Source organism: Larus michahellis, chromosome 1, assembly GCF_964199755.1.
Source record: "Larus michahellis chromosome 1, bLarMic1.1, whole genome shotgun sequence".
NCBI classification, from domain to species: domain Eukaryota; kingdom Metazoa; phylum Chordata; class Aves; order Charadriiformes; family Laridae; genus Larus; species Larus michahellis.
Window position 1 is genome coordinate 154193300 of NC_133896.1, and position 144179 is coordinate 154337478.

At 41.9% G+C, this 144179-nt stretch overlaps 1 protein-coding gene across 1 annotated transcript; it reads left to right on the forward strand.

Moving 5' to 3' along the window:
* Window positions 1-11758: 11758 nt before the first annotated feature.
* NCK2 (NCK adaptor protein 2) lies at window positions 11759-99834 on the forward strand. Its single transcript, XM_074560331.1, has 5 exons — window positions 11759-12036; window positions 44107-44180; window positions 66735-66976; window positions 88469-89190; window positions 98435-99834. The coding sequence occupies exons 3-5, from the start codon at window positions 66751-66753 to the stop codon at window positions 98627-98629; spliced, it is 1143 nt and encodes a 380-aa protein (XP_074416432.1). The 5' UTR covers window positions 11759-12036; window positions 44107-44180; window positions 66735-66750; the 3' UTR covers window positions 98630-99834.
* The last annotated feature ends 44345 nt before the right edge of the window (window positions 99835-144179 follow it).

Sequence of the window (144179 nt, forward strand, 5' to 3'; positions counted from 1 at the left end):
ATGTGTGACACTGGATTCCCAAGAAAGCAAGTTCGGGCTCCCTTTGTCCTGGCCAGAGGAGCAGTGGTGGGATCTCTAGGAGATCCTTGTGCCCCATGTCTCCTGGTGCCAGGCTGCAGGAGCTCCCTGCAGAAGGTGCTGGCTGAGGGTGTTGTTTTCCTGACCGCTTTGCCCCAAGGGTTTGGTTTCACACGTCCTGGGGAGTCAAATAAGCACTTTGTGACCCCAAAGCTGGAGGTCCAAGTATCCCTCATGCCCTTGCCACTGCAAAGTCCCACTCTCTTTCTCACAGTGATGCTGGCACCCACGCGTTGGCTTTGTACTTGCTCCGCCTCAGTTCAACAGCCCGGAAGGAAACAAAACAAACAACAGCAAAACCTACACAGCTTTGTGCCGCACCAGTGAGTCAAAGGGGAGGGTCCAGTCAGGGCCAGAGCTGGAGTAAGCAGGACACAGGATTGGGAAAGAAGGAGAGACACACGCAGCATCTCCTCTTCATCCTGAGACGAGCACTTCAGTGGCTGCACCCGCAGGCTCCGTGCCTGCTCGCCTGGGAGGACCATGCCCAGTGCACATAATGAACACCTCTGCTGGTGAAAATATGAGCAAAGATCAGAGGAATGAAGACCGGTATAACTTCATTAGAAAAAGATTAATCAATATAAACATAGCAGGCCGTCCAAATAGTCACATGCAGCCAAAACGGTGGCTGCTGGGGATATGTTCATACTAGATACATGTTCTCCCAGCTTTGAATAAACGTTTTCTCCCAGAGTATAAACATTTGTGATTTAATCTAGGAATTAGCCTTAGGGAAACCACAAATGTCTGGAGTAATATTTACTCTTGTTTCAGATAATCAATTGTTGTTGGTCAGCAAATAATGAATCTGAATTAAAGACAATACAGGGCAATACAGGGCAAACACACATGTCTGCACGGCTGCAGGGAAAGAACTGGGACCAAAATATAGCTCCAAATGGGACGGGTTGCTTCCTCCTTTGTGTTAGCTCAGCTGACCTATGTAGAGAGCACAGCCCAAGCAGACTTATAGCTTACCAAGACCTTTCTGCCCATCCTGCCCTTCAGAAGGTAAGGAACCGCCAGGTGAGGGCACAAAAGCAGATCACAGTTTGACCCAGAGATACACAAAACCAGTACAGCATTCATCTGGGAGAAATTCATTGGCAGATATAGTCCCTGAACTGCTTTATTCTGTTCATGCAGCATATGTTATGTTACGTTTAATTCCATGATATCTGCATGCCTGCAAGTCTATTTTTCCAATATTTAACCATCATTGATAAAAGACACAAGCAGGAAGCGCCTGGGAAACTACAACTGAAAAGTCAAGTGGATTTGCTATAGGTCTAAATTAGAGCAAAAAAGACATACAGGCCTATTTGAGATAGAAATTCTTTTCTCTATATGCTTTGATATTAAAGAGAAACAAAAAGAAACAGAGAAAGAGAATGAAAAATAGCAAGAGAGAGAGACTGAAAAAGAGAGAGAGAGAGAAAAAGAAGGAAAAGGAAAAGGAAAAGGAAAAGGAAAAGGAAAAAAGGAAAAGAAGAAGGTGAAGGAGGAGGAGAAGAAGAAGGAAAGAAAAAAGTCTTTTGAGAGTTAATTCTTCAGCCATTTTCCTCGCTTTTTGAGCTGGCACTCCATGACAACATTTCCATTATGTGCCGTCTCTGGTGTATTGCTATCAAAGCATACAGAATTTTTCCATTGAGTGGAAAATTGGCAAGGCTTTCTTGTTTACAACTGCAAAGGTAAGAACTCTGATAAAGTAATGGACATAATTATGCCACTTTTAGCCAAATTGTGGGAAAAAAACCCTTTCCGTTCCGTTAGCCTGGCCAGTGCACCTGAATGTGTTATTCTTAAAGCTAACACTGATGTAGCTTGTTAGCAGCATCCCCGCTCGGAGAGGGCTGCGCTCACTTAGTGACTTCCTGGCTTCAGCAAATCATAAAAGCGAAAGGGTTCTCCCTGCAAGTGTAGTTTAAGGATTTTCACTGTAATTGGTGCTCTCAATAGGCTCAGCTTTGGCTGAAGAGTGTGAGATTGACTTTGTTTCTATCCCACAGGTTTGAGGCAGCAAGAGAAGCTCTGGGCTAGAAGGGGACCGGGTGGTTGTACCCATCTCAGCAGATTCCCTCTGCAGTCCTTTCGGGCTCCGCTGTGCAGCTGCTTCTTACCAGCCGCCCTTGAAAGATCAAGTCAGGTCTAAGACTGAAAATAAATGGGTAGATTCTGCACTGCTGTAGCGATCGTGCCACCTCCATTATAGAGATTCACAGGCAAAGCAGTATAGTGAAAGCTTGGTTAAGAAAAAAACCACTCTGACTGCAGTTGAAAGCAGACCTAGGCTATTTGGAAACACTTAAAAAACACAGGACTGCTATTCCTTCAATGCTTTCCCTTTGTGGCTCTCAAAGTGCTTGATGAACACCCATCGAGCCTCACCACCGCCCTCTGATGTGTTATAACATCGCTACTTTCCCAAGGGCGGGTAATGCGATTTCTGGGTGCCCACATGGAGATATGTGGAAGTTTCAGAGAAACCAAACACCCAGAACTGCTAGCCACTGGTATGCATAACTCCTGACCCCAAATAAGCACTATTAAAAGTGAGATGGTAGGCTTGTTTTTATTTACCTCCTAGTAAAAAAGGGCTTAGGAGTAAAGTGCCTCCACAGCTTTGAGAGCAAGAAACTTTTTTATTTGCTTGCTTTTTTGCCTAAATAAAGCTGAGAGTAGACTATCTGAGTAAAGATGCAATTCGGACAGTTTGGTCTGTAAGCAAAATGAAGTACAGACCATATTGGATGAGTCACGGTGAAATTACAAGAGCAGATGAAATCAGTGAGAGCCATGAGCTTTCCCGTAAACAATTTCAAAGTTACAGACACCAAAGCAGGAGGCAGCACAGCGTTAGGCACCCGTTAGGGGAGGATGCCATTAAAACACACCGCACTGTGATGCGATATGTTGCACCCGGCAAAGAACAGTGTGGGGACCAGCACAAACCCCAGTTCACAACAGCTTTAGACCTACTTGAACAATAACACCTTGACCTAAAGGCACAATTCATTCCCTCTAGCTTGGATGCTTCCCAGGAATTCCCCTCCTGGGGGTATTTTGGTGGAGAGGGCCCAGTGACTAGGAGGTTTGGGACAGGAATGGGGAGAATGCAACCACTCCCCGTTATCATTTTTCCCACCCGCCCTCCCACGGTGCGGAGCTTTTCTCCCGCCCTGATGCTGTCGCAGGAGCTCCAAAGCCAGCAGCTGGCAAGGGGAGGTAAGCCAGCTACGGCCATGCTTTGAGGGGGGCTTCAAGGGGGAGCTGCTGAGGCAACGGACCTCAAGCCTTGACCCTCTGCAGGGTTCCCTGCGGTCTGCTGGGAAACTCCTATGGGAAATGAACCTGATTTGTGGGGTGCAGGCAGAGGACACGGTCATTCTTCTGATTGATCTGCAAAAGGACCGTCAGGACCTACCAGCATCAACATGATGTAAATAAGCTGCAATTAAGGCTGCTTACACGATTTGCCCCGTCAGCTGGGGACTTCACCAACCAAATTTAAAAACCCTGGAGAGCAGCAGGATACTGCGGTGGTGAGCTCTGCAGAAAACCCTCCAGGAGACAAGGAGGAAAACAGCATGTAAATGTTCATAAGAATTAACTCATTTCACATAACTTCAAACATCAATGTGTAGGTAATTTAAAACCTAGAATAGAACTGGTTATTGGGTCAAATAGCTCCTGAACACATTGGACCACTGCATTTTTATATGGCAGCTGAGCAGCGTGTGGCCACCCACTCCCCATGCCTCCTGCCTCACGGCTATGGCAGACACTCCCCACTCGAGGGAGGTTTGGTATTGAAAGAGCTGCGATGTTTCACGTCAGGAATTTGGGGAACTATGCAGACCCTTTGTCCGGAATAGGCTATTTCTTGCCAGGAGTAGGAATTGCTCCTACTTTTGGCAGATGGCACCGTCTCAGACACCTGTCCAGACTTCTCTGCTTCATATGCCCATGTATATTCACAGACTACAGATAAATGTGTCCTGACTTAACGTTAATATGACAAAGGTATTTGGCTAATGAGTGTCAACACTATAAATACAACAGATCCACCCAAAATTTGTTGAAGAAAAAATAGCACCTGCTATGTTTCATCTGAGTGCTGGATTTGTGAGCTGAATCAGAATTGACTTTGCTGCTGCAAGTCATAACACTAAAATATACCACCTGTATACGATACCCTCCATGCTTTACATCTACAAATTAGCCCCCCATCATCCCAGTGAACTATCACTATAATCGTATGAAAGACAGGAATGCTAAACTGCCAAAGCTTTACCGACTAAGCTAAAGCTATATAGAGCTTGGGTGACAGTGACAGATAGAAAACAAAGGCTGGGAACACTGATTTCTGAATTATTTCTCTTGTCTCTAGACAATACCTGTATGTAATAGAGATCAGCTAAAAGAATGGTAGTCGAGCAGATCTGACGTTAGATATGCTCAGCCATTTGCTATTGCCAGGTTGCTGTCTTTGCAATAGCTGCTTAAAGATGGATTGCTTTAAAGCTGAAAAAACCCATCCAAACCCAACAAACCCGTAACTGTATTTTGCAACCTGATTATTTTTTTTCAGCTCTTTTGTCACACCTAAAAAGTGAGTTTGTTCCTCAAAATAATTAACTGTACAGAACATGAGTTCTATTTAAAAATACAATCAATATTTAAAGTAAATCTTACTTTATCTTGATTTCAGTTAACAACCCATATTTATAATTTTGTATAGTTAAAAATTTCTCCATCTGATTTAACAATTCAGTGTTTCAGACTCTTTTATGTAATATTTGTATTTGACCAGTGATTTTTATATTGCTGTCTTGTATTCAGTTTTTCTATTATGTATAATCATTCAGCAATTTCAGTTATAACTGATGGAGTCACAGGACAATTTCTCTTTCAATCATGTTAGTTCTTTACACTATTTTTCTTTCAGCTAATTCTAATTTTAATTAGTTAGAGCAGCAATTGATTGTACTGATGTACTATTCAATTAATTCCGCAGCGGCGACTGAGGTTATTTGCTGAGTGACAGCAAAATACCAGAGTACACCGTATTTTACAATAATTGCGTACCAGTTCTACCGGAAACAGTGGTCCATCATTTTGTATATCCCAATGCTGATTTTAAAGTCACACCTAGTTAGATTTTTTAAACATATTTCTCATTAGAAAATAAGGACGTGTTCATTTGTTAAGCAGAGAGATCACAAGCCCTGTAACATCAGGAAGAAATTTTAAAAAGTGACCATACAAAACACCTTGCATCAGGAGCAGGAGGAATCTTGGTTTGTTATTGTACGTCCATTGTGTTTTACCCCCTGTTATTGTAGATCATGTAAATGCAGGGAAAATCATCTAGTTATCACTCTATTGTTATGGTCCTTTTTGTCTTTTAATTCCAGATTGAAAGGTAACATACAGACTCCACTTTTGTATTTTCTGAAACAGACAAAGCAAATTTCACTATGACCTCTGTAGATTGTAGACTATGTTTGATCTGTATGGACTGTACATCCGTGTAGACTGTAGATGAAAACCTTGTGCACTGGAAGGTAGCAGTCTGCATTACCTATTCAAATAGGAAATGTTGCACGAGGGTAAATTTCATGCCAGCATATAATAGCAGAAAACTACTTACAGTACCTGACCTAATTCAGAATCGCCAGCCTCAAACATTCAAAAATTGAATCAGGACAGCAGTCAGGAAACTAATGTAGAATCCTGATTTAAAAGCACATTGATTTTTCTTTTATCTACAGGTTTCTAAGTTCATAGGGATCAGGCTTACAGACATTCCCTGGCAGTCATGAAAATATTGTTTGAAGGTTGAGCTTCTCGCATAGCGTTATGCTTCTTGGAGTCGGTGCTCAGAGAGATAGATACCAAATATTTTGTATAAGAATGACAATACTATAATAATTGGCAATGCAGCTTACAAAGGCAGGGCCTATGATTCGTCATCAGTTATTATAAAAGAAATGGGAAGGCTAATAAAGAGCACTTCTTTCCTTCTCTGCAGTCAACTACAGTATTGTTAGCTTGTGAAATTCTGACACCAGCTAGAGCTCTTAAGGGTGAAGTCACCTCTCGCGTATGAAGTTGGTAATTAAGGCTGTAGGCACGTAGTACAGAACTGAGTAGGAACTTAAACCCAAGTCAGGGTCACGTTACAAGATTGCTGTGTTGCCTTCACTCACAACCTGCAGCTGTTTTTCCATTCTCTTGGCCCAAATCAGCGCCACTGTCCCTCCGTTCCTTTTGCCCAAGGTCTTGGGTTGACAGGATCCACCAACGCAACTGTCCACCTGCAGCAAGTCCCTTTGCCCACCTCCACAGACCGTCGCTGCCATGTCAAGCTGGGACGGGCCAGTGAAGAAGTCCTGCCCGTGCACACAGATGCTGCAAGGTTGCAACTGGTGGGTCCCCAAGGAAGCTGCCATGGAGGCTGACTAGGCTGAAGGCCCACTGGGTTGAGTTTTTCTCCATCAGTAGGGATAAACAACCGCATACACTTGAAAAACGCTCCTTCCAAGCTAAGAAAGCACTGGCCCCTGGGCTTATGCAATCCATAAATAAGTGATGCAGCCTATTGGATCTCCAAGTAAGAGATAACCTCCACTGTTTCTCTTCTGTTGCCTCTCCCTGCATGGTTTTCCTCATGAAAGCGGAGGATAAGCTTGCAGTCCTGGGCAAAGTCCAGTCTGGGTAATGACATCTTGCCGACATAGCCTGCCTTAGCAGTGGGATGCTCCCTCTGAACTCTTGAATGGCCCTGCCACGTGTCAAGGGGTTGTGCTCCTCCCCTGGGTGTCAGGGGGTTGTGCTCCTCCCTTGGGATGGCCGCACCTCAAGGCTGGAAGATGCAATGTTCGGGTCTCTGCGGTGTGCGGAACTGCCAGCTCTGGACAGAATTCAGTATTTAAATACAAAATGGAGATTACGCTGCAGAGTCAAGCCATTTAGCAGCAATATTTTGAATTTCAAAACTGTACAAAAGATCAGTTTTAACCTTTGAATAGAGTTCAAGAGATGTCCCTCAGCACACTTTCACTTTTAAATAAACAGGAGCATCAAGGGCCCTGACATTTCCAAAGCCCAAAACACCGGTTTGTTTTCCTTACATAAATACTTTGAATCTTAGCAACTGTCTACAAAAGATAACGATAGAATTTGTCATAATAAAACGTGATCTGCTGATAGATTCAGCTTGCAGTTTTACAGCACCTTTGGGTAGCTTTGGTCCATTGAAGAGTAGAATTTGGATGTGTTTTGAGCTCTAAGGACACGTTCTTCCCCCTCAATGTTTTTCGTAAATGTCATTGAAGATGCAGCAGCCATGCAGCAAGTGAGAAAAGCAGCTGTGTTACCGTCAGGCTGAATTAGAATCATTGTGCAAATACACTTAAGTGACTCAGCAGTAACTAATTGAGTATTTGGGATCTGTTCTCCCCTGGTAGCGGTCATGTAAATCCCCTTCATCTACGTGGGAATCGAGCACATGCTTTAAGCAGAAACTAGATGATGTGTATGATGTAAACCCTTTAAGAAGATTTCTTTTTGAGAGAGAGAAAAGACACTGACATTGCTTTCAGCATTTTTAAATTAACTGAATCATAAGATGGGAAGTTTTCTGAAAGGTGTTATTAAAGTGAACATTTTTTCAGATTAGAGAGAACTAAAAAACACCTTGTTTTTCCAGAGTTCGCAGTGATTCTTTACCTCCCCATCTGTTAGTGACACAGTATTACAACACCACATGTATAAATGGATTTTATTACAATAGCGATGCCTTTAAAAAACTGTTTTAAAAAGCAGGAGCAGCAATTTTTAAAACACATTGATTTATATCTAGGTACATTTTCTTTTCAGTGAACTAACACAGAGAAATCAAACGTCTTTGCTGTCCACCTCTGAACTGGACAACACCATTTTCCAGATTTTCAAACAACTTTCCAGTCCCTCCTTTTCACGTCCCTGCTAAAACGTCTCCCACTGGCCTATGCGAGTATTAGCTCAGAGAATCATAGAATTGCCTAAGTTGGAAGGGATCTTTCAGATCATCTAGTCCAACCATCAACCTAACTCTGACAAAAACGATCGCTAAACCATATCTCTAAGCACTATGTCCACCCGTCTTTTAAATACCTCCAGGGATGGTGCCTCAACCACTTCCCTGGGCAGCCTGTTCCAATGCTTAGTAACCCTTTCAGTGTTAAAATTTTTCCTAATGTCCAGTCTAAACCTCCCCTGGCACAATCTGAGGCCATTTCCACTTGTCCTTTCGCCTGTTACTTGGGAGAAGAGACCGACCCCCACCTCTCTACAACCTCCTTTCAGCTCATACTCTAGACAGAGCAGCCGGTGAGAAAACCTGATGCACCTGGAAAAAGATAGAGGTATTTGCACAGAAGGTGGAAGGAGCCCATCTGGGAGGCGTCCGTCATGTCCTCACCACATCAGGGTGTAAGAACATTAGTGTGGTTTGGGCCTGCACGGCTGGGATCTGTGATGGAGATTACGGCCGCGCGCCCATCCCGAGGAAGCCACCGCTTGGCCAGGCAGGGGATAAAGCACAAGCAGCATCATGTCGGGAAGAGAAAATAGGTCACCATAAAAAAAAAAAAAAAAGAAAGGTGAAGAAAAATAAAGCAATACAAGCCAAAAGACACAATATGAGTTTTTAGGCTCTTGTGCAAGATACGAATTTCAAGACTGCCATTACGTAATTGCGAAACAAGTCCGTCACACAGCCTCTGGGTTTGTTGTCTGCTTGAAACCCTGTTTGAAGCAGCAGCGTGAGGCAGGCTGTTTCTCTACCAAAGATGAAGAAGGCATTTTTCTGTTGCTTAACTATTTTTTCTTTAATTTTTACTATACAGTTACAGCCTTAGGCTGGGAGAAATATTCATGCTCGTCTCTCTTGTGTATATATTTTCTAAGGACTGCACCGCTCTTATGCATATGCAAAAGTGCATGTTTTGCATATTTACTTTCTTTATACAAAATAGCGTGCCTGCCACATCATGTACCGCTTTCACTTCTGTGCAAATTCCCCCAAATTTATCATCTTCTCATATTTAGAAGGCAATTCTTGCTCAAATCACAAGCAGCCAGCTCTTCTTAATAACAGTTATTCCAGAGATAACAGCTAATTATGACATATCAAAAAGTGTACATTAATATTTCAATAGGCTCAACGTTCTGAAATACGACTCAGGGCAACATCTTGGTCTTTTCTGCTGGCAAAACTAAGGATCCATTCAGCAGACAGACAGTTAAAACACCCTTCAACATAGCCTTGCAAACCCTTTCTACGGCGTCTTCTGTTCATCATAAGCCACAGTTTGGAAAAACCAGCTTTAATGGATCGTTTCTTAATGTAATTAAATGTATTTAACAACAGTGTGCTTCAGAGTCCTTAAATTAGTCCTTTGCCTGAAGACAATGTATTCATCCAAATACCTCCTTAAAACATTCTTCTTCCGTAAATCCTATTAGCATTAATCTGCTAAGTCTAGGTGCGCTTTATCATTTTTTTCAGACACCTGGAAAGCTTTGAGATCTACTGCCCACTCGGCGCCTTACAGTACCCAACACTTCCGTAGGTCTAATTTAGCCTGGAAACCCTGCGGGGTCGTGTCACCTTCCTCTGGACATCCTCAACTCAACGGCGCCACAGGGAAAACAAGAAAGTGGAAGGTTTCTGTAGGATGGTGTTAGCAAGGCGGCGGTAAGAAGGGACAAAACTCAGCCTGAAAGCTAACTGTGTATTAGGAATGCAAAAGAGAGGAGGGATAATTCACCTCTCCATTATCGCTCCCACGGTGCATTTTGTTCCAGGAACAACAGACTTCTCTCCGAAAGCCCTTGGATGATGCGTCCCATTTAAATTCAGCATAAGCCTCTGCGAGGCCTGACCGCGCAGCGAGGGGGAGGCAGCAGGGACCCCAAATGTCTTCCAGCTCTGAAAAAGCAATGTCAGACTATTGTTTCAAAAGGAAGATTAACACCTCTCTGAATCGAAGTCAAACGCATGCACGAAAAGCCTGGAAAGGAAAGGGGCTTTCTGTTCCTCCCTGAGGTCCGTGCGAAGTCTCTCTTGGAAGAAGAAAGAAGAGGCCACATTTTCCTTTCAGGTTTATCTCACGGGCACTTGAAAGGCACTTGGGGTTTCCCAAACCATCAATTACATGCTGTGAGAATTCGTAAAAGTTAACAAGGGGAAGAAGGAGCTGTTGAGGATTTCTAAACTATTTTAAGTGGGAGCACAGAAAGATCTCCAACTGCGCGCTTCTGAATAGGTATATTTAAAGAGCTGAAAATCTTTATACGAAGTTGTCCCTACGTTTTTCCTTGGTAGGGGAAGACGACAGTGTGGGCTGATGACTTTGTTTCAGAGGTGGAAAAGGCGGTGTTGCGGAGCATTTCCTCCCGAGCCAGGCGACATGTCCCGAGGAGGGACCGGACCAGCCAGGGTAACGCACCAGCCTCCTCTCCTTGGCAGCGGCCATGTTGGGAAGGGTTAATGGGTTTGTAACCTTTCAGAGCAGCTTTACCCCCGCAGCAACGCTGGTTTTCACTCTGAACTCCCCGGGTGATTCCAGAGGGACCGTCTTCCCGTATCCCCATGGCGCAGGAACACTCACCGCGCTCCGGGGGAAGCACCGGGGGCGGCGACTGATGGGGACCGGCAGGACCCCGGCCTCCGCTGGGGGCCCTCTGCCCGCGCTCTTTAACCACCGGTGGGGTACCCCGCCTTTCCCACTCGTGGAGGGACGCAGGGCGGCGGCCCACACACGCACCCGGGGACGGGGCTCCATTTTGGAAAGAAAAAGGCGGCTGGGGGCGGCTTCCCTGCCCTCTCCTGAGGGAACAACACCTGGGCAGGTAGGCACCGAGCCCCGGTAACGACAATTACCGCCCAACCCGCTCGATATGCGGGGGCCGCTAAGGCTGGAACTTTGCCCCGGACCAGAAGGGGAGAGGAAAGACGGGGAGAGGCCGGGAACGCCCGGGGCCAGGAACGGCCCGGCCGCCGCTGCGGGGCTAGGGGCCGCGGACGCCCCGCGCGCCCCGGGCGTGACGTCACGGCCCCGCGGCCAATGGGCGGCGGAGGCGCCCCTGATGCCATGGCTGGAAGTTCCCCGGCGGCGGTGCCTCCGCGGCCCCGGCCCGGCTCCACTCCGGGGTTCTTTTCCCGGCCCGTCCCCGAAGTGCGCTCACCCCCCTTGTACCCCTCTTCCTTTCAGCGCTCGCCAGGACTTTCCCCGGGCGCTTCCGCTTTTCCCAGCTTTACCGGGAGCGCCGGGGCTTAAGGGGGGACGGGTAGTGGGGGGGAGGTGTGTGTGTCAGGGCGCTCCCGCTGGGCAGGGTCCCCCCCGGCATTGCCCTGCTCCGCCTCCCGGTCCCGGCCCAGAGCCCCGGCGGCGCAGAGGGGAGGGAGCCGCCCGGCCCGGCCCTGCCCGGCCTTCCTGCGGTGGGGCGGGGGAGAGCGGCGGCGCTCCCCGCCGGGCGAGGGGTAGTCCGGGGAGCTCCTCCCGCGCGATCCCGGCAGCGGCAGCGGCAGGAAGGGCAGGGCGGGGGCGGGGGCTGTGCCTGTGCCGGGGGGGGGCGGGCGGTTGGCGGGGGAGGGGCCGCCGCCGCTGCCGCCGGGCGCAGCAGGCTGAGGGGAGGCAGGGAGCAGAGCCGCCGCCGAGGGCCGGGGCCTTGGACGCGTCCGGCGCGGAGCGGGAGGAGGAGGAACGGGAAGGGGGGGAGCCAGCCAGCCAGCCCCTCTCGGAGGACGCGGCCCGCATCCGCCCGGGGAAGGGCAGAGGGAAGCGGAGGGGGGAGCGAGCGGGCGCCGCCGCCGCCGCCGAGGAGACAAAGAAGCGGAGCCCGCCTAGGCTGGGAGCCTCCCCGCCGCCGCCTGCCCCGCTCCCCGCCGGCCGGCCGGAGGTAAGCGCGGGCGGGACGGTGATGAGGCCGGAGCGGGGGCTGGGGCCCGCCGTAAACTTGTGCCGGCGGGGGGCGGTGGGGGGGCGGGAAGGGCCGCCGGGAGCGGGGGAGGGGCGGGTGTCACCTGGGCGGGGGAGGCCCCTTCGCCGCCCCGGGTAGAGGGGGCTGGTACCTGCCCGGAGGGGTGAAGGGGGGGCGGGGGGAGTGTTTGTGTGCCACGTCCAGCTGCGGGGAGGGGGGGTCGGGGGCGGCTCCTCCTCATCCTCCCGAGTTGCTGCTGGTGAGTGTGTGTGAGGCGGCAGCCGCCGCTTTGTGCCACCCGCCGGCCGGCCCGAGGGGAGGCAGCGGTGGGCCGGGACACCCCCCTCTCCCCTTTCCCCCGCGGGGCTCGGCACGGCCCGGCTCGGCCCGGCCCGGAGGCGGCGTGTCCTACGGGCCCGGCGGCGGGGGAGGGCGGGTAGCGCCTCCCGGCTGGAGCGCGGCGCAACCGGAAAGTTTCCCGGGCGGGAGCGGCCGGGGAGGGGGCGCGGAGAGGAGCGGAGGGGGAGCGGCGCCGCCCCGCACCGGGTCTCTCGCGGCGGGCGGTCCCGGCGGGCTGCGGGCGAGGATTCGGCCTCCCGGTCTCCCCCACTCCCCGCCCAGCTCCTTCTTTCTCTCCGTTCCCGACTGGATCGAGAGCTGAAGCCGGGGGTTTTCTTGAGGAGCGCGCTTCGATATGCTGCCCCCCCGCCCCGACCCCGGTCGATGCCGGTGTAGGTAAAGGACGTAAAGCTAAAAAAAAAAAAAAAAAAAAAAAGGTAAAATTATACCTCGTGGACTGACCGCTCAGTAAAGTGCATCCCTGGGCATTTTGGGAGGAAAATTACTTGAGTTTCCAAGTCTTTTCATCCTCTTTTTAATTAAAAATGTGCCCACGCTAACAGCTAGCCCACCTCAGGTAAAGTTGTCAGGTGGGGATTCAGGTCTGTAATTCGGGTCTGACCCGCGACTGGCTGATGGTGGGTGCCTCTCGGCGCCGGCTCCGATGTTGACATCTCCTACTGTTGGTGTTTTTTACCGTGCATGTGGCCCTCCGCATGATTCGGGGTTATTCTGTGAGTTACATGTGGTGTTTTAACTGGCTTGTTCTTTTTGTTACTTTAAAAGTTGAATGCTGACCGAACCTCAGCAAGATTTTTAAAGCCTTCTTTATCTGGGTGGCGTTTCTTCCCCTTGCTGTGAAGCAATATTTGTTTCTGAGGAACACACCGCTACTGTTGTAGCAGCTCAACGTAGGAGAATTAGACTTCTCTTTCATGAAACGCGGCAGCGGCCTTTGTAAAAACAAATTTTAATGGCCTAACCACGCATGGTTTGTATCATCGAGAGTTTGGACTGGTAACTTAATATGGAGGAATTTGAAAGGGCTCACTGGGTAGGAACTTGTGAAGAATCTCTGTTTGAAAGTACTTGTTTTGCTGCTGCTTTTTAGGAATCTGAAGCAGTCAGCACCACACAGATGATGTTAATGGTACTGTGTTTTCATTTTCGGGATTATAACTTCTGAAGTAAAATAATGTTGTTGCTTCTTAGAATTAACTGATTTCACAACTCTGGAAATCTAAATGGCCTTTCTAACTCAAGTCAGTTTAAGCAGTTAAGCAGATCGCTTTGTCTTCGTAACTGACTTGCTTCTTGAGACTTTGACAGAAGATGTCATTTTCGGGAACAGGGAATAAATGTAGAGATAGAAGGCACCTGTACCACCAAATCAAGACTGTAATTAGCAAATATTTTTATATAGGCCATGAAACAGATACAGAATCCTTATGATGTTAGCTCTCGCTGCCGTGGTTCTGTCATTGCAGCATTAGCTGTTGTATTGGCCTTTTGCTTCTACCAGATGGCATTTCCGATTGCTGTTGTGATATAATGATACACAAAATCTCTTTTGCTATATTTTTGCAAACCCAACAGCAGTTGTTCCTTGATTCTTTGGATGGTGTTTTTTATTACATCCTTGCTACTGAATATATGATAAATTAAAAACTTCAGCCTGTGGTTTGTGGAGTGGAAAGCGATCTTCTTATCTCCCCTTCCTCTCTTTTCTTCCATTGTTTCCTGACTAGCTATGTGGGAGCATAAGGAAAGGTATTTTTTCTCTCTTATGTGTCACCTTGCATCTTCTGTCTGCTAAAGAAGAGGGACAAGGTCAGCGGCGTCTGTTTCTTTTCCAGCCTTTGTTTTTTGTACCTTGTGTTGCTGTCGGTGTTTTACTCCTTTGGGGCGCTCCTGGCTTTCCTTGGTAGAAACTATAACAGCAGCAACTCAAAAAGCGATGCCCTGATAGCTTTGTTTGCTGGTCATGGTCTTGAGCAGCGGCAAAACTACCTGGAGTATCTGTGTTTTTCATGCTCCTTGAGCATAAAAGCTGCTTCCAGACTCATGGAGACAGGTGCTGTATCAATTTACTTGCCGCAGGTTTGAAATCAAAACCAAGGCATCTTTGAATCCAAAGCGTATGTTCTAGAAAATATTTCCTGTTTGCATCGAGGGACTGATGGTTTCTAAGCCGTGGGTATTCCCCCCGCCGTGCTGTGTTTTGAGGAAGGATTGCTGGTGGGGATTTATTAGAGATATTTGAAGGAGTTTTTAGATAGCTGACAACTGTCTGTGAAACCAGATGCTACCGTGTTTCGGTTACTTTAGTCAGACCTGGGGTAAGGTGCTGGGCGCTCGTCACGGGGTATCCTGCTCCCCTGAAGTAGGTCATCTGGAGTGTGGAAGAGTTGAGGTGCTCTGCAGGAATGATGCTTCCCACTTCTGCTGAAATAATAAACTTAAAGGCAATGCACTTTATCCTTATGTTTACTAGGTATACAGAAATGTTGCAGAACAATAGTTTCCACAAAGTCAAGAATCCTTGTTAGTTCCTGAAGACCTTCAGAGAGAACCGGGATAGTGTTTGTAATGTGGGAAATAGCATTGTTTCTTCTTCCTGAAGCGTAAGTGTGGCCCGTACTACTCACTTAACCTGTCCACTGTTGTCTAGTCTTCTGAAAGAGATATTACATGAGGTCCTGGTGACTTACACCTTCTGAAAAATGACTGTTCTGTTTGTTTTGCTTTGAAATTTATGAGTGTTGGCTTAGGAATTCTAAACTCATTTCTGTTTTAGGTAGTTCCATTAAAATTTTTCTTGCAGATTCAATTATGCCCATTAGTTTCCTCATAATAACGTAGTTGTCGGTGTTCTGCCCAATTAAACCATTGCTCTATTCAGTGGTGGGTAAAGTAATTCTTTCAAGTGTTGTTTTTTTTTTTTTTCTTGGAATAATCTTTTTTCCCCATCATGAGGATTCTTAATTGTTTCATAAATGCTAATGAAATGAGTAAATTGCAAGTGCATTGAAATATGAAATATATATTTTTATATTCCATTAAATATATGTGACACAACAAATTAATTTGTTTCTCACTGTTAATGAAGTGAGTTCATATTTTAAACCCATCATAAATAACTTTGTGTGCAGTGAGGTGGCCTGGCCGTGTATGTTTTTAAGCTTTAGTAGTATTGTAAATTTTAAGAATTCAGGTGCAGAGGAATAAATCTTGATTAGAGAATAGCAACCCATTGCATCTTAAATTACTGCAGCTATGTACAATAACCCGATGTCAGTAAAGTTTTAGAAGTACTTGTGCTAAGAAAAACATCTGTTAGAGTGGAAGCTCAGGCATGCTGGTATAGGCAGTATTTGTTCAAAGTCATAGAAACAAACTTTGTGGCTTAAAGTCTTTTTCTCTCTGTAGGTTTGTTATGCTGGTTTTGGTCCTAATACCATTAACAAGTATGAACATGGTGATAAGTAACTAATATTGATTTTATTGTGAGGTAGACAGTGGGGTGAACGTGCTGGGACTCTTGGTAGGTACCTGAATTCTCAAAAATGTTGCTTCTCTCTTACAAGCTTAACAAATTACAGATGCAGTAATGTTTTTAATCTAGGCTGATGAAATTTGATCGAGTTTTCCTCAGCTCATCTAAGTTACTCGCTGCAGAGTACACACAACTATAGAAATGGATGTGAAAAAAGGTGGTGAGATATACCACGGATAGAGTATAGCTGAAACTTTATTAGACAAAACCTGGTATATTTAGTCTGTTTATAAAATCAGCTAGTAACCTTCTCAGGCAACCACCATTTTTTTTTTTAATTAAATGAAATATAAACTTTGTTTCCAAGAAGACTTTTAATTAAAAATAAAAAAAATATAGTTAGATGGTAACTCATTGCCATTGCCATTGTGTCTCAGCAGGTTGTGCTGGTTTTATATGTAGGGCGCTTTCTTTCTCTGTCACTTCAGCAGATGTCTTAATGCGTAGTCCTTGGAAGTGGTGTGGACAGTGTTTGCTGTGTCAGGGCTGGACCGTTTAGCCAAAATGGATCAGTAACCAAAAATAAATAAAAAGGCCATCAGTTTACTACTACTTTGGTAGAAAGGCAGATTTTAGCCTTCTGAGCCATTTTAGGTTTCTGACTTCTAGAAATGAGCAGAGTATTTGTGGGAGCCTTAATAAGGAGAAGTGACCGGGATGTGCAAGCGGATACTGAAGTTTAGCGAGAGGCTGGAGGCTGCGGATGCTCTTCCTGACGCAGGTGAACTGGGTCATGTCCTCTTACGGTGTAAGATGCTTTTCGCTGAGCGAGTGCCATCTCTCAGCTGTCTTTTCCTACTGGTTACACTGGATCAGCTCCATGCAAATATGGAGGAGCCGTCAGACCCTGCAGGAGAACGGGAGGAGGGTTAGCAAAAGCAGGTGCTTTCTGCTCATGCTGCGGTGAGAGTCTGGGTTCTGCTAGCAGTGCAGCATTTAAAAAAAATAACGCTTTTTATTTTTAAGAAAATAAAGTAAGCTGTTTAAAAAGAATTAGTCCATTTCTCTTCTGATATAACTATGTTGTCCTTATTCATGTTATTTTTTAAAAGTCATTAAACGTTGTTTTAGAAGCTTTCCTTCAAAATGAGAATAGATCCTTGCAGAGTGGGAAGGTTTAGAAAGGAATGATGGCGTTCATTAAGCATACAAACTATAAATTAAATATATTAGGATTTTCTAATTCTGACCATCTTGTCAAATTTGACTCTGTCAAATTTAAGTTGGCTGAAATTATCCTTTTTGCATGCCAATTAAGTTTTTAGTGAACTATATAGCAAAATAAAGCAGTTCATATGTAGTTCCTTCATGAGTTTTGGAGAGAAGAGGAACACTAAATCCTGTTAAAACTTACTCTGCATACAGAGAGTTAAATTGGTGTATTACTCTGAATTTCTTTAGGGCATTCTTGACTAATAAAACATTTCAAGGAACAGCAATAAATTAAGCCTTCTGTTTAGCAAACCCTGGCACTGGTACTGGAGGAGAGGAGTCCCAAGCATCGATCGGACTGACCTCCTGGTTTTAATGCAATAGGAACACCCTCAGCATAGCATGGCTGCAAGGTTTTTCCTTCCTGTTCTTACAATAGCAGTATATTCATCACGCTTGTTTTCTCCCCCATCCATTGTGTGTCGGACTTGGCTCCCAGTGCCATCCTGGGCTACCGCTGTTCCAAGGGAGTTGACTTCTTAGTTGACATCCTAATGATGTTTCGGATGACGACAAGGAAAGTATTTTTCAACCTTTTAATGCAGCAGGAGAGATACGTGGCTGTGTGATATGTTCTCGAGCTGAATTTTGATAGCTGTCATGACAACAAATCACATGTTCATTTCCCTGAATGGATGGTGTCCCGCCAGACACACACGGAGTGTTATCAAATTTGACAGATCTTGAATGATGACACATCAAGGATTCTGGATTCCACCACAGGAGACTTGGGCTGCTGCAAATGCACGCTGCCACCTGGCTTAGCAAAACTCACTGTAGGCTTTTTCTTGGTTTTGAGTTCAGAAGCCCTTTTGGCTTTTTGTTTGTTTTGTTTTAAATAGATTTAGTGTTTGTTGATAATTTAATTGGTAATTTTAGATCGGACCTTTGTTTGCTAGATTCATAGAAGAAAAAAAAAAGTAGTTGGACTTTGCCCAGTCACTTTAAAGATGTGTATGTTTTTGGTGCTTTCAGTGCTTTTAGTAAGAACTTCAGCAAAACCAGGACAAGTGTTGGATATTTTTTGGGTCGGAAGTGGTCACTTTATGCACTGATTTTTCATTTTGTGTTAGTGTTATAAGTCAGTGACAATACAAACACCCCATGCTAGTTCTGCTGTGCAGTGCAGGGATGGGAGCTGACTCCTGTGTTAGATGGGCTGCAGACGGGGGCAGTGGCACAGATGGTTTGTTTGGCTTATTTTTAGCCTTGGCTGCTGTTTATTCGTAAAGTTGAGATTTCAGTTGGACAGCTGTTTCTGGTTTAAGCAGACTGCAGAAGTCTTGTACAGTTGGATAAAAACCTGATAAATACTGATTTTTGCATGTTTTGTATGGGAATGTTATGCTGCGTTTCAGTATCTAGCATTCCGGTAACTGACTCAGATGATCTGCAAACATCGGTTTTACATGAGTGGTGTTGCATTTATTTGTTTATTTTGAGTAGTGAATTATTTTTGCTAGCAATGCTGTCTGGCTATACCTGTAACATAAATGAAATAAAAATTGTTACCATTTAGCTGCTGGAAAAAAAAGTACCAAGTTTGTATCTGTAATCAGTCCTTCCTACCAGAACTCCTTGAAATCCTGTGGACGTAGCAGTTTTGGAAGTGTAAGTTAAGACATAGCGTTTTTCCCAGCGAGTATTGAAATTTTGTAAAAGTCCCTGCTATTTTTGCAGCTTTGTGATTTTAATTAAGAATGTTTTTGTTCCAGTCGTAAAAGAAATTGGCTATGGTATATCTTGCTTAAATGTGTTTTCCTTTAATCATTGCATGCTGAATACAAAAACATGTAGGTGGCATTTATAGGTGTAAAGACGTATATTTTACATCAAAAAAGTGTAAGCCATTCAGAGTATAAACATATTGAGCTTCACCTTTCCTCTCTTTCAGAAAAAAGATTAAAAGAAAAACTGATGATCAATCTCCTTCCTTTATGTTTTCAGGTCTGTAGGCAGTCTTTCTGCTAGTGCTGCAGGGATAATATAGAAATAATTATATTGTGGACTATTCATAAATTCACACTGTTTTGAATTCCATTTAATTCAAATAGAGAAAGAAATTAATGCTAATATCCCAAATAATTAATGCTATAATAAAGGATCTGCCTTCCACTTGACACTGAATGACTTATGTTCCGTTACATCAGAAGACTTAAATCATTTTGAGCATTCAATATTAAAATTCTAGTTCATGAATATTAGAAATTTAATCAGATATCTCAGTAAGGACTGTGTGGATTGTATTGGGTTTAAACATTGGTAATAATAAAGCTCGTGTTTAGCACAAGTATCAAAATATGACACATCATTTTTATGAGCTCTGAGGCTCTTAAGGGATGCATGGGGAATCGTAATGGACTGAAATGTTATAGACCTCCTATGACAGAAAACTATTAAAGTCAGTGCAATGTTGTTATTGCGGCAATGTATGTCTTCTGCTGTTAGTCCTGTCTCGTAATACTGATGGTTGTATTCCTTTAGGATCTTTTCCGGTTTTGCTGACAGGAGATCCTGGATGCTTATTTTGTTCAGATACTCCTTTTGCCTCTCTGGAACATCAGGAAGATGCAATGTCGTGGCTTTGTCAAAATGTTGATTATTTGTTTTGTATCCCAACTTTTCCCGCTGTTGCTGTGGCCTTGTGAAAATGCAAACGTGTGCTTAGTACGGCTAGTGGTCCTGTTGGAATTTATGTCTCTTATTTACAAAACACGAAGCTGAGCCATAAGTATGTCTCTTCAAGACAAGAACCAAAATTACATTGCAGGTCAACTCTCCTTTAGTTATACATTCTTTAACTTGTCATGACATGTTCATTAAATTACGTGTTGAACCTCTGCCTACAGTGTCACATAGCCAGCTTAATTTTACAGACAGACTTTACACCTATACATTGTGTATTATGTTACTCTATCAGCAGTCCCATAAAGTCAGCAGGGCAGCTAGTAGTTAAGCGCTGTTAACGAATGTTGAAGACTGAGATGTTAAAAAACGGGGGTGGATCGGGCAGTACTTGATATAATGCCTGCTTAAGTTCATGGAAAAAGGAAGTTAGTTCCTGGTGGGGAAAACAGGGGATGGTTTAGTTTGGTGTTTAATTTTAAAATATGGAAACCTAGAACTTAGAACTGAAGGGGGCCTACAAGAAAGCCGGGGAGGGGCTGTTTGCAAGGGCATGTAGCAATAGGACGAGGGGCAATGGTTTTAAACTAGAGCAGGGCAGGTTTAGATTAGACATTAGGAAAAAGTTCTTTACAATGAGAGTGGTGAGACACCAGAACAGGTTGCCCAGAGAGGTGGTGGAGACCCCATCCCTGGAGACATTCAAGGCCAGGCTTGATGAGGCTCTGAGCAACCTGATCTGGTTAAAGATGTTCCTGCTTACTTCAGGGGGGTTGGACTAGATGACTTTTAAAGGTCTCTTCCAACCCAACACATTCTATGATTCTATGTCCGCGGGTTGGCTCTCATCCCAGCCAGGTGGGGGGAAAAAAAATAATCATGTGTTGCCTTTCAAGCCCCAGCCCTCAGGCAGAGTCATCCTGCCCGCAGATGAGCCTGGGCTGTGTCTGCCGGGGCAGCGCTGGCAGCCAGGAGCTGTGATCCCCCTCTGCCTCTCTGCTCGTCCCCTCTGCCTGCTTGCTGCCGGCCTGGCTGTCAGCAGCCCTTGGCTCTCGCTTCTGCTCTGTTTTATTGGGACCAGCTTTTCAAAGGTAAGGGATGTGCCCAGCTTGCAAGGTGCCACACCTGGTGTTAAGCAGCTGGATTTCAATGGTTTATTCAAATTGCTGACGCTGTCCTTCCGAAATTGTGATGCCTACAAGATGTAAGAAAAGCCCAACAAACCCAACCCTACAAAACCCAACAACAATCAAAACCCCAGAACCCAATAAGACTACTTGCACCTGGTGTCAAGATAATTCATAGTTTCAGTGGTCGTGTGGATGCATGTTTAGACTTTCTTAGGGAAACACCATTTTATTTCACAAAGTTTGTAAATACTTGAATTTTGTTCTAGAAAAACTTTAATTTAGTTGGTGTATGCCTTGATTGTTGTGTTATCTAAACAGATGGTGATCATCTCTGCTTTGTGGCTTTGTTAGTCTTTTCCTCCTCCTTTTCCATTTTGTAGTGTTTTGTATGTAGTTAGGGCTGGGAATAGCCTTGATTGTGAGTGGGTATGTTTTTGGGCTATCTGTAATCCATTCACATGGCAGAAATATTCTGGCAATTAAAAAAAATAATTAAATAAAGCTAAAATTAAAAAAAAAAAACCTATATCCTGTCTGGCATGATTACATTCATTTGGGAATAAAGTGAGCGAGTTTTGACTGAAACATTGCAGTTAAAAGTGATGTTCAAAAATATGTTTGAGGTTTCTGAAATGAGGACAGATTGAACACAGGACTCTTAAACCCTTGCATACAACATTTCTGTATAATTGTTTTAAACTTTCTTCTTCCATTAATATGTTCTGGCATTGCATTAGGATATTGGGGTGAGTGCCCATGTGTTTCAGTCAATGTGTCTTTCACTAAATAAAAAGAAGCGTTTTCATGTTGATAAAAGTTGTGAATGTTTCATATTGCTTTTGTATCATTTTCCATGCGATTATCTTAAAACATTATAAATTTACAGAAGGATAAAATGAGTGTCGTGTGTAACCATCCAGTGGAGGTGTTACATACGTCTGTATGTTCCTGCAGCTGCTGTGTGACAGTGATGGTTGTGTATTGTCTTGAGTCACCCAGCCCCTTGCTCAAATCCCTCTTTCAAAGCATCCAAATCTGCCTTCTTTCCCCCTTGTGCTCCCTTTGCAGTACTGGGAGGGGGGGGCACTGGTTATTGCCTTAGAAACACACCTCTTCTGATTAATTCTCTTTTTCCAAGTGACTTAGAGGCTGTCAGGTAGCTGAATGGCATCCAGCTGCTGTGTTATGAAGCCCCTTGTCTAACGGTCTGCTGTTAAAGTTGCCGTGGAGGCTATTACTCATGTATTCTTCACATTGAAAGAGCCTTTCCATTAAATTAACAGCTGTGAATAGCATTTGGATGAAGATATTTTTGTTCTTGTTTTGTTGGCTCCCTATTCTAAGCATGTAGTCGCACACCAGTGACAGAAATGAGGTTGGCTGCTTACTTTATCTGCTGAGGCTGGGAGTGGTACAGGGTGCCTTACAGGTTATTCTGTTGAATATCGTGTTTTCATTTCCTACCTACATATGTATATCCTTGCAGCCTGGTATTTGGGAGTGAGTCGTTAAATCTGGACTGAATTTATGAATATCACTGTGGTCTGAATTGAGGTAGGTTTACCAGTGTGAACTGGCTTCGGGCTAAAACGAATTGTATAAAAATAACACTGTACCTTCCTTCCCCATGCAGCATCCTGTTCCTGCTTGTGCGCTCTTTACTGTGGGAGAGGGAGAACTGCTGGAGCGAGAAATGTGTGATGAGGGTCCAGAGCTGGATCTCGGTGCGACAGGGAGCTGGGGGAACAGCAGAAGCAATCTTACTTAGGTTTTTCTGTTTTCCGGTAGATGGATGTTCTCTTTTTAGTAATATTTCTCCAGAATGTTGCTGTTATGAAAAAGCTCTGCTCTTCTGTGTTGAAATGTAGCCTGGGGTTTTCGTCTTCTAGGTGTGCTGTAATATACTTAGTGACCATCGCTGATTCTGAGGCTTTTATATGCGACACCAATCTGAAACTTTCAAATTTCTGAGGGTAGGTAAAGGAAAGTGAGTTGGAGAATAGAAATCCTGAGTTTAAGGAGGGTTAGACAAGGGATTCATGATTCACAGCTAGTAGTTTTAAATGTGTATATAGCTTTTTGTTTTAAAAAAAAAAGTTTCATTTTAGCATACTTCTAAGATTATTTTTTTTTTAAAGTTGTTTCTTTATGCCTACCAGCTTTCACTACAAAGTGGTTATAATGCAGGTTGCTGAGTCGTTGACCCTTGTAATCAACAACTTATGTATCTTCAGCTTGTTTAGCTTCATACCAAGAAGCTGTAGAAAAGTGATTTTTATATAAAATCACTAGGTGAATAAACTTGTTCACGGAGGAAGGGCTTTAATTTTTCGCTGGTACGACTAATTTTTTATCATTATGTGTGGACTTACAGAATGTGCTCAGCTGAGATTGATCACTGGTGTGTGAAATGACCAAATTATAACAATGGAGAGTTTTCTGAGGTGGGTAATATATTTTCATATGTAGCTTCCAGCAATGAGTTTAATACACTGAAGGCCACATTTTCAGTGCTTCTGTTATTGAAATGTAGTGCTCTGATCGTTTTTCTGCTGAACTTCAATTTAGAGCTTCATCTGGAAAACATCCAAGGGGAAAAAAAAAAAGCATCAAAGCAAAATCATAAGAATTGTCTCAGAATGCAGGAAGATCTTTAAGAACAAAATTAAAATATGCAGCGAGAGCTTGAAAAAGTGCATAGAACACCTTAAAGGCTAAATCTGTAAGTAAGAAAGGAAAATAGCGTTACTGGCAGGTACCTTGAACTTGTAATAGTTTGCTAATCTTGGGTACAGGAAGTAAACTTTTACGTTCTTACTGTTTATAGCTTCATTTCCCATCTTGAATCTTTTGGCTTTGTTTCAGCTAAAGGATTGTAGCTGTTTTAATGATAGATCCCCAAGGAGTATATTACTACCTGCAGATCTCTGGTTTGGTCCTCTGCTCTCGTTCAGAGCCACCCGGTGAACTCTTCCAAAGAGTTCGTCAGCTGAGTTATGATACTCAAGCTGCTTATGAATATGTTTAATTAACTTTTCTAGGGCTTAGATTTGGGACTTTGGCTGGAAGAATACATATGTTAAGAAGCGTATGCATAGTTGAGAATCAGTTTTGTCTCTTTAGTGTTTTCATTGTGACAATGTGAGAACTGCTATTGTAGATACTTTTGCCTGTCTAGGATAGTTTATTGCCAGCATAGTAATAGCTGTGGCAGGATGGCAGAGCGTGTGCTACTTCAATAGCTGACGACTCTTCTGTTTTCTAGATCTACAATTAAGAATATGGTAAAAAGTTGAATTTCAAGCTGATTTTATTGTAAGAATAATTAAAGAAGAAATTTCTTGCCTATTACGCAGGAACACCTCCTCATATCGTGCTGAAGTCATGCTCTCGTTTAGGCTTCCCATGTGGGATTTTCCTTTCTTTGCAGCTGGTCTGGACCCATCAGACATGGACTTGGGTGGTTCTTGAATTGTTCTGGCACATCAGCACATGGTTTCCATGCAACACGTAAAGCATATAGAAAGTTCCGTAAAGTGCAGATTTTCTAGGGCTTTTGTTTGTTTTTATTCTGCCTTGCGATGAATCTTAAAATGTTCAGGAAATTTAGCGTAGTTTTTTATCTGCTGGGCACAGTAAAATTTTGCTCTAGCATGTGAAAGCAGCTTTTCAGCCCACCCACAAGCTCAGTACACCTAAAAAGCTCAGGTACTGGCTGAGGGGGAGACATGTGTTTGTCAACCTAAATCTTAGCAGACATGGGGATTTTCTTCACTTCTTTTATTACAGAGGACTCTTGTGCTTGCTTTAGCTTCTACATTGTCTTTGCAGCTCAGCCCACACGTTTTTCTTGCTTTTCTAGGAATAGCTTCCCTAGATGGCAACACCAGCGGCTGGCAGCTCTCAGCTTGTTGCGCCTGGGGAAAAAACCCTGGCTTTCTCAAAGCCCACTGCCTCCAGGAGCAGCCAGCAGATACGCTGTCATTGTTAGGAGATGTGAGTGGCAGATACGCAGTAGTCTTGTGTCTGGATGGCTGAAACGCTCATCAGCTGGAACAGCTGAATGAATCCTGGTCTTGGATGAACATGATTGATTAGTGTAGTGAAACAATGTCAGTGCTATGTTAAATATCCCAGTTGCTGCTGCCATAAGTATTTTTAGGTGCCTGCAAGTATTCTCTCACAGTTAGGGTGGAAATGCTCTTGATTTTCTTCCTTATACATAGGAACCTTAGATTAGACTTCGATTACAGAATCACCTGCACTTTTGTGCAGCCTTTCCAGTCACCTCCCCATTCTGGATAAATCGTATGTGTACGCTGTCTTCAAAACAAATTGCTATAGAATATACACATGGGAAGTTCTTCAGAGAATCTAGGATCTACCCTTCTGGAGTAAGATTTTTCTTGATTTCTGTGTGTGTTTCAAAACAAAGTACCAACCCCAAAGCAGTTCTAGTCAACAGAGTTATTGCCTTTAATTTTCATCCTCGGGGTAAAAAGATGTGTGCGAAGATAACTTAGTTTCAAGAGGCAACGTGAGGAGAAAAGAGAGGAGGGTAAAACTGAGTGTGACAGCCAAAAGTTGAATGATTCTCTGTTTCTGTGTATCTGTGTCGGAAAATACCGTGATCCGTGATTCCAGCCATGAAGGAAAAAAGTGAGGAGGAAAGTTCTTCCTGTCATTTGATTGCTGCTTGCTGATCTGCATTTGCTTTTTTAGAAAAAGAAAAAGGATAATTTTGTCACAGATTGCAAATAGTGCAAAGCAGACATCCCTGGAAAGTAGAAATTGTAGTAGAAGGATGAATTAGTTGCTTTCTACCTACAGCCCAGGACTTGCTCATTTTGGCAACAGCAAGATGTTTAGCTCAGCTTCGCCAATTTTTTTTTTTTTTTGAGATCTCTCTCTAATTTCCTGAGTTTGGAGACTGTGTGATTATTTCAGACAGCAGGAGAGCCTTATCTTTTTTTCGGGTTTAAAAAAAAATAAAAATCTGTTTGCTAATTGTTCTGTTATTTTTTTGAATGTTACTTCATAACGTGCATCATTAAACTTTGTATGCAGGAGTGGGAAGAAGTAATTATTTCTTCTTCAGTTGGTTCACAATGAAATAGCCATAAAACTCTTGATCCTGATTCTCCACCACTTTACAGCTTGTAAATCATTTACTTTGTACTCCAAGTGCAAAGTGTTTGTATAATTCTAGTATTGGTGTTGATGTATTATTTCTACTTCAGTCTCACTCAAGGCAAGTGTAAATAACTTTACAGAGTTGCAAAACAGTAGGGAAATGAGCCTCCACAAGCTAAGGCATCAGATTTATTTTCTGGGGCAAATGAAGAGATTCTTTGAAGCCTGATCAAAGCCCAAGCTCTCCAGTTGCACATAGTATAAAGTTGGTGGCATTTGAGCAGAATCTGTTGGCTTGGGGAGTTTGTGGTTTTTTTTTTATTTTTTTTTTTATTGGGGATTTATATCTCTGGAACCCATATTCAACATATTTCTGGAAATGACAAATGCACTGCCATATGGCACTCCAGATTTCAAGCCACTCTGAGGTGCATGTGTGAATTTTAGAGTGCCTGGAAGAAATGAATGAAAACCACATTCCCAATTTTATCTATTGCCGAGCTCTGTAGGCAGAGGAGGGGGGAGGCTTTGAAGTAAATTCTGCTGGAGGGATTGCATGCTTATTTCTGAGCCGCTGTCCTAATGCAGCAAGGTATAGATGTAATTTATGTTTCAAAATACGCCGTAATTTCAGCAGGACCACCAGTTTACGTGATGCTGTGTTTATTCTGGGAGACGCTAAGAAATACTGAGCATCCTTTTGCTACTGGCAACTCTGTTACTGTTTTTAATCCTTCATTTCCAACCCTTTTTGTGCCTAAACTTCTCTTTCAGGCTTTAATGCCTGAAAGTAATTCTTACGTATTGTTGAACTGTTATTTTTATATATGCTGTGTCTCCTTAAAAGGTTCTGTATTGATTGTACTTCATGAGTAGATTTCTTAAGCTTTTGTTGGTTAGTAAAAGCTGAGGAAGCATTACGGAGATAGTTGTACCAGGGTTATTTTTAATCCGGGAGACTCCATGAAAACTCTTTAAATGCAGAAAAGATGTTTGGGGAATTTGTGTCAGGTTTTGGTTAGGAAAAAAACCATCTCCTCCTTGTGAAGGACAAACTAATAATGTCGTTCCTTATCAAGATTAGTTGTGTTCATGTAAAGTTACACAAATTCTGTGAATTTTCTTCAGAATTAAAGACCATGAATTTTGAAACTCTCTATATAGAGAGGGGGAAAGAAAGCTTACTTGTGACATATATAATTTGATTAATATTTTGCCACAGTAGTTGCTTAGCTGGTAGAATTTGTTAAAACTAATTCTGTCTTCCCATAGCAATAAGGGAAATTTCACAGGGGAAATCATGTTACTCCACTAAGTCCCTTCCCTAAATTTCTTTTTTTAAATGTTGTACCTTGATACACTAATTGTTCATAACTGCTTCCAACCCACAGCCTTTATGCTCTTTGATTTGTATGAAACCCCAAGGCTTTTGATAAGATTGTGAGTTTTCTCCATGTTAGATCATTTCCATGGTTCGGTTGAACTTGCCGTGTGCCAGTTAATTGCCGTTCCTGACCTTGAATGAAAGCATGTGTTGTGCACTCCAATTGCAATACGAATGTGACGGGGAAGGGATGGTATTCAGTGATGTAAAGCTGCAGTTTTACATGTGTTTATAATTACCGACAATTCTGATGTTCTTAGTCACACAGCCTTCTGGTGGAAAAATGTTTTCCTTCCTGCTGGAAAATACCGATTCTTTAAGCCTATGTTAATTAATAGATCAGTTTGACGAGGGTGCTTCTGCTGGTCAGAGTCAAGAAGCTCTGTGGTGCTCAGGAAGGCCGGGAGCTGCTCCTGGGATATGTGCCCCATAACGTTCGGGCTCCAGGCCATGGGGCAGCTCTCCCCGGTTAGCCATCATGGTCAGGAGCGTGAATCAGAATGGGGGGTTCCTGATGCTGAGAGCATGTCCTTTTGTGGGGGGCAATGGCTAACTGTCTGAAAACTCAGGGAGATTTCTAGGAGAGGAAGGCTATATCCTTCCTTTTTCTGTGAATGGGCTGTTGTTTTTTTGTGAAATCTATCTTCAAATGATCTCCCTCTTTTGGGGACAAAGGTGGTTTTTTATAATTCAAGCAAACTTTTTGTTACGCAGAAACTCAGTTCATATCCATACTCCACTTAAACTCTTCTGGAGTATAAATAATAATAAAAAAAGACATTGTTCTTATTAACACACACTAAGCGTGTACTCAATGTAATGTTTATTTGTGGTCAAGAATTTGACATTTCTGAATTGCAACTTCTGTCTTTTGGTAGGAATACAATAAAGGACATTTCAGAGTTTTTAGCTTTACCTGTTTTACTCACAAAGCAATTTTTAAGCGTAGTATTCTGTGTCAGAATGGTAATACGTTTCTCAAATTTCCATCCGTATAGAAACTGATTTCAAAATGGTTTAAGAGGAGCATTGTGGATTTGTTAGTTAGGCCTCTTTCTTCATATCTTGATTTGAAAACTCTTCTCCCACTTTTTTCTAGAAATGCTGTCTGTATTCACATTTTTAAAGAAACTTTGGAAAGAGACTTTGAAAAGTCACAAAATGAACATGTAGTCAGACATTTGAAGAATCCCTGTATGCTGAACCTTTTCATCTTGTGTCTTTGACTTGGATCAGAATTAACAACAAAAATCTCAGCAATTCTTCTGAAAGGCTGGCTTGAATTCATTAGTTTTTTATTTTATCCTTCAGGATTGGAGTTTAAGCTGTCAAATACAAAACCTTAACTAAAACCTAAGATCTTTTGGTGTAATACTCAGTGTAGATGTTCTGTGTTCCCTTTATTGATTACAATTTTCCTTAACTTTTTTATCTTTGAAATTTCAGTGTACCAAAAAGGTTGCCTGCACTTAGGCTATTATCTGCCCTTATTTTCTGTTAAATTGTTCTGAATACTTTAAAAAAAAATCTGTTATAATTAATGGTTGTTTGTCATCACTTTAATTAAGAAAGCTCAACTCTGCATAGCTCTTCTCCGTGTATTTTTCCTTCCCTGTCTGTGCAGGGAACTGCTAATTGCGTAAAAATCTTTCTGCTTTTTTTTTTTTTAGTGTTGTTCCTCTTACATTTTGGCTGCTCTTGTCCTGTTTCTTCCTCCGTTTTTTCGCTGCTTGACCTTCTCATGTGAGTTATCACACCAGCCCCCCCCCGCTCCGTATTGTGCGCAAGGTGTGGAGTCTTTACCATCCGCTTCTGAAAGACTACATCTGTTATCAGAGCTCTCGTTTTGAAGACACCAGTGAGGAGCAATTTGGCAGATCTCTCTGCAATAAAATTAAGATGTAATTGCACGCTGATCCAAACTTTAATCTAGATGCTGCAGGTAATGGCAGTAATGAAGATGTGATAGCATGGTCTAGCAACCAGAACATATCCCTGGTAGATTTGTACTCTCATTTATGTGTTCGTAGTGTTTGGAGAAGCTCTGTAGACCTGAAGGTGAACTCATGATGCCCTCAGGCCACTGATTTACAAATACTTTTAGTTCTGCAAGTTTTCTTTGAAACCATAGATGTGTGGGGGTGTTTTTTTTGTGTTTTGTTTTGGGTTGGGTTTTTTAGTGAAGAAGTGTTTCATAACTTTTGGTGGTAGTTAGCCTGAGTCAGTCTTTTGAGTTGTGGGGGAAATCCTGCCCTGCTGAGAATTACAGAAATCCTGTGGTTGATTTTTGAGGACCCCACAGTCTCATTCTCATTCTATTTTTCAGTAGAGCTTTTGTGTAGGAACACAAGATGCCTTCACAGTTTGTGGACGTGTGTGTATTAGTCTGATGGCTCATTCTTAAATTTTACATCATAAATTTGACTGAGTAGCGTGTGCCAAGAACTTTTTACAGCTGGCATTTATGTGGGATTACTTACTCTTCTGCTTGCCAGTGTAACTTTTCTTCAAGGAGCAGGTCCAGGCAGTCCTCCTGCCTCTCAGCTCTGGGGAGGGCATTGATAGGAATGAGAAATTTTTTGCCTGTGGGTATATTAAAAGGATGGAAGAAGAAACAATACTGCCCTCCTTTGAGGGGATCCTTCCTTCAAGAATCTGAAGCTTTATTCAAATGGAGGTGTTTTTTCTCTCTGACAGCTTTGGGTTTGGTTCTGAGACTATTTGAAGCTCCCATCAGTCTGTACTCTGTAGAAAAAGAGGAGTCGTGTTTCTGTGGTGAAGCTGGCCAGCTTTTTTAGGTGGCAAAGCTAAAACTGGCCTCAGAGACACGAGTTATGCAAAGCATGTAACATTTTACTTTACAGTTTATAAATGTAGTACTGTCTTCTTCAAAACTTCATTGCTGATCCATAATAGGCACCGAAACCCATGCTAGGGAATTTTTGTGGGTATGCACTCTGAAGGGTTGCTTTTTTTCTTTTCCTGTTGTCTGTTTCCTTTGCGTCTCACCAAGTGAGATAGTACTCTGTAATAAAAATAAGTAGGTCTGAGTGGCTTTGTTCCATGTATGTTTTGAAATGCTAAATATTGATTGACCCTTCTTGAGATCATAATGCATGTCAACAGCAGGAAGGGCAAGGTGATTTTAGTTGAAAAAATAGATTCTCACATGTAAAGTTACTACAAGTTAGTAAAACGTAAGGTAGGAATTGTTTTTGGCAAAGGAATGAATTAATGGTGTACCCCATAAGGGGGCAGAACCAGTACTAGATGATGCATCGTGCGTTTTGTCCTTGGTATTGCTTCACTCTGGTATGTTTATTTCTGACTGTTGGACCATCACCAGAATTTTGAATCCTGTCTGCACAGGATGTCTGTTCCTGGACTGATTTTTTAAGGGTTTTTTTTTATAGATTTTTTGCTACCATATGTCAAATGTGCTAAGAACTTGAAGCTTGTTGTACTGCTTTCTTAAGGTACCTAGTGCTTCTAAAAATACAGTAGCTATAATTTAAGTACTTGATATGTTCATAGTCTGTATTTAGGCTCTAGCTTTGAAAATTCTTGGTTTTTACTGGCAACTGTTACTTTATATTTGTAAGAAGAAAGCACTTACGGCATCTGTGATATCGCTGGTTTAAATGGAAGGTTGTTATCGCTGATTTTTCTTTGAAAAATTGTGTGTATGCTTTAGCAATCGACAGTGGGTTTCTGAGACTGTTACTCTTAGGTTTCATGTCAGTAGGGTTTCTGTTCTGAAACATGTGGGTTGTTTGTGCTCTTTTGCAGCGCAATAGGTGTAACTTCCCAAGAGAATAAGTTCTTGTTACAGGATCTGTATTTGCTATCACAGCCTGCTGAAAGGAATGGTAAAATACAATGAAAGGAAATATAACCAAAATAATGCAGAAAAGAGGGGAGATTGTTCTGCCTTCTTGAAAGTAAACCAGAGCTTTCAAAATTTAAGTATGCAGGTACAATTTAGTGTTTTAAATTCTTTATTAGATTTAAGAACGAAGAGATGATACTCTTAGCTTCATTTTCAGACAAAGACATTTGGGTCAAGCTGGCATCTTCACGTTTTTGTAAGTGAAGCTTATCTTCCTTAAGGTCTGTTATATTGCTCAGAGTTGCAGACAGAGTTAACTCAGGGTCTGTGGTCTTTGGCTCTTGTTGTTCTTAATGTGGCCTGCCCATAGTTTTAGATACAAGATGAAGATAAATGGGAGGGCCTTAAATTGGAGCAAAAGATAGGCAAAGCAGAAGGGGGGGGGGGCAGCAATTTAAAGAGCATTCAGATAGAAAACATTGAAATACATTAGAAAAGACTGTGTGATTGAGTAATATGCATGGAAAAATGCCTCCGCCTTTTGTTTCCTTTACTGGCAAAAAGGGAAGAAAATCAATAATGTTACTGTCTTTATAATCTCCTCCACACAGAGAAAGCTATGGCCCAAATCTTCCTGTTCTAATTGCAGAATTGGAGCACAAACCTTGAAATTTAATTACTCTCCCTCTCTTCTACCAGCATCCTCTCTCCCTTAACCTGGAACTTACCTGTTTCTCATGGTTTTACTGACTATTGGTGTTAGGCATGTAAAGGACAAAACTTGATAAAATAATAACTAAAATTATTTAATGGAATGACTGAAGTATTTGAAAGTCTTTTTGTGAAACTTTGAACATTTCTGTCCTAGCAACAAAGTGTCCGGGGAATATGTTTGAAAGTGGACAGAATATGTTTTCCTGGCTTTTGTTTTTTAACAAGATATTATGTGTTTAAATGTCAGCATGACATTTTGATATCTAGCCTGCACGAGGAAGATGATTTAGTCAGGTCAGCTATTAAGAAACAGCTATTCAACAGGGCTCTTCCGCATCCTTCAGAGAGAGCTTTGACTGTGGTGACTACTTACTACAAATGAGGGATTTTTTTTTGATTGTTTTCTTTGGGTTTTTTGCATTCCCAAAAGAAAGGGCAGACCTGGATGTCTATAAACAGTAGTCACTGGGTAGTGAGACAAGCTTGGGAAATACTGTAATGAAGGCAGAGGGGCACATGATTATAGTATATCCATAAATTAACTGCACTGAAGTGATGAAGTATTCAGAGCTTCTGCAAGTTGTGCAAATTTACTTTGCAATATTTAGCAATGATAGTTTTTTACATCCAGATAGGATAAGAACTTACTTAAAAATGCCATCATCTTTTCAGTACCCTTCAGATTGGTGAGGTCTTGTTTTGCTCTCCCCTCCCTGCTTTCCCCACCTGATGTTACCCTGTGTCAAAGGGTTCCTTACCCAGGAAATCTTAAAAAAAGAAACCTTGACACCTTTGGAGTAAACGTTGAATTCGCTAGGTGGTGGTCGGTAGGGTTTGCATGTGTGTTAAGCACTGAGCACCAAGACAAACTTCTGTGCCCCAAGCAGAAGGCTCAGGTGTTTGGGAAGCATGAAATAGCAATGGGCAACTGGCTCCTTCAAGGAAGGGTGGGAAAAAGTGGCACTTCCCAAATCTCCCTGAAACGCCTGTCAGAGAAAGAGAAAATTCAGAGCTACCTTCCTTGTAAATGAAATCTTATTAAGCTGTGATTGCCACCTATGTCATACTGTAAAGATGGCTGAAAAAAGTGCTGATACTCATTTTGTTCAGTTTATTGTCACACCGTATGGGATTTAAATGAGACCTAATAGAGTAGTAATTGGATTTGCAGTGCCTGTGTGACATAAAGGAGGATTCATGGTACTGTGCTTGGTGTGTTCTAGAGAGCAAATGCAAAAATGAAATCTCTTGTAATAAAGAACTGGCAACAAATGGATTCCTTGAATATGTTCTTAAAATTAAAAAGAAAAAAAAAAAGAAGCTGAAGAAATTTTTTCTAGGCTTTGCCAAAATGCTTCTGAGAGACTCATTGACTGCATGGTTCAATTGTGAGCTATTTTAAATAAACTGTGTAATTTTTCATTGTAAGAAAATACTCACAGTAAAGTATATTATTAATGTTTACTTAAAATTATTGCCTGATATTCAAAGTGCTGCTATAACATCGGGAAATGTGGTGGGTTACTGATCAGATATCAGGAAGGAGTTCTTTCCTGTGAGGGTGGTGAGACACTGGAACAGGTTGCCCAGGGAATTTGTGGCTGCCCCATCCCTGGAAGTGTTCAAGGCCAGGCTGGATGGGGCTTTGAGCAGCCTGGTCTGGTGGGAGGTGTCCCTGCCCGGGGCGTTGGAACTAGATCATTTTTAGGGTACCTTCCAACCCAAACCATTCTATGATTCTATGACTGTGCTCAGCAGCACAGCAACACCAGCCCGGCAGCAGCAACCCCCCAGCCTCTGACTGCGTGAGTCTTGTTGCAAGAAGCACAGCCTGGAATGTGCAATCCTAAATATAGGCCCATTCATAATGAATGCTTTACTCTCTCCTGAATTCATTGTTGTGTTGATGGCAGAAGCACTCACAATATATGTACACAGTGTGTTCTGTCCTTACCTTTCAAAGTGTTCTCTCCAGTGTATGGATGGATCAGGCTTAGAAACTTTGTCTAAATCAGAGTCTGCTATGTTTCATCATCGTTCACTTATGTTTATTTAAAGGTTTATTTATCTATTCATAGTAGAGATAAAGGTTTCTCATTGGAATGTAGTTACCAATATATATTGCTTTAGTTATTTGGCACGTGCAGTTTTTTCTTCAGTAGCAGTCTCTTGAATAGTTTCATTTGAAAAACATGTAGATTTGTATTTATCTGTAGCTTCAAAAGCAGTTAATTTAATATGCCTGCAAAGAAAGAAAAAAAAAAATCCTTCTTTTCTTTGTTGAACTAAAAGGCTATTTGTCGCCCCACCTTAATCATTGTCTGTTTTTAAACCACAAATAAATAGAATCCTGTGGCAAGGTTCAGCAAACTGAAATTGCCACATAATTAAGTGGTAACAGACACTTCCAAGGCAAAAGGGAAATCAGTGGTTACAATGGTTTAAGAAAAGCAGCAAAAGCAGCAAGAAATCATACTCTTGAATTCAAAGCCCTGAATACCATTTGTCGTTGCTGCCTAATATTTAAGTGAGGAAGAATATTATTTTCTTTTATGTAGATTTTAGATAAATTTAGTTTGTCCTTGTGGGAAGTTGGCAGGTTCTACTACTGCTGTTAATATTTTGTTGTGAAAAAGAAGTTTTGGAAAAACCAAAGCAGTAGTGGAGGGTGTAGAGGTAAGCAGAAATCTTTTTAATTACTGGAGTCAATACATCTTATTTCGAAGACGTGAACCTGGAAGCTATTATCTTGGGGGCAAATTTGGACAAGGTAATTGGCTTTGACCTTTTGCCAGATGTCTAACAGTTCTTTTTCCCCTCTCCCTTGTGTCCAGATAAATGTCATGCCTTTAGGTTTTTGTTCCCTTGTTCTGGTTTCAAGTGTGGAACTGCTTATGTAGCTAATCTGCGCTTAAAATTATTTTCCATTTCTAACCCCAGTAGGACACTCTTTTGGGGTATTCAGACAGAATTGACATAATTGGATTTCTGCCCAGATACTGTATTCAGATAGCTTTGGAGATGTCATTAATTTGACAGCTGCCATAGGAAATCTTTGTTTTGACTATTGTTACGGGGCCTGCAATGTTTCTATTGCATTTTCATTTGTAGTCTGCCACTGAATTGGCGTGATTAAAATGAGTACAGTAAGACACCACCAAATGTGTACAAGACATGAAAGGGAGAAAATCAGTGCTGAAAACCTCAGAAGGTAGGCTGTTGCCAAATTTTATTTGGGTATTATGAGATTTTGGAATACCTAGTTATCTTTCAAATAGCGATAATAGCAGTGCCTGCGGCTAGGGCTGCTATACGCTGTGGTGGAACCAAAGTTGTGCTAATGTTTCTCTTCTTGTTGTCAACCTAAAGCAAAGTTTCTGGGGCAGTTCAGCCAAAAACTGCTTCAACAGTTTCTGATTATTAACTTGGAAGAAAAAGCAGGTGTTTTGGGGGGACTCCGTGTTCTTGGGAAGTATCTATCCTAGCAACTCAGGTGTTTGTTCCCAGCGGTTTTGTTTTGATCTGCACATCGAAGGTCCTGTCTTTGGGGACTGCCATTCTGCCGTGTCCAAAGAGGACAGTCACGGTACCACACGTCACTGACTAGCATGTGCCACCTACCAAATCATGTAGGAACCAAAGCCACTTCTAAGATCCAAGTGTTTTTCTTCTACTTACCTGTTGCTCTTAGTTGTGAACCCCTAGTTATGATAGTTTTGTACTTGAACCACATGAAGTTTGTTGGTTTTTTTTCAGTCAGGCCATCAGAGGAGACTCCAAAACCCCTTTACATCTGGAATGCTAGTTTTTCCCAGCCTTTGATATACTAATGTATTGGGACAAAAATGTCTTGCTCCTCACAAGGAAGACCATTTTCATCAGTGTATTACTGAACTCTAACACCAGGTACTATTTGAGCACATTCCAGTTTCAGTAAGAGATTTTGTGTTGCGGTCTTTGTGTTGTGTTTTTTTTTTTTCCCCCCCTCCCTCAATTTTACTAACAGGTTCCAGTTTAATGTCTGCTTATGTGAGTTCTGCAGCCCTGTCCTTTTCAACCTTGTAAATGAAATACTGAGCTTGAGTAAACAGTAAATATCTCTACTCTTCCTGCTGTTGGTGGTTGAGAGCTCTCTTCAACTTTCTCCCTCAGTTGAAGTCATTATAGATTTCTTCACCTGAGGGCCAAGGTGCCTGGACTTCTTTCTGCCATCCCTTCAAAGTGAAATGGCTCTTGTTTATGCTGACGGTACTTCAGATGCAGTTTGCCTGAACAGATCAGGGCAAAGCTTGCATACTCTTCAGAATAAGATACTCTACTTGAACAGTAATGCCGCCAGCTTCCTTATATACTCGGTGGCTATGCACCTGGAGAAAGGGTAAAATCTGAACACCCTCAGCAAACAGGCTGAGGCGCAGGGAGTGATTGCTGCAGCTGCTGGTGATGCTTTTACAGCAGGTGGGGAGTACTCAGACCAGACCTCCTTCCATCAGCATCACGTACCAAGTTGTCACTTTCCTGTTTGAGAGTTTTCAAGTTGTTTCTGACAACGTTTTCCTGGATCTGCTCTGTGCGTTTCCTCCAATTCTGTATCTGTCTGGTGGTTTCAGAGACAACCACTGACCTTAACCTGTCCCTCTTAACATCACCTTATCCATGTATTTTAGCACTGAGAAGGAGTGGCACTATTACGTTGAATTCAGTGAGTGCTAATCTGGCACAGACAAGCTATGTTGTTGAATGTACGCACAGAAGAGTTTTCCTTTGGACTAAGAAAGAATGAATAATTTACCAGAACAGGAGCTCTAATAAGGGTTGCAGTCAGCCTTGAACTTTGAATTGCCAGTGGGCTAAGTCTGCCTTACTTGACTTAATCTGTAGTCTCTCTGTAGCCCCTGTTACAGTGCATTTTCTGTTTTATCTCACCCCAAAGCTACCCAAATGCGTAGATGTGAGATTTATTTACTTACCTCCCTAGGCAAGAGCGGTAACCAGGTGTCTCTGCCTAGTGTTTCTCTGATAGTGAGTTAGGGTTGCATGCTTCTGTGGTAGCTAATTCATCGGAATCTGTGGTTTTCACTTCTTCAGAAGGCATTTGTGAATGCCTTTTTCCAGTGGAGGTGGGTGTTTTCAGTAATTTACATGTGCAGATTACTAGATTACTGTAAAGAGTATATTAATATGCTGTCGTAGTCATCTTTCACAGCCCTGAAATCCACAAGTATAGAATTAAAAGCTCTGACTCTACTAAAGAGGCTTGGAAGAACTGGTATGATTCAGTGGGTCTTGTATGTCTTTATGTATTTATTTTAATGGTGAAGATGTGGTAATAAAAGTAGATTTGTGAAGGAGTTGCTAGCGCTGATGTGTTTTTAACCACTCAGGTTCTCAAACATTCTGAGCAGATATTACTTAATGGAAAAGACTGTCATTGTACAGTTTTTACAAACAAAAAATTAAAATACCAATCAGAAAAGGGCTGAAGTTCCAGTGGCATGAATTATTAAACTATATGTACAAAATACTAATTTCTAAAGTGCTGAAGAAAGTTATCTAGCTATAAATGCTAAGATGTTTCTAAAAATCAAATCTGTAATTTGAATAATAAGGTATCCTATTACAGAAACGAAAATAATTATCTTGTTTTCAAACCACGGCCTGAGAAGCTTGCGTAGTTAAGCACTACTTAAGGTTGAAGCCTAAACCTTTCTTTTCCTTAAAGATACTGAGAGACACGTTTAAGAACAGCTTTGGTAAGTGTAGTTATGTTTCTGCTTCTCTATCTGCAGTTATAATTGGTAATTCAGGTCTTTCAGCAGACATCTGTAAGGGATTGTGAGGTGTTTAGAGCTGTCCTAAGCATAAATCAAGACCTTTGTTGCTTCTCCTATGTGGGTTTTAGCGATATTTATGCATGCGCTTACATAGCCAGCTTGTAAACCCTTAAATAAGGAAAATTAGAAAGATTGTGTGTTCCTATTCCTTATTGCAAATAGAAAAGAAAAAATAAGGGAATTGAGGTAAAATGGTGTTTTGAATACTTCGTCTTTCGCTGGTGGCTCTTGACTAGGAATGCCTAAAAAAACTGGGGCTATTTTGGTGTCAGGGTGCCTTTGCGTGAGGCTCCTTCAGCTTGCAGAGAGTGACTGGACACGGCTTGCGTTCAGTTTGATGCCTGACTATCAGTCTAAAGGACAGGTGTGTAGGGGTTTTTGTTGGTTGTGGTTTTTTTGTTTGTTTTTGAGGCTGCAGTATTACACCTCCTCTCAAAGAGTTTGTAGCCTAGCTGGGGGAGGCTTCCTGGCTCCCATTCACAGTTTCCCCGTGCTGCTTTGTGGTTCTTTTTTTTCTTTTCTTTTTTTTTTTTTTTTTCTTATGCAGGGTCTGCTCTGGAAGTTTGCAGCTCAGCATAATCAAATTTGAATTAGGTCAATATCAGTAAGTATCAAGATGGAAAATCCTGCTTAAGCCAGGAATTAAAAAAATTTGCATATTGCAGTTAGTTTAGGTAGTAATTTGGGATCAGTATTAGCTTTTTAAATAACTTGGACTTTTTGGGGAAACTCCTGTCTGAATGTAAGAAGCCTGTGATTCCTCTTAATAAAACAATGTGAATCTGTACAATATATATTGGAGAATTCCTAACAGATGCAGTCACTAACAGGTGTAATCCTCGTTTCTTTCCCATTTAAAAAGACACTAGTCATGCATGTATTTGGATTGCAACTACAGAGGAAGCTGGCACTGGAAGTTGGTTTTTGAAATACAGTAGTTACTTTAATTGTTGATATTATTTAGAAAACGAACTACTTGTGCCTCATGAGTAGACTGGGAGGTGGTGGTTGTGTGAGTAGATGTAAAAAATCTTGTTTTTTGAAAACTTATCACGTATACACCAGAGTCTGCAGAGGATGTGCACTTGACTGCAGGAGTTAAATGAGAATATAGGTCAGCGTAGCCTCTTTGATTGCATGTGGTTCAAGTGTGAACCATTGCACGCTCTCTCTAGCTGCGTTCCTCTCCCTACCTGCCCCCCAAAGTATGTGTTTGTTTTAATGAACAAACAAAAAAAAAGTTGCGTGAACAACCAATGGTACATGTCTAATTGCTTCCTTCTTGGTACAAACAGCATGGCCGGGAGGTGTATGCACAACCTCCTGCCCGTGCACTGTTCAGAAGAGACCCGAATTTCTTAGGCTAAGCCTTACAGCCTCTGGTGATGGCTCCAAACCTGGACTGCTTAAAAAAGCCCATTTAGACACAGATGTTTGTCTTTGCTTCAAGGGCTAGTTTCACTTTCACGGCTGGCATAGAGGTTTAAATCTTTTCCAGCGTTTTAAGTATCTGGCAGTCTTTTCTGCATGCAAGGCAGCAAACCTGTTCTCGTGCCCCATTTCACTTGCTTCCTTGCTGTTAAGGAACTACAATCTTAAGAGAAGAAAAGCTTAGTTGTGTAGAATATGTACCATGAAAGGATTTTAATTTTTTTGTTTGTTTTCAGAATGTTACGCACATTGTAGTGCAATGCTGCAGTTTGCTGCCTTTTTGAAACCTTAAATACGATGTGCATCACGTCTTGCTTTCTGTTTTCTCCCCGTGTTCCGTACTTAGTTTTGAAATGTAGTATTCAATTAATGCCTTGATTTATCTGAGTTGAAGAACAGTTGCGTATTTTAACATTACTGTTTCCTCAGCTTTAGAAGAAGGTAATAGTAAGTGATTTTGTGAGAATATGTATGACTAGGAGGTTAAAATACTAAGCATATGCTAGAGTCTTGAATACACTTGGTGGGTTTCTTTTCCCTTTAAGCAAATTCAGGCACTGAGCTTTTGAGTGCTTAGGCTGATCTGTCTGCTGCTCTGTGGAACTGGATTATGCTTGCCCAATTGTCTGCATAGTTAAAATATTTTGAACATAGCCTATTTTGATGTAACTTCGTTTGAAATATCTGCCTAATGGAGAAGTCTTAATGGAATACTTTAATAGCCCAAAGTGGTTACCTGCAATTGCTCCAGTGTATTTCAGTCAATTACAAAGGCAGGCAATATTTAATGTTGGAGTGGAGCTAGATGGTGTAATGAACTGGCAGATTGCCAGCTTGATCTTCTCCACAGGAGAATTTGTATTAATGTGGTGCTTTTCATTTGTTCTCCAGAAGGTCACCAGTAATACGTCAATTGTTGAATTTTATCATAGTTATCAGAGTCACTTGAATACCTTACCACTGGAGTTAAAATTCCCACTCTCTGCAGTACAGGTTTATGGTCAGGTCATTCTTGTGTATTAGCATATTAAGTATCAAAGAGATTATTTTAGCTATTTCATGTCAGAATTTAAATAGGAGGTGGTTGGGTATTGGGAAGAGAGCCTAAGAGAATTGTCATTGAAATAGTCATTGTAAGGCTGAATCTGGATTTTAGCCACAGGGATAAAGAAAATGGGGCACATTAGAGCTATTAGTGAAAGGAAAGGTGGTTAATAACTTTGGATGTTACTTGTAATTTAATCATTACAAGAGCACTAATTTATTCTTTAGGTTGTAATCTTTAAAGATTACACAGTTAAACAGAAGGTGCTTATTAAATCGGATGTTACTGATGTTTCTGTCATGGTGCTCGTTTGCAAGCATCAAGTTCAAACTTTTATTTCTGACTATTCAAAAGTGCTTTTTACTGTGGGACTTGTTATAGTCCTTGTGTTCAGAGGACCTTGGTTTAGAAAACAAACGAGAGTGACTGAGGTTGCTGTTCAAATGTTGACAAATTTGTCTTTCTACCTTGCACATTTGTAATCACCTGTTCATCCAGTTCCTGTACTCTCCAATTTCTGTTTCTTGTTGTCATCTTCTGTGCCTCTGCTCTGGGCCTCGTAGTAAGCGTAGAATATGAAGACAGTCGTGAGTGGTAAGGAAGCGTGGCATTTTGCATGTCCAAATGGATGTCACGCTAGATGGTACAGAAATGATGGGACACGACTGCCCAGCTCTGTGCCTCCTTTTGCTTTGCTGCTTTTCAAAAGAGTTGTTAAATTCATTTCCCAAGTTTTCTAATGTTGCGCCAATTTGTCTTTTGGGTGGACAGTAACTGTTTGTCATGTGTTCTCCAAGGTTTTTGAAGGTTGATAGAGATTATTTTGTACTCTCAGAGTTTAACTGTTCATTCCCCATCCTGGTTTTACTGTCAAATACAGCTGTCTAGAGTCCTGGCTGGTAGGATGCAGCAGCAGAACTAGAAAACCCCACCTACGGTGCAAACCCTCTGCCCTGGCGCAGATGCTTCCAAACCCTAACCACTGTTTCCATTTACTGCCCTTTGAGAAGACAGATCTTGAATTTATGTAACTGAAAGATTGTTTCAAGGAGCATATTTAAAGTATAAGCGACTTATTTGTGGTCCAGGTTTCCATCCTGAGTTTGAGTCACTCTGCAAGTCGCAGCATTGCAGGCAGAGCTTTGGTCTGTCGGGGCGTGTGATGGAAATTGGTTCCTCTTCTGGGGAAGTGACTCTTAGTGTGATTGATAGCAGAAGACTTCCTTTGTCTCTTCCATAGCACAGTGAAGATTTTTACCAGGAGGAAAATAGAAACGGAGGTCGCAATGCAACAGAATTGAGCCCAGAGAGGACAGAGACTAGTCTGCACCTTGCACTCGTGTGTCTGTTAGATTAACAGGGTTTTATTTCAATCAAAGTATTGGTAGGAATGAGTTTTTCTTGTGCATCTTCTTCCTCTGACTCTTCGCGCTATCACCATTAACATTCTGAGTTACTTTTAATGTATGTTAACTGAGCTACGAAAATAAAACCATTCTTGCTGTACAGAAGGAAGTTAGCATTGTTACATGGAGATAAACACATGACTCATTCTTTTCTTGTGTGTTTAGATGGAATTTGGACTCTTATTTTCCCCAACTGTACCTCCTCTGCAGTTGGCTAATAAATACAAGGTTAGTTTTTCAGGTATTGATGATTAATAGTCCTGTTTTTCAGCGCACTTTCAAATGCAAGTTCTATACGTGAATGTGCATTTGTGAAGGTGGGAGCAATAATTGAGAGGTGTTCGGTATGTATTTAAAGAACAAAACGGGAAAAAAAAAAACCCAAACGAAGTCAGAAACTTGGTACAGTACTTCAGTGCTGGATGGTAATGGGGAGGAGATGATTTGTGAGGTAGGAAGAGGAAGGATAGTAAACTTCAGAAGATCTTGTAACAAAAAACAAAATTACTTGTATTTTCTCACTTGTTCCTCTTAATGTTAAAAATGTTCTTGCATTATTGATAGGAGAAAAACTACAAAATATTCAGCCGGTAGGGAAGTAGATCTGCCCTGCCTCAGGGTTTTAGTGTTGTTTCATCTGTTAAAATCTCTTTCCGATTTACTGGAGATCTGTCTTGTAATTTCGAATATAGAACAGTTTTTCAGTGAGAACACGGTTAAGGTCTGTAACTGGGTAGGAAAACTGATATAGTAAAGTGTTGTTGCCCACGGTCTGTGTCTGTGGGAAGCTGAAAGCCCAGGTTGGGCAGTGGGGCAGCCGGCGTTCCAGCCAGCACCCTGGCAGGGGAGAAAGGGGTAGGTCACCCTCCAGCCCCATCTGAAGATACGCTGCCACAGGCGTATCTTCATTCAGACGCTTGACTGGATCAGGACACTTTTGTGTTTGAATAATGCGTCCTTATAATTTGCCCTCCTCCGTGGGTTGTTTTTTTTTTTCTGTTGTGTGTTTCTCAGGAGGGCTAGCAATGCTCTGGCTGCACTTGCAGCTGCTGGGGAGCAGGGAGGGAGCCGAGGGGCAGGGACTCTCCCATGCTTTACCCCCGACTACACATTTATGCTTAAATGCTTACCGAATTGTAGTTTTAGTAGTTTTGTTACTCCACTTATTAATGGGTAGGAGTCTAAATCTCGCTTTTAAACATCTGTGTAAGGTATTTTTAATAAATTTGTCAGTGCTTTTTTTCCCCTTTCATGATGATGTATGGGATCATTGGATAAATTGCTCTTTTTAATAGAATTTCTTTGTAGGATGCTTTCATAGAGCGGCAACTGATTGGAATCTGTTCAGAGAGGACTTTGAACAGAAACGTTTGTGCATGAGTGGCCTTAGGTAGAGTAGGAGTTGTAATCTGCTCTCCTTATGAGCTAGGGGCTGCAGTGCAGGAAGGCGTCTAGAATTTTTTCCTTCTCTTTGAATTGCATCTTAATGCGTTCACACTGCCTGAATTTGTCAGACATCCTACGGAGTTAGAAGCATCGCTAATAGGCAGAAACAAATGTTTAAATATTTTGAAGCCTCTTCTGAAAGGTTAGTGTTGCAGCTAGAAATACTTAACAGAACAACAGAGGCGGGGAGGGACCTCTGGAGGCTTGTGCCATCCAGCTGGGGCCATGTCCAGGAGAATTTGAGACACCTTCAGGAAGAAGGTCCATCACTTCTGAGGGGGGACGTGTGGCCATGCTGAGCCACCCTCGTGGTGAAACCTTTCTTCTTTACATCCAGCCGGAACTTCTGTTAACAGAGTTCTCCAGCCCTCTGACCAACTTCACTGCCTCCCTGGGTCAGTGTCTCTCATGACAGAGGGCCCCAAACCACAAGCGGTAGTAATCCAGGTGGATTCCACATCCAAACATGTGTGAGTGCCTCCTGGGTGGAAATAGTCGTGTCCCACAAAGCTGCAGGCTGTGCTTTTGCTGATGTACCTCAGTTTTCCACGTGTAACAGCGTTACCTTTTCTTAGGAAGTATGGGCAAGTTAGACTGACTAATGTAGAAGTGAAGGAAACAGTAAATAATGGTGCTCTTTCAAATGTAATCTTTCTAAAACTGGGCTGAATTTTTAATTCTGTTTATTGACTGATTTTTCTCTCTATTGTGATGGCTGGGTTTGTAGTTGCTTTCTTTCCTAGATGGTTTGGATGGTTGGCCGTTAAGTTGACCTTGTATTCATTGAGAAAAGTTAAATATGAAGATGGATTCTATTTATGCTAAATAGGTGGATCAAGTTAGAGCCATTCTGCCTGCTCTTCAGCCTCTCTTAGGAGATTTTGATAGAATGAAACCCAATTATCTAGCTAAAGCTCTTCTAAGTTTAGTGCTGAAACTAAAATATGTATTGTTTGTTGTTTCAGACAGTGGTCTACGTAACTTTGTTGGAGAGTCCTGCACCTTTCACTGCCTGGTTCCTTTTAACAGTGTGCCAAAGGTGAGTGGTTCAAGTTCAGTGGTTATTTTCATAACTAAAGATAACGAGTGAACTGGATATATTGCTTGGTTTTGCTTTCATGTAATGTAGTGTACTTGTAATTTTATTTTTTTTTTAAACTGCTGGATCGATGATTAAATAGCAAATCTTTTTCCTTCAGTGATCTGAGACAAATGAGTTGTAGTTCTTACTTTCAAAAAAAGATGAGAAAAAAGGATAGGCTCAGATTATTAATTAAGCACTAGATATTGCTACCACAGTTTTTGGGCTCCCACCTACTGTTACCTACTGTGTTGACTTGGGACGTTTTCCCCTGGAGGCACTGTAGGCAGGATGTGGTGGTGTGGGAGGTGTGGAGGACTAACCGCCATGCATAGCCTGTGGTGGAGCAGGCTTAATATTAATCTTTGATTGAATTCTAAAAACTAAGTAAGAGCTTATAAAATATTGAGAGGAAAGAAGGTTTGTGGATTTTCTGTGAGAGCAGAACAGAATCGCATTCAGTATATATAGAGTGTCTTCCTGGGCTGGCTCAGAAGACCTGACGTAACTGAGTGAAGCTGATGTTTTCCGTAGGATTCATTTTGTGGTAGAGTCTGAATATCTTCTTTCTATTAATTTATGTACCCTGCTGTCTGCTTCTAGTAACTGTAGTTGATCTCTGTGGCTTAACAGAGATTTATTAACAGAAACTTTGAATAAAATGAAACCTCATTACAACTGTACCAAAAAATAAAAGCAAAAAGGCAGAACACTGAATGAACTTTCAGCATTGTAGTGGCTGAAGCACAGAGCAGAAGAGTAGGAGTCTTAGTTTCATTCATTACTTTACCAGGTGGATTTATTATTTCTTACTCAAATTCTGTGTTTATAAAATAAAAATAATGTTACCTTCTTCAGAAGGAAGTTAGGAAGGCTAATTATTGACGTTTTGGAGCCTTCAAATGAAAAGCAATGTATGAAGTCCTTGGGTGCCTTGATTTTTGCTGTGAGTTCTGTTAAATGCTTGTTCAATGAAGTGTTATCAGATGTTGAAATTAGGCTTAATTTGTTTAATAAAGTGCAGGTGAACCAGTTAAAATTGAAAATGCAATCCAGTCTTAAGTTCAACATCTACATATGTTTTTGCAAATGATTCATTTTCCTTCAAACTGAAAAGGAAATTCTGAGATGCTACAGTTGGCTTTTGCACTGCAAGCGTTCCCAAAGTGAAGGTGTTTACAGCAGGTGAAGGTTCTATATACTTCCCAAAAAGGCAATGAATAGATACTGGCTTACTGAAAGGAGGAGAGGAAGAGCCACTGGGACGTCTGAGTTGGAAGAGGATGTAGAGGTGTACATGTCTCTTTTTTCTTTTTTTTTTTTCTCTCATCTTTTTTGTTTTGTTTTGTTTGAACGTATGCGTACCCGAAATACTTGCTATGTCCCATTAGACAACACTTAATTTCAGTAACAAAATTAAGTCTAACTTTTATATTAATGCTTTGTGTCTCTTCCATCCTCTGTGTGCGTGTTTCTGATGGACTATACTCAACTAGGTAAAGATGTCATTCTGCAAAACTTGGAGCATTCTAATGCCTTTCTTGAAAGGAAATGAATGCATAGGTGTGGGTTCAGTAAAGCCTGCACTTAAAATGTTTTGTTGAACCAGAACATAGTAAATCTTTTGCCCTTTGGAAAGGAAATGCAGTTGGCAACAGAGTAAATATTCACAAATGCCACTCAAAGTGTTTTTAAACTTCACCGAACTGTGGACAATAATGTGTCCTTATAGGATCTTGTTGAGTCAGAACTACAGTGTAATTAGTATGTGGTTGTCAAGATCAGCCAGCTTATCTTTTGTCTAGCTGGGCAAGCTAGCTTTTTTCAGTGGTTTGTTTCTTTTTCCCTTTTTTTTTCTTTTTTCTGTTTCCTTTTTTTTCTTTAAGGAAGAAAACTATATAGAAAGGCACCCTTTATTTAAACAAAAATTCTGTCATTTCTGTAATTATATTAATATTAAGCTACAGATGGAGTCTAATGTTCTGGCAATTTATTGCAATCATTCAGTTGTTGTAGATCTGAAACTATCCTAAAAGCATTTGAACTGTTTTAGAACACCGTATTGTATGTGGTGGTATTCAGTATTTTTGAACTTATTCCTCATTCACTTAAAGTCTTTGAATCAAAAAATAAATCACATCTTGTATTTTCACAATAGAGTATTTTGAAAAGTGATTGCAATATTAGTATGTGCCTTGAGCAGTTATTTTTTTCGTATTTTAGCGATGATGTTTAGGTAAAATCTTCTGGGAAATGTTCTTTCATAGTATAATTTTTTGAGACTTCACACACCTTTCTGGAGTGTACTGTTTGATTTCTCAGGGATACCTCTGTACACAGGAAGGAGATTGTTTGATGAGATCAGAGGCAAACAGGTACAAGCAAAGTTATCAGCATCTTTGTCGTGGTTTTGGCCGGATTGGCCAATCAGAATGACAGATGGCCCCCCCCTCCCCCGCTCTCTCTTCAGAGAGGAGAGGAAGAGATAAGGAGATTTATGAGTTGAGAGAAAGAACTACTTTAATGAAAATAATAATAACTAAGAAAATAGTAAATAATAATAGAATAATAAAAATTAAAGAAAAAAGTATACAATATATACAAAACCGTATCCAGCTCCCGCGATGATGAACGCGTCACCAGCAGACACAGGGAAAGTCCCAGACTGGAGGACAGGAGCTGAATTCCGGAACTAGAGTCAGGAATGCTCGGATCGGGATCAAAGGCAGAGGAACAGACAGGGTCCTCCTCACATGTCGGCCGTTGAAGAAAAAGCGAGCCAGAGCAACCTTGCCCCTTTGATCCCTCAGCTTTTATACTGGGCGTGATGCAGATGGGATGGAATACCCTGCTGGTCAGTTTTGGGTCATCTGTCCCATCCGCTCCTCCCTGCAGGTGGGACCCCTCTACGCTTCTCTGCTTCCGACCCTCTAACGGGGTAAATAGCGAAGTTCGCTGACCTTGGATGTTACAGCAATAAGTATAAGCAAGAGCCTCTGTGCGTACCGTTCCTTGGTATAATCAGGTCTTATCACTCTGAGAGTGAACAGTGTCTGAACAATATGCTTTAATTTCAGACTTTAGTCAGTTAGAAGAGGCCCAGCTAAAAAGTAAAATTACAAATCAGAAAATTGGTTCTGTTTTACCTCAAACCAGGACAGTCTTAGTACCCAGCAGATTTGCTAAACTGCGATCGAATGTCAATGGCTATGGTACCACAACAGTTGGTGGAAAGCCTACTCTGAAAAGGTGCCCAGAACAACGGCGACATGAATATACCTCTCACATTGCAAGAATGGGGACCTGATCACAGCTTTTGAAAGACTGATCCTCCTCCTCGATTAAAGAGGAAAAAGCAGCACAGACATTTCAACTAGATGGAACTAGTCTCACTTCAACTAGTCCGTGATGCTGTATCAAAATATTTCTTGGTATTTTCCTATGGATCAGCATGTTTGTAGTTGTTGATTTTTGAGGAGTTTAAACCCAAGGAAAACAATGCCTGTTCTTGGTGTTTTTTGTGAGTTATGGGAAATTTTGATGCTGACAGTAACTGAGAGAATGAAGGGTGTGCACTGAGTGGATGTCTGGACTCCTTTTCATAAAAAAAAAAAAAAAGGTTTCCTGTAATTATGTCCACGATCCCAGGTGCCTAAAGTGTTCATTTTAAGCCTTTGAATGCAACTTTAGTATTACTTAAAAATACTTACTGACATTTAGTATAATAAATGAATTTATAGAATACTGCATATTATGTTATGCTAATGGCATAATACTTTCTAACCTGTAATTGTGGACAGTAGGGAAGAATACTTTCATCCCGCGTCTACACCCCCGTAATCACAGGTATACCCCCCAAATAAATTGATCTTCCCTGAATTATGTAATTCTAGTACTTTCTTTTTTAGATTTTTAACTACATTTTTTCCTGTTTCTTTTTGTAGTAATTGTAGTTCTTTGCATGAAAATACAGGCATGCTTTTATTTCCTAATAATATTAAAATAGATTATTAAGAATCACACGTCTATAATTTTTTTTCCAGCTTTGATAGCTTCAGGTGCAACTCAGGTTTGTAGATATCAATGGTACCTGTTACGGCCCACAAATGGTCTTTGCAGTGTACTTTAACTGCAATCCATATGGATTCCTTGTCAGAGAACACTGTACAGCTTTCATCAATACATGAAAATTCAGTTCAGTAAAAATAAAACAAAGACCACGTTTTTCCTGGTGGAAGTAGTTTTGTGGTTTGATAGCCCGTATGGGCTTTGGCTGTCTTCTCATCCAGCGCGTCAGTTTTTCTGAGCCAAAAAAAACTTTGCCTCCTGAAAAGAATCTAGCATGTTGCTTGTGAATATAGCTATGAGTTAAGCTATATATATGAAATAGATATATGCAAATAAGCTAAGGTTAAGCTTGTGCCTGAGTATATTTGTGAACTGAGCACAAAACACACAGTGACCAATCTTACTGTCCTGACCAGTGTTCGGAGGAATGCCACTGGCAGAACTGGTTACTGAGCCCCTATTTCTGTGGCTTCTACATAAACCTATCCCTGTGTTACGCTAGTTTCAGTTAGAAAATTTGAATATACGCTGCGCTTTTGAGGGACAACTGATGTGGCTTAGAATATGATCTTGAGAAACTCTTCAAGGTAGTTTATGCAGTTAAGCTACATCACATGGAGGGTAACCTGACATGCTAAAAGCGTTTGTGACTTTGGTGAGTGTTGGACATAGAGGCATAGGTCCAGGAGTGTCAGCTTGAGGCACTCGGCATCCGGGATGTGGGAGCAGCCCTTGTGCCAACTCTGTGTAGTGTGATAGGGCTGTATTGGCGCAAGGAGGGGTCAGTAATCCCAAATTCTCCTGAAGGAGGAAGCAGATTAGCAGTTGAGGCCGATGTCACCCGAGTTATTCCAAGATCTATCTGCCCCATAAAGAAGCTGTTGTTATCTCCCGCTTGCAGACGCCTGCCGGAGATGCCCTCCCCTCAGGTTTCTGAGGGGTGCTGTGCCTGTTTGGTAGCTCTGTAGGGCTGACTGCTCGAGCTGGTGCTGTGCAGAAGCAGGCACACAGCCAGTGTTGGCGTAGGTCACTTACAAAACCAGTTGAAGTCTTGTTCCTCCATTTGGTAATGGCTGGAAGGCAGTTCTTCTGGTGTGGAGGCTTTGAGGGAGCTTTAAATGATTCATTGTTCGTGTTGGAATTGGTGCGTAGTAGAAATACAGCTAAAACTGTAAATGATTTTATTTTCAGTATTGCTCTTAACATCTTCCATATAACATCATATTCAAATGGTATGTATTACATCAAATGTATTATGATATTAAAAAATCAGTTCAGCTTGCTGAAATACTGCCTTTTAATGAATGGGAAGAGACAGTACACGCAGTTCATCTCATTTTGTACCTGGCAAATGGTTTTATGTGCGTTACCCAGAGGCGCTCTGGATAACCGCTGAAATTGGTGGATTTCACAGAACAGAAAATATTTAAAGGTTAGTGTGGTATATTTGCTGTGGAATTCTGTTTCTAATAACTCGGTTAATTAATCTTGGGTTACAATTACTGTTTGCGCTGTAGTAACAAAGCGCAAATTGTACTAAGCAGAGAGGACTGAGAAAATGAGCTTGTCGTGTTGTTTATTTTTTTAAGCCAGTAGTAACATGAAGCGTAGAATACCATGCATACAAACCTTTTATAATCTTTTTTTCTTTCCCTGATTTGAAGTTTGAGAGTCTCATTTTAAGACATCACAGGCTCCTTGCAGTCTCCTGGGTTTAACCCCCGCTTTCCTTTGTGCTCTCTCTTCACACCCTTTTGTTTCAGGGATCCCCTGCAGCTTCTCATCTTATCCCTTCTTATTTTGTAGGCTGTTGTCTGTGCCAGCTGCTCTTAGTTGTTCCCCATAATAGAACCTCTGTGCAGCTTATTTTCTACCTGCTCTGTAACCCTCTTCCCCCCTCTTTCTTTTAAATGAACCTACTCCGGCTTTTTGATTCGGCAGCTGCATGTGCAATCCTTCCAGCAAATCCCTTGCTGCTGTCAGTGCTACTTGCACTGGTTTTTTTCCTTGCTAGTCTGAGTCCTTGCATTACTTTTTAGCACTTCTTTTCCCTGTGACTTGTTCCACCTCTTCCTGCTATCCTGTAAAATCTACCTGTAGCCCGATTTATTTATTTATTTTTAATGTGAATTACTGACGTCCTAACAGACATGGTTCCTATATGCAAGTTAAGTATCCTCTGTGATGCAAGCAAACAGATAATGTCAGAGAAATCCTTTGCCTGAAGCAGCAGGTAGTTTGGGGGATCTGGATTTTCCCAAGAGGTTCATTTTGAATTCCCAATTTGCACCAAAATCAGTAGTGTTTTGTCTTTCTGTGCTTAGCACATTCCCTGATAAGCTGGGTTGCCTCATAACCATTAGTTCTCAAGTTATCACATACCAGCCCAAAAAAATGCTATTGAATGAGGGTTAGACCTCTCTTTGTATTTGATCTCTGAATTTGTCTTTCAAGATTAAACAGTCAGAGTATTAGTTTTCCTTTCTTAGTTCTCCCTCAAGATTACTGAATGGCATTTTCTACCAGCTCTGGATTTGTATAGGATCTGGAAAGGTCTGTTCCATTATTGAGAGAGCGCTGGTTTATGATGGTGAAGATCAGGGTGGTTGGTAAGCTAAAGCATTTATCTCAAAAGAAAAGGGTGTGACATCCTTGGGTTTACTTAGATGTTTTGACTAGAACTACAAACCTGGTGTGTGTGTATGTTTATAAAACTGGTTTTGAAACTAGCTGCTAAGCAAGGTTTTGACAGTTGTGCTCTTTAGAAATGGAATTTACCCTCAGAGGGATAATGGAATCTTGCATTCTCAACTGCTGGCTTGTGCTTCAGGCACTCTTTGGATGCACGGCTGCTATAACATACTTTCTGACAACAGTAGGTTGCTGAAATTTCAGGAAGTCCTGACCTGTGAGCTGTAACCCTGTAACTGGTGGCCAAAATGGCAGTGTCCCATACGTGTGCTGTTTATGTCCAGTTGTGTGAGGAGCGGCTGCTGCTGTGTATTCTTTAGGAAAAAAGGTTGGGGCGGAGAGATCAGTAGGTTGCTGTGACAGGAGAATCAGAGGAAAATGACGGTACAAACCAGGCTACTGGAAGTGGTGACTGGGCATTTCCCGATCCTGAGCCAGTACCCTGACTAATTCTGTAGAATGGTTAAAAATAAGAGTAACAAAATATATGTAACAAAAAATAAGAGTAACAAAACCTAAGGGCAGCATTTGATGCAATGACACAGTACTGCTTACCTTTTTGGAACTAAAGGTTGGTTTCACAGACTCACAGGATTGTAGAGGTTGGAAGGGACCTCCAGAGATCGTCTGCTCCAACCCCCTTGCCAAAGCAGGTCCACCTAGAGCAGGCTGGACGGGAAAGTATTCAGGCGGGTTTTAAGTATCTCCAGAGAAGGCGACTCTGCAACCTCTGTGGGCAGCTTGTTCGAGTGCTCTGCCACCCTCAAAGTAAAGAAGTTTTTCCTCATGTTGAGATGGAATTTCCTTTGTTCTAGCTTGTATCCATTGCCCCTTGTCCTGTCACTGGGCACCGCTGAGAAGAGTCTGACCCCATCCTCTTGACATCCGCCCTTTAGATATTGATAAGCATTGATGAGATCCCATCTCGGTCTTCTCTTCTCCAGGCTAAACAGACCCAGGTCTCAGCCTTTCCTCATAAGAGAGATGCTCCATTCCCTTGATCATCTCTGTAGCCCTCCACTGGACTCTCTCCAGTAGTTCCCTGCCCTTCTTAAACTGGGGAGCCCAGAACTGGACCCAGTCAGTACTCCAGATGCGGCCTCACCAAGGCCAGAGTATAGAGAAGGATAACCTCCCTTGACCTGCTGGCCACACTCTTTTTAATGCACCCCAAGAGACCATTGGCCTTATTGGCCACAAGGGCACACTGCTGTCTCATGGTCATGCTGTTGTCCACCAGGACTCCCAGTTCTCTCTTTACAGAGCTGCTTTACAGCAGGTCAGCCCCCAACCTGTACTGGTGCATGGGGTTATTCCTCCCCAGGTGCAGGACCCTACACTTGCACTTGTTGAATTTGATTAGGTTTCAGGTTTGAGGTTTTGAATATACATATATTGCACACTAGAGGAGCAGGAACAAGGCATCAAATAGCACTTCAGTCCAAGACCTGTTCCTCAGAGCTTAATTTTCAACAAGGACCTTAAGAACAAGAACAAATAAAATAAAAATGCTTGGTATTAGTCACTTGAAGCATTCAGAGGTTCTGTGATGCAGGGAAGGAAAAGGGATATCTCTTCTGTAAGTTCTCCCAGAGGTTCACGGGGAGAAGGGGATGCACGTGTCTTCCCCCTTCTCCCAATTCTCTTTCCCACCTTGAGGTGACTTGTGAATTTTTATATACTTGCTCGTACTTTTGATGAGCCCAGGAATTGTAATTTGCTGCTCCTTTCATATACTGCTCCACAGCTCTCAATGTTTGTGTATGAATTTGTTTAAAAAGCCTTTTTCATTGAGGCCTGCTGCAGATTTGGTAACACTATTGGCTTCTCTTAGTAAGTTCTAATTTAGATAATGAAGAAATTGTGTACTGTTGTTGTAAAATTACTTAAAACAGAGTTGTGGTGTGTCACTCGAATTTTGACTACAATTAGTACTAAGGTACTACAAGAAGCTGTCAAGTACTAAATATTTTGTGTGGCTCTCAACTAAACTTGTATATGAAACAATGATGGCATAGTCACTCTTATTGAAACTCAGTAGCAATATAAATTTTTAAATTTGTATTGACCTAGAAGTAACGAGAAGTCTGTGGCTAAAGTTCTAAATTTCAGACCTGTGGTTTTGAACCTGTTTTTCCTTTATTTAATCTTGGTTCCAGTACAGATATTAATCCCCACAGTTTCTCTCCACCTTTGGAAATTATTTGGCTACTATTATTCCCTTTCACATTTGTTGATGCATTTTATTGTTATCTGGTGGGAGTGAGGAAGAAAATGTATCTGTGAGTGTGTGAGAATAGAACGTCTCATCAGTGCAAGAGTACATAACGTTTGTGGATGAGAGGGAATGTCATGTAGCAGCCAAAGCCAAATGCTTAGTTTTGAACTGATTTATTTATTGCAGGGAGATTTCATTCAGAAAAGTGACAAATTTTCTGGCAGAAGATGAAACAGTACAAGGAGATTTAGAGGAGTTTAGAAAGATTCAGTTTTGGTCAAGCATTGGAGTTGAGAGTGGGAATAAAGAAGGACGAGAGTCTGGCGTAGCCAGGCAGTGTCGGTCTCTACTGAATGTATATTTTGCTCATAGGAATGTGGACTCTTTTAATTGCTTATTCTTGGTTTTGGGTAACTGTTTCTATTTAAAAAGTCAGATATTTCTAGTCTTTATCTGGTAAAAGTTTGCTTTCAGAAGCTTATCTTTTTGAGCAGCAGTTCTGGTGCAGTGGAAAATCAAGTTGGGGGAATAGTAGTGGAACAACTTTTTAGGTTGTGTAAGCCATCTTAAAGCAGCTGACACCTGAACTGCAAGGTAAGAGTTCAGAATAAGGAGCATCTTCCTAATGTGCTTACAGCAGGCTGTGTTCTCTGGAGCATACCTGGCAGAAGGGTTTCCGTAAATCCCTCTTCATCCTTTTTCCCCTTCAGTGAATGGTGTTTCTCTCTTGGATTTGTGTCCCTTCTCTTTGACTGAGGAATTAATAATAGCTTGCTGCTACAATCATGTGGCAGAGCACTCCCAAGTACTGATTTTTGGAAGAGGACCGCATTTGAACTGGAGTATGTAAGAAATAATTTGATTGAAATAAATAAATGCTGGCAACATTCCAGACCAAAAATGAAGCCTTGACTTTAAAGTTAAAGCGTATAGGACAGGTTGTTTTGAAACCTGTTTTGTTTTTGAAAAGTGTGAGGGACGGAGTTTCCTCCGCGCTTGTGTTTTGGGAGCGGTAAGAAAGGATTCCTGTCTTGACTCTGAAGAGCTATTAGATAGAAGGAGAACAGATAACTTCAGGGGGAGGTTGGGATGGCCCTTTCTTGCCTGGGCTGATAGTTTCCTGCTTGTGTAGCATTAGCACAGCAGTTCATCTGACCGGCAAAAGACTTGTGAAGCTGCAGCATCCGCTCACGTCTCATACAAAGATCCAAGAGTGTCTTTTCATTTAAATCGTGCTTTCTCTTGGTACGTGTCCGATCAGGAAATTAAAAGGATAGCTTTCCAAATAACTGTCTTGCGGTCCAGTCTTCTTCAGGAAGATGTACAGATTTATACAGGAATAATTTTAATGGTGTTAGCTGTTTCTTAATGAAATCTAACACTGTATCTTTCAAGCTGCCTCCTTGGTTACAGAATCAAGAATGTTATCTTGTGTCCGGTGATTATTTTTACCTGTAATATTCAAAGACACTGCTTCCAGAAAGTAGCTTTTTGCCTGAGAAACTCTCCTAGATATGAGAAATTGGTGTTCAGTAACGCAAATTCAGGTAAAAATCGGTGGAACTTTGCCTAGAGAGTTAAACTGAGAAGTATCTTATATTTTTGTGTTCGGGTTTTTTGTGTTTGGTTTTTTTCACTGCCACATGCACCTCTTTATATTGGATAAAAATTCTGGTCTAGGTGACCTAGTAAAAAAAATCCAGAAGTCTAAGAATTTATTCAATATTTGAAATGACAGTAAACTGGAAGTTCACAGAAACAGAGTTTGAACAGGGCACTTAAAAGACTTTATGTTCTGTGAGCTAGAAAGTTAAAAAATGTTTTAATATACATATTTTTCACATTTTCCTACTGTCATGAGGTAGATTGAATGGGGTTTTTTGTAAAGCAATTGATAAATTGCTTAAGACTATAAAGTGATCATTGTCTAGAAATGGACAATGTACTCTTTTTTTTTTCTTAAACAGCTTTGGTTGGGAATAAATGCGTTTTTGAACTGAACAAACATCGCTTCCTCTTTCTAGTTAAAAAGTGAATATATGATGTTTCTATTGGGGAACAGAAGGTCAGCAGTTCAATTTTATTTTCAGCATTTTATAGACAGTTTAAAGTGAAACCTCTTGAAAAGTAGGTAGCAGTGTTTCAAGGGATTAGCAGGAAAACGCAGCAATCCACAGTGATTCTGAGCTTTGTCCTTCTGTGTAAGATCAAGGTTAAACTTCTTATGTCTGAGGTCTGTTCTTTGTTTATACAATACATAAAGGTACTAACACTTCTAGTGAAGTATAATTCCTGCAGACCATTGAATGTTTGAGCTAGGGGAAAAGAAGCAGCAATGCAAGAAAATCATGCAAACGCCTTTTTTTTTTTTTTTTGTCTTGACAGAAATTCAAGGATGTCTCCCTTATAAAATTTTGTGTTCACCATATCTTGAGTGGCCGACTGTTTTAATTTCAAGGCGAGAAGGAAGGTTTATTGGTAGTGAGGATGAAAATGCATGAACAGTGATACACTTAATTTGTTCTTCCACAGAGCATGTTTCATCAGTCTGTCATATAGATAATATTACCTAAATGTCCTTTCAGTAGAGTGTCTGGGTTTTTTCTGTGATCTTGTGTGCTTGGCACCCTCCTGCCCCCTTTTTGTAAGGGATTATGGAGAGGTTGGGAGGTGTAAAATTATTTTATAATTTTGTCTAGTCTAGACACCTAATGTATGTTGTATTTTTCCTGGACTTTCCCCTCCTTGTATCTTGGTTTTTTTGTTTGTGCATTTGTGTGGTTTTTTCCCCCCCCATGTATTTCCAAATGTATAGGTAAGCTTGAATGTTATCTGCTGGGAGGAATGGAGAGAGAGCGGTCCAGAGCAACATCAACAAACATTAAGCTTATCCCTGTCTCTGACTTCATAGAAACACACACAAACCAATGCGTAGATGTGGCCATTAATCGTTGCTGCTGTTTTAAAGGCGAGATGAGGTCTCTTTTCCCAAAAGTTTCCTTTAGCGTGGTTGAGCTGTTTATTAGCTCTGTGGCTTTTCTGAAACTGCTTTTAAAAGAATTCAGAAAAAGGTGAGCCGATGCTCTTCTCTGAGCCTCTCTCTGTATTTATTTAAATGTGAGGCGGTGTCTGGGGTTCTGTGGTGTTTACTCTGCAGCCAAGAAACATAGGTCAAAAAAGCTGCCTTCTCCCTGTTTGTCTCATGCTGTTTGTAGCCGAAGGGTCCTAAGATGTCCTCTCTGTGCAGTCTGGGTTTTACCATTGCTGTCTAGAATGTGGAAAACTATCCATCGCTCTTGGTGGCAATGCCTTCAAAGTAAAGCAAGAAGCAGCTTTTTGCCCTAATAGTGTAAAAAGTCACTGCAGATTGCGTCATCCGCAATAGTTACATCTGCGTAGGCTTCTCATGGAGGCAGAATGAGAACCTGTCTGCTGGTGGAGCTTGCAGCAACTGATGCACGAAAGGGAGTTTGAGGACAGATGGCGCGAGTATGTGGGGACTAAAGGCTGGAGGAAGGAGTTGGTAGGAAGGGATGTTAGCTGGCTGTCTGCGGTTGGAGTTGCCTTACATTCAGACTTCCCCCCCTCTTTTAACAGACTAAAACCAGCGATGATAACTTAGTAATTCACACTCCGTATGTTTTCTGATAAGTATATAATAAGAGGGCATGAAAAGATGCAAGTTTGTTATAGTCTTCAAAGATACAGGGAAATACCTTCTTCCAAAAATACCATCTGGGTTGGATGAAGCACTAATAAAATCATCTAACTACAAAAATCCTCGTCCTCAGTGTTTTTTGCCTGGTCTCTAGAAGGTTGCCAGTACCGTCTGTAAATCTTTGTGCTGCTTTCCAAATGAAATAAAAGTACAGATTTCTTAAAAACACCCCCCTACCCCCTTCTCTCTCCCTGCCCATCCCACCCCAAACAAGCTGAAATATGTTTGTTTGTTTTTTTTAATCCCTTAAGGTTGTCCTTAGCCGATTTCTTAATAGTCTTTCCATGTTTATGGAAAGACTTGAGCCAGGTTTTTATTATAAGCCCTTTGCCCTGTGTGTTGGTGACCATACTCAGTTTTACCTTAGCTAAAGACCTATTAGAGTGTTTTCTCTGTAACTTCTGTTATTATCATTATCTATCTTTTAAGCGTAGGTAAATTATAAGGCTCCTAACTGGTATTGTGAAACCTTAACATCCGTTACTATAATACCAGCTTGTTCCTGTAGAATGCCAGTTTTTCTCCTTTGAAATAGAAATTTAAATTTAAATAATCTGTCAGAAGCTAAAAATGAACACTGCCTACTTTATAATAGGCATGCTGTTCCAGAAGGGGTATAGCAATATCCTTTTCTTTTTAAGTAAGACATCAAAAGATTTTTAAAAACTTAGCTTTCCGAAACAGCAGAGTTCTTACTGCATAAATAGGAAAGATAGTACTTAGTATTATGTGTTTTAAAGACTGTCACATTGATTAAGCGTTTGTATCTTGAGCTGCCCCACCACACCAGGAAATTTTGTGGCATAGAGTATTACCAATGAAATGAAAGAAATATTAAATGGGGAAGGTTAGCTCATATGAAGGTCGTAGCATGAAACAGAGTGAACATTGTATAAAATTAGGGTTGTATTACATGAATTAACAGAAGGCCAGAATTCAGATTTGTGTTCTTTTAGTGCTGCAGCAGCCTACCTTGTAACAGCCCTGATGGCTTTCTCTTTCTACTACTAGAGAGGCAGCAGACTGAAGTATCTGCTACTTTCCCAAATAAGTGTTAGCAATTTTTTTCTTATCTAATAATACTTCCCAGAGTCTTACTGTTGTGACATCATTGTGTCCTTTTCTTGCAACTTCCACTTTTTCTGAAACCGTAAGCCCCAAATCATGAAGCTGTATTAGTGAATAATGGTCAGCTGTGACTATGAGGTGACCTTGGCTTACAAGAAGGGAGGGGAGATGTGATCTGGGAGATCACCCTCACTGCATTTGTTGTGCTTTGGCAACCTCTGCCTTTGAGGGCTTCTCCGCTGCTCTTGCCTGGTAGACACTGGTGCTACACCTTCCTTCTGGGGTGGGTTTGGAGAGCTGGAAAGGGCTTTGTCGTCACCTACAGTCATCAGAGATGGTCATCGCCAAGACTCTGGGCTGCGGGCGAAACGTGTGGGTCTCGCTGAGGAGATGCCCGCTTTGTGATTCCCTTTCCTTAAACGGCGAGTTTACATTTTAAAAGATCATTTGAAGCAGTTCCTGCTTATTTCATTTGGGCAGGCTGATTCGTGTGATAGGCTTTGTGAAAACACTGTGTGGGATTTTTTTTTTTTACAAACATCCTTTTATATGTTATTATATAAACATATATAACATGAAATTTCTTTTTTGTTGAATGGTAAAGTGCTGTACTGACTCCTTAGCAGGAAGGATGTATTTCTGGGCGTTTCCGATATGTATTCTCAACTATTTCTTTGTGTGTCTTTTAAAAAGACTTCTAAGCCACTTACAAGACAAAAAAACAAGCTTAACTTTTGTGCTGGATTGGAGCTACGCAGAAATTCGTTACCACTGAACTAGTCTTGAGGTTTCCTGTTTGCAGTTGTTCTGTAATGCGAGATACAAGGCGCCGGAGTGTAGCTGCTGTGGCATAAGAGATGGGGATATCAGATACGTTGTGGAGCCGAGAGGAGCAAACATTGCTTAGAAGCTGTCAGAGGCATCCGGTTGAAGAAACAAAACCCCAAACCTGGCAGCATTGTGCCCTGAAACAATGGCAGGCGATACAGAGGGCACGAGGGTTTGAGGTGCATGGGGGACAGGCTGTTGGGTAGCTTCAAGATGAAGTTACTTAGCTACTGCAGTTCTAAATTACCAGTTAATTAACATTAATCTTTCGCTTTTTTTGAAGACACAGCCCGCTTACATTTTAGCGAGAAGTGTCCTCTAAAAAACCCGTACTTGGGGCGCCCGTAGAAGTGGGCCGTGGCAGGGCAGCACCTCCAACGTGATTAACGGTTCCACCGGGCTGTATCGCCCTCGCAGTTTTATCTATAATTATTGTGGCTTTCTTTCTCCTAAGTGACTCATAAGGAAAACGGGCACTTTTGCACCTCAGAACAAATGCCTTGGGACCTGCCAGAAAGGTTAATGGTGCCCGCTGAGCCGGCCTTTGAAGTCACCCCCGCGGCTGGGCCTGCCTGGCAGCTGGCTCTTAATCTGTGCGGCTTTGGGTAGGCCTAAATCAGGAGCTCAAATGAAGTGAAAAAGGTACAGGAAAAAATAGTTTGTTCATGCCTATCTTCCTTAAAACCCTTCTAATAAGTACTAATTGCACATCCATAATCTGCTGGTATGCTCTGTGGGCTTTTAGAGGGGGTCCTTTCTTTCTTTCCTTTTATTTTTCTTTAGGATTAGAGTTCATCTCACTAGTTCGTGGTGTTATTAAGGATGTCTAATTTGTGCTTTCAAATTAGTGGCACAACTGTAACTCCCCAGAACTTCTTCATTGCTCCAAATTTTCCTCAGAGTTGACGCTAAAGCTGTAAAAGCTTTGTGGACAGTTCTTAATCTTGGGATTCATTTGAAGATTAAAAGTGTTTAATTTTTCTTATTATTTTTATACCCTAGTTATTGACAGAGAAGAAAATGGTTGTCACTGTAAAATAATCCAATAGCATAGAAATAAGTATTAAACATTCTTTTCTTACATTACGTGCAGGAAACTTAATGTTCGGCCTAATTCTTTACTTATTCTATTGATAATATCTAATTTATTCCAGATGCAATTTAATGACTTTTTATGGTTCTTAATGAGCTGAGCTGCACTTCTTTTGATACCTTCAGTTTGCATTTCCTGACTTGAGCTTGTTGCTATCAGTTTTTCCTTTTCAAAGAAAGGACACAGAAAACCTCTAGAGCTTTTTACATCACTTTTTAAACAGAATATTCTTTTAACCTTGTAATACTTCATTCATAAATGCTAAATTGTGGGAGTAGGTTGGGAAATGTAATAAAATGTTCCTCCTTTGCAGTGGATTTATTGCCATCTTTGTTCATGTTTATTCTTTACAGTTTCCACTCATCCTTGCTTTCAGCTTTGTAAAACTGACCCTCCTAAAGTACCGACAGAAGCTTCTATTGATTGTGACTGTGTCTTCAGTTTGCACATCAAAGTAAATTAGATAATAATCTCTTGCACTTACTCAGCTATCACTTTTAGTTCAGTAGTCAATGCATCCTAATGAGACCTAATAGTGAAATACCCCAAATTAATTGTCAAGCTTGTGTTAAAACCGTCAGCAATTTAGGCAGCCCAGGTATGTGGGTTTTTTTCTGCTCGGGTATCGGTTTGACACCTCAAAACTGCATAGCCAGATGATGAATGTTTAGTCACTACAGCTATTTAGTTAACTTTCTTTAAAAGAAGGGAGAAGTATTCTTACAGTAATTTTTGGTGCAGTGACCTCTTTCCAAATAAATGTGTCCCTTGAGGTGGATTGACGCACATTACATGCAATATTAAAGTGTTAAACTGCAGAAGCAGTTAGACATGGTGGCCTTTATGTGATCCATCTTCATTTGTCTGAGCACCAGCAAATAGCCCGTGTAGCAAAGCATGGAAAGGGTTTTACTGGTTTTAACACGGGGCACTGTTTGCCATAATTTGTGTCAGCTTGTTTACTCTTTTTTTATACTTCCGCATTTTGAGATTTTCTTGTAGCAATCATTAGAAATAGTACATTTTACTTGTTTTAAGTTAACTTTGGACTTTGCCTGAAGGAGATGATACTTTCCCATTTTTACAAACATGCATACTTTAAGTGTCAAAAATGCTGTGTTCTACTGGAAATAGCTAAAAGTATCGCCAAAAGGTGCATTCTTTTACCACAAGTTTTCATTTGAATTCACATTTCTGTTCTTTTTAATGCCTTCTGAGCTCTGTCTTTGAGTTTGGTGCTTACTGATCCTCAAGAACAGAGTGAAACAATCTCAAATGCAGAGATGCACTTTTTTGAAACGTTTCTGTATGTCAAAACTATTCACTCAGGCTGATTTAAAAAAAAAAAACAAAACAAAACAAAAAACAACTAACCACACACCCACACACACCACAAAGAAAACAACTAAGTGAAAACAAAGCTTCAAACCTCCTGAAACAGTAGGCAGGCTAATCGGAGATTGCATCTTCATAAGAAAGCTTCAGACTTAGCGTGTACTTCAGATAAAGTGTTTTAATACAAATTATTCTACTAACATAATCCAGTAAGCACATCCGGTCACTGTAAAAGAGGCCTTGATAGAAAGAGACTTTTTTTTTTTTAATTTTCCACAACTGTGTTACCTTAGAAGACCAAATATTGCCTGTTTGCTTCTGAAAGATTAATCAAGTGGACACCAGATAGGTGGCCCATCACTGCAGAGTTCAATACCCATTTTGATTTCCAGAGTTTGGGGGCAGCAGAAGAGGTTGTTCAGCCTTCAAATCTTAGAGCAAACCATGATATGTCATTAGTTATCTTTTAATTCTCCCAAGACAATTAACTAAATATTGTACAGTAATTATGTCTTATGTAATACCATATAACAATTATGTGTTTTATGCTCATCATTGTCATGTAAAAGCCTCCGTATCCATTTAGTACCTTTCTTTCAGTGTGTTTTAAGAGGACATCCAATTCCAGAACAGTCTGTTATATCAATTGTCACTTCCTATTAATAGAATTTTTGCTTGTTCCCTTGGTGAGGGATTAAATTTCAAGCATTACTGTCAGTCATTTTTCAGACATGTTTCTTTTTTGCAAAATAAGTTGTGAACAGGGGGAGCAACTGCTGCTTTTCTCACTGCATCGTTAAAGATCAACCATACCTCCCGTTTGCGGTATCCGAACTAACTGTGTCCCTGACGCAACCCTGAGTCTTCCTCCTGAAGGCAGGAGATGCTGCTTTTCTGCCCATCATTGGGTCAGGGCGTTAAACTAGTGGGAGTGTTAACTTATGTCAGTCTACAGAAGATTCTAGTTCAGGTGGCATGCTGGGATGGATCCTTTATCATTGTAGGAGAAACATATATGGGGGGAAAAAAATAATCCGGGCCTGGTAAAAGAAGATGAGATCTGCGTAACAATTATATATAGTTTGATATTTAAAATAACATCAGATTTCCCATGAAAAATCACGAGCATATTTACTAGGGAGCAAATTCTCTTAAGTTCTACACTTAAGTTTCCATAGTCTCGAATATTGTTTGCATAGTTTAGTTTTAAGCATTGTTTCAAAACGGCATAGCTGTTTGTTTGTCTTTGCGGGTATTTTTTCAGCCATTGATAACTTTTGAATCGATAGTTTGTTGAGCATAGCCTTTTCCTTTCTGGACTTTTCTGATACAGTCTATGCAGGAGCTGCAGTAGTAGATATTCCACTGATGTCTGCCTTTGTTCTGCCTTAGGGTTAGCAAATGTCCCTCACCTGTCTGAGAAGGCTTTCAGTACAGTCTTCTTATGACTGACTTTACCTTGGCTGGGTTCTTGTTCACTGTCTTCCCAGCCTGGCAGGTTTTTCGGTTTTCCCTCTCTCTCCCAAGCACGTTTTTTGTGTTAGAACGTTTTACATGTGGTTCTGCAGTAGGGCAAGAAGACAGGACTCGTCTCCTAACAAAACCTAAATTGGAGGGAAGAAACAAAATGTCTGAAAGTACCTGAGCTCCATCTAATTAGTTGTAACATTTCAGCAATATTGGTAAAATAAATTAGTTTGCGTCCACTGCTAGGAAGTGCTGGCTTTAAAAGGGATTGGAAGTGTGTATTGGTCACATAGTTAATACAAGAATTACTTTTCGAGGGTCTGGGTTCTGGAGTTTTGTTTGTTTGCTTGTTTAGTGGGGTGTCTTTGGGCTTTTTGCCTTTTTTTTTTTCTTTTTATTTAAAAAACTGCAGTTGGAAGTTGGATTGCCGTAAAAGTAAAGCAAATGACTGCTTGATACAGTAAGCTAAAGCCCAAGGCCATACATATGCTTTTTAAAGCAAAACAATCTTGTACTGAGAAATGGCTGTGTTACGTTTCATAAATTTACAGTTCCTTGCATAGGTCTTTCAAAGCTTTTCACTGGTACTTCTTAAAGTAGGGGGGGTATTATCCTATCGGCTATGAGGCGAAGACTCTGTATTTAAGCGCTGGAACTTTTGAGCTTTTTGAGGAGGAACATTCCAGAAGATTGTACACTCTTAGCAGTAATGGTTTTTCATTTTCTTGATGTGAAGGAGTCTTGTGTTAACATTAGAATCTATGAGGACTCTGATATTTTTTTATTGTGCGGTCTATAAGCAAAATAGTTAAGAAATTCCAAGCACATGTTGAGTTTTATGGGGTGCTCAGATGCTTTGGAAGGTTGTATTACTGTTTTTTCCTTATGTTTTTCCCCAAATCTAGTTAAGTCATTTGCTTCTAATCTTTTGTTTGGCACACAGCTGTGTTGCAGAAGTATTTCAAAACTATTAATTCTACATCCCCCCTTCTGGGGAACAAATGTGTCCTTATTCACATACAAGGAAATCTTAGCTCTGCAAATGTCACAGGAAGAACCTTATTGTCCTTGATGGAGCCAGTCTAATGATGTAACCAGAAGAAAGTAATTTTAAGAACTGTAGTACTAATTCCCCCCATTAAAGAAAAACAAAAAACAAAACAAAACCAAACCAAAAAACAACCAAAAAAAACCCAACAAAAAACCAAGCACAAAACAAAGCAACAAAAAAACCTCCACTACCCAAACCCTAAAAAACCAGCGCAACCGAACTCCTCCACAGACATGCAAACATCTTTAAATGACCAAATGTTTAGCTGCAATTATATGATGCATTTTGGCTGGTTATAATCCTGTCCCCAGTTGAGTAGGAATGCGCGTGCCATTAAACATTCAGCAAAACCTGGAGTATTTTACTGAAATGGGTTCTGCGTGAGCGTGCCACTTGAGAAACTTGGCTTCCCCATGCTTCTGCCAAAATTGCATCATGCAAGGGGTCTGCTCGTGAAATGACATTGTTTCCCATGCAGAGTGGCAGTTTTACACATCAACAATAACTGGAATTGTAGAAATCAGGTAGCCTGGGGTTCCCTGTCCTGAGTGAATTTCGGAGGACTGTATAGTTGCCGTCGTCAGCCCTGACGTGTGGTCTCTTCCCATGCTTCTGTCCTTGCCCAACACCTTGGGGAAACACTTGGTGACTCTTACAACACAGGCCAATTATTTTTTGCTTCAGAGGGATGGGAAGAGTTTAATAGCTTTCTGTGAGTCGCTAGTCAAATATTATGCCTAATGTGTTTTTTATTATTAATATACTGTAATATTGATAGATAATTTTAACTTGCCTGTGTTGTGAAAATAACCTTTTTAGAAGTGGAGCCTGTGTGGTGGCAACATCAGCTAACTGCATTGATGGTGTCCTATTTCTTCATGTTCTCCATGTCCCCAGGAACAGTAAGAATTGACCATTTTACAATTGCTGAGATAAAATAAACCAATCTAAACTGGAGAGAGAGATCATATTGACAACACTGGCCTCCAGAACGTGCTTGATTGCAGTCCCCCTGTGGCTACATCAGCTTATCGACCTGCAGGCTATCTGTCCATTTTATGTGAGTCAGAAACCAGGGCAGTTTATTGGAGACTGCGGTCCAAAGCTCAGGCTCTCCTATGTCATTGTCAGATGGGATTATTATTTTAGGGTAAAAAAATTGTTGAAGGTTGTAGTGATTTATTTCTTGTAAACTCATCAATTCCACCTGCATAAGTCACAGCCTGTTTGAACTGTAAGGGTTGTGTTTATTCTCAATTATTCAAAACATAGTAACTTGTTTCTGAATTTATCTTGGGACTCTCAGCTATGCAAACTCACATTGGAACGCTGTTTTAATTTTTGTATGTTCCTTTTTGTTTTCTAATTGGAAAATGAGAACTTAAGCCTGTTGATTTCAGCTTCGGATTTTCAAAAATGTCATCCTACCTTGGCCATGAGGGGTGACGTTGCTGGTGCTTTCCAGAGCTTTGCTGTCAAATAGTTTAGCAACTATAGCTCAACCCTATACGGTGCTCTTCTGGAAACAAAAATTGTAAGAGGCGGCTATTAAATTATAATAGAGTCCTATTTTTCTTTGAAAGAGTAGACTGCTCGGCTGTCTAGTTTTTTTAATTATCTTTTTGTCACCTAAACTATTAGGTATCAGAGTTCATAGGGTTGTGGACTGCTAAGAACTAGGCAACAAAGTCAAATCATGTTAAAAATATCCTTGGACATTAGTAGTTTAAAGTACTCTGGGACGTGTTTACACTACTGTGTACTTTAAAGGAAATCTACAGCTTTTACTTAAAAAAAAAAAGAAAAAAATCTGCTACACTGATTTTCAAATATATTCTTACCTCCCAGTCTCTCCCATCCTCCTTCGCTTCCCTCTTCCCCCAAAAAACCCTGTCAGCAAGTAGAAAATTTTAGGTAACTTTTCAGAATTTAGAGGATAAAATCAACGTGTTTTGGTTGGCATTGTAATATGTTTGGATGTCACTGGCATGGGACTTTTCTCTTTCTTGCACACTATTGTGCTCCCTCACGTTGTTCCCAGTAATGACTGGGGTGCGTAGGAAAACATGGAATCATACAGCTGTCTTTATGCAGCTGACAAATAGCTTTGGAAAAGATCATTCTTGTTACAGGTAAGTAAAAAAAAAAAAAAAAAAAAAAAAAAAAAGAAAAACCAACTCATTCAGTCTTAACAGAAATCTGTGTAAGTTTCAGGTTGGGAAGAAAGGAAATGCAGTCGAGGAAAGCACAGTGGATACTCTTCACCCCACTGACTTGTGTCTGGTGCAGGACTGCAGTGAACCGGGATCTTCCCGGGAGCAAAGGCTTCTCGTAAAATGCAGTCTTGTGCTGCCTGCACAGAACATTGTGAGCAAGGGCTTACTAAAGAGAGCACCCTCTTCTTGGTGGCAGATTTCTCTGCCGAGTTACATTGCTTCTTGAAGTATTTTTAAATTCCTACAAAAAAAAGAATGGATAACTTTGTTTAAATGCAAAAAAACCCACATATAAATGATATGTTAGTATGAGGATGAGAAACTAGGGCAGAAGGAAAGTATATTTTTGGAATGCTGCTGTTTTTGTTTTTTTTTTCTCAGATCAGAACTTTGATTGCCAGGTGTGGGATAGTTTTATAGTGCTATATGCAAAAACTAAATAGGTTTTATAAATTAGCCTTTATTAATGTATATCTGAATAATGTTTTATATACATTCAGAGGAAGTGAGCGTAATACATTATAACTAGAATTTACTATTGAGGTGTTGTCATATTTTAGTGGCAGAAAAAGCAAGAAAGGTCAATAGGACTTCCCTTATTTTTAAAAGAGGAGATCCAATCTATGAGTTTTTCTCTGTATGACATTCTCATTTTGCCTTACCCTTTTCTTGCTTATTTCAGAAGAACTCAAAGAAAAAACTGAGTAAGGATTACATGATATAATTTACCGATGAGCATGTTTTAATATTTCCTTGCAGAAGGACTCCATGAAAGATGACAGAAGAAGTTATTGTTATTGCAAAGTGGGATTACACTGCACAGCAGGACCAAGAACTTGACATCAAGAAAAATGAGCGTCTTTGGCTATTAGATGATTCCAAGACATGGTGGAGGGTAAGAAACGCGGCCAACAAAACGGGATATGTGCCATCAAATTATGTGGAGCGAAAAAACAGCTTGAAGAAAGGTTCTCTGGTTAAAAATCTAAAAGACACATTGGGTAAGTACTTTTTGTATTTTGGAAGAAGTTTAGTAGACATGATGGGTTTCAGATTGGGAATGTAATGTTGCATATAAATATTTTTAACATGCTTGTTTGGATTTTCTGAATCCTTAGTGTGAGGTGACATTCTGGATCATGGAGGGAGGGAGAGAGCAAGCAGGGGCGGGAGGAGAATCATGTGGAAAAATCTTAACAGGTTTTCTCGTATCACATCCAGGAGAATAAGATGTTAGTTTTGTTCCAGTTTGTCAGAGGTTGTGTATTCTCAGTGGCTGAAGAACTGTGTTCTCATTGAGATATCAACTGCTGATTGTCTCCTCTCATGCCAAGTCCTCTCACTCAGAAGTAGAAGGATGTAAACTGGATTGTTCAGCATAGCTATCATAGCAAAGCTGAATCACTGTATGCATGGGATTGTATGATGTGGCTATGTGCAGTGTCAGGGGTTAAGTTCCTGTGGGCCCAGGCGTTTCTTCTGCTTCCAACTCCTTAATATGTACTCTGTTCTATACTTGCACATAAATTCTTCACAACTATGTATCACATGTATAAAATAATATACTTTTGAAAAAATTTGAGTGTATTTTGAAGAAATATATTTGGAAGTCATGTGACATGAATTTTTTTGTCTTTATTTTTGCAATGATTTTTAATGGCCTTAAATTACTAGAAAATAAAAGGCTTTGCATATGGCTAGAAAAAGTTAAACATAGCAGTAAGTGATCATTTTACTTATAGAGGCAAAAAAACCCCCAAAACTCTACTAGTGGTATTTTGGGATTCAATGAATAAAACAGAAACAGATATGCACCTGGAGGTGTTTTGAGGTTATTTTTTCTTGTGTTTTGGTTTTTGCCTGTGTTTTGTGAAGTCTGCCATAGGGCAGACTTGCTCTGTTGCAGTTTGCTGCAAAAAATACTGGCTCTTCAACAGAGAAATCAGAATTTGGGATTGGACTTGGTAGAAAGCCAAAAAGGTTCACTTAAAAATAACATGACAATAGCTCGTGTAGGTTTATCGCAGGCGTCCTGTGCTAGTGTTGTGTCTCACAGGTTAGGTTTCTCGGTCACTACTTCATTACGGTGTCCTCTATTGCTGAGCTGCCATAAAGTACGTGGTAATTGAGGGCTACAGGATGGGTGGCAGGCAAACAAGGTTATCACAAGATTTGCGATAGTAATATTGAAAATCGTAGGCTTTTCTACAGGTACTCTTGGAATATACTCATTACAGTGCCAGCAAGTGTTACTATGACTTCTCAAAGATTTGTTTAAAGAATAAGCTCCAACATCAATTAACTAGTTAAAATCGAAATCCCAGTTGTGACTTTAAGCTCCTTTTATATGGATTTATGTTATTTTAAAATACATACATACATATATATTTTGTCTAAAAGCTGTTTTATGAAAGGATTGCATTTCTGTTGTGAACATATCAAGTGTTTGTGTAAAATTCGGACAGTATTTACTTGATATAAAGAAACACATTTTTATTTATATCCAACAGAAAGGTGTTTAAGTGAAGGAACAGAGATCTGTCCTAGCATATATACATGTTTACCTCCCTGATCTTAACAAAGCTGCGTGCTGCAGGATGCTTCACTTCACTATGGTGGCGACCGATGAAACAGTGTGAGAAAATAATTTGGTGGTTTCACGGCCGAGCCTTTGCATACGTCGCATCTTCCAAACCTCAGCCCTTTGCACACACTTACACAGGTTTTTAAGTTCTGAAGGACTGTTACAATCTACTGATTCCCCTGTACTTTTTCAAATAGTTTTCTCGATGCGTTTGTTCAGCCGAGGCAGAAAATAACATGTGGTGGAGCCTAGCTTTTTCTTTTGTGGTGACCACATGTAGCTGTTAAACATACAGAGTGCAAAGCACCTCATGCTTGCACATCCTGTGACAGTGAGAAACTGCCTCAGCCATACCCAACCCACAAATTGGCTCAGGATATTCTTAACACCCCCCAAAAATGTTGGTGCTTAAGAGTATTCTTTTTTTTTATAGTTTAAGTGAACTGCTTAGCATAATGAAACTTAGGTCTGTGCTGTGCACCACGTATCTGTACAATTTTCTTTTTACCTTTCCTGAATTGGAGTCCTCAACTAAACTATAGTCTTTAAGTCTTGCTTGTCGTCTTGTACGGTAATTTCCTATTCAGAACAAGAAGAGCATGTGTCTTTCCTTGGAGGATCCTTTGTTCTGAGAGGCCATTAAAAAATGCACTTTTTTTCCTTTTTTTAACAAAGGCTTGCAAATTGCAAGGCTGATGCTTGATCTAGTGAAACAGCGTTTGAAAGTTTTGCTGCGCGCAGTGAAACAAGTTCTTAAGTTCTCTTTGTAGAAATACGTCTATTTGTCTCATCAAACGTGCCTTTCCTAAGATCGCAAGAAAATTCACATTAAAATACCCACTAACCCAGCACAGATGGGAGTGGCGGTCAGGAGCATTAGTCCGTAAACCAAACCTGTTTCCAGCTTCAATCTTGAAGCTATTACCAAAATGTCGGGTACTGAACTGAAAATAAAAATAAAAAATTGTCATTTAATAATCAGCCAATAATGAATGTTAAGACTTGTGAAATCTCAGGAGAGAAAGAGCAGACCCTTAGCTGCTTCCAGTGACAAGGCTAGCGGGCTTTTAAGGAGAGGGACCTGACATACCTGGACCCACCTTTCATAGTTGTGGTTCTCCAGCAAACGGAGCAATCCCATGGAGATGTGCTTTTCCCTACCTCTTCTTTAATCGATTACATTTCCTTGCGTTCAAACATATTTCATCTGAAAGCATTGTTATCGCACAAATGATGTAGTGTGTTGTCTATGTGATAGCCCATAGCTATCTGCCACTCCTGTGCTTATCCACTGTAATTACCGGTGGTTGATTTATAAATCCTTCTAGATATTCAATAAATATGAAAAGTACCAGCCATAGTTCAAATTGTGGCAGACACCATAAGAGCTATTACTGTTTAATTAATAGTCCCCATAGTTGGCTGTTGAAGGTGCATCATCTAAATAGTTCTTAATCCATTTAGTCCGTGTTCTAATGAAAGTTTATGGCACCAGTTAATACATCAGTGTCTTATACATAAAAAGCCAAATACACTATGAAAGTTTACTACCTTTACAAAGCTGCCTTTATCAGGAAAACTTTTAATCTCATCAGAGAATGAAGTCATGCCTTCTAATTTTCCTGGAACTCAGTTGACCGTCATTAATTGGATCTCAGTCCTTGAATATGTTATTAATAGAATCCCATCAGCTTTACCATTGTTTGGCTTGTGGTTGGTGGAAGGTTAATGGGTGTGTGGGTACCTAGAACACGCAGCTTGGGGGTTTAAAACATCAGCCCGTTTTCAGCAATTTCTTAAGGCTTATGGAATTTCCATTGTATTTTACCTTTTTTTTTTTTTTTTTTAAAAAGAACATCAGGAAATAAAACGTGCTCAGAGCCAGCTCTTTTAAATGTGTCAGGTGCATGTTAAAATGCTGATTAACACTTGATTAGCATACGTACATTAAATCAGTTACTTGTGGACTGAAAAACAGCTCACCTCAAATCTCAAATGACCCTTAGTAATTTCTGACTTTTGGATCATCCAACATCTTTTTACAAAACAATAGCCTTTTCTGCACCATTCACTTATTCCGTATATGGTATCTTCTTTTAGTCCTGTCATCCGGGAATTTTTCCAAAACCTTTAGCTTTCCTTAAGTGACTTGGAGACATTTCTAGACTTGTAATTTTTCTGTTGATGCCTGTCTGTTTTTATCACTTTTCTGTTTGATACATGTTACTTCTGCATTTATAAAACTCTTTCTTGAGTGAACTCTAAGGGATATATAGCTACAGCAGACCAGTTTTAATTATGGAAATGTAGCGTATAGGCCACCTATTAAGTCTTTTAAATGATTCATCTTCTCATTCCCTTTTTTGTCTTAACTGAGTGATACTGCGAGTAAAAAGTTAATGGCAATTTAGCCATTTCAAATTACCCTCTTCTGTTTGCTCATATTGAATGAAATCTGCTAATTATTACTATTCTTAAGGCAAAAGCCAGCTTCCAGGCCTGTGATTAAAATTTCATCTTCATTCATTATAATGAAGTTTAAAATAGTTTCTTTGTACAGCATTTCTTTTATGGGGAGGGTATTTTTTTTTTTATACATTTCAATTAAGTCTTGCTAAGCCAGAGGCCTCCAGCATGTGTCTTCCAAACTGTAATTTTCTGAAATATAGTTCTTCCCATGCACTGGGGGTGGGAAGGAATTCCCGTACCCATTTGGATGGAGAGGGTGTTTGCCAGCACCACCCCCAGAGCTGCCTCTGACTGCGGCTCCACGGGTTTCCCCTTCTGCAGCAAAGATGATCTCTATGCTTGCTGGTTCGTCTCTGTCGTGCCGAACAGAAACCTTATCTGAAAGAAGCAATAATAATTAGGAAGCCAGTTGTTTGTGTAAGCAAAATAAAACTTCTGCATTTTTTCCATCCCTTTGCAAGTCATTTTCCTGGCAACAGCACAACTCCCCAGGCAGCAGCATGCCACGGGTGACTGATGCGTGCGATCCAGCAGCAGGGTGCCATTTTCATGGGAATCCATGATTTTCTGACTGTTACTGCTTTTGCTTCACAACCAGTACTGCATAATAGGGATTTCTTAAGGTGTCTGGTGTTGCTCCCTTTAGCGAACAACCGCATAAGAAACCTTGAAGGTATTTCCACTCGCTTCTTGGTGTGGATTTTTGAACAGATGCCCAGCAAACGAAAGAAAGTTTATTAAAAGGTATTGAAAGAGAGATCGGAGGCAAAGAATAGAGGAGATGTGTTTGCAAAATGTGTAGAAACAATAGAAACACTAGACATGAGTGTTGGCAATGATGGCAAATAACAGTAATCTTGATAACATTTCACAGAGATATTTAAGTTGCCTGAGAAACTCTTCAAATCACTTCTTTATTAAGCTTCTGTAAGTCTGTAAAACATTTCAGTAACTTTTTTAGTTTTAATTTACTCAGTGTAACAGATTTTCACGTGGAAAGTAAGAATTGCCGAGTAATATGTAAAGTACAGAAACGAGTCCTTATTTGCATTACTGTTCCTAGTACGTTATTTCAGAAGTGTTGTGAGTGTCCAGGAGTATTTCTTGTGTTTGTCAGCCTTGTCTACCTGGGTCAATCTGTAGATCTGTGCAGCAGTTCCTGAGTGCTATATATACTGTTGCTTCCAGGAATCAATGGTTTTACACCTCTCCCCTTCTCCCCTGGTTATTTTTATTTATTTATGAATGTGAAAAAAACATTTTCACATAACTTCACATTTTCCCATTTGAGAGCTACTTAATACCACCTTCACCATGCCTTTCTGGAAATTGTCAGGGAAGTTAGCTCTTTTTTCTTTAGACAGTCACTGCGTAGTAACAAGCAGAAATGTGGAATAGGTAATTTCTTAATCCAGTGTTTTCTTAACACTGGAAAACATGGTTGGTTAAGAGGTTTACTGTATTTCCTTTTTAGATACAAATATTTCATCTCAAATATAAACTATTGCCATCATAGTTCTGCATAACATGGTCATGAAATCTCCTTCTCCAAATAAGTCATCAACCTTTAACACTCTTGTGTGTGGGTTAGTGGTCTTTATGTTTTTCGTTTTGTTTTTGGTGTTGAGGATTTTTTTTTCTTTTTTTTAAAATATCTTAGTGGCCCAATTTCAGTAGTTCTGACATGGTATGTCTAGTAAATTTAAGAGCTATCTGTTAAAGAAAAGCTCTTTGTACAAGGTGGTATTATGACATTCATGAAATCGCTTCTAAATCTTTTCTTGACTACTGAAATTTGATGACTACTTAAGTCTTTCACTGGTGAAAGTTACTTAGGTGACTGTAATTGCTGTGGTTTTTAACTGAACTTTTCCCAGTTCTTCAGCACTAGTTATTAGAAGTGTAATCGTGAGAAGCATGCACAGTATTTCTGGCACAGTCGTAGCTATAAACTGAGTCTTCTGTACTCTTTGCTTGATGAATTTGTGTTTGTTTATCAGCAAACTGCCTTAGCCATATTAGCTGCAAGATCGCAGAAAACACATTAAATTGGCAGTATGACCAAGTACGAGTTTGAAAATATTTCTATTAGTTCTTAATTAGTTGTTCTCAATTCTGGTATTTTCTGGACACTATATGAGTATAAAATTTACTACAGAATGAAAGAGTGGTGGAAATAAGAATAAATATGGTATCATTGTATAATAAGTACATTGTTGTATAGCACAGCCTCTTAAGTCTTGTAGAGCTCATGTTAATAAAAACAGAGCTGCCATATAAGACAAGTTATTTTAATCTCTTTAGAACTTTGAGTTCCCGATGTTGTTGGACTTCCTTGTCATAGACCTGTAAGAAATGCTAGTCTTTCCACTCAAATGCAGGCATTTAATAAATTTGATTTAAAAAAAAAAAAAAACAAAAACAAATAACCAACTAACCTTCAGAACTTTCTATGGTATCTAGCTACTCGTCAAGTTATTTATCATGCATAAAGGTTTCTAAGAAGGAATGATATGAATTCTTTTCTTTAGTCAAACATCTCTAGTTGAAGTTAGCAGTAAAATTTCCTTGTAGAAATTCAACACAAGTAAGAGTATTTCTCCTGTGTCACTTTATGTTGCTTTGAAGCTTTCTAGCTTGTCAGAAAATGTGGACATGGCAGTAGTGTCACGTCTGACATGTCTCTTGGAGCACTGGATGAGGGTAAGTCGTCTGTATTGGCACTTTAAAACAGTCAATATACAGGAATTTAAGTTCATCTTTACAGAGAGGAAGTAGTCGAAGTTTTTATATACGACACAAATTCTTCCTCAGTTTCCAAGAGTAGCTTATTCCATGCTTGAATTTGTTCAGCAAAAGCACTTTCGCTGATGTGCTTCATCCTGTTTTTTAGTTGCATTGCTCAAAGTATGTTTGTTTGTGGGGCAGCATGGCAACAGTGGTGACTCTTCACCAGTGATGAAATTAAGGAACATGGTTTTGTGGTAGCAAGAGAAGCTGATGGGAAATCTGTTTAGGTGTGTTGTCCTTGGTGGTTTGGAAAAAAAAAAAAAAAAGCTGGAACAATTGCGTTTCTTCCATCATCACAGTAATAATAGATCAGTCTGTTTGCATGGATTACTGTCATTAGATTCTGAGAAAGGAGAAATGGGAGATACTCACAGTGATTTCAAAACAAAGGAGATTTCTTTCATTCCCATCTAGAGCATGTAGAGTTAGGAGCTGGCAGTGCTGATACCACTGGAGTGGTAGCAGATGACTTGTATAATAAGGAATTCAAATGCCTTGCTACTTTCTGGAAACATACCTGCCTCCTGATCATCATCAAAACCTAGACTTAGCTTAAGTGGCTATTTTCAGTTCATTGATGATCTTTGAAGATCTAGAGAACACGTTCAATAGCATTAGCTTTGCACAGTGAAAATGATACAAGAAGATATTGTTGACATGGTAAGGTCTGCTATCTTACTATCAATTTGATTATACACAATGGCAGATGAATATGTTCATTTTGAATTAGTGTTACTATTATGCATGTTAAAATAGTTACCCAGAATGCAAAACAAACTCACAAATTCATGGTTATGGACCTATTTTATGCCTGTAAAAATTTAAATAACTTCATGCATATCAACTATGTCCAGTGAAAGGAGTATTAAAGGAATTGAAGTCTCTGCTTTGTGGAACTAAGATCTGACTTTCTAAAAAATACCATGTTATAATTCCTAAAGGAACATGTGTTTAAGAAGGAAAAAAAAATCTGAAATTGCAGAGCAGACTAGTGCAAAAAGCTCCCTAAAACCCAAATGAAAATAAAACACAAACTTCATGACCTGCAGCAAAAAGACTTGAAAGCAAGTTGGTAGATATTCTGGAGAACTCAAGGTACAGAGTAATGCTTCTTTTACTGCTTGATAAAGGACTTTCTGTGCCGGATGTATGCATCAGGCCCTTTATCTGATGCAAGGTGAAAAGCCAAAAGCAGCACTGAAAGCAGAACCTGCAGCTTTTTTGCAGTGCCCCGAGCTCCAGTGATAGCTGGAGATGGGAGCAGAAGTTTGCTCCTTTTTCAGTTTACAATTCCATGTATTTTATTCTGCTGAAAGTTAGTCTTACGTGAATTATTTATTGGGGTGGATTATTTAAAGGATTTGCTGCTTCAAGTGTTTGAAACAAACATATAGGAAAACATGATGTGTTCTACCTTTCAGCAGATTTTTCAAATATGGCGATTGCAGTAAAATGTTGTAAGGCTGAAGGCATAAAGAAATCTGGCTGGTTTTAGTTCACATTGAGTGAATAAATTTGTTCTTTGTATTGTATTAGAAGTTTTGTGTTGTAGGTACTTCTCTCCCACCTCCCCATGCAGTGTGTGCTTATACGCTTACAGGTACAATTTGACATTACAGATGGCAGAACGAGTTTTGATTTTAGTCATTATGTTTTGAAAAGATGAAAGGATCGCCTTAATTCAATGTGGCTGCATGTACTGGTGTCTTTGGTGGTATTACTTCCCTCAGCTGTCACCTTCAAGGACCCTTGGTTTTGCCCTTCTCTGAGCCAGTTATGTTTTAACATGTAATGGTGTTTGGCCTTAGAGCAAGCCCAAAAAATTAGCTCCCAAGGTAGTTTTGTTGTTCCCTAATAAAGAGAGTCACCCGCATTGCCGGTAGCTCTTCCTACACCTTGTTCCAGCCGTGGAGGCAGAGCCTTTTGCTCTTTCACGTTAGAAGTTTGTGTCTGAACCCTCAACTCTTTTGATGTTTCATTTTTTCCATAGAATAAAATCCTTTAAGCAATCTGCTAATTATGTCTCCTCTTCTGAGGCGGTGAAATAGAGTATGTTTGGGTTTTTTTTCCCAAGTAGTGCCTTGTACTGGTTTTCTTGCATTGTGTTCCCTTCTGTCCTCCTTTCCCTCAGGTTCCTGGGAGGAGCAAAGTCAGCTGAAGCAGCAAAACCAGGGCTGCAGCGTGGGTCACCGCATTGCGCCCTACTGCCTGGTTTGGACCCTTCCCATAAGCATGTGCTTATGGGGAGATGCAGTCACCACAGTTCTTCAGAAAATGTGATCTCGGCACACTCTGCGTACTGTCTTCTCCTTTAGCTTCACGTCCTAGCGTGTGAAGGTGGCAGCAGAGAAGAATCAGTCAACAGTTAGCTGATTTTGAGGTCTGCAGAGTATAGCTGGGTCACCCTTCTGAAGACCGAGCTGCGATGGCCAGCAAAAATCACTAGCCTGTATATGTATGCTCAGGGACACTATTTTCCAAAGAATTCCAGTGACTTCTCTTTCTACCATCTTAGCATTATCGGGGAATTAGTCTCATTTAGATGTGAGTATTTCCTCCAATATACATCCCTAAATAATTCTTTCAATATTGCCAAATCTCTTTTTTTTTTGAGGCCTTGGGCTGTCTTAACATTTAGTCTTCCAGGGTCTTTTGGAGGATTAATTTGTTTCTTTTTCTCTATGTGTTTCCACTCGGGTTCCATTGCTTTCTGTTTCTCAGGTTTTTTGAAGACCTCAACAGTAGGTGGCCATTCTGTGAAATGTTTTCATACCATGCAAACAAAATTTCTAAATTAGCATTCACACCAAAAAAAAAAAAAAAAGGGCTTTGTCTTAGAATGTACAAGAGAAGATTTCCTTCCTTTTTCTGAGTCTCAAAAATGTTTTGTTTTGTGGAGTACATCCATAGAGCAGGAATCAAGATGCATGCAAAGTATGCAGACACCCAGCATAAACCTGCTCTGGGAGAGAAAACGACCATTTCTGTTGTTTTTAAGGAGGATGGTTCCTGTGGCAGAGATGGCTTTCTTTGAGAGTCACTTCAGTGGTAAACATGATCGTTTACTGACAAGTAGTTTTTGTGGTCTCAGCAAACAAATTTGGACAGACACCGCTCTTAATGTGAACGGGTGGTCAGGTTGGCGGGGCAGGTGTTCAGGGGTGCTCTTTCTACCAGGTGACTATTTGTAGCTGTATTTTGCACCAGAAAGTTGATTTAGAAGTTTGGCCGTAGGCAGTCTAAACTATACGCAATCGTCGCCATCACTCCTGCTTAGCAGTCTTTGGGACCTTGTAAATGAAAGAAAAGGGTAAGCAGAAGAAAAAAAGAAAGGGAAAATGTATTTTGATGTAGTGAAAACGCTGTTGTTCTAGTGCATGGGCTCTACAAATTTACAAACCCATAAGATTTTTTTAATTGTTCATTCAGGAAGTTGTTCTCCAGAACAGGAGATAAATTTATATTACTTACTTATAAATTTTATATTACTTACTAATTCATTACAGAATAAATTGTTTTAGTTTGTGTGTGAGTGTGGGGTTTTGTGTTTTGGTTCTGAGGGCCAAACCTCGGAGGAGACAGGCTGTTTTGTTAAACAAGCCATTTTCCCCTGTTACTTCCCCTTCAGTGATGGGGAGGCCTGGTTTTGCATCTGTAGTTGCAAATAACCTGAAAGCCCTTGATTAGTGAAGCCATAGGCATTACAACTGAGCGAGGAAGTTAGTAAAGAAAAGGTGGTATTTACTTTGCTTTCTTTTCCTAAAAGGAGCTTTGAATAAAATTGCCGATCTATGACTGGCTTCTAAGGGTTTCTGAGGTTTCCAAAGAAAAAAGTAATACACCCCTTGGATTTTCTTGTAACATGGTATTTAATGTTTGAAAACATTTATATAGCATTGTCATTTGGACCTCACGGTAGAATTGCAAAGGCTTTACATCATGCTTGGTGTTGGTATGGGCCAGCTGGAGTAAAACACTGTAACCTCAAAGAGTAGCTGACCGTGTTACATTCAGGGGGTACTGTCCTGAGTGTTTCGCTGCTGAGAGATTTAGTCAGCATATGCATCATCATCTTCTAATGCATGTCTTTTGAGTTGAGGAGCTGTATAATTACAGCTTTGTAATTTATCTCTTCAGGTTTAGGCTTGACGATCTGAACTTCAATCTGTATTTCTAACACCTATTAAGTCTTTCATTTTCATGTACAGAATTGAGAGCAAATTTGAGTAAACAAGAAGTGGAAAGTCCAAATTAGTACTATAATTACCCATATCCAGAATAGGATCTCAGTTCCATCTCAGTTATCTGGAACAGTCCTTAAATTTGAGGGTCATCATCTTTACATTCAGGGTAATCTAGTTTGTACTTGCTGTATTATTTATTTTTTTTTAATAAAAAATTGAGTGGGTTCACGTTAGCAAGTTGGATTTATACCCTGAGCTGTCCTGTGCACCTCTTTGAGTTCATATAAATGTGAGAAAACTAAATATAAATCATCTTTCCATCAAATGCTGGAGGAGGAAGGGAAACATAAGCCACTGTGTACTTACTGAGGCACAGGAGCATGTATTGGTGTAGACAGTTTGGAGCACCTCACGGTGATTAGGGATTTCTTCGTCAATGTTCTGTTAATGTACATCAAGGGAACAGAAAGTACCGGGGAGTCCTACAGGGCTACTGTGCCTTTTTCCCATAATTTATAAATATGTTCTTAACCTAAGGCAGCCCTATCATTCTAAGGTAGTCATGGTTATTTTCCCTTATCGTGGACATCCTACAAAATCAAGAGAGCATCATTAATGCCAACCTCATGAAGTTCAACAAGGCCAAGTGCAAGGTCCTCCATCTGGGTCGGGGCAATCCCAAGCACCGATATAGGCTGGGCAGTGACTGGCTTGAGAGCAGCCCTGAAGAAAAGGACTTGGGGGTGCTGGTAGATGAAAGGCTCAACATGAGCCGTCAGTGTGCACTAGCAGCCCAGAAAGCCAATCGTATCCTGGGCTGCATCAGGAGAAGCGTGGCCAGCAGGTCGAGGGAGGTGATTCTTCCCCTCTACTCCACTCTCGTGAGACCCCACCTGGAGTACTGCGTCCAATTCTGGAGCCCCTACTACAAGAGAGATATGGATGTGCTGGAACATGTTCAGAGAAGGGCCATGAGGATGATCAGAGGGATGGAGCACCTCTCCTATGAGGACAGACTGAGAGAGTTGGGGTTGTTCAGTCTGGAGAAAAGAAGGCTCCGAGGAGACCTTATAGTGGCCTACCAGTATCTTAAGGGGCCTACAAGAAAGCTGGTGAGGGACTTTTTAGGATGTCAGGTAATGGTAGGACTAGAGGGAATGGATTAAAACTAGAGCTGGGATGATTCAGACTGGACGTTAGGAAGAAGTTCTTCACCACGAGGGTGGTGAGACACTGGAACATGTTGCCCAGAGAGCTGGTGGAAACCCCATCCCTGGAAGTGTTCAAGGCCAGGCTGGATGGGGCTCTGAGCAACCTGATCTAGTGGGAGGTGTCCCTGCCCATGGCAGGGGGTTGGAACTAGATGATCTTTAAGGTCCCTTCCAACCCTAACGATTCTATGATTAATAAGATTACAAAGTAGATGGAAATATCTTTAAATGATCACTATTTGAAAGCAAAGACGGTGTATTTAAAGCAAGCTGTCTTCTGTTTAAATTTGTAGACAGAAAATGGAACCACGGATCTTGAGAAACCCTATTCATTTTGTATGCCTTCTACTTGAGACTGAGACAGCAGTTTTCCTGTTCTATAGAGGATGTAAAAACACAAGGCCATTTTAAATTTGCCTAGTACGACTTCATCTACTTCACACTTCCACTGGGGTGCTTCCACTGGTACATGACGGGGTTGATGGAAGCCTTCGGATCATATGTTTGATGCCTTTGGAAACATCCCTTTCATTTTAAGCTCTTGGTCTAAAATGCACTGGGTACCGGAAACTTGTTATCTGGTACAGGAATTTGAATGTGCTTTTCCTGATAACAGATAGGCATGTTTAACACAGTCTAAATTACAAGAATTAATGAAGTAGTTGTTTTTAATATGGTTGTTGAGTTGATTTCTTTATGGAAGCCTCCATGGAAAATAGTGTTTGATGTATGGGAAACTTTGACACTACTTTTTCCTGTATTTTAAAAACATAGTGTTAAAGCAGCCTGGTTGTGGAAATGTCAGAATTTCACTTTGACATTTAAAGAAGAGCTTCCATTTTCTGATTTGTTCTAGTGTAGCTTTTTTGATATTGAGCTTCTTAAAGAAGATATAAAACATCATTAATAGAGCTGTAAGGCTTCATTTCTGTATCACAAATGCAGTCAAAGATTTCTGGAATTTATAGCAGTGTCCTTTAAAGGGTGCTATTGATGGAGATGTTGCTTCTAAAATACTGACTATCCCATATGGATCTTGGCCTTTGAACATTCGTTTGGAAACTGGACGTGTAGGTGGAGGGGGAGAAGAAGCTGTGGGAGGTAGCAGGCTGAAAATGTGCAGAAATGGTTGGTTTTTCTTTCTCCGTAACAGGAGAAACTTCAGTCTGCTGAATTCCCTTTTAATAAAGAAGCAAAGACAATTTAAAATCATAAAAATAATAATAATAAATAACATAAAGCTAAATGAGAATGTCTGATCTGGACATTCCAGCTGTCAAGAAATTATGTGTTTATCTCTGTATTGGGTGAATTAATTACGCATTTACATAGTTTTATGTTTTTCTTAAGATTTTTCCCTGAAAAGTTAATTACTACTTTCTTAATACATTTTTTGTTTTAAAAAGATAGTGTCCACTTTGCATACTTATTAACTGTATGCATTAATATGCAATATAATTCAGAGCCTTAGTATTAGGAGATGAATGACTGACTTGATGAACAGAAAAGGACATGTGTGAAGCCAGATGAAATTGCAATTCTATTGAAATGCAATCATGATTTGAAGTATTTTAAATAAAAATTGGCTAAAATGTTGAATAAATGTTACCTGTAAATAAAAACGGGGTTTGATAAACTTGCTTATTTTTGCATCTAACACAAAACACTTGATTAGTAAATTGAAAGAGAATTTCTGGTTACCTTCTCTTCGAAGATTTTTAGAACTAGGAGAGCTTTTCTGTAAAACTTGGTTTTATATTTGAGGAAATTAAAAAGTATTTCCATCTCAGCTGAAATTGATTTCTTAATTTTTTTATATAAGTCACTAAACAGAAATTATTTAAAAATATTTTTTCTAACTCTTTCAGGGATGACTATTATTATTCGGTATTTGAACAAGTCTTGCTTTAGGTATTTATACTGGGAGTTCTCCTAGCTCCTTTGTTTGACTTCCTTAAATGTATCAGCCTCAATCTTGTTTTGCTTGAATGTTTCAGCTGTTTAACTAAAGTTGTCTTAATAGGTTATAGTAATGTTACATTTTTTCAGCTCTGGAGTGCCTTGTTTCAGTTTGAATTGTAATAGGTTTCTTTTCAAAGAAGAAAAACATTATTTAAAAAACTGATTAAAATTAAAATATTTTCATAAAAAACCTACTGTACTTACGCTCTTTCTGGTGGCTTCTATGATAATTTTTCTTAACCATAAAGCATTTTAGTCTAGAAGGATAGTACACAAATTGAGGTGCATTGAAATTTGTGTGAAAAATTTTACAAGTAAACGCTTTGTTTTTTTTTTTTAATTCAGAGAAGAATGGCCAGTAATGTAAAGAAACTTCAGTTACTGGGTAATTTGTAATGCCAACGAAAGGTCCTTTTTTTAATTATTTTTTTCCCATAAACAAATTTTCAAATACTCAATTCACGTTACGTTTAAAACCCGTGCTTTGACAGCCTGTGTTTCAGTTGTGGCAGTATAGATAAGATTTAAGGCAGAAGCTGAAGTAACCATCTCCCAGAATTTTCTCCCTTTTTCTCCTCTTTTCAATACCTTCGTTTTTACATATTAGTTAGTTTGATACCCAACAGCTGCAAACTCAAGTGCTGAAAGGCGTTGCCATCCAGTGCAAACTAGGAAGTTGGGAAAGGGCGTTATCACATACAAGGAGGACAGCCCTGCAAACCACAACCCCAGCACCACAACCGGGGCCCAAGGGACGCTGCCCTGCTCCTGCTGACCCATCAAAATCAGCCTGGCGTTGCATTCATCTCGCTAAAATCATGCCAGTTAGTCACCTTTTGAGAGAGACGTGCGTCACGGGTTGATCTTGGGGGACTAACGTGATTGCAGAGCATGTCTCTTCGGGGAAGGCATGGCTGGTTTGGGCAGCCGAGGGGCTGGCGGGGAGGCAGGAGGTGGGAAGGCACAGGGATCTTCACTAGCCCTGCCTGCCTTTCCAAGTGGGCAGAGCATCACACTTCTGTTTCTGGAGGATTTAAAAAATAAAAGCACCTACAATTTTGCACCTACAATCCACAAACTTAGCTTAAAGAGATAAAAACAAAATACACCATTTTCTACTCACTTTTGTTTCTGATTTACATGTAAATGCGCTTTTAATTAATCTCTAGTATCAGTTCCTGTGTTTTGACTAGGTGATACAGCGTAACCTGGGCTTTTGATTGAGAAAAAGCTTGTTGTGTTTGTAAACAGACTATGAAAGAAAGGTAGTATTTGATGTACTATTAATTCAAGATATCTATTTGATGACCCTTACCATACTTTAGTTAATTTTTTGACAATTTACAGCTCTGTAATACTGTATAATAACTGATAGAAAACTCATTTCAAACATTAAAGGCTGAATGCATGATATAAACATCAGTTTTGACTTTTTATGAAAAAGAATCTATTAAGAAATATAAATACAGCAATAAAAGAAAATAGATAAAAAGTTGATTTTTTAATTGCCACGTGGAGAGGGAAAGTAACAGCATTACACAGCAGCATTTGTTATTATATTTCCAGCTGTATAGTCAGACTTAAAACTAGCTACCCCAGAAGTGAAGGACACCATTTAGTAGAAATCTAGTCCCTTAAAGAGGAAGTAGTTTCCAAGAATGCAGTTGTATTGAGGTACTTTTGTTACTGGTTTTGCAGTGTTTTTTATAGTTTAAAGGTCATGTACATTTAGGGTGGTGTGTGTGGGAGAAGCCCTCCTTAATCGCTCTCGATATTTTAATAAGAAGTTGTTGGAGGCTTCCTAAGCAGTTGTATCTGGCATATTTAGTGGCATGGACTCTTTCACTGACTTCTGGGTTGAGGAATCCTGTTCTGGAAAGTTAGTGTTGCCTTTATGATTTCTCAAAGCAATAGTTTTCTTGTATTGCACCTTTTTTTATGAAAGGCTTTTTTTTTTTTTTTTTTTTTTACCTGTGAACTTAATGTGCAGGTAAGCTGCAGAAAATATTTTTGCTTATGATTTATGTATTAAAATCAGAGAAGGTTTTAGAAAAGATAAGTTGGGAGAATTCAGAATTCAGATGACAGTAGTTTCACTTGCCAGCTGTTTTTTAGAAATTGGCTTTGGGTATTGACTGACTTTTTTTATATACAGAAGATGGGAAAATGGGAAAGTCAGTAATCTGAGGTATCAAATAAGCTTAAAATTCCTTTGGAAAAGAAATGCAACTGTACTTAGTATATATAAAAGTTAAGCTACGTAAAAGATGTAATAAATTTATGGAGTAATCTTGGGAGGGGGATGCTAGACAATTTGACTGCAAATACCTTCAGTGTTTAATGCATGTTATTCTTAAACAGAACTCAATAAAATAAATGTGAGTACAGGTAAGCCGGCGGAGATGTCTTACAGAGCCTGTTCTTTCTGTTCTTTCACCTCTGGGGATGAGCAAAAGCAGTTAAAATACAAACTGTGGTCACTCATCAGTTCCAGACAAAGACACCAGCGCACAGGAGCATGGAAAGACTCATCAAATAAGTTTTCCTAAAATTAGGAAAAGACACCTGTTTTGTAAATGAGCTTTTTCTAGTAAAGATAGTATGTAATATAAGCCATAATTAGCAAATGGAATACGAATTTTTACTAGTGGCAAAAAAATATCCCTTGCTATAAAAGTGTTATGTATGTATTTGATAAAGCATGTGTTTAGGATAAAGTTTTAAAGATAATTGAAGTTGTTTATGCTAAGCATCAGTTTTCATAAAGATCGTAGCTACGCAGCCTTGTTTCAGTGCTTTCGCTGAAGACAAAAGAAGGAGAGAGAAATCCTTCTTTTGGTTTTAGCAGGAGAAGGCTGGGCAGTCGGGCGTCTGTGCTGTCTGACAGGCAGCCAAGCTTTGGGCCAGGAGCGTGGCCAGTGTGGCAGAAGACATAGGCAAGGGTAGGGGAACTGGCACTATCACAGCATCAAGACCAGAAGGAAATCCCACCAATTGAGGTTTGGTGTTGGAGGGGAGCTAAAGACGTTTATTTCCTGGGAGAGCTTAAGGAGCAGGAGGTGGGAAGGCTGGAAGTGCTGCAGGGAGAGGACACTGGAGGTGCAAGCTGGAGGACCGACGGGTACAATGGGAAGGCCATCATGGGGACAAGCTGGTAGCGAAAGGGTGCAAAGCTGGGATTTGCACAATAGGGACTTAAGAGACAGGAAGCGAATTCATAGGAAACTGGTCTTCCTTCGGCTTGCTGGTCGCAAAACAAGCTATTCTTTAGAGCCACAACTGAGCGAGGAAAGGAAGAGGGCACCAAGTAATGCGGCAGGCACGTTTCTGAGTCTCCCTAGGACTAACCTTGGGGCCAGAGAGTTTCTTTCGCTGCAGAGAGAAGGAGGATTTGCAGTGGATCCCTTCTCTGGAAATGATGCCAACCAGTTGGGTTTTCATCTCAGTAATATATCCACCTAGAAATTAAACCTGCTTACATCACTTGGCAACTTGTTTGTAAGAACAAAAACGAACTAGTTTAGTGTGGGTCAGCTGTAGGTTGTGAACAGTGTTATTTCCTAGGAGACACCATAACATAAACCAGGCTTTCTGCTGGTTTGCAATGCTTTTGCTCCTACTCTTTTTCCCTTCACTTGAAAGCTAATCCATTGCTTTAGGTTTCTTCTTATGACAGCTAGTTGTATTACAGAGGATTAGGGCTTCAAGTGAACTGTAACCAATGAGTCATAAGGGGAAAATACAGTTGTATTTCCTAGTAAATAAATTTTAATTAAAATGAAGACAATATAAACGCCAAAATTATGACTGCAATTACAAGTATATTTGACTCTTCCAAATGTGACTCCCAAAGTGCTTGAATGTTTTGTTTTCTGTGAAATTCCTTACGTGGGTTTCATTCCATTTGGACATAAGAATAGAAATACTCTAACAAATAGTAGTAAGTGAACATTTCTGTTAGTAACGAGTTATGGCAGTGTTTACTCTTCCAGAGATGACTCATGTAAATTGTACATTTTTTTAATGGAGTTACGATTTTTGTCATAGATGCATATGAAGTTTATAATCATCCTAACTTTATTCTTGCTTAGGTATGACTAGCCATCCTACTAAATTATATTTTTAGACTTGTTTCCTAAGGAAATGAAGCTTACACTAGTCATGCTGTCACAGTCAGCTGTCATCGTCCGTCCATCTGTCCGCCCTTGATAACTCAGCCAATTTTAAGGAAACTCGTCAGACTGGCAGAGATAAACTAACTAGTTTTCTCCAACTCATTGCCTGGGAGGGTCATTGCTGGTGTTCCCCACTGGAGGAGAAGCCAGAGTGATCCCAGCTCTTTGTTCAATCCAGGCAGGGCTGAAAGGCAGCGGGGAGCCAGGCACCACGCTTGGCTGGCCACCCCAACGAAGGTAGGGAGGGCAACGCCAGGGGAGATGGGGTAAACTTTGAGGGCAGTTTGGAGATGGCAATGAGGGAGCTGGAGGTACGAGAAGGACCTGGGGTTGCAAAGACAGTCATATGGTAAGGGGGCCTTTTGTGGATCCTGCAGGAGATGGGGGAGGCAGAGGAGGAGTAGTGCAGCAGGAGGTGCAAGGAGAAAAACAGGAACAGATTTCCTTCGTTCTGCTCGTGGAACAACTTGTTTCCTCTTCTGTCAGACACAGTTATGAATGTTGTAACCTCGCAGAAAAAAATGAGTGTTAGATAATGCTGTGTATGCCTTTTGCTGTGCTTGGCTGCAGATGGATCTCTGCGTAGTTAGTTACTTTGGTCAAACCAGCTGGAAACACAGTCTTTGGTGCACATTGCTGCTATTGCAAAAGGCTAATCATTACCATGCTATCAGCCTTAAAAAGTTTGGTTACGTTAAATGTTAAGCTTAAACTGAAGACCTCTGACTGCCTTTTATTAATAAAGAAAAAAGTGAAGGTTCTGATCCCCCCCTCCCCCCCATGTTTTTACAGTTTGTGTTGAATGGGGAGGGTAGAAATAAACATTTAAAATGTCAGACGCAGGATTGGAAGGTTTGTAGAAAAAGATGCAACTTATGAAACTCCAAGTGAAAGAAAGTGTTTGGATGATAACCTTTTGGCAGATGTTTAGACACCTTCATCAGACTACAGGAATTTTTTTTAGACATTTGTTTCTTTCACCTGTTTATCAACAATTTTTTCGCTAGATACTTCAGTTTATGGCATTATCTTATCCCACTATATCCCCATATCTCACAGGTATCTCTCTGCTCTGATTTTCAATTAGTTTTCTCCTGGCCAGCTACTTCATCATTGGCTGTTTTATTTTATTGTATTAGTTCTCCTGCTGTAATTCCAAGAAGCGGTACTGCATATCTCCATTTACAAAGCACATGAAAACCCTAAGATTTAATCTGGAAGGTTCAGTCTCAGTGTAGGGCTTCATGTAGAGAGAATCTATTGAAGTACAGTTGCTTGTTTTCCATTAAGTTGCTTGTTTTCCATGAAGTTGTAACAAGTAATTTCCCCCCTTTCTTAACAGAACAACCCTTAAGTTGTGTTTGTTTATATCACCCTAATTTAATGCTCCTTAGTTCTGATACATCCTTGTCTTTTAGTTGAAAATGATCTCTAAGCTGATGAAAATTTCCAGTCTTGGCAGGCATCAGAGCCTGGCCAGCTTCCGATTAGTGCTTGCTTGGACGCTCTTTTCCTGCGATTGTCTCCTCTAGTACAATAAGCCGCTCTCCCTCGTTTTGCCTGAAAGTGCAGCCACCAGCTCTCGGCTGAAATGATGTCGTTAGAATGACATTAGGATGTAAGCAGGCTCCAGCAGGAAGCAAGGAGCCGCTGGGGAAGGTCAGGAAACACTTTAGGATCATCGGAATTTTCTGCAGTCTTCTGAGACCTTTAGACTGTATTAATTAATGTATTTAACCCTTCTAGTTAGCAATCCCTGTGTGGTTACGTGTGCGCTCTTTGTCTGTGCTCTACAGCTAACCCCATGAAATAGTTTTGCACCAAACAAACATATTTGAAGATACTCATTGTATATGCATGTACATTTATACGTATATATATTTTTTAAAAAAGAACATGCTTTTCAGCAGGAGAGTGGCCAGATTAAATAGTTCTGAGTTATTAAAAATGAAATAGCATGCACCTTCTTCTATCAGATCATTTGAAGAAACAAAAGCAAAGTCTTATTTATATGTTTTCCCCCCATTCAATCTGCCATAATCGGCACGTACTCGTTGTGTCTCAAGTGAATCTCTCGCCTGCCAGCAAGGCTCTAGGAGCATGGAGATAAGTAGAAGAGCTCCTTTTTCTGTGTTGGTTTTTGCTTTCTCTCCCCTGCGTGATATTTTGGGGTTTGCTTCGTTTGTGCTATATTGAGGCTTCATCTTTTGTTTTCTCTTCAGAACTTTTATAAGTGAATTTCACAAGAAAGGGCTACTTGTTCATTTTACCTTTCTGTTTATATATAAGCTTAAGCAGTCCTTGCTGCAAAAGTTTGAAAAGTACACCAAGTGTAATGTGCAGGTTTTCTTCCATGTTTTCTTCCACAGACGTTAGCGTGGTTCCTCTAATTAAGAAAAAAAAAAAGTTATGCATTTAATGTTGTTGTTGTTTCTTCTCTGCGTTGTATTTCATGCTATAATTAAAGCCATGACAGTACATCAGAATTTACAGATTATAGGGGAACGTATGCAAATGGTCTTCCTCACCGTCAGGTTTATGCTTTTATAGTACGTGATGAAATGTAGATGAAAGGGGTGTGGATTTCAAAAAGGGGCTTGCAGTTGGAAGGAGTTGCAGCTGTAGCTGCCTGGGGACGGAAGAATGAAGAGAGCAAAATGTAATCTGCAGAGAAATCTAAGCTTTTATTGCCATGCTAGTTTATTTTTGTAGACTTTCTGTCATGTTTTGCTTAAACCAAATTAAAGTCATCACTGAAATTAAAAGGCATGATCATTTGGCTGGAGTTTTAAGAGACATAACAGCAAGCTATGCAACCATTCCAGTGATTAGCTGTTCTCATGGTGAAGAAACCACTGTTTTTAAGTGCGCTAAAACTCTGGTACTTCTGGGAATGCAAGAGGGCTGTTATAATGCAAATTGCACCTTACTTAATGGTGCATCAGCTGGATGTTAAAGATAATCTCTTAAAGGTGTTGTTTCCTGACTATGTAGTGTTACAGAAGAGATCTTCATTTAACAGTTTTATTAGAGACAGAGGAGCGTGTCATCAAATCCAGCGTTTTCAGTCTGGGGACAAACATTCCAAGTGACCACTTTGTGTTTCTCTCTTTAACAGGTTTGGGAAAAACCAAGAGAAAGACGAGCGCACGAGACGCCTCACCCACTCCTAGCACGGACGCAGAATACCCATCCAACGGCAGCAGCGCTGACCGGATTTACGATCTTAACATTCCAGCCTACGTGAAATTTGCCTATGTTGCGGAGAGGGAGGATGAACTGTCCCTCGTTAAAGGATCCCGAGTAATTGTCATGGAGAAGTGCAGCGACGGCTGGTGGAGAGGTAGCTACAATGGACAGATTGGCTGGTTTCCTTCGAACTATGTGGTAGAGGAGGTCGAGGAGGCAACTACAGATTCACCCAGCTTCCTCAGCTTAAGGAAAGGCGCTTCCATGAGTAACGGCCAGGGCACCAAAGTACTCCACGTTGTTCAGACACTGTATCCATTCAGCTCCGTCACTGAAGAAGAGCTCAATTTTGAAAAAGGGGAGACGATGGAAGTCATTGAAAAGCCAGAAAATGACCCAGAATGGTGGAAATGTAAAAATTCCAGAGGGCAAATTGGTCTTGTTCCTAAAAACTATGTAGTAATCATTAGCGATGGTCCTACCATTAACACTTCCCATCCGCCTCAGATAAGCTACACGGGACCATCATCTACCGGACGGTTTGCTGGAAGAGAGTGGTATTATGGGAATGTCACCCGACACCAAGCAGAATGTGCCCTGAACGAACGGGGAGTGGAAGGAGATTTCCTTGTTAGAGATAGTGAATCTTCGGTAAGTGGTACTCAGCCCGGCAGGCTTTGTAATACCCGATGCTTGGGTTAGCAAGCATGACAGCTAATAGCTTCCCTATCTGTAGTAAAGGGCTTTTCACCCTTCAAGAAGAAGCAAGGCTGTGGCGTTGCCAACCCATATGCTTACTGCTTGTGAGAATTGGTATGGTTCTGAAATGCAGTGACATTTACACTGAAATTTGACAGCTGCGGTCTGTATCATCCAGGGTTTCTTAATTAGTGGGCAAGTAACCGAACATTTCAGGCTTCAGTTCGACTTTTCATGTGTTCCTCATGTGCAATCCTCCTCAAACTTACAGTGCTATGAGATAAAATAATTCTTGTGAATTGCAAATTTGGTCATTAATTTGATTTTCAAGCTAATTTCAAATGGGATCTTTGCATTGGACAATTTCATTCTGCCTTCAATTGAATAATAGCATAGGTTCTTTAAACTATTGGTTAAAATCCCATTTTAATGTATTTCTGCTCTACTTAGATTACTTAGGTTGTAATAAGGTAAAGTTATTATTGTACTAACTGTTAAGATTATGATACACAACAGAGAGGCTCAAGTCAGCAGATCATATGCTTTGTAAATTGAGCCTTGATGACATCAGAGGGATATGAGTAATGCTGATTAGGGATCATTGTAATTCTGAAAGTTCAAATTTAAAATTACACTGAAAGGCCTTTCATGTATGCTGAGGCCAGAGAATTCATGCTTAAAGCACTCAAAATTTAATTATCCCTTGACTGTGATTTTTTTAAAAGGTGAAAGATTTTAATAATTCCCTAATACATCTTTCAAAAACTACAAAATAAAAACACAAATCTGAATTTGTGATTAGGGCTTTTCCGCATTTATTGTTTCAATCGTGGGGCTGTTCCATGAAGACAAACTCTTCTTTAGTAGATGTTTCCATCTAAGTATTCGTTGCTTCACGTACAAAAATTCAAAATTAATATAGTTATATTAGTTCAGTCTTCTAATCTAAGCATACAATACTACTAAAGTAAGTATACCTTATGCAGCTATGGGCATTTTAATGTAACGATACTAAAATTTGTGATTGGCTGGTATGTTGGTTGTAGGCGAGTGAGAAGAACAGAGGCTTCTAGTGGCAGCAGAACAACAGCTGAAAGACAAGGCAATTGTTAACTCTGTAGGGTTTTCTAAATCCAAATTAAACTTTGCTTTCTAATTTTTGGAAAACATTACTAATTTATTATTATTACTGAAGTTAGGACTCTTGCTATTCCCTGAAATTTTTACATCATGTGTAATGTTATTGACAAAGTACAATTCTGTAACTGGATACAGTATTGTCTGATGAAATTTCGGGCATCTTTCCTTGATGCATCTTTCCTACCTGCAGTAGACATGGTAGCTGTCAAACTACCCTTTCTTGGAAGCTCTGTGTCACCGAGTTCCTATTTCTGCTATTAGTTAACTGTCATCACTAAATGAAGGCAAATGCAAATAAACCAGAAGAGAACAGGAAAGAAAAATAGAGATTAAATAAACATAAACCAAAGGAGAACAGGAAGAAAAATAGAAATTTAGAAAACATGAGTGACTGACACAGGCTGAGAGGAATCAAATTTGTTTAGTCAACAGAAGAAAAGACTGAGGTGGGGCATACAGTCTTCTAAAATGTAGAAAGCCACTAGGAGATTATGGTAATCATTAAATTACAGTAGTTCAGTTGTCTCTTCAAGGTAGCCTCCTGTCTGACAGGGACAGGCGGGTATACTGGATGTGGTGTACCCTTGGTGTGTCTGTCCAGCAGGTAGAAGCTCACTTTCAGATCTGGATGTTGCATTTTGGGTTATCCTGAGACAGTAGCTATTAATTTTCTTCTGTCTTTTGGGAAAGTGCCAGAAGGACAGTTTGAAAATGAATACATTACTTAAAATACAAAAATGGGCAACCATTTCTCAGTGCACGCCATGTCACAGTGACCACCGTGCTGCAGCTCATTTCTTTGCTACTAAGAGTCAACCTCTTGAGTAAACAAATTTCCTCGAAAGGACACAGTAACCTTTTAATTTATTATGACATCATAGCACTAAACATACTTGTATTCAAAGCAGTTTCAAATTTGCTGCCTGCATTGTTGCTGGGGAAATTGTTGCTTGTGGAGCACAAAAAGATTCATTCAGAATGTGGTCTTGAAGTTGTTTCCAGCATCTAATGCTTACTGGAATCCCAGAAAATTTACTCAATTCATATTACAGCAAGGTTTTTTTGCACACACGCAAAAAAAAAAATGTGCTGAACTGAGGAACTTATAGTTGGGTTTTGTTTTTTTTTTTTTTTATCTTGATCTGGTCTTGCAGATCCTGTGTTTGGGGTTTTTTTGAGCAGTGAGGAAGGCTGTAGTTATACATATGAATGCCTCTTTTGTCTTAGTACTACTAGAGAGTTTTATTTTTTATTAGGTTTAAAGAAATATTTTACTACCTCTCAAACTTTTGTCTGCCCTAATCTTTATATATCATAACATCATATAATTTGTTTATGCATGTGAACTCTAAAAGCATTGGTGATGGGGTGTTGGTTGTTTTGGTTTTTTCCTGAAGTGCCGGGAGTGATATAATAAGCAAATGGGCATACTTGATAGCATTGGGAAAAAGATTACAAAAGATCTATGTCAAGCTTATTTTGTATGGAACAAAAAACGAATTTAGAAATAGCTCTTAAATTTTTGATGGTTGATGCGTTTCACACGTGTGAGTACAAAGGCTGTTCATGCTGCGGCTAAAAGTCACCAGGAGTGTCCGCAGGATCAGAGCGAAAGATCTTGATTAGAGAGACCAGACTGAACAGAGCGAAGTTGTCAGCTCTCCGCTTCGCTCACCTTTCCACCGGACCAGCACTTCCCATTATGAACCCACCTATTAAAGCTGTGGATGCAGGGGTTATTCCTTTCTAAAAAGGCCCCGTAGATAAAACTGTGAGTCATCCTGCTAATCTTGTGCCTGATTTTTGACCTCTTTTGGGGTTTTCTATAGCCTTCCATCACCATAGTTACGAAAAGTCGTATGTATAAAAGTTTTCCTTAGACTGCTTTGAGTTTGCTCTTGTTACCGAGATATGAAAAGCTGTACTTGGATAGATGAAGGTTTGCATTACTCTGTATTCACTTGATGAGACTGTCATGTTTTTCCATTTCAAATTTTAGTAGAAGCAAGATTTTACAATATTTCTCTAGATTTAATTTACCAGATGTGTGTCTCACAGCTAGATTTCTTTAGCCAAAAATATTCTCCTCAGTTACGCTTAGATCTGAGGGATGCTGCTGTGGTGGAGAATATCCCGAGATGAACTCTGTAAGGTAGCTAGGAGCCTGATTATCTTAATTACAAAATACTATTATTAGAGCCATAAACTTGTTTGAACCATTTAAGCCCATAGTTTATGTAACAGGCATGGTTACGTACTGATAACATTTTTGCCAGTTCTGTTATATCTAGGTAATGTCACCTTAGTTTTGGAGATGTAAAGGAGGAGACTGAAGTGGAACATACCTAGTTAGAAATACTGCTTGATCTGTTCTTTCTGTTGCAGGCTGCTCAGTAGATTAAAAACTGAAGTTTATTGTCTCGTTTAAGTAGCACTCCTGAAAAATAATGCAGATTTAATCTATGCAGTCTCTGTACAGCCACTTCTTATCCTTTTTGAGTTGCAGACTCTTTAGCAGTCAGATTTTTGTTAGCTCTGTGTAGTACCTAACACAAGACAAACAAGTCTTGGCTGACACCGTTGGCCTGGGCTGGGTAGGTGATCATCATGCTTTGGAGATCTAAGATTCCACTGGGGAGAGAAGCAAATTTGGAAGGAAGAGGGGGTTTTGTTCAGATTCACCCCAGGAAACAAGTGTGCTTGCTAGTGTTGTAGCTAACAGGAAGCAGTTATAGGCTGTGGCCGGTGATGAGGGAGGGCAACCACACCACAACTCCAGCTTCTGAGCAGACTGCAGACACCCTTAGACCTCAGCAGAAGCTTCTGTCAGGACCTGCAGTGCCCTTGTACTCCACTGCACATGGGTGCGAAACTGGGGATAAGACAGACACCACTGCTTCATAGCCCTGCGACGTCTTCCCATGAAGCAGAAAAGATGTTATTTTTCTCAAACCAGTTTTGTTTGTGAGCAGGAATGAGCTATGCAAATTTTTGGACCATTCCAGGAGCAATTATTCACTAGGAAGTAATGGCTACCTTCTGCTAATAGTGTCACAGCTATCAAATTATAGTAACTGATCCTAAATGGTGTTGCAGGGTATTGTATTAAGATGATACTAAGGATTGTAGGTGCAACTATATTTGCGTCAGTCCTTTGAGATTGCATTTAGCTTCAGTGCTCTTTGTCCAGCAGTAGTGATAGCGGAAGGAGGAGGCACAGGTTGAGAGTTTTTATGCTTTTTGAGGTGCTAATTCTGTAGCGTTCAGGGTGTCCCATGTTTTCCTGGGGTTTTGATCCTACAAGTGTTGGATAGAAGCAATGAAATGTGGCAGCTGTTCAAACAGTGAAGTGTTTGTCATGTTCTGTGATGTGCTGTGATTGATGAGTATAGTGGAGAAGAGGAGAAAGTTTATCTTTAAAAACAGGCTTAAGGAAATAGTGGTTTATTTTACATGGAAGAACAGAAATCTTATTAGAACTGTATTTGAAGATCGATGGAGCTAATTCATGTTTCTGACCAGTGTAACGTTGATTTTGGAACATGGTGAACCATTACATAGAGAGGAAGGGTATTTGTTTATATCTAAACAAGGTGGAAGGGGTAGAAAAAGGAATTTTTAACCTTCCCCTGTGGTTCTTTCCAGCGTGACCTTAGACATTTGAGCTATGGCTTGTTTTTTGTTTATGGTTAGTTGTTTTTTGGGTTTTTTTGGATGGGTGTCTGAGTAGGAGGAGAAGTGAGGGGAAAACCTGGGTATGGAAATAGAAATGAAAAGGCTCACAGATGGGAGCATGAAGGGTCTAGAATAGTCTGGAGAATGAGTGTGTCTTCCATGGAGGGAAGGGTATTCCCAGGCACGGGGGTGGGGTGAGGGAACAGCTACAAGATGAGTAAAAGGCTTTCAGAGGAAGTTATTTTTCCCAACATTGCCATTTATGATAGAATTGTCTTGTTTCATTCTTAAATTCATTCTTCATTCTTAAATGAAGATTGTAAAGAGGGAACCTTCTTTCCTGCTTTCTCTTGTTTTCCCTTATATCGCTTTATACCTTGTCTTCATGATAAAGTTTTCCATCTTTTTTTGAAAAGACAGTGAAGTTCCTGAACAAAGTTGTAAAATTAAAGGAACATCTTCCTGCCTGTTGTCTTCCACATGCTGTAGGCATCACCTAGTCTATGGTCATCTTAGTCATAAGCAGGAGTTAAAATAAAGGAATCTGAAACTATTCAAAGAAATACTACACCTGGACTGAAAAGCTGCAGATGCGTAATAACTAATCCTCAATTTTCTGATTTAGGAATTGATTTATCTTCATCTTTAGGTCTTCTCAATTATGACAGTACAGAACTATTCACAGGTTCCCTGCTGTGAAGCTGTGCTCTGTAATTCTGTCGCAGAATCATCAACTCCTCTATAGATTTCAGGGGTTAAAGCTTACTTCTGATGTGCCTTTATTCAGTGTATATGAGGCTTTTATTCGTGGAGAAGTTAGTGTGCAAACATCCAAATGTAGCAATTAATTTAAGAGGGAGAAGGGAGAAAAATTGGCCAGCAGTTGAAACAAAATAGCTTAAACAGTAAATAAAATAAACAGACTTGGAGCAAATCCAAGGAGGACAGCAGGGAACCAATTCAAGCTGCATCGAACCAGCACACTTTGAAATGGTAATGTTAAGAGCAGTAGTTTATCTAGAGGGGCTTTTTTTAATAGTCTTTTTAACCATATTGCATGTTTGTTAGAGTAGAAAAGAACCAAAATAAAAACAAATGCAAGTCCAGTTGCCTTTGCTGTTTGTTCTTGTGTCCTGTAGAAGTTACTACACTGAGGCCAATAAAGGGTTTCAGAATTTTTGCAACAGCTGTTCGAGCTCTTCCATCTCTTTGCACCGGATGGTGGCTCTCAAAAGAGTTAGATCAGCCTTTCTGCTATTTTTTTTAAATGAAATCAGATCACGAAAAGAATAAACTTTGTAACATATATGCTGGAGAAAATAAGCGATAATAATGTCTTCAATTTATGCATCAATCTAATTAGCAGCTCTGAGGCTGGGAAGAATGCACAGTAGTTCAGGAGAATGTTCATTCATTAAAGTTATAATTAAAATGGCAGGAAGAGTATTGTGTAGACCACTTCACAAAGATCTAAGTCTGGCCAGTGCCTGGGACATAGGACAGTAGGTCAGAGGTCTAAGACCTATTCCAGCACCTCTCTGTGTGTCATTATCTTTAGACAAGAAAGGATGCGCTAATCATTCTTAGCAAGTATAAGGAGCTTTGAAAACTCGTAATTTTGACATGCTGAAAACAATTGTGCTTTGTCAGAAAACACTAAAAGTTTGTTAAGTGCAAAGTGATTCTTTCACTTGTTTTTTAAACCTTTGTCATAACATGTTTTAACAACAGGAAAAAAAATGTGTTCGGTTCAGATTATGAACTTTCCATTTGTAAGCTCTTCTATTTTAAATGAGGGCCCTTTGGTTGCTGGTTTTCACTCAGCGTAGGCATTGCCCGTGGAAGCACCAGAACTTAGTCGACAACGCTTGCTCTTGTTTTTCGAATCTGAAGCAGCCAGTCTGTAAGCGCTCCCCTCAACGTGGTCCTCCTTGAAGAGACCTTATAGACCTGCCTGGTAGCTTATGTTTAGAGCACAGAGATCGGCTGCATTAAATTTCCCTTCCATGAGCCCAGGGTCTCAGAGCTTCTGCAGAGCTTGGTTTGTGCAGGCCCGTGCTTTGTTACCATTTAATGGCTGCTGTGTAGGGCTATGGAGATGCCCATTGCAACAGATCCTAGGCCTGTGGGGTTACGGCTGCTGGAGGGTTTGTCCACACAATGGTCAAGGTCTTGACCACAGCACAATGTTGGTACGACCAGGTTAGTTTTAACCCAGCAGGGTAGGTGCTGGAAACAGGTTAGTCTTGGTGTGAGCTCTGTGCCAGCTTGTTTGTGATGCTCCTGAGGCAAGGGTTTAATATCACACCTAGCTGGCGTAACACAGCAATTTTCAAACTTGGAGGTAAGGATAGGTGACAGGGCATGAAACATACCTTGGGTGGAGCATTGGGAACCCCAAAGGTACACTATTAGATATTTCTTTGCAACCCTCTCCAGTCCTCTCCTCTTGGCAGTCACAGGGGGTGTTGCGTGTGTTTTAAGCCAGTGGATTTGGAGCAACTTGATGCCTGAAGCTGCCTTCCTGCCAGAGCCTGCACTGACCCAGCCAAGGCACGGGTGGCACCAGGTTACAGATGGAAGAAGCAATTCTCCTATGGATGTTATGTAAAATAACTTTTAAAGAAGTGGTGCTTGTGGATCTGGAATGTAGTGTCTTGGGATAGAAGAGTCCAGAGGTGTGGGGAGCTAGCTCCTGGCTTGAGCAGCGCAGGAGAGGAAGAGCTGCTGCTCAAAGCTGAGGTGCAAGCCTGAGGAGTTGGGCCAGAGCCAGATCAACAGGCACGGCAGGAGCTTTGTTTGCTCTGAGCAGGGTGGATGGAGTAGGAATGGAAGGCAGAGAGGGCATTGGTACTAAAACAGGTGAGGGGGGAGATGCAAGGGACGAGATTTTGGGATAGGCAGAACACGGTGTATGTGTGGGGCAGAGACTCACATCATTGCAGGAAAAAAAAAAAGACAGTGTGCCTGATAAAATGCTGACCTTCAGCTTACTTGGGTGCATACTCAGGTGTGTACCTGACCACCCAAACGTGGCGTAGAGGACTCCGGAGGCTGTGGTTTCATGAACCGAAGCCTGGTGACAGCAGTAATGTCCGAGGGCTCCTGCTCCCCCCCTGCTCCGTCCTCTGCTGTGCTGCAGCTGCGCTTGGGGTTGTTCGTAAGGTGATGCTGTGAACCAGATAGTCCCTTGTGGGTTTTGTTTAGCCTGGATGAGTTCAGGTTCTCAGCACTAGCTTGACCAAAGCAGCAGCCAGCTGTGGGGGAAGACCGAGGGACTGCAGGAAAGCTGTGTCTGAAATTGGCACATGCCTTCAATGGTTTCTGCCTGAAGCCATGCCTTCAGTGGGCAGAGACCCTGCAGCAGGACCTCCAGAGTCGCATCAGGCGTTACTTATCTCCATTAAATACTTGCTACAAACTCTGCTGTGTGCTTTTTTTTTTTTCTCCATTTTCCTGCTGGCTGGCAACACCCACCTCCAGCCACCTCTCACAGGGCGAAGCGTACTCCCATCTCTAGGGCCAGCCAGCGGCGGTCAATGGCTAGAGATGGAGTTCAGCCAGAAGCGAGGGACAGTGTGTCCTTTCTACCCTCCTATGGCAGCATGTGGTGCAGAAAGCCAAGTGGTCTCGTCCTGGCTTTTTGGAGGACAGCACTGTCTTCGTTAAAGCCACGGATTGCCAAGACGAAGAGATTTATCATGTAAAATTGTTCTGTCGTGAATAACTTAATTAGTCCTCAAATTTTGTCTTTTGTGGGCGGTGGTTTGATGGTGAGATTTGTACTGTGTTTTTATTCTATGGCTTTATCTTTTTTAACAAAAAAGGTGTACTCAATAGGAGAAATTATTCCCCATACATGTGGTAATGAAGATAAAAGGTGCATGTGTCTTGGTCTTTTGCAATGCAAAGCAAGAACGGCCCTCTAGTGGTCACGGCTCTAAAAAAAGCGATATGGGGATTTTTCTTCATCTCGCCCAACTAATATTGCGATAATTGCTTTCTCCAGGACTCTCTAGCAAGGAAACCATACATGATGAAAGTTTTTCCCTTCTCCTTGACATTCTCGTGCTTCTAGATTGAGTAACTAAGATAATATTTGCAATTTAGTCATGTAATTGGCAACTTCAGACTGTGCATCTGGGGAGCTTTCACTTAACTGACTTAACTGTGCATGTTAATAATGATGGCAATTATTTATTGAATAATAGGCTATTGGGTTTCTTAAGCAGCTAAAGCAGCGAGCTGTGGAACAAAGACTAGCATAAATTACCATCAACTGTATGACACAGTTTGTTCCTGAAACTACAAAATTACGCCTTCATTTTGTTCACTTTTATGTAATTCTTTTTTTTTTTTCTTTTTAAATTCTTCTCAACAGCCCAGTGACTTCTCGGTATCTCTAAAGGCATCGGGGAAGAACAAACATTTCAAGGTGCAGCTCGTGGACAATGTCTATTGTATTGGGCAGCGTCGCTTTAATACTATGGATGAGTTGGTGGAACACTACAAAAAGGCTCCCATCTTCACCAGTGAACACGGGGAAAAGCTATATCTTGTGAAAGCACTTCAGTGACGATGAAGATGGACTTGGCCGCCTGGGCCTCTTATAACTTACAAGCCTTAGGTCCTAAATTCACTTTTATAGAGCAGAGCAATATCTGAAGCAGGCTTAAGGAATAGGCTCTTTCTAAAGTGTTTGCTCTGTCGGTTGCTGTTTGTCCTTTTTTTTTTTTCTTTTTGTTTGTTTGCCTCTTTTTGTGTCCCAGTTCTGTTAATCTCCGACCACCTCTCTTCAGGTTGAGAGTTTCCCTTGGGTGGCCGTGGCGAGCACTCACCTTCCCGGCTGAGTTCAAAACTCCCCTCTCCTGTGTACGTTTACATAGTTAGCTCAGATCAAGGAGGGGCGTTTTCAATTCACACCAGTGTTAATCTGTTCAGATTGCTCACGCAGGCAGAACTCTCCGTTCAGAGACATCGGGCACAGTTTGAATGCACTGAAGCTGCAGCTACTTTTAAGTGAGAGAGAGAGAGAGAGTAGACATAACAGTTGTGGCTGTGAGTTCTGTAGCTATATCGCTTACCGAGTAGTATATTACAAAAACTCCTAGTTCCTAGAAGCACTCTTTACACTGTACTCTGCTATTACATTGCCTCTCTGACTCTTTGTAAAGAGTACACTAATTAAAAGCATTTTGTAATAGTACTTCTTCAACTACTATGGTAAGATTGTAGTAAAAGAAAACTATCTAGTGTATTTTGGTCTGTATTTGCAACAAAGAGAAATTTTATTTGAAAGTTGATTACTAGAGAAAGAATCATTGAATTGTAAAGGCTGAATGTTTTGGTAATCTACAACCAAATGTGCCATCCACATAATGCTTTTTCCTCTTGCCCTTCTGCTTGTTTGAATTAAACGATTATGTATTTAATTCTCAAAGTAATATGTATCTGTAGCTGATTGTTGACACTAATACAGAAGATTAATAAAAACTGATCTTGGGATGGGGTGGGGCGGGCTACCAACACTATATATATATTTGCTTTACAGAAAGAAATCTTCGGGTTTTACAGAGGATGGCGTGGTTGGTAGGAAGAGACACACAGAATGTTTATGAAGAAAATGCATTTTTCCTCTTTTCTTTACATTTAAACTCCTTTATGGTTTAAATATACAGTCTTTAGATGGCACATTCCTGAGATTGAAGAAGGGATCGTGAGATCTCAAAAATCTTACATACTCAGTTTTTTGGATATTGTAATAAAAAAGGTATTATGTCATGATGGAGTACTGGATTTATCCTTGGGTGGTAGTCCTGGTGTTCCTTTAGCAAGGTGAAATAGAGTGAATTATGAATTTATTTGTCTTGGAATTTGTGTGGCCTAAAAAGAAAACCTCTGCGACTGCAGAGGACAGTTTGATATGAGGCAGTGTCTGATGAGCTCTGTGTTACTTCTTTCTGTGATAAGTAAGTCTGTTCATAGCTTTAAGGAAAACTTCAAGATGGAGCTGTTTCCTGGTACGTTTTTGCCGTTAAAACATGTTCCTTTCCTATTCTGTGTTTCAGCCAGTGGTAGCGCAACTACCTCTGTGCATAACTCCAACGTAGGGTAAGCAGCGCTGTCTGACTGGCTTTGGTGTAAATCATACCACTGCCAGGAGACCGCAAATGAATTGCAGTCCTGCGCAGACCCGAGAGGCAAGTAAAACTTTTGGAGTTCTACACGCGTACTATTTCCCCACCACTCTTGAAATCTTATTTCTGTAAGGTTCTCTGAATTGACAACTGTATTTGAATTAACAACTGTATTTTATTTCTGTACATGCATTAACTAAAAATTGGGCGGTGACCCTTCGGCTTGGTCCAGCTTAATGAAGGAAAGCAGTGATTCACGGCAATCCAGAACGGTCATGCATTATCCTGAAGAGCACCTACCCATGACTATCTTCTAAGATTGTAGAAGCTTTCCTTAGGAAGTTGGTGAGAAGTACCGGTTGTTTACAGTCTACCTACAGAAGGACTCCACAGTGGGCTGCTTTTTAAACTTCATGAGTGAATTCTGCAGAGAATATAGGTTTTTGCCTTCTAATACCTATTTTTTTTCTGTAGGTGAATCTAAGCATGTACTGAGTATGGCAATGACATTAAGAAAGTCAACTATATGTTGTATGAGCATTTTCAGGTTTGAGTGAATTGCTTTTCAGTCTCATTGACTCTGTAGTATTTGGAAAAATGATATATGGGAATGGTTTTCCTTTTCAGTAAACTGATTACTGCAATTACTCTTTCATGCCCCTTGTTCATTTTTCTGAAATGTTCCCTGTTCCAGGAGCCTTTGTATGCCTCTTGAAATCCTTTTTTCACTTTTTTTTTTTATATTCCCTTTTAACAAGCTCTGTTAGTTCCTAACCCCTTTCTAGTCTTAGTATCTTAGAAAAAGCAAACAGACATACAAGTGAAGTTTTTACCATATGCTTTATATTTTAATGGATTTATCAAATCCTTTTTTTTTTTCTTTTTTTTTTATGTTACCTCATTCTCTGTCAACAGCTTCTGTGTATTGAGGTGTGAATTGTTCAAGTATTTTGGTTTGGAAGCAGTAGTTAATTTACGAGCCAACAGTGTGGACAACTAGCTTGAGTTATTTGTTTGGGTTTTTTTTTGAAACAAGCCTCATCTTGTTTTTGCCCATGCTGTATTTAATCAACATGCTCTCCATTCAACAGGCTCATTAATAGTTCTTCAGTTGTTCCCATCTTTACTAATTGAAATAAGTTTCTGCAAGTTTTGCTGCCTTTTTGACCTCATTTGCTGGATTGGGCCTAAGCATTAGGCCCATAGTCTTCAGTACTAACTGCTTAATAAAGGGGCAGTAGACATGGATTTTATTTTTATTTTCCTATTTTATACATAGCTTTCTGTTGTTTGACAAAACCTCACCCTTATTTTTTGACTACTTAAGGCCTCTTTGTTAAAGCTTGGGGTTGGGGATGTGAGTTCTTTTTTTAAGATGAGAGAAATTGTGGTGACCTGAGTTTCTTCACCTGCAGTTTTCATTAAAGGCTCAAATAACTTCTGATGGAGTAGAAGTGGTGATCTTTCTTTATGGTATTCAGTCTGGCTTTTCCCATCATACCTGGATCATATAGGTGCGTAAGTTGTACTTTTATGTATTAATCCTGTAGAGATTCTTGCCTTGCTGGTGTTTACGTAGGTATGTGAAAGAGTTGTCTGAATCCATAGCAGTTGCTGTACTTTCCAGGCAGTGGTAGGAATTTGAGATCCGTGTCTTCACTTCTAGCTGCAGGAGCTTGTTGATGAGCTCCCTCTTCCAGTTGTCTCAACCGTTTGTGGTATCACCAAATAGCCCTACCTTGAGTAGGCACAAAAAGACAGTCAAAATCCTGTCACTTCTGAGCTTATACATCGTAGCCCATCTGTTCTGTAGCACTCCTCTTCTGAGGATCTTTTATTTAAAGGATGCTGTGGTAGCTGTTCTTCGTAAATATCTACAGCGTAGTCCTTGGTCTCAGCTTTTATGCTCTTCAGTCTTATGAAAGTAGGCAAGTATGAGACGTTTTCTAAGGGGTGGGGAGACTAGTGTTACGCCAGCCACTCCGGAGTGGTGTATAGCTCCGTGCCAATTGGGAGCTGCTGCTCTTTGCGCAAGAGCCTACACTGCCACGCTACTGTTACTGATGGCGGTATTTGGCCAAAAACATTGGAAAGCTTCGAGGTTTACACTAATTTGCAGATAAATGCACGCAAGCCTCTGCACAGGTCCCAAACCAGGCAGCTGCTAGCCAGATCCGAATTGGAAGAAGCATGAACCTACGGCATGGTGCCGAGTCTCAGCCTGAGCGCCTTGCAGAGAAGTATAGCAGGAACACTTAATGCAGCTGTGCACTGTTCCGCTGGTGTGGAGCACCTGTCAGCTAAATACAGCACAGCTGGGTACCAGGTAGCCGCAGCTGGCCTGAGGGTAGCCGCATGTTAGGTGGGGACAAATTATTAAAGGATTAATCTAAGAGTGAACCAAGAACATGCCAGGTAAACTCACATGGGTCCACTGTATTGTAAAAGCTAAGGGTCTGCTTAGTCTTTGTTTTTGGGGAGAGGAGATGTGCAGTTGGGTGATTAACATGAATATGGACTATATGAATGGACGGTAAAGTCCCACTCTTGAATGATTCTGTTCAGTGTTCTCTATTCAGATATTTTTGTCTCATATATTTATATGAAATCCTAAAAGTTTACAGCTGTTCCTCCAACCTCTATTGTAGCTTTTCTGTATTGTAAAGTTTGCTGCCTGGTTTAATGCTTTCACTAAGGGGAAATAGAGATCTGCCACACTTAGAACCATGACTTTTGTTATAACACAAAGTTGAAGCACTTTTAAAATACCACTATACAATTTAACTTGTAAAAATAAGTCACATTTTGCCTAAACTATAAATCAAAAACTAGAAAAGGTATCACACTTGTTTTGGATTAGATCTGGCAATTTACTTGGCAAAAGCTAAATAACTAGTAATTATTATATATACTAAATAACTAATAATAATAAATAACTAAATAACTGCAAGGACTTTCGTTCCGTCTTGGTCTTAAACTAGTTTAATTCAGTGATTTAGAGGTAAATGAGACACGTACAATCTCCAGAATCTGAATCTGATGAGTTCTGTTTTCTTAATCTAGTGGGATGGGATGACTCATATTTAAATGGGAACTTGTTAATGTATTTATACTGTGAAGGGTGTATTGCTAAAGTAACTCTCAGCTCTTAAAATACACTAGAAACTGTGAACCTTTCTGTTCCTTTCTCTTCAGTACATCCAAAATTCAGTGCCTTTTTTTAAGGAGTTGAAAAGTGTAAACCATCAGTACACAGTCCTGAACAGTGTATAGATCACCTGGGCCACGTGTATGAGAGGTTTCAGAGTAAAAGGAGGATGCAGGTAAATGCTGCTGTTCGTTCAGTAGTTGCTGCTGGGTGGAACAGGCTTTTAAGTAACAAGTAGATCAGTTGTGCAATGCTATTCTAGAAAGTATACTGCAATTGCAACCCGAACGTGCACCAACTTCAGCATATGATAACAATGCCCAATATGTGTATGCACTTGTGCTAGTGTCTTGCAAAAGCAATGGCTTATTGGCTGTTCCTTTATTTTAGGTGGGTATTCAGCGGTTGGATATAGTTATAGTTTGTTGGAAAATCCAACACACACTGAATGGTTTTTTGAACGTAAATTGACTTAATGTGAAATATAACCTGTATATAGTATATTTAAAACTATATTTTCTGGTCCTTTGCGTGCCTCTGAAACTCTATGCTACTGTTGTATTTTAAAATGCAAGTTTTTCTGGCATGTTCTTGGTGTTTCTTTTCTTGTTATAAAATAGATTGTCTCCCCTGTCGTTATTTGAAATTCCTACCCAAGCTCCTACGGAAGCTGACTAACAGAAGTGGCACGTAACCATTGACAGATTAGACAAGTTTTTCAATGCATTTTCTTTCGTATGTGGTAATACTAAAAGTTTTAGGAGTGGGAGGTTAAAAAAAGAAAGAAAGAAAAAAGAAGACTCTTTAACTTGACAGGTTATCTTCAGCAGTGGGAGTCCACAGTTATGAGGAAAAAAGTAACAGGTAAGAAATGTTCTTTTCTGTTTTCTTAAGTGAATTTAGTTTGGAATTCAGCTTGATGTCATATGGCACTAGTGCGTGAAGTATCACAAAGGTTAACGAATACTGACTCGGTCCAGTTTAATGAAGAAATGGATGGATAAAATTGTTAATCTCAATGGCCTACTCTAGAAAATAGTAGTAATCTTCAAAAGGGGAGAACTGTGATTTTGGGGACTGTGGTGGTGGTGTGTGGGGGTTTTGTTTTGATTTTTGGAGGAAGACTTCAAAAGACGTGTCTTGCTCCAGTTTTCAAGCCAAGTTTTCCTTCTGAAAGTGTGATTTTGGGGACTGTGGTGGTGGTGGTGGGTTTTTTTATTTTGATTTTTGGAGGAAGACTTCAAAAGAGGTGTCTTGCTCCAGTTTTCAAGCCAAATTTTCCTTCTGAGCTTCTTCCCAAGAAGCATTTTTTTGGGTGTGAGCCAGGCCACAGAAAATGCATTAACTGGAATTATTCTCCCAGCTGTAATTGAAACTGTGGTGGTCAATAATGGGTTACTTTTTTTTTTTTTTTTAATTTTGATCTCCATTAGATTGGATACATACTTCTATATGGTAATTAATTAGTGGGTTCTGTGGGTTACTGACTTAGCTTTTCAGATGGGTTCAACTCCGTCAAGTTAAAATAAGCTTGATGATTTTTTTTTTTTTTGGTTCCTTTTTATGTCACAGAACCAATAGTGCATTCAGTGCAATTATAATTTGTAATGCAAAGAAGCCCTTCAGTTGTGGGCGGCTGGTATGTTTGGAATACTAAGTCCATAGATGATGATGATGATAATACAGCCATAAAGAATGGTGGGTAAGGGCACCAGCAGACAGGCAGAGAGAAACAGGCTCCTGGGATCATGAAGCAAGTATCTGAGGGTTTCTCTTTGGAGAATTAGGATGTTCATTTCCATTTGAATATGCATAGCTAGTTTGTAGAAGTGAAACTTAACCCTTGTTTGGTGTACAGTGTGTTTATTCAGAAGTAAATTCCAGGCGTTGTTACTGCAGGAGGGAAAGTGGACGTTGAGGCCCTAAGAAAAGTGAAGGGTACTGGTGTTGGTGGCAGCTTTCCTACTCAGTATCCTATCAGGTTATATCCTGGTGAAAAGTGGGATACTCCCTGTTACTTGGTTTTGTACCAGTGTTGGCCCAACTTTATGCTGGTACAACTTGTTTCCACTAAAGATGGGGTAACTGTGAGCGTGTTAGAACTGAGATTTCCATAACGTAGTCAAGGCTCTTGTGCGACTGGCTTGGGCTGAGCACAGAGTTCAAGGTGAAGAGAAGAGGAAGTGTTTAACGAATGTTCCATGAGGAATGGTTGGGGGCCATAGAGAGCTCTCTAATCCAGTTATTTTTGTCCTTTGCCATTACTAATTCAGCAGTGGGCGCCAACATTATCGGTGTTTGATGTTCTGTGTTAATAAGGCACAGAGTTGTTTCTTGTGCTAACAGGTAACTTTGATCTGATGTGCCATGTCTCTGGCTTGTCTCTGTGAAATCATTCTGCTATGAAATTCAGGATGGTTTAAGATAAATTATGTCACTTCTTTTTAGCTGGCATTTCTGATGCAGTGTGTAGCACACCTTTTGATGCTCTTTGGTGTAACCTCTTCTGCAAAAGGGAGAAGTCTGAGCGTGTTTCAAAAGTTAACAATCTCAGCTCAGTCCTTTGTCGTGTGGTGAGTGCTAGATTACCAATCATGTGCCCCTTGATGGTGATATCTCATGTTTTTTAATAGTGGTTTTGAGACTTGTCTCCCTAAATTAACATCAGATTTGCCTTTTTTTTTTTTTTCTTTTAAGCTTGACTTTTTCTTTTCCCTCTACCTTTTCCTCCAAAATGCATGTGCATTTGTCTGTGGCAGTCCTGTTACTTCCAAGAAAGTCTCCTCGGCCGTTAAAAACTTTCTGGATCATTTGGAACAACAGCATTTCTATCCAATGTTGGCTTAATGGGAAATAACGCCCTTCTTGATGAATTACATGATCCTGTGGTGAGGGAAATAAGAACCGAGGTGCTTTCCTACTTTATGCTAGTTCTTGGAAGAACTTTGCGCTAATGGAATGAACTCTGGCCGTTCTTTAGAAAAGAAATAATAAAAGGGAACAGGTTACAGTTCTGGTTTAAATCAAATCACTTTGTAAATGCTTGTGAATCATTTTAAAACTGTAAAAATGGAGAATCTCGTTATACAATGTAGTGCCAGGAACTACTTTAGTTAGCGATGGAAGGAGACTGCTTTCCTCAGCATTAGCAGAATGTTAATTCTGCAGTACTCATAGAATTTTTGGAAAGCAAACCCAACCACCTTCAGAAACATATCCAAAACCAAGCCGTGTGTACTAAATACAGTTCTGAACCTTTGAGAATAGGGTACCACGCTGTCACCTAGCTTGAATTTCTGTTATTTTTCTGTTAACTGCAACAATTTTACTTTTATGATGAGATGAATGAATTTTTCTTGTGTGTTGTCTAGTGCAGTTGCGTGTGGTCTGGCATCACTTCCATTTGAGCTGGTCGAGTTTCCACGAATCCTGCTTGTCCCATGCTTTGTTCTTCTGGGCTGCCTCCCTGCTCCATTTGCACTTGGTCTCCTACTCCGCCTTTTCCTCCTTTCCTCCTCTCTTTTCTCTTGTGCCCTACAGCTTCTCAAGTTTTTCAGCTCCTTCTTCCTTTCTTCAATTTTCTCTATTCACCCTCCATTTTCAGGCTTTCATATTTGGAGCCTACCTAATGAACGGGAAAAAATGCTTATGCATCCACCACACTTCTCCCTTATACATCCAGGCTGTGGAGAAGCAGGCCCACTTCCCCGGGTGGAGCTGTGTTTGTGCTGTGGGCACAGCAAGGAACAGGCCATCAAGCGACTGCATTGCTTGAGCAAACCTGTTCTTAATCATGCACAGAGGTGGTTTGTTGGACGATGTAATCCCAGCCTAAATCAGCAGCTTGACTTTAGGGCTCCAGTGCACGGTGTTCTCACTGCTGAAGGCTTGGTGCCCAAACAGGCTAAGCAGCCGCAACTCTGAAATGGGGAGGGGAAAATGGCATGGTCAGTATTTCTGCATATTCACCCCAAATGCCACACAGCATGCTCGTCGAAACAGGGGCGGTGAAATTCTTACGGTATTTGGGGGTGGTTTTCCACCCCTCCTTTCCTGCTGAAGAGAGAAAATACCAAGGATTCCTCCAGGAGAGTTGCAACTCAGCAGTAGCAGGTTTTGTGAGATCTGATTTGCTTGAAGTGCATCGATGCATAGTTAGGCTGCCATAGTGGAGACGTTATGCTGGCATATAACTATAACACTGTGTTGTAGCTGTAAATGACAGTTCTTACTGTTTAGTGAGACTGTTATAATTATAGGGTCTGCTATAAATCTTCATTCAAAAACCCAATACTGTAAACAAAGCCCTTTAATTAAAAAAGAAAAAAAAATACCCCCCCCAGCCCATGTACAAAAGGAAGGAACAGCTCAAACTGAAGGGAGCAGCCAAAATAATTGCTGTGTACTGTACAGTGATGATGGAGAGCAGACAAAGAGCATACACCGAGGAGCCGTGGAAACGAAACATCATAAAGGGACTGGTGACGGATAATGCTATTAGGAGCATGCTCACCCACGCGAATGCCATTATACATATGTTGGCACCAGTGAGCAGGAGGGAAGTTCAAAATGATTGCACAAGGCATTTACTAAGGGACCGGGCTTGGCAGGTCCAGGCCAGAGGAACTTCTGTTTAGTTCTGAAGTAGTTCTTGCTTTTTCTCTCCAGATGCAGAGACTGGGTATAAACAGCAGTGGGCTTGAATAAGCAGTCAGCCTCTGCTTCTGCAGCAGGAAATTAAGACATCCAAGAAATCCCCTTTGTCCCAGATAGATGTGTGTGTGCACGTTTACTTTCCCTCCTTTTAAAAGATTTCTTCAAATTTGATTTGTTCCAGAACTAACTCACTCACCCTTTCAGAATCGGTGCACACCTTTCTGTAGCAGGGCGATGGCTGGGGAAAGGTTTGATTACATTAGAACATTAGTGCAGGCTTGCCCTAGGCCGCACACAGGTGACTAATCCTTGGTGAGCTCAGTGCTTTCCGAAGGGAGAGCCGATGTTTGAACAATTTAAGTTGTGCCCATGATTGTGTTAAAAGTCCTCAACTCTTCCATCTTCCCCACCCCGCTGATTGCTTGGGGATGCATATCCCTTTGGCTTCAGCGATCTGTTTTGCAGCCCTGATACTTCTTCAAATTTATTCCGACTTTGAGTCTGATACTTGGAAAAAAAACCTTGACCCTGCTTCTCCTCACACCAGCCTTTCCTATTGAATATGAAAAATCAGAATCACAGAATGGTTCAGGTTGGAAGGGACCTTAAAGACCTTCTAGTTCCAACCCCCTGCCATGGGCAGGGACACCTCCCACTAGACCAGGCTGCTCAAAGCCCCATCCAGCCTGGCCTTGAACACCTCCAGGGATGGCTGCACTTGTGTAGTTGTACATGTCAACCACGGAACTTGGTTGTCCACCGCCATAACCAGATGAACATGTTGCCTGCCATCAGCATCCAGAAAATAAAGGATTGCTCCATCACCAGTGGAAGAGCAGTGTGAGGTTCTATGTTGAGCCCGTGTCCTTCCACATCCACATGGGTAAGAGTTGGATCAGGAGCTGATGTTGTGTAAAACTTGATGCGGAGACATAAAATATGGTGCCTGTCGGTTCTGAACTGGCGCTTTTCAATGCAGAGGTCTTAGTGGCTGTGCTGGCCCTCCTGTAACCATACAGATGTAACAGTGGACTTACCAGTACACACTTGTTAGGGCAATGCAAGGCCTGAAAAGCGCTGAAATTCACTGTGGTGCTTCTGTTTCTAAAGCAGGAGAACATAATTCTTGCTAAAGTTGCGAATCTGGACTAAAATACGCCTTTCTTGTTAGTGGTGTTGACTTGACCCAGTCTCTTTGCTGGTTCCCCATCAGTTCTTGTGGGGCCTTCTGACTTTTGGATGGGACTTATCCCCTCCCAGATGGAATGGGTAGAAGTGAGTTATGAACTTTTGGTGTGGTGCTCTGAACTAATCCTTCCCTGGGCTTTAGACTACTGTCCTTCCCGGTGATGAAAACCGCATCCATTATATACTGGCCTGAAAAAGAAAGCAGAGATATTTTCCCAAAAGCTGGTATCTGTGTCAGTAGAAATTAGGAAGAACAGACTTTCGAAATTATGCTATGATAAATTGTGATCTAGACAGCTAGAGATTTTCATGCTTATCTAAGATGACAGATAGCCAGGTACTGCAAAAATAGGAAGAGTTAATGAAGATGCTTCTTTCTCTGAATGTTGTTCACCCTTCCTGTAAGCTTTGGCCTTTCCAGCCCATAGGGAGATTTTGACAATGCTTCCTCCCCTCCTAATTTCTTGCCCTAGAACTTGGGAAACTGGCCAATCTTGGTACTGTCTTTGGTAAATGCCTACAATTTACAGTTGCCACATGCATTGAATGTACAGACCTGTTAACGTACTTCAGCAAGATTCTTGTGTAATTATGCAAGCACAGACACAAAGTCACTGACCCTCAGCGATGCTGCCTATACTGGTAAGTGCACAGGTACCTCTGCATATATATATATATTTTTTTTAACATTTTTCTTTTGGATGTTAGAACATGATAGTGCTTACTTAATTTTTAAAATGTTTTTGTAGACTTCTAGCTGATCCTTTGTGTGCATGGCTGCTTTCCATAACTATATAGAATCATAGAATGTGTTGGGTTGGAAGGAACCTTTAAAGGTCATCTAGTCCAACCCCAAATATACCGCGTGCAGATTCGTATGCTTTATCTGGCACCCTGATTGCTACTTTGATAATGCTTTGGTTTCTAATGGGCAGTGGCCGTGAACTGAGACGCAGAAAGAGAAAATCATTTGCAAAGAGCCTCTCAACGTTACGCAATAACCACAAAGAGCATCAACATTTACTTTGCATATTTTCTAAGGGCTTATACCAAGGCAGGCTGAAATTTAATGGAAAGATCAAAGTGACTAAACTTGGCTTTGGATCAAATTCTAATACAATTCATTTCTTACTGACTTTTGTTTGATACCAGAAAGTATTAAGGCACTTACCCCTATGATTTTAAGAGGCCTAATTTTAGAGGATAGAGGGGATCAGAAATGTTGACTTCTCTTCCAGAGCAGCTGGCTGAATTATACATCTGTGTTGTCTAAACTATCATAGGCAAAGCATATTTACTTTACCAATCTTGCAAAAAGGATAAAAAGTAGAGATGGTGCCAAATCTGCAAAGAAAATGTCATATGAAAGAGGATTTCACGCTTACTTTGGTATCAACTATTGCACTGTTCTTTAACTGAACCCGACTTCCTAGGTTTTCTGCTATGGAATCACTATGGCTCTTCCCAGATTTTTTTGGTTATTGAAATTCAGCCTTCCAACTCTAGAGCTCCATTTCCTAATGTTATTTTATCCTAGCTAGAGGAAAGTGGTTTAAGGGATAGATATACTTATAATGGACAAACCCTTCTTACTATTAAGAATTTAAATAATATTATACTTCTTAGAAACCTCAGGTTGGAGAAGAAAAGGATACTGTTTCTTTCTTGTTTTATTTGTTTTATGTCACCTTCAAAAATAATGTTCCAGCTCTCCAGGGAACGCTACGGTATTACTGTGCCTGTGCTCTGGGACCTTACATTCCCAGCCCATAGGGATTTTGCACACTTTGCTCGTCTTCTATACTAAGCCAACATTAAAAATTAAACTCTGGGTGTAAAAGCATACTTTCCCGCAGTCTTCTGAAATTGCAGAGCAGACAGTCCCCGGCATATTCCCAGTTTCGGGTCTTGTTTTCGAGATAGTCAGTTGTTGCATCATTGTTGCATTGCTTTATCAATACGTGAATGAGCTCAAAGGCGAGATAATGAACGGTTGTTTTCAGTGTGTTCAGCTCATGGGTTTTGATGTTTTATCTTTTGCGATGGTATAGTGATATAACGCAAACCTTAGCTAAAGTTTGGCAGTTTGTTCCTCTTGGGTCCCTTTGTTTCAGCTTCTCAGTCCTTGCTGCTTAGTGATGTTCCTTTCTTCCCTGCTGGCTGGATTCACAAGCTTGATATTGCAGTAATTACTCTGGAATTCATTATAAGATGTTTAGTATCAGAGCTTGGCTACTTAAAGAAGAGAGCAGCGAGCTTCCAGGCAGGGATCAGGTTCTGACAACTGCTTGCAGAAGGATTTAGCAAGGTTACACCTGTTTATCTGCCGCGAGCTGGTCTTTTTTTCTTTCTCTTGCTGCCATTTTCCCACGTCTTCAGTGATTCACAGCCTCCTACACTGTGCTCCACTGGGACTGCCAGAGATGACTTTGTTATTAGATGATGTTTCTTGGATGACCCAAGTTTTCCTTGTAATCGGATACCATCAAGGGGATGGTGTCAGGCCTCTGGGACTTTCGGGAATGGCTTGCATTGCACACATTTAAGGGAAGCTTGTTCAAAGTGACATAAAAGCTTAAAAGTCTCAAAGCAATCACCAGTTTCTAGTTCTGGGTCCCAAAACATAGGAGCCCACTGAAGTGCCCGAGCTCATTTGGGTGAGTCCACTTGCTCCGTGCTCTGCTCTCCTGCTCACCCCTGCCGTATTCCAAAGCTCCTCTGTGTGAGCAGGGCCACGATCCCACGTCTGCGTGGGGCACCCCCAGTGTCAAAGGACCTCCAATATCTATACTGCCCTGATGCTTTCATTGTTGTATCTGATATTTCTCTTGTATCTGTATGCTTAGTATGTGGGATTTCTCAATCGCGCATAGAACTAAAAGCACAGCCCTGGGGCCGGCTTGTGAGACACCGTTAAAAAGCCTCTACAGACTTCTGCTTGTCTCGGATGTGTGAAGGTCCACCTTCCTCACAGGGTGGTATGTTTCTGTTTTCTATTTATGAGAACGGTAACAAATCACAAAATATCACAAAATTACTTCTGTACGCTATATATGCTCTTTGTAGACGCCCACCCCCCCAAAAATAGAGGGAATTAAAAAAAGAATTAGAAAAATAAATGGTACTGTGTGTTTTCTGCCACTGGCTTGTTAGAGCTTCCATTTCTTCCGGATGCTTTGCGACACTGAGAAGTATAAACACAGCGAGTCTCTTCCTTTTCCAGCACTGCTTAGACAATGTATCCCTTTGCTACTCAAATTCCTTGCCAGGGTTGCCAAGTGGCGAATCCCATTAGTGAATGGACGTTCATTCACTTGAAATTGCATCGGTGCTGCAAAGCTGTTTCCTATAGGTCACTGATTTGCCGTCATTCAGGTGATAGCAATGTTATTAATCATTTAGTTTTGTGGTTGATCTGAACCACGCTTTAGTCTGTGAAGAAAGGTGCAGAGGATATTCAATATAAATCTGAACTGTGCAATTCTCTCTTAAGGTACATGTCGTAAAGCTGCCAGGGAATTAATTCCCTCGCTGCTTCTGCCACAAATGGGATTTAATGTCAGCCAAGAAACTTCAGCCGATGTTCAGTGTTTTATTGTGTGTCAGGCAAGCACGGAAACTTTCTTCACGAGGACTGTGCGTGCTGTTGACTGATGAAGTATTTCACCCACTTCAACAGTGGGAGGTTGTTTAATTATAGAGAACAGGTAGCACGTACTATATCAAACACTTACTTTAATTCTGAAAACTTGGAAATGAGAATTAATAGATTCATGCAGAAGCATGCTTACAGGGGATTAATGACTTTTGTTAAGCTGGTGATTATTCATTTCCATTTGAATACATTGCTCTGAGAACATACTTGGGATCCAAAAAAAATTAAAAAATGGGAATATGGGGGCTTGAGGGTGGGAAGGCCAGGACTTGAAATGTGTTTCCCTCCAGTGGTACAGAATTAAAAGCCCTTGGCTCATGCTTCAGGTAACTGTGATGGTTGTTTCAGCCCTGCACGTGGCCCTGTGGCTTTCTGCTCAGTTTTCAAGCATGCCATAATACCAAGGATAGGGCTTAAAGAAAGCAGTAAGAATGAAGGTGTGAAATATTAAGAAAAGCCCTATTTCATGCCAGTGGTTGGGGGGACCACAGTGCAGGTTTGCCCAATGGTCATATGGGCTTCAGCATCATCCAGCTCTCACTGACATCCAGAGTCCTACAGGCTCGGAGACTTGGATCAGACCTAGTTTGCCTGGATTGTCAGCATTGCAGCCTCTTTTCTCGTGTCTCGCTTCATCCAGCATAAAAGAAACTGCCTCCCACTTGCAGGACTGTGATTGAAAACAAGTGGGCAGTAGTAAGAGGTGTAAGTAAACCCCGTTTCAAGGAGGTGCCCTGTAGAATGGTACCTGAAGAAGAACTGAGCGTGGGGTAGAACAAGAGAAAGCCGAGGTACCCAAGTGCGGGTGTTTGATGCAGCAAGAAGGACAGGGGGAGGGGGCGTGACAGGAAAGATCAGGAGGAGGAATGAGCCTACACCGATACTCACGCAGGAAGGGAAGAACATTAACTCGGATCTATTGATTGGCATCAGTACAAAGGTAATACTTTTCCCTTAAGCGCAACTCTGCTGTCACAGCTGTTTGGTTACTAATGTCTCCTCCCAGCAAAAGGCATTACCTTAATGCAGAGAGGTTGCTGTTAGCTGCAGGCATAACTGAGGCTTTGCCTGATTCGCCACTGTGGTTGCGCAGATTATTTTTTCTGGTGCATTTTTACACCTTTATATTTTTCTCTCCTGAACGCTGCTGTTGATATTCAGACTTCCTCAATAGCTACTGCTCACATTAAATGGTAGGAGGAGGGAAGAGTTGAAAACGTGAATGATTATGATGGGAGGCTCCTTCCCACAACTCCTGCACAATCATTATTGGCAACAGCTGAGATCAACATGGGGGATAAGAGAAGCACACAAAAAAGTACATGAGGGGTTAAAAAGATTGTGTAAGTGGCTGTAGAACAACATCTTCCTCTCAAATAAAATGCTCTCATCCACTAACCATCTATCTCAGTCCTCATTAAAGTTAGTGGGAGCCTTTCCATTAACTTAAAAGGATATTGGATCAGGCCCAGATCCTCCGTGCTGGGTGTAACGGGCACAGTCTTTAAGCTCAGAGGTGAGCGGAAGGAATTTTATGACTGAAGAGTCTGTGTGAAACCCCAACCCTCTTGAATCCGGTGGTGAAACTCCCATTAACTTCATTAGCACGGGGATTTTGCCACTAGACTCAGCATGAAGTGAAATCGATGCGTCGAGAGACGGCGGGATGTTTGACAACAGAGATGCTGGCTATGTTTTTTTCTACAGCTGGAATGCCTAAGCGTAAACTATTTTCGCTGTTAAAGTTTCATGCTGCCATTTCAGTGGCAATAGGAGTGAATTGAGCCTGACCGCAGCTGCCTGCCTCGTACGGAGAGAAATTCTGGCACGGCACCTGGCACGGGCTTTCCTTCCAAAAACGCTCCCTCAGGAGTTTTTCCAGAGGTGGCTGTATCTAATATGCAGCGGATAACTGGAATATAGTAGACTTCCATCCAGCAGCAGAGACCATGCCCATAATCTGTACCCAGGTGGAAGAAAGCACAAAGCAATAGTTAAAATAAAACTAAGGAGTTTGGAAGAAGCTTCTAAGAAAGTAATGAGCTGTACCCATCCAGCTGTGCTATCTGCAGAAAGATGATATATTTTTGAATTGGAAAGGCCGGGGAGGAGTGTAAGGAGGGAAAAATGATTGAAAACACATGCGAGTGGAAAGGATTTTCACCAGACTCTCCCCCCATCTGAAAAGAAAGCTGTCCATTATAATAATTGCAATGTAAGCCCCAGAAATATGCTGCAGTGTGAGGCCAGATCCCTCCCTGGAGGGCTTGCAGGCAGAGATGAATATGAAAAGAAGGCACAGGAGTTCAGGGGTAGGTCAATACAATGATTTCAGTTTTTAAGCAACCTAGTACAGGATTTTCCGGAAAGGGCTGAAAATCTATTTCCCTTAAGCAGTTGGAGTTGAACTCTGAAACCCAAGGGCTCTTAAAACCCCAGTTGCTTTCAAAAATGTTTGTGGTTATCAATATCTAATCCTCGCCTGCTTCCCAACCGTGGGCTGCCTTTGAAGTACCGCTGCCGAGAGCTGCTCTGTGCTCCATCTCTGCCCTCACCCGCTCCCTGAGCAGGCTCCGAGATGGAAGGGTTTGTTGTAAGCGTGTGTTTCACCTTTTATTTCTAAGTGTTGTCGACTGGTATTAGCAGCACCTTCCTTGAAAGAGATGGGGATAGTAGTGAGGTGACATTTAATTGAGGTCCCTAAAATAAGAAGCCACTGGCTTTTAGGCTCCCTCTGTAGCCACCAAAGATCTTTGTCCCTGGGGAGAGCACGTAGACCTAGGCGCTCCATTGTGGTGCCTGTGTTTAGATGGGCTGTCCGTGAGTCTGACTTCTGCTAGGCTTAAATGGTTCATCCCTTCGAATACTATTTTATTGGTAATGCCAGCATGTCGGTCATGTAGAGAATCATTAAAAGGGGAATATTCCGCCCCCCCCCCCCCTTTTCTGTGTGGTAATGCTAAATGTGGTCCCTCGTAAACCTCCCCCCGCTCCTCCAAATCCATTTCTCTTTCTGGAGCATCCGGAGTGCGTGACTTCATCTGCTTGATTATCTCGAGCCTTGGGAATGCTGGCTTTGTCTCCGAAACCACCAGAATGTGCTGAGCAAACACCACCGCTCGTCAGGCTGCATCGGGGCTGGCGGTTAAAGCCTCCCATGCAAGAAAACTTCCTAGGAACTGCTTTTCGATGAGATCATCTTTAATGATACGGGGTTGTCTTATTTGGGGAACTGGATTGATCGTGAGGGCAGTGTTACGGCCAAGTAAAAAAGCTGCTGTTTCCAACTGTTTTTGTAGCTTTCCAGGATTGCGTTTTTGCATAGCGGTGGGGCATTCGTTCTGTGTTACGTTGCAGTTTCATCTTTCATCCTGACAGTGTGGTTTCTGTCGTTGGAAGCAGTTCCCGTAAATTCTGCAATGGATTTTTAAAACGTTACTGGGGAGGGGGTGGTTTTTCTCTGAGAGGGATGAAGAGCTGCATCTCTGAGGATGCAAGCCTCTCAAGCAGAACCACGTTGTTCGCTCAAGTCTGGCTGTGGGCCAGCGCTGTTCTTGTGCATGGAGCAGCTGGAGTGAGCTGAAGCAATGGGAAGGGAAGGATTGCTAATGGGCATCTAATGGGGGCTATTCCACGAAAACTCCCCTGGTGTGAGTGCAGGAGCGCTCCGTGCAACATCTCCAGCTTGTTGAAGGGTGTATTTGCTGCCACAGCTGTTCTGACGTGCCTTCTCCTGAAAGAAAACAACAGGAAATTAGGATGGGTTAGATATTACTGGGATACTAAGAAGAGGTATTATGTTTCTATATGAGCTGATAGTATCTAGGCTATGCAAATGCAACTTTATGGTCTGCAAATATCTCCTCCTGCCCTCCACAAGGAAGGTGGGTTTTTACAGCTTGCTCAAAACTTCACAGAAGATCAAGCTGCAGCGTTACATTGATCCAAGGGTGGTGGGGAGAGTGTTGGGGAAAAAAAACCCTCCAGAATATTTTGAGTTGCGTACCCTGACCCCCAGCCTGTGAGGGGGAGGCACATATTAACATCTTGAATGTCCTCCTTGAATATCCCAGAAATGTGGGCCTGCCACTGTTTGTACACAGCAGCGGCAAATAATGCAGAAGGCGGCGATTACAACTGCTGTTCAGATCTTAGTCGAGCATGTGCTTATTAGTCTGAACAGCGTCAAGGTCCCAGCCTTCTCCCTGGCAGGCAGTCCAACCCCTGCAGGTTTAGGAGCTGCCAGTGCATGTGGGGACGTTTGCGGGTTTCTGTCACTGTTCTCGTGATGTGTATGAAGTTGAGCGATACCCCGGTGGTAGGGCGATCGCTTCCAGCACGGCTTTTTGGGGGGAATAAATCAGTCGGGTCAAATTAGGAAGTTATCCAAGGTCTTGCTCATAACCCATACTAAGTAGAACAAAGCTTTTATTTTATCCTAATTTAGAAGAGGTTTAACCCTCTGTGGCGTGAAGTGCTCTGTACTCCCTCCTAGTCCACCACACAAGCATCAAAGAAATTGTTATAGCTCAGCCAGAAATGCTTAAAGATGTTCTAGAAATGAAGGTATTCTCACAGAGCTGAGAGGATGAGCTTGTGCAGAGCTGAAACCAGCATCCATGAGCTTTTCAGGTGGAAGCATTGAGTGTTCAATCTGGAGATGGGCTCAGTTTTGAAGGTTTCTATTGAGATTGGTGTTCAAGCCGGTGCTAATGCAGAGTTTTGCATGGCCTAGCGAATAGAGGATGCAGCTCTGTCACAAAAGATGAAATTGAAGTGTTTTCCATTGAGACAGCAGATAGAGGAGGTTACACAGGACAGCTGCTGACTCTGAACACTTTAGAATCATTAAATCCAAGAAAGTAGTATCTGAGAATTTTTAAACACCTGGAGAGAGGAGCTCTGTTGACCTCTGTATGTTGCTTTTTAGTCAGTGAGTAGGAAAAAGTGTATTGCTAACATGCTATCAAAATAAAGTGCTGGTGGTAAGTATAGGTCTGTCAGCTTGACATTGATCCAAAGCAAAATAATGGAACAACTGAAATAGGGACTCCTTTAATAACGAGTTAAGGGAGGACCACTTTGTTAGCGTCTGTCTACGTGAGCCGAAGGAAAACGGATCTTGTCAAATCAGCTTGATGTATTTTACTGTGCCAAGATTACAAGCTTGCCTGATAAAAGATGCAGGAGTCTTCTGAGCCGGCCTCCTTCACATCTTGATCCAGAGACAAAATGAGCAATGTCCAACAGAAAATGTTTTTGACACTGACAGATCTCCAAATGGAGATGGATGGAGGGGAATCGTCTCCGAGCTGGTGTGTGTGTAGCAGGGTTCCTTGGGGATCATTTGCTGGCCTTTCGCTATTTAACGCTTGCATCAGTAGCTTGCTAGAAAACATAAAATCATTACGGATAATGTTTGCAGATGTGCACGCAGACTGGCAACTGCTGAGGTGATGAATAAGTCGTCTCACTGGAAGAGAGCCGTCTGCATTATTTGATAAACTGGGGGAACGTAAGAAACGCGCATTTGTTATTTGCCCGGTACAGGGGCTTACATTTCGAGCTGAAGGCAGCGGGTCTTGCGGGGACCCGAGGCCTCTGTCCTGCAGAGCCGCGACTGAGAGGCCCCGAGGGAGGGAAAAGGGAGTATAAATCCCGACACTCTGCCAGGGTGTGGGGTTTGATAAGGCACCGTTGTGGATGTGGAAGGAAACGTTAGAAAACTAAACTCAGTCTTGGTAAAAGGAAGTGGGTTGTTTACAAAGTCGCTGTGTGTTGGATAAAATCCACTTTTGTGCGGAGGGCTAGCCCAGATGATATCAAGGCTTGGAATGAGATTTTCATCTCGGGCTGCCTTTCAGTGCAGGGGTGGAGTTTACCCTTTGAGCCTCCGTAGGTAATTGTGCTACATCAGGATTTAAATTCTGTATTTACTGTTTTCCTGGCAAACATTTAGGTAAATGTTGCATTAAGTAGACATTTATTTTTAATAACATTGACATTTATCTTGCTTTTCTCCTGACATTTTTAGCATCTTCACAGATATCTGCATAGCTATTTCTGTTCTAAAATTTGCGCTAATTAATTGCTTTTCTGTGTATCTATGGGAGCAGCTATCAGCAAAGAGAAAGGCAGGCAGTGCAGTTACACATCTTTTGATTAAAGATAAATTGAAATAATTAAAGATGTGGTATTTAATGTAAATGCTTTAGCGCTGAAAACCAACATCCTGATACCTGCTGAGAAATGCCTTACTCCGCAAATAATCTCTGTTCTGGTAACTTCTGCCATGACTAAGGCTAGCATTGGAATGTGGCCCGCAGTAATTACTGTTTTGAGACAAAGGGGATGCTTTCTGTTCACCCAGAAATAAATCACTTTGATTGCTCTTCTCCTATGGCAGGGCACCGTATGTATAATTTAAGATGTACAACGCAGCAGTGGAGCCTTCTAGAACTGGATCATCCCAGCAGTGAGGAAGCTAACGCAAGTGAATGGGTGAGCAGATAAACACCAACGATTTTGGGTGCTGGCTAGCATCAGCATCAGGGATGCTACATGGTACTTGCGTGGCTGAGAACGCTATACATCTTTCAGTCACCACTATTGATGTTTCCAAAGGTGAGACCCAGCTTGCCCAGGTGCGGCCGAGCTGCAGGAACGTCTCGGGATTGCTCTTTGGGGGATTGCCTGAGCGCTGAGTGGGGCTGCGGTTGTGTTGAGAAAACCAGTCCATTGTGTCAAGGGCTAATAACAGGAATTAAATCATTCTGTGAGCACATTTTGGAAGTTTAAATGTGCATAATTAGTTTGATGTCCCTTAAGATGCCGGCATGTGATGACTCTGGAGAGCCTTGGAAAAGCTTTTGGAGATTGAGGCAAAGGAGAGCATCCCCTTTGAGAGCGTATTTGCTGAAAGTGCAGGGCTTTCTTGTAGCTGTGCATGGAGCCTCTCTGTGTGCAGCCACAGTAACCAGCCACTTGGGAAGGGTTTCTAAAAACAGCTCTTTTTTTATTACTTGGTGAGCACTCGAAGCATACAGTCCAGGGCAGAAATTGCTGATGTGCTTGTATCAATTTCCTTTCGATGGTCGTCTCGTCTTTCTTTAGTCTGGGGTCTGAGATGCTTTGGAAGTCTGGGGTCTTCTTCCCTCCCTTCCCTGACTCCAGCTCCTCCCCAGGCTGCAAACGGCCTCAATCCCTCTGTCTCTCATCCTGCTCTAAAGTCTTTAAACGTTTAACCAACACTGCAGCGAAACAGCCCCTTCTCACGGGGCTGTGAAAGCATGTCTCGCTCCGCATGCCCCAAGTTTCTGTACCGGAGGAGGCATGGCAAGAGCTGAAGGAACTTCTTCCAGGGCTTTCCACCCAAGCAGGTGGCTGTTGGTGCTCCATATCGTCCCTGCCCTGGCTGAGAGGAGAGGTGAACAGCGAGCACCGAGGTTCTGGTGTCACGGAGCATCTGGCGAGGTGGCATCAGCCAAAGTTTGCGAGCCTGGACTTGATACCGTGTTTTCTTTTCCTGGCTCAGCTGGAAGGCTGACTTGGGAATTTTGGTAAAACACGTTAAGTAGGCACCCAGCAGCTGCCAAGGATGAGATTGCTTCATTGTCTCCCATGTGTTTGTCTGAAAAAGCAAATACATGTAGTTTGCATGTCTAATGCAAATAGAAGAGCCAGAAAAAGACCAAAAAAGGGTGTCTTTCTACTTTTGTGTAAAATCAGCATTGTGATTGAGGCATTCTTATTATAATTTTGCAGATACGTGTTTGTAATGTGAGACATTGCCATGTGGCATTCTTACACGCACACCCTTTTTTTTTTTTTTTTTTCCTTCTTTATAAAATTTTATGCTCTTAGTTCTGAAGTAAATGAAAGGTTTCGGATTGACAGTTCCAGATGTAGATGCTGTCTGTTCATAAAGCAGGCGCTGTACAGTAGCGGGATTAAATTGCCAGTTTAATTTCGCTTCAGCACCTCTGATCTGATCCGAAGAAACCTTCATGCCAGTAGACAAAGTTAGCAACTGTGCTTTCAGTACCAGCATGAAGTTTTATGCTGCAGGCGTTATGCAGCTGACTGAAATAACTTGGTGGTATTGCTGGTCTTCCACCCCTGTCCTCACTTGCTGGTTATAAAAACCTGCCGCTTTACCCCTGTTCATAGCAAGTTTCCTACTTTCTGGATCTGCTGGGCTTCAGTAACGTGATTGATGAGAAAAATTCCTGCTGTCTAATTCTTAAGTCTTGCGCATGTTATGCATTTTCTTGTCATTTCCATTAAAAAAAGGAAAAGGTGGGGGGGGGAAAAAAGGCTTGGATCCTAACAGAGAGGCTGTTTAAGCGGTGAGTGCAACTTGGAGGCTAAACCAAACTTTTTCCTTTGGAATCACTCCATGGGTGGTGCTGCTTCTGTACAGACACAAGGTGCCCTTGGTACATTTGTAATTCAAAATTATTTCCAGCAATATGAGTGCAGATGGAGCCAATAATCAGTGCTCATTTCTAGGCTCGTTCTGTCTTCTCATGGAGGAAAAAAGTCTTTCCGGTGCCCGTTTGAAGCTAAGCGTGATGCAAAAATCTGGCAGACCTTTCATCTTCCTCCATCCTGATGCTCACCATCTTCTCTGTTGAAACATGGGCACAGTGGGATGTGTCTAGCATATGGATTGAGACTCCTATATGCAGGGCTCTGGAGACAGACTGTGGCTGTCTCTTCTGTGCAGGACCCTGAGAAATGGCTCATCCCAGCCTGTGGGACAAGCTGTTTCCGTCAGGGTCTGTTCCCAGTCCTACAGGGTGAGATGGGCTGGATCATAGAATCATAGAATGGTTTGGGTTGGAAGGGACCTTAAAGACCATCTAGTTCCAACCCCCCTGCCCTGGGCAGGGACACCTCCCACTAGACCAGGCTGCTCAAAGCCCCATCCAGCCTGGCCTTGAACACTTCCAGGGATGGGGCATCCACAGCTTCCCTGGGCAACCTGTTCCAGTGTCTCACCACCCTCACAGTAAAGAATTTCTTCCTAATATCTAATCTAAATCTCCCCTCTTTCAGTTTGAAACTATTGCCCCTCGTTCTATCCCCATCTCACAGCAGTCTCGGGAGCTGGTGCAGGATGCCCCTCGCACAGGGACCACATGCAGCCCTAGGGCGAACAGCCCTCGCCTGCGCCTGTTGCTGTCAAAACCCAGGGGAGGTTTCTTTTCCAGAAGCCTAATGGGAGATGTTTCAGTCTCTTCTAATTGAGTATTACAAAATGCCATCTAAAAATCAATGTTCCTCTGCATGCGGCTCTTCTCTCTCACCTCTTTCACAATGACCGAGGCATGGAGCTGCATTGCAAGCCCTGCAACAGCTGGGTAACAACTGGCAACCAGGTACATTTGCAAGGGCCCAAAACTTGGTCTAGACCTGGAAGGTAGGGAAGAACATCTCGTTTAAGGAAACCTGGCAGCTCGAACAGACTGGCACAGTTTCTCTGCCCCCCGTCCTGACCGTGGTTAGCCACTGGGCTGGCCAGCACGCCGGTGGGATGCTCTCCACAGCCATCCTCTCTCTGCCAGGCACAATCTGTCCCTCTGTGCCGGCTGCTGGAAGTGCACGTAGGGTTTATTGAACAAAGGTCTGCCTGTGCAGCTGGGGAAGTGAGAAGCGCTCACTCTCGAATGGAAATGACAACAGCTTTTTTTTTTTTTTTTTGTTTTCAAACCAAATCATTTATTTAAGTAGGTTAGACGGTAACTGCGTGCTGTCTTCAGAGTCATTTAAAACCAAATTAATGGAGTGCAGTCGTAAGCCAAGGCATAGGGAGGCAAGTAAATCCTTCTTCCCAAGTCTCAGAGGAGTTGCTTTTTCCCTGCAGCATGTGAGAAGGACTCATGCGTGCTTAAAATGTCATGTATCAGTTACAGAGCCCACGCTGCTGTTCAGATGACACCACTGGTAAGCACACAGTTTTCTTCCCTCTTGACCCGAGTAATCTGTGTGCCCTCTCATCATCATCCCACATTTTACTTTAATAGGAACCAGCCTACACCAGCAGCATAACAATTTGTTTCACGGGGGTTTTCTCCTCATCTAAGGATGATCTTTAGGAAAAAAGCTGGGGTTGGATTGACACGTGGGAAATCACTAGACAAAGGCTGAAGTGCATTGAGAGTCTGGCCTAGCCCATCTGCATTCAAAGCTAATGCCGCACTTGCTTTTCAGGATTAACATCTGGCAGAAATTCAGGCTGGGTGCGGCAATGCTGCTGTTTGTGGCTGGAGGTGCAAGGAGAGGTTTGCTGCTCCATTGTGCACCATCGGTGGCTGTTGGGTCGTGGCAGAAGCTGGCAAGTTGCTTCAGATATTCTTGAGTAACTGCTGCTGGGATTGCCCTCAACCCAAAAACCTGTTAAATTGAGTGGTGGTCTGCTGAACGGTGATTTCTGCTCATTGGCATAACGTCTAAAATGACTGGACAGAAAAAACTATCAGTTTCCGGTTCTCCTTGAGCAGATGTTTCTGCCCGGGATAACTCCCCTCTGGGGGTGGGGACGGATGGAAATTGGTTATCGGGAGTTCCAAGGGAAAAGGCAAAAATAAAAGCAATTTCATTATAAAGTAAGTGTTTATGTTGCGGAAATAACTGATGAGTTTTGAGCAATAGGGGTTTTAGGATATAAAATAGGGAAATGAAATATTTTATGCATGGAAAAGATTTTTGGTAGATTCTGAATACTAGATTTTATGCTGGAGTAAATTTGTACTATTAGTTCTGTCCAGAAAAATGAGATATTTGTACTGGGAACAGTAGCAGGACATTGTCTTGTAGAGAGACATGATGAAAGAGGGGCTTTCTCTCACCCTGTATTTACAGCCAGAAATTTTTGGTTTTTCCTGTTAGTATCTTGACCGAAACCCCAAACATTTTTAATGCGTCCTGTGAATGCTGCTTTGCACTGTACTGCACAGAGTAGGGGCAGCTGACTGAAATAGACTGACGGGGAAAGCATAAAAATTATTGTACAAAGAGAGATTGTTTAGATATCTTTATTTAGCAAGTGAAGTACGTTGCCAATAGGAAGGAGAAAAATGGAGACTCAGCTGTGTTTACAAAGGCAACAGAAATTTTCCTGAAGTGAGGCCAACTTTGGTACGAGTTATTAAGTTTTCTTGATTTTTGCAGGGCTAATTCTGAATAGGATTTCAATGTTATGTTTTTGAGCGAGGGTATAAACAACTTACTTCCAGTTCATGTTAGCTTTGCATCCCTGCCTCTAAAAACTGATGGCTTGGTCTGGCGCTTGCAGACCTGTAACGTGGCTGAGATTGCAGCACGACCTGAAATGGGTTGCGCCCTGAGCACTCTACGCTTTTAGGAAGAGCTGGGATCCTTGTGGCACCAAAACAGGTTCTTGACACTAGTGCCAAGTGCATCGTTTTGATCTTGTATTTTTTGTCCTTCTTTTCTTCCATCCCAGCAAATGTTTTCCTTGTGGCCTTGATCCAACGAGCCGTTTAACTGCCTGCAGGTGCAAGCACATGATGGGACCTACTAGCACGTCTCGCTGTGTGCTAAGCCGTATTTTCAATGAAAAACAAACTACAGGACAACTTCTCCCCCCACCTGCCCCTGCCAGCCCCAGCCTTTGTTAGTGCTGAATACAAACATCTTTCCAGAGCACCAAGCTCAGGGTGACAAACAAGCAAATACCAAATTAAGGTTACAAGTCCCTACATTGCTCTCTCTCTGACCTCCAAAAGACAGGTATAGCTGCTGGGAATTACCTGCAACGCTGTGGCTTTATCCATGAGAGCAGTTTTGCTGGGTGTTTGATGTGGCAGCTGGGCAGCACAGCAGGCTGTTCCTGGGTCTCATTGCTCCGTGAACGCAGTTGTCTGAGCACAGGTTGGCTGGTCGCGCAAGGCCACTTGCAACACTTGCACCATCAGTGATCCATGTTGTGCAAGTTGTCGGTGGCAGGCACAGGTGGTGGTGTCCTGGAGATTGCCATTGGTGAAACGCTAGAGGAGGATGAACATTTTTCCACAGGGTTTCCTAAGAATCACATTTTTTCCTGTTACTTGGGCACGGCTATTAGCTGGTGGCTTCGATACCTGCAAACCTATGTGAGTTGTCAAATCTATGTCTGCCTCCATCCTGCCTCAGATAAGTGCCAGGCATGAGTGCCAGTACATGAGCGTCCTTGCTTATCCCACTAGGCCATTCACGCTCCTGACCCATTGACCATTAGCTCCTTGGTCCCTTTACTGCTGGAGATGTAGGTGAGAAGTACCTCTGAAGGATCTCCTGTATCTCACACCCTCTCTAATCACTACACTTTGCCCTTAACATGAGCCCTTGGCCTTCTCTTTCCCCACTGATTCCTTTCCTCATAATTTCACTTTTCCTATTATTTCCCCATTTCTCCTTATTTCGAGTTTTTCTGCCAGGAGGAATTTATTTAGCTTCAAGTGCTTTTTTGATTTCTTGCTGTACTCAAATTGCAGTATCTCAAAGTGAGCCCTGCCCTTCCCCATCACCTTCTTAGCAGAGCCAGGTTGTAAGAGTATACCACTACTTTACTTCCTTCCACTCTGTTGAAAAACGTATTTAGTGTTAGGTATTATTCAGGTTTTGGGGCTAGTGAACCTTCCCACTGATTCTGTTGAGCAAAAGAGAAAAATTGAAGGCTAGAAATTTCCTTGACCCACCCAAGCATGTGTACTGTGACCCATTTGGCTGAACCTCTTTCATCTATGACTGCCCACTGAAGAGGTCAATTGTTGTGGCAATACAATGTTGAATCACCCATGTCCTAGGAGGGACTTACTTGGTGCTACTTCAGTGGAAATGTCAAGAGGCTTGCGAGTATGAAGTTATGACCAGAATCTGCTCATGACCAAGTTCTGGTAGACTTCTATCCACCTTAAGAAAATGTTGGATTTGTCTGAAGATCATATCCTCTGCCTTACACATCCAAGAAGCATCAGTCCCATGGAGTATTTATGGTATCTACCTCACATCAACACTATTTTCCTCCTTTGGAGCACTGTGAGCAATCACTGGGTACAGCCAAGTTTGTGAGATTTGGGTGGGAGTTTTATTTCAAAGGACTTCTACATAACATCTAAATAAGGTTCGATTTGAACCCTGAGGAGGAAAGTACAACAATTGGGCCTGATCCAAATCCCGCTGACTTAGAGAGAAAAACATCTACTGACAACCCTTGACAAATGAACTTGACTGAAGCTTAACCAAGGACATTAAACCATGGGCCCAGATGAAGAAGTTCCTAGAGAAGCCTTTTTGCAGCCTGTCGTTTCCTTTGACAGCCCCAAGCTGATGAAAGCTCTAAGCTTTGTCCCTCTCCCAACCCAAACCCTAACCTTAGGCATGGGCTAAGCCCTTTTCCAAGGACCACAAGCTATAGCAGAAATCAAGAAGCTATCATGGGAGAAATATTTTTTTGCGGCCTCCCTTTTGAGCCACAACACAAGTGGAGTTTGAGGATTTTTCCCTCTCCTAACCCTAAACACTGGCCTTGGCTGGACTATGCCCAAGTAGCACAAGCCACACCAATAATGAAGTTTTCAGAGACAAAATCCGAATGAGGCCAGTCCCTCCCTCTGAGGGAGCTCCCTGGCAGCTCCACATCACACAGGTCTCTAGGCTTTGACATTCTCCCGAACTTAACCCTAAACCCTGTGTGTATGAGCTGAGCGTTTGCCAAAGAGGCCAAGCCATGGCCAAGATAAAGAGGGGAGAAAGCTCTTTGCAGCCTCTCCTTTCCTTTTGCAGTGCGTTAAAAACCCATGCCAGCTGGAGATACAGGACCTCTAAGTGTCCTCACTGTAACCCTAAGCTGAGGTGTGGACTGCTCTGTAGATAAGAACACTCAGCCGTGGCTGAGATGAAAAATTTAGCAGGGGGGTAATTTTTTCCCTGTTCATTCCAAGCCTTTTCCAAACCCTTTGCGGACTCATGCCAGCTGGAGCTCTAGGCTTTTTCCGTCTTCCATCCGTAGCCCTAAAGTCTGATCCTTAGCCAGGCACGCAGAGCAATGGTCCAGATAAAAAAAGCAATCAGAGGAGAAATCTTTGTGGCCTGCACTTGCCTTCAGAAGCCCCTTACCAGTGCCATTCTAACTGGAGCTTTAGGCTTTTTCCCTTTCCCAACGTTGAACCCAGCTCTAGCACTGTGCATGGGATGAACCTTTTGCCAAGGACCCAAAGCCCAAATCAACCAGTTGTCAAAGGAGTGATCTTTTAGGAGGCTGCTACTTCTGTTGGCAGCCTGTGGGAAACACAACTGAAGCTTCAGGGCTTCTCTTCCTCCAAAAGCAAAAGCCTGACCTTGAAGTTAACTATAGCTAGGGACAACCAGCCATGGTCCTCATGAAGATTTCGGAGGAAAAATCTCTCAGGGAATCCATACCTTAACCCTAATACTAAGTGTGGAATGACCCCTAGCTCAAGACCCCTGGCCATTATGTAAATGAAGAAATTAGTGGGGAAAACCATTTTTACTGCCTCCTCCTTACTTTGGAAGCCCCTTGGCAGCCCCATGCCAATTGGAGCTCCTCTCCCAACTCTCCCCCTGTTCCTGTCTCAACCCTAACCATAACCCTGACTCTTCCCTTAGCTCATCTGCAGCCAAAGGCCTGCTTCCGCAGCCCAGAGGAAAGAAGTTGCCAGGGGATACGTTGCTTTGGCAGTCCAATGCCAACTGGAGTTTTAGGCTTTGTCCCATTCCCAACCATTAATGTCACTGTAGTCTTAATTTTAACTTTAACCCTATCCCTAAACTGGACTATTCCATGGATAGATGGGTTATTCCAGTGCTGAGGTGTTGACAATCTCTAGCCTTCCTTCTAGGTACAGTGACTGATTTTTACTCTTAAAGGCCTGTGTTCCTTTTGACACTTTTTTTAGTGCCACAGCTAGGCACAGCTGTGCTGGTTTTCGCTGAGATAGGGTTAATTTTCTTCATAGTAGCTAGTGTGAGACTATGTTTTGTATTTATGCTGAAAACAGTCTTGATAATGCAGTGATGTTTTCATTATTGATGATCAATGCTTACACAGTCAAGGCCTTTTCTGCTCCTCACCCCACCCCACCAGTGAGCAGGCTGGGGAGGGCACAGGAATTTGGGAGGGGACACAGCTGGGACAGCTCACCCCAACCGACCAAAGGGATATTTCATACCGTATGACATCATGCTCAGTATATAAACCTGGGGGAAGAAGAGGAAAGGTGGGGGGGACATTCGGAGTGATGGCGTTTCTCTTCCCAAGTAGCTGCTACGTGTGACGGAGTCCTGCTTTCCAGGAGATGGCTGAACACCTGCCTGTCCATGGGAAGCAGGGAATGAATTCCTTTCATTTTGCTTGCGCGTGTGACTTTTGCTGTATCTATTAGTGTCTTAATCTTAACACACAAGTTTTCTCTCTTTTAGCCTTCCCGTTATCTCCCCATCCCTTCAGGCCCATAGTGGGCAAGTGTCTGTGTGTTGCTTAGTTTCTGGCTGGGCTTGAACCACAACAACAGCAGCACAATTAAAGATTATTAGCAGAGCTGTGTGTTGCTAGTGTGTTTGTGAGCACTATTTAGCATTCTTCCTCTTTAATGAAATAAAAATTAAAATCCTCTGCCAGTTAGCACTGTTGTATCTGTCGTTAATTATGGGGACGATGGAAGACCAGACGGCATCATCCTTGTGAAATGTGTGCATTTGTCCATTAACTTATGTGGTCTGGTCCGGCTGTGTGATGAAGTGGTGATGATATGGACACCAGACACCAAGTATCTTCCTGCCTGTTCTGGTGCAGGCCAAGCACCATTTACCCCCCTCTCAAAGCCTCTGCCCTGGCATCCAGCTTGGCAGAACAGGAGGAACAAACCAGTTCCCGGTTCTTTCGCATCCGGCTCTTGCTGTTCCTGCCAACGGAGCTGAGAGGAAGGCAGTGTGTTTGTTTTCATGTAGTGTCTCCCACCCATCAGCTGGAGCAAGCCACGGATCCCCGCCATCTGAATCCTGCAAGCAATTTCCCTTTCCCCCTCTTCAACTCTGTGTGCCCATGCTGGAAAGTAAATTAATAATAATAAAAATAATAAAAGGCTTCCCATATTAGGAGAGATTATTTTCTGTAGCTCCTGGTACAACACATTCCAATATGCTCAAGTCAACTCAGGACATCTAGATCTCCTCCATTGTGCTTTAATGCTGGAAAGGCTGGGGGTGTCCACCCCCAGGGCCTGTACAGAAACCTCAGCATCCATCTGCCCCAGAACTATAGCCACCATGTCCACGTGGGAGGGCTCATAGCATGTGACACTAGTGGGTTATTCTTAAACGCACACCAAAATTACCCCCGTGCCTGTAGGTAACTGGGATATAGAGGAGTTTGGGCCTTTTTGAGGTGGAGGATGCTGGTAGGCAGGAGCTGTCAGGCCCAGCAGGTCGCCTTATGAGTTGTCATCCCTGCCAGCTCGTGAGATTGCTGCTTTTCTACCCATTGTCTCCCACGACCAGAATGCTCCTCTCCTGTGCAAGCAGATCACAAAATCTTAGGCACCTCTGCAAGCAACATCCTATATTCCCAGGCTGAAACTCTGGGGCCATGAGGGGATACCTATCATCCTGAATTAAGAGACCCAGGGAGGTGGCGTTGAGTAGCCAGAAGGAGAAAGCAAGCAATAAGAGAAATATTTTCCATCAGGAAAAGAAATGAACCATGTGTCTGGAAAATGGAACAGTGAATGTTAACAGATCCTCTCCCTGTGGTGTGCCCTCTGGTGATTAGTATTTCAGATGGCCCCGAAGGAGGGTTGTCTCCTGTAGCTTCTCCAGATCCTTAGCAAAACAAGGAAACCTGCTTCTTGAGATCAGCTCACCTGCATCTACGACTGTAAGTCCCTAATCTGAACCACAACTCCAAGCTTTAGGATGGAATTTAGACTACTGCAATGGAAATCAAGGTAAACCTGCAGCACGTGCAATTGCTTTTTCAGAAAGCTTGAGGGCATGAGGCCAGGAAGGGAGCATGATTCTGAAAGCTGGAGGGAAAAATGGAAAGAGTCGCTGATATTAAAGAAGGTTTACTGGCTGTAAATCACAACTCTCTACCCAAAGGTAGAACAAATCGCTAAAAACACTAAAACCGATCCATGTGTCATAATTTAAAAAAGAAAAGACAAGCTTTGTTTCACTGCATGTTCATCTTTCCAGCTCCTTGAAGCCAAGAGCCAGAAGGATACCTGGGTCTGCAGGTAGCAGAAGAGGGGAAAGGCAGGAGAGCTGCCCTTGGCACAGCACACCGAAACTGTGCCATGCCCACCACGGGGCTCTTGTCACACAGTTAAACAGGCAGCACAAAAGTAGCAGGGTCTAAGGGAGGGTTTGGTGATGTTGGAGTTGCCGAAAGGCTCTCCAGCTGTAGGAGGTGGTGACGGGGAAGGCACTGAGGGGAGGAACGAGTGGTGGAGCGGGCTCACGGGTAAAAGCAGTTGGCAGAATATTGGAAAACTGTGAATCTTCAGCCCTGGTGCTTATGTGACCGTTTCATTCGCTTGCTAGGTCAGTGATGGAAGGCTTGTTCATCAAACTGTTGTATCCTGAAACATGCTGTATTTTAGTTGAAGTAACACTTTGAAGCAAGAGATATTATTTATTCCCAATCCTTTCACCATGGCCAGAACACTTTTCCATGTGATTTAAGTGAATTAACAAGTGGGCTGTGGTCCGATGAAGCAGTGAATTCTGCAGTGGTGCTACAGGCCAGAGGTCGCCTGTCACTGTGCCAACACATCAGAGCTTGAAAGAAGCAAAAGAGCTAAAGAGAGCTAAAAAGAGCATTTTTTTTTAATGGGTGTTGAGATGGTGTGAATGGACAGGCTGGGATGAGGTCTTCAGCTGGTCTTGCCATGATGTTATCAAACCCGAGTCAGCAGTCATGCAGAGCAGAGGAAGTAGCAGAAATAACAGTTTGCCAATAGCTGTTGTGACGTGTTTTGGTTAACAGCATTCGCAAGAGCTTAGAGAAGATCACAACCTGCTCACAGGATCAAATTAAGCTGAGGAACATTTTTTCTAGAATAGAAGAGGCTGAGTTTATTGGATTATGTATCTGCAACAAGCGACATGCCCATTCTCAGTACAGAAATCAGGTGCATGTCCAGAGGTTCTGTTGTCCTACAGCATTACATTTAATTGTTAGGAAGCTTCTGAAGTGCACTTTCAGCAGGAGACATGAAGGATTTGTATTACCACAACTCACACAACAAACTGAAAACGTGCTTTTAAATGATGGTCCTTTCTGGTCACAGCATTTGGGGTGACATTCAGAAATCCCACAGAGAGCTTATAAGCACAGGAAATGGCTGGCTCCGTAGAAGTAGATTTTATTCACCTAGAAGTCACCATGGCTTCCCATGATTTCCCTGGGTGGGTTTTATGCTCGGTGCATGGGCAGCAGGTTGTTGTGCGCCCTGTTCCCCAGCAGGAGACCAGGCAATGGGTGCTCAGGGCTCCTTTGCGATGCCTGAGTGGGATGCACTAGATTAAATGCATTTACCAAGCCTTTCTCAAAAACGTACAGCTGGAGGAAGAAGGGGGTCCCCTCCCCTCAGAAAGTGCCGGCATTAATGCAGGATGTGGTAGATATGGGTTAGGTTCCTCCTCTCTCCCTTGGGCTCCCTGAGAATCTCTCTCACACCTTCATGTTGGAGCTACTCCACTTCGCTTCAGTAATCACTTGGCTAGAGAAAAAAAGGGCAAACATAAGGCAATTGCAATAACAACAATAATAATGATGATGATGGTGGTGATCTACCGTTGACAGCTGCATGGATCACATCGGGATCTGACCACTTTTCTGATCAGTTCCTCCCCTTGCACCTCTGAGAGGGCAGGAGATTTGCTGTCCCTGCACTCCACAGGTGAGGCAGAAGGAGAGTGAGGAAGTAAATCTGGATCAGTGGAGTCACGGCCCGCTGTCCCTGCAATACCCTTCTTCTTCCTCTCCATCAGAACCAGGAATGAAGGGTTTCAGCCTGTTCAGCTCTGCCTGGGGGAGAACACAGCTGATGCTCAGAAATCAGAGTGAATAATTCCTTTTGCACAAAATAAATTTAAAATGTAGGGAAATGACCAGAAACAAAGGTGCTGAGAATGATTAGTATTTGCAGATGCAGAATTTGCCTGATTGGGAAGGTAAATGGCTGGGGCAAGGCAGAGGCTGAGCTGGGAAAGAATATTTTTCCAGCTCTGCACAACGCCGCTCTGTGTTTAAGGAGGCAGCAGCCAGGCAAGAAGTGGCAGTAGTGACTGTCATGTCCAAAAGCAAAACCCAAAGAAAGCTCTTACAAAAGCTAAATCTTGATCCCCATCTGCTCTTCGCCCCTGCTCTCAGATCACTAACCATTGGCCGCAGCTACTCAAGGCTCAAAGGAGAAAATGCTGAACTCGGGCAACTCTTTATTAAACTGATGCCTTTATTATTCAAAATATTTGAACAAGTGGCGGCGCGGTTACCTCCCTCTTTTGGAGGGCTGCTGATGCCGGCCGTAACACCGAAGAACAAAGCGGAGACTTTACTCAGCACACCATTTCTCCTCTGTCCTGTCGTCTGTCCCCACTGCCGCAAAGTGACCCCTGATGAAGGGCAGGCGGAGGCCTGAGCTTTAGAACAGATTATTTTGTTCACCCTTGGAATTGAAAGCAAACGCTCCCGAGTCCCCTTTGATGCCAGCTGACCTGAATCAAAGCTTGCAGACCCCTAGCTGATAATCTTTACCAGATGCAGCAGTAAAGAAGGGTTTCCAATCTAGCCACTCGCCTGCTAGGCTTCCCTACCAAAAATTAAGTGCATGGGTCAGAGTTTGGCATCTGACTGCTGTGACAGAAAGCTTGCAGAGGAGAAGAAGCAAATAGAAAACGAAGCGATGATCTTTCTGCATAGCCCAATAGAGAATCACAGAATCACAGACTGGTAGGGGTTGGAGGGGACCTCTGGAGATCATCTAGTCCAACCCCCTGCCAGAGCAGGGTCACCTACAGCAGGTTGCACAGGAGCACATCCAGGCGGGTTTTGAATGTCTCCAGAGTTGGAGACTCCACCACCTCTCTGGGCAGCCTCTTCCAGTGCTCTGCCACCCTCAAAGTAAAGTAGTTCCTCCTCATGTTTAGGTGGAACTCCCTATGTTCAAGTTTGTGCCCATTACCTCTTGTCCTGTTGCCGGGCACCACTGAAAAGAGCCTGGCCCCATCCTCCTGACACCCACCCTTTCAGTATTTATAAGCGTATTTATAATACATTCAGGTACTTGACCAATAGCATGTAATAATGCAGGTAAATGCCAAAGGCCTGGTTCCAGGTTCTGCAGCGCTGGGGTTGGCTTGCAGCTGGGTCCATACTGAGGTGTATTTTGCCATTTTGGGGAGTGGGGGGAGTCCTGCCCAGCAAATGCGCATTGGCAGAAAGGCAGAGCTGCGTGAAGGGAAGGAGCAGCAAAAGACACGTTAATGTTTTTGCTGACAGAAGCAGAAGAAAATGGAAAGTATCACCTGAGGGGCTCTCGGTGGTGGATGCAGGCAGTGGCAGGGCCTGACAGCGCTGGGGACACAGATATACCTCTGTCACCTGCCACAGGGAGAGCAAGAGAGATGGCGACAGCTACCCCATCACCATGTGTTGAATAAAACAATCACAGAATCATAGGATCTTCACGGCTGGAAGCGACCTTTGAGATCATCGAGTCCAGCCATACACACACAAAAAAAACCCCTACAATCTCTGTCACTAGAGCATGCCCTGAAGCGCCACATTTAGACGTTTCTTAAATACCTGTAGGGATGGTGACTCAACCACCTCCCTGGGCAGGCTGTTCCAGTGCCTGACCACTCTTTCAGTAAGGTAATTCTTCCTAATATCTAATCTAAACCTAGTGGCCAAGTTGAGAGACGGCCAATGACATGAAGGAGAATCTTACTTCATAACCTGCAATCGTTGTCTCGGAGAGCCCCGTTCTGCCTGCGGCTCTGTGCCGGCAAAGCAGAGGCCTCTCGGTACGAGGGGAGGAATGAAGTTGTCTGAGGAGAAAAGCAAAGAAAAGCACACAAACGCCCGATTTCCAGAGGCACAGTCTGTTATGTGGGCACTTCTTCTCAGCCTGGTAGGAAGGGGAGAAGAGAAGGAGAAGGAGAAGGAGAAGGAGAAGGAGAAGGAGAAGGAGAAGGAGAAGGAGAAGGAGAAGGAGAAGGAGAAGGAGAAGGAGAAGGAGAAGGAGAAGGAGAAGGAGAAGGAAGGGGGGTGTGGAAATATATGCATTCATATTTCAGAGGCCCAGCTGCCCAGAGCAAACCCAGACAAAAGGCGCTGTTGTCCCCTTGCTGGCAATAGCGGCAAGATCAGGCTTTTGCAGGCAGCAGGAGAGAGCTAAGCATTGCATTCTCTATAAGATACGGAAAAATGCTAAACAAACGAAAAAAAATAATCCAGGCCCCCTTTTCCTCTCCCACAACTCACCGTGTGTTGTGGGGCCATGGGGTTGTGCCCATACCCCCAGGACACAGCAGCTTGTCGGCCAAGGAGTCAAATCAGTTCTCCTGGGCTCCTGGGAATGCGCCGGCCATTCCTGGGGGATGGACCCTCCTTTCAGAAACTGCCTCAAAAAGCAGCAGCAGGCTGGGGGCAGGGAAAGCAGCCAAAAGATGTAACGCTGTGCCGAAATCCTCTGGGCTCCTGCAGCGAGCAGGGGAGCAGGGGGGAGCTGCTCCAGTGAAACGAAGGCTGGAGAGTGTGTCCGGCATGGGGGAGTGCAGCCCCCGGCGTGTCCAGGGTTCAGGGCAGCGGCATGGCTGCAAGTCCTGCACCCAGGGAGGGGGAACATAAACCAGGGCTAGATTGGAGTCCACAGGGATGTTCTCCCATCTCCCTCCTCCTCTCACCCTTTTCTATGTGTGTGCCAATTACTGATTAATTGCCATCCCTCAGAGACTGCATTATGATAGTTTGACCTGGTCTAAGACCTCTCATCTATCTCTGCTTTTTAAAGAAGTGGGGTGTAACCACGGCGTGTGGCCAGAGGGCTTCATGCTGCCTCCTTTGCCCCAGGCTTCTCTGCCTTTGAAAAACCATTAGCTTGCTCTCAGCTCCATGAGCCTCTCTCGGCGTGACAGCCAGAAGGCCAAAGAGCACTGCACGATATGTATACAGCCCCTCCAGAGGTGGAAGCAGCTTCTGCACGGTAGCTGGTCTCTCCATCATCTGCCAGACCTGCATCAGCTGCATTACAGCTGCTGGGGTGCTCCCGCACAGGCCCCCCTGTACCACTGACACAGAGGGGCCACAGCCTCTTCCCCAGCAGTGATCCCAGCCAAGTCCTACAGCCTTCTCCCAAGGATGTTTTTCCCTTTGTTATTTTGCAGTCCCTTTGCCTGAGCAGGACCCTGACACTTCAGGATTCAAGCAATAAATGACACATAATTAAAAAGCCTACGTGACCTTCTCTATCGCATGCTGTTAACCCGTTCCTTGCAAGGAACAAGTGGCAGGACCCACATCTCCTTAGCAGGTCTCATCCCTTGTCTCCCAGGAGCCTGCCTTTTCCACTTCCTATCTCATCAAGGAGCTGATAAACCATCAGGGTGATGTCTGATCCAAAACTCCACACAGGTCCAAGTTTTTGTTCCTCCCAGCTCCCTTGGTGCATCCTGTTGCATCCACGTCCAAGGTGCAAGCCAAAGGATGGAATAAAAGTGACCCTCTGCCGTCAGTGTACTGCCTTATGGCCCAGTGTGCAGGTGATGGAGGAGGTCGAGGCTCTCCCTGCCTGATCCTGAGTCCTGGGATGTAGCCTGTCTGTGTTTTACTCAGTATGGAGAAGTGCTTTCCTTGAACAGCCAGAGGCAACTGAAACTGAAGACAGACTCGCGTTACTCATGCACAAATACATCTCATCTCTGCTAGTATCTCTTCACCAGCCTCCTCTGCCAGGGGTTTTCTCTGTGCTTCCTGGTGGAGGTTCCAGCATCGCAAACCTGAAATAAGAGAGTAACCTGCTCTAAGCACTACAGATGACATTTGGACTGAGCTCAAGGTGTCCAGAATCACAGGCAGCTGGAAATTAACCTCTGCAAACAGCTCTGAATTAAGAACTATGAGACACACAACAATCATGGCTCCAGACACCAGATCACACCTGCCTGCTGAACCTTCTCATAGCAGAACACCACACAAACTATTGAAACATAGAAAATCTGACCTAAACCCCATTCTGAGGAGGCATTTTGTCTTTTCATATACAATGCAACTTCTGATACATGGCAGGAATTAAATACAGCAATACACACATCAACACTACAACCCATCCAAACAGCTTGTCCCTGAAATGCCTGTTAGTTGCATCAAAATCTCCCACTTCCATTGCAAATCCAGGTGTCTGGTGGCCCCTTCCCAGTCTGCCCAGTGACTTTGGTTAATCTCAAACTGGAGTGCGAAGTGCAGCATCTCTCCCAAACGGGAAACTCGGGCTGGGGACTGGCACAGGTTTTAGGTTTGGGCAGGGCACGTGTGTGTGGCTGCAACCCCCTGCCCCCCCTTCTCTATCCCCAAATGGGGCTGGCAACCTGCAGCCTTTCTTCCTCTCTTTCCTCCCAAAGAACCTCGGGGAGGTCACCCCGGCACACAGCTGCCTTCCAACAACAGGGGTGCTAAAGCTGACACGCATTTAAACATTATTTAGCATGTGGTTTGCATGCTGTCTCGTCTTTATTTCAAAGAGCAGTGTATTAGGAAGAGAACCGACAAGTCACGTTTTTTTGAAGTCCTTGAAGAGCTATAAACCCGGCCGCTCAAACGTAAACCAAATCGCTGATGAAAGGAAGAGCCATGTGTCGTTGCCACAGGTAAGCAGCCAGGCATCTGCTTTAACAAGGAGTGTTTAGAGGCCCGCAGTGAGCACACCCTTGCTTAAGTTCCTATCAAAAGGAAATTCAGTCTCAGGAGGATTTTTTTTTTTCCCTGAGAAGTTTTACAGCCATATGGCACAAGTCTCAAAAATTCATCTCTGAATCATTTATTTTTAATAAGTAAATATCTTCCTTCTCTCTCTCCTTTATTCAGGCTTCCTTAGCAGGACCAGAACAAAATGATAATAACTTTTTTAATTTTTTATTTTTTTTTTTTTAAACAGAGAATGGGTCTCCCTGTTTTGCTCCCTTGGATTTGCGGAAGTTTTTCCTTGAGAAGTCCCCCTTGAGAAGGGGGAAGGTGTCCGCTCTTGTCCCATCCCATGGGGCGGCTTGAGGAAGCACCGCTCTTCTCCGCCTCTTATGCAGCACAGGGCTGCTGGCAAACTTCCCTGCCGAAGCAGGGGTAAGTAAGTCCCGCAGAAATTGCATTCATGCAATTACCGTATATGTGTCCAGCTCCTCTTGCAAAGTTCAGTGGGGTTTTCTTTCTGCTGGCTGCATTGCAGCCCCTTTGGAAAATACGCTTCATCACTTCAGCCGTCCTGTTGTTCTCCAAGTTGTCTGCAATCATCTCTTGCAAGCTGGAAATGAAACCGTACTTTCTATCTCTCCTTTTATCTCATGGAAGCAAATAAAATAGACATGTATGTGCCTGGATAGGTGTGGCTGTTTTACATGTGTCGCCTGTTTGGTTGCCGGATACTCAGCAGCTGAGCAAGAAAACCAGCACTGGGGCTGTCCTCCCCCTGCTCCTCTAACTGGGCTCTGCCATTTTAGTGCTAAAATGTCCTCCTGACTGGGGACTGAAAGCGATGGCGGGCAGGTGGTCTGCGTTCAACCAGATGTACTCAATCGTGGCTGCAAAAGTGTCTGAATTATGTACTGCAATCGGGTCGTTATCTGCAGCGATTAGATGTGCGCTAGCAGAGGTAAGCAAGTGGTTGCATCCAACTTTGGGAAAGATTTTAAATAGGCAGCTTAGGCGGTCCTCTCGATTTCTCTTGACATGAGGATTTTCTGCTTTACTGGTTTATTTTTGGAAACGCAGACTGCAGAAAAAGGAATTTTGTTGACAGAGGCATGCAGTCTCATTTGTGGAAGTAACTTTCCTTTTCGGAAGTACGAGAGAACATTTTGCTGTTGTGCTTAAATCTATACATGTTTTGCTGACTTGGAAGTTGGTACCGCATTTCAAAGACTAACTTGCTAAGCCTGATTGGTGTCCTTTATCTTTTGATGTTTTAAGAAGCTTTTCTTTCCAAAGTCTCCTTTTCTTTCAAGGCACTTCAATGAAGTCTTCTCTTGCCCACCTTCAGAACTGCACGTACCATCCTTCTATTCTCCCTGATTTATCTTATGTATTCTCTTCACTAGAGGCAGATCATAAGTTTGCCCTAATTTCATAGCTGGTGTTTTTCCTCTTCCTTTTCTTTCAGTTCTGCCATTTTCTGAGACATTTATTTCACCCTAATAAAATAATGTATGCACTGGCTTATGCTCATCCCTCCAAAAGTAAACTGTGGCGGTCTACCACTGCAGTAAGGTCACTAAATGCATCCACTGGAAGGAGAATCAACCGATTCCTTGCTGACATTTCATCAAGCATCTGGACTTTTTTTTTTTTTTAATCTACTACTACTTCCATGTTTAAATGCAAAAAAGTGTGTTTAAAAATAAAGTGAAAGGTCAAACTCTGACCTTGTCTTCTGTGGGAACTGCACTGATGTGCTTCTTAAGACCATGTTCTGGTCAGCATTCCACAGCAGAAAGAGGAGGTTTTTTGTTTTGTTTTGGCTTTTTTGGGGTCAGCAATAGCTACAGGGTAAAAGACCCACTTATGTCTCGTTTGGACGCTTTAAAACAAATCATAGTCTTCAGTGACAGTTCTGGGACTTGTATATCACTTCATTTTTGTATTTCTCTTCTAGCTTTTTGCCACCAAAGGTGTGTGCAGGAAAAGAGGATTATTATTATTAACAGTTTTAAAGAGGTCATCTGCTCCTGCTTCATCTCCCTCTCCTAGAATCATTATTTTCTGTTTGTGACATCAAAATTGTTGCCGTGGAAGTGTTTTTCATCTCAAAAATAGAAGAACATGACATCATGCAGGAAAATAACAGCAGGAGCTAAGGAACTTTTAAAGGTGCCCTGATTTTTATTTTTTATTTTCTTAAACTCCAATTTGAAATGTGTTGCCCTAAATAAATTAATTTGGCAGGCAATAGGCCTTCTACCTACCACGTCCCTTGCTAGCATGTATGACTTCCCAAAGCTTTCAAGTTTCAATATGAGATGATCAGAAATGGCTTAAGACTTAAACTTCCAAATCAGGGTTAATCAGGAAAATGCAACTAGACCCTCAGCCACAGATTCCCTAGCAAAATGCTCCATTGATTTTGACTCTGCCAAGTTGGGATAAAGATTAATTAATTCCATGCTTCTGATGGTCCTTTGTAGGACCCAGGGCACATCTTCCCTTGATGCTCAGTTTAGCTGTGGGGAATAGGGAAGGTTTGGACAAGAACCGTGCTTGGTGTTTCTCCACCTTCTGGAGATCAGAGACTGGCTACAGCAGGAGGGGAGAAGGTGGACAGGAGGCAAAGCTTCTCTGTGTAGGGCTGGGCAACCTTGTGAGTGGCTGGGTCATCTCTCTGGTCCTGACTCAGAACTGAGATGATCACCAGGTTAGAAATAAGAATCAAACCAAGAACCAACGGGTTCCCGAGGTAACACAGGGTGCAGTCCATCCTGGGAGATCATCTGGGCATTTTTCCCTGATGGATGTCTTACTCTGGCATGGTCCTAGGAGATCAGGACCCTCTTTGCTACCTTTCCATGGTTCTTTGAGGTGGCTGTTATGTGCTTTATTTCTGCACCAAAGATATTAAGTTTGTCATGGCTTAATGAAGTGCTTTGTGGCAAAGCAAAGAAGGGGTGTGGATCCTTCCATTATATGGTTGCCTCTGACTGCCAAAGACTGGATTTAATGACTCAGCAGCCTTCTTCCACTTGCATTACCGCTACTAGCTGTTCAGGCTGAGCTTGTAGGAGAGTTTGGACTACTGCCCTGACAATGCTTTACTTGCATTCAGGCCTGGGTTGGGAGTAGGACTCTTGTAATGAGCTCTGAACGTTGCGAGTCGCCCAGAAGAAAGAGCTGAGGGGAGCAGCTTACTGCCTAGAGTCCACAGCCTTCAGTGATTTGAACCCTTTTCACTTCGAATCGCATATTCTTCTTCTGAATTTGCTTTTTACAGAAAGGCTTTCTCATTCTCCGTGCAGCAACAGCCTCCCTTTGCATATTGCAGTCCTAAACTTGCCTGAGGCCTTTGGATGCTTTAGTCATGAAACAATAGTTCAAGAACCAACAGGAAAGACTTTTGGCAGCCACAGCAATCCTGCAGGCCGAGTCCCCTCCTTATTCGGTGTACTGGTTTGCTGCAGAATTTGGCTGAACTTGATGTGGGACAACTCCTTCACCCACGTTTTTCTTCTAAGGCTTGGGAGCCCTCTGCACAGTTCTTCTTTCTTATCTCCACAGCCTCACACCTGCTCATTTGTTCGTCACGTCTGTTTCATCAGGTGGGATCGCACAGTCTCTCACACAGGGGACGTGTAGTTGCTATATGAGTAGCATCCTTACCCCACAGATGTTTAATGAATCTGCACGGCGGCATTACTGTCCTGGCCAGGAGGCATTACCTTGGCACAGGAACTGGAGAGCAGATGATCAGGGTACATGCAGGAGGCAGAGGTACCCAAGCCTCTCTTCAACGTTTCATCGTGGCTTCGCGTGGCTAAAGGGTCAGAATGCAGCATTAACCATAACAGACCAGACATACCTCCCACACTGCACCCCCAGTGCCTCTGAGCATCCCAGTGGCTTTTCTGAAATGAAGAGCACAGGGGACCATGGTGCAGGCTTCTCAAGGTAGCTCCAAGGAGGGTCTAGAAGAGATGGAAAGTTCCATGCTGGTCCCATAGTGATCAGCCCTGCTTGGCTTCGGGAATGAGTTATAAGCAAGGAAACCACCCTTGCCTTCCAAAAAAGAGAAGAAAAGATGAAGCAAAATGTTGCCACAGCAATTTTAGAGTCTTGCCTTAGAGAAATCTTGATAGAAAAAGCAGCAACTAAATACACACAGGATAATGGGAAATAGAAGATTCAGAAAATAACAATTGTTAACGTGGAGATAAGGAGATGCCAGTAGACGTGATTTAACAATGGGAACTTTATCCTCATCTTTTTATTTAATAGAAAAGCTGATTACATTCTCTTTCATATGAAAACTAAAACAAACAACTGAAAAGGAGGGAATGGTAAATTTTTAGCTGCCTATTTGAAAACACAGAAGCTGCAAAGAGTTATTCCAAAGGCATTTTCCTTTGTCTTGCTCACTAACTCATAACTCAAGTGGAATAGCTAATGAATTTGAGACATTCTGAAACGTGCAAGTGCGTTTCCCAGCACCTCCTGTAATTGATCACTCTACAGGGAGACGATTAATTTATCAAAATTAGGAATTCTTGATAGGGCTGTTTCTCTGCCATTAGAGAGGAAAACAAAACAATGAATTAAACAAAAAGGAGAATTTCTCAGAAAAAAGATGGCTCCCCAGCCAAATAAGATTAAACCTATTGTGATAACGGATTTATTTTGTCCTTGGTGAGGAAGTTGGTAAGCTGAGAAGGTAAGCACCATACAGAGACACCAGTGCCCAGAAACTCTATGAGCTCTCAATCAATTTAGCATTGCTAAATTATCAGTGCCAGGTCTCAGCACTTCCTCCTAAGTTGTTCAGGAACAATTTGAAGCACTGGCTTAATTTTAAACCCTTTGGCTTACTGATTAACTGCTGAGGTGTAATTTCATCAAACACGTGGATGCAGATACTGGACATCTGACCACCTGCTCCCTCTGCAGGTTGGTGTCACCTTCAGGAGGTGGTCATGGTCCCTACAGCAGCCCCTGCCAGGAGACGTGACTTTTCTCCTCAATTCTAGCAGAGTGGAAGCCACCAGGCCCGAGGCCACCGAGGACGGATGCAGCGCTCTGCCACTTCACAAGCTCCAGCAGCTTGTGAACCATTGGGTGCACATTCACTTACAAATCCTGATGTCTTCATGGATGCTTACCTGGAGCTCAGCATGATGGGCCCCTGAGTTTGAGGTTTTTGAGTGCTCCTACAATGTAAATATTAGATAATAATTCATAAAAGTAAGAAAGAATAGAAAAATAAACTAAGCAAAAGCTTTTGAGAAAAATTATTCTTTCCCATGAAAGAAACACCAAAAATATGTTTGTCGTTCCTGTGCTCAAGTATGGGACGAGTGTGGGACTCTTCCATGTTTTCTCTGCATAATGAAGAATTATAGACTTATTCCCAATCAGTTAACACCAAGGAGTGAAGAACAGATCCTACATACTGGGCGTTATCAGAGAGATAATGAAACCCAGATGACATTTCAAGAACTTTGAAATCCTTTTTCTTTAGATAAGCTATCATCTGCTCTATAAGCAAAATTGTTGTTACTATGGGGTTGGGTTTTTTTGCCCTTGGTTTTCATTAGCACAACTATTTGCATAAAAACTAAGATTCTTGTTTCTGAAAAGTTCATATTCTCCTGCTGCTTGTTCCCCCCCATGGAACTTTTCATTCTCTGTTAGCAACCTGATAAATCACTTCCACTAAACTCAATTATGGTATCACCAACATGGCTTTATCGCTTCGGGTGATAAGGAATAAGCAGCAAGCACAGCCACAAAACCGGTAGGAATACAGATTATGTTTCCATGTCATTTGCTCCATTAACAGCTTGTATGGCATGTTTGAAAAAAGGAACAAAAAGAAGACATGATAGAAAGAGATTATATTCTTTACGTACCTCAGATGCTTACAGCTGGGGTAACGCATAGTTTATGAGCCTCAGGTAGAGCCTTCTGAGACCAATGGAAGGAGCTTCAGTGAGTTTCAGATAGAACTACGCATTTGGAGTGAAGCAGAGTGCCACTATGTAATCAACACTGACAAAAATTGGAAAGAAAGAAAAAAAAAAAAAAGCAAGTGAGAAGAGAAAAAAGGCTGCAGGCATTTTTGCTGACTTGGATATGAAGGTTCACAGCAGACTCCATTGAAGCCAAAACAGATCCATATCTAAATGGAAATAAGGAAACCACTACACCTGAATGAGATTTTGCTGATCCTGTCTAATTAACCTGGTACCTGGTTCAGGTACTTTAGTAATTAAACTTTAACTTTAATAGCTAAATTGTTTCTAAATAAGCTGCTGGGATTTACCTTTGGCATAAAGATCAACAGTCTTCTTGTCTTCTACACTACAAGAGCCTGGAGCATCATTGTGACAGCCAGCATTATAGTCCAAGCCATCACCAGAAACAGATCTGAAGAGGAAGAGACCCATATTTAACTATAGCCAAGACAACCTGTGGGGAAAAAAAATAATTCAAGAATTTTAACCAGCAAAATTTCATCTAATATTTAAATCACTAAGTGTTACGATCAACCTGTGCTGTAAAATAAAATGCACTGTGGGAAAGTTAGTGGATGAAACTACAGTAGTAATGACAGGTTGCTGAGAAAGTATAATGTCTGCTGAATAATCACCATCCAAACCATGTTTAACTATTTCTAAAGATAGAGGGAAAGCTTGGAAAATGTAAGGAATACCCGTAAGACAGGAGAGTCTGTCTCAGGAAGCTGTGAGAGTGGTTATGAATAACCTCCTCGACACGACTTCCCAGGGCAATGCTGCGCAAGAAGAGGGGTGTCAGACAGAAGCAGGCACGTCGCCATGCCTCTATGCAGCATGGGAAAGACCAATTCTGGAGTGAGATGCCCAGTTATGGGGTCCACACTGCACAGAGGATGAGGAAATACTGGGGAGAGCACACATGAGGACAGTCACAGTGACCCCCCAGCCTGGAGACCAAGCCTTCCCGGGTGCGACTTCAGATAGACAGGCTGGCTTTCATACCGAGGAGGAAGCTGAGCGGTGGCTTACGTTCTTACACACAGAAAAATCTGTCTGATAAGGGAATGGTGGGGTGGTATAAAGTTGCGGACAAGAGGATAGCAAGATCCGGCAGGGAGAAACTGAAGTTAGAATGAATTCAACCTTGACACGAGGTGTAATTTCCTACTGCTAAAGTTAATGGGATGTCGGAGTGCCTGAACAGGGGAGGAGGTGGGCTCCGTTCACGACTACACAAGGCGCCTCTGTCAGTTTATGATAACCCATGCTCTTTGTAAAATGCCGCTCTCTTAAAATCAACTGCACATAATCTGTACAAAGTCACGGAGGGACGAGTAGACGAGAGGGAGCAAGCTATAGGGGATCGGTTGCAGAAGAGATTCTG

Excerpts from the sequence above, each read along its gene's own strand:
- NCK2 (XM_074560331.1), top strand. The coding sequence starts at position 66,751 with ATGACAGAAGAAGTTATTGTTATTGCAAAGTGGGATTACACTGCACAG. Across the intron at positions 66,977-88,468 it reads AAATCTAAAAGACACATTGG|GTTTGGGAAAAACCAAGAGA; the intron begins GTAAGTACTTTT and ends TCTCTTTAACAG. Across the intron at positions 89,191-98,434 it reads TTAGAGATAGTGAATCTTCG|CCCAGTGACTTCTCGGTATC; the intron begins GTAAGTGGTACT and ends TCTTCTCAACAG.